We start from the raw sequence: 144,179 nt of genomic DNA, 5'->3' as shown, positions 1-144,179 counted from the left end.
GAGAAGGATAAGAATCCCATTATCTCACTCATATGTGGCATATATTGAACTAAATAAACTGATGAACAAAATATATCAAGAGACATGGAAGCATACAACAGAGTGACAAATCTCAGAGGGAAGGGGAGAGGGAGGAGAAGAGATTAACCAAATAATTTATATGCATATATGTATAATTCATGGACACATACAATGGCTTGGTGAAAGCCTGGGTAGGGAGTGGAGTACAGGGAGAGGATCAGTGGGGGGAAAAGGGGTGACATCTGTAATATTTTCAACAATGAAGATAAATTTAAAAAAGACTTGGAAGGAACATTTGAAATTAGTTCCTACCATATTTTATTTTAAAAAACCTGAAATTTAGAGGAGAGTTATTTATAGTAACCTCACATAGTAAGTTAGTGACTAAGTTGAGGCTAAACTCAGATCTTAAATCTCTGACACTAGTGCTATTTTCTTTTTTTAAAATATATTTTATTGATGTTTTACAGAGAGGAAGGGAGAGAGATAGTTAGAAACATCAATGAGAGAGAAACATCGATGAGAGAGAAACATCGATCAGCTGCCTCCTGCACATCTCCTATTGGGGATGTGCCTGCACCCCAGGTACATGCCCTTGACCGGGATCGAACCTGGGACCTTTCAGTCCGTAGGCCGACACTCTATCCACTGAGCCAAACCGGTTTCGGCACTAGTGCTATTTTCATTACCGCATGGTGAGCTAAAGTGTGTAGGATAAAATAAAGGGAAAGAAGAGAGATAAAGGACTTTATTCTCTTCCATTTGAGAACACACTATCAACATGAACTCAAAGACAATTTGTCTTAGAAATAACTTCAAAGCTAATACAGAAATTCAAGTCATACATATTCAGGACTGCACTACAGGAGAAAGAGAAGAATTCTATGATCTAAGAAGCTATAGTCAGAGAGTCAAACATGGTGACCGACAGGATGGCAGGGAGAGAGAGAGTGTGACAAAAGAGTGAGAGGGGCGTGTGTGGACATGTGTGGGTGTGTGTGGGTGAGTGAGGGAAAGGTAGATATCTCAGGAGTCTCAGGGACTGGCAGATGGGGCTCTCCTATGCCGGGGTCCAACCCCAGCGGGTCCAGGGGTCCCCAAAGGTGTGGACGGAGTCGGCAGAAAAGGAATGACAAGGAGACAGTGTTCAGTTGATCAGCAGCCTAGCCAGGATCTCTAGCCAAGTTCTGGTCAGGATCTCCAGAGAGGTTCTGCTTAGGATCTCCAGCCAGGTTCTGTGTCCATGTTCTCTTGCTAGGTTCTCCAGCCAGGTTCTCCAGGTTCTCCAGCCATGTTCCGTAGCCAAGTTCCCTCGTTAGGTTCTCCAGCCAGGTTCTGTCCAGGTTCTCCAGCCAGGTTCAGTCACCAGGTTCTAGTCAGGTTCTCTTGCCAATTTCTGTAGTCAGGTTCAGTCCAGGATCTTTTGCCATGTTCTCTCGCTAGGTTCTGTCTCTGGGTTCTGAGGCCAGTTTCTGTCCAGGATCTTTTGCCATGTTCTCTCCAGCGAAGTTCTTCTGTCTCTAGAGAACGTTCTGTGTAGGTTCTGTGCCAATTTCTGTCTCTCTCTCTCTGTCTCCTAAGTTCTGTCTTCTAAGTTCTGTCTGCTGTTGTCTTGTTACAACTGTATTTATACCAGTTGATTCCAATCCTATCAATCTCTATTCCAAAGGTTAGGGCGTTTCTTATCTCCATACCAGGGAGTAAAGATTATGTAGCTTATGCATGATTGTTGATAGTTAAAGTGATTAATTACCCACCTGGCACTTAGTTAAGAGGTTTTATTCCCTCCCTAACTTCAGGGGAAAATCCCTACCTGGGGAAACAACCTTTTTCAGAGAGGAGACCTTGTTTAAAACACATAGTGCCAAGAAGGTGAGAAAACATTTTAAGAACAGTATGCCATATATGCCAGGTCCTTTGAATCAGCAAGGATGGACCGGCTCCCGGCACTCCTAGACTGGGAGCTCCTGCTACCACAGTGGGCAATCCTGGGCTATATTGGCTTTGGTGCCAAATGTACACCATCTTGTAGAGGAGAGCAATGGATGCCAGGAGTGCTGCCACACCAACATCCAGACTGACCTTGGACACTAACCCTGCACCTGTGCAGGGAGCCACTTGCTAGCCATAACCCACATGGCACCACCACTGTGCCCCAACAATGAGGCACAAGCCCCAGACATCTGCAGTGAGTGCATGCCAGACAGACCTCCTGAGCAGCACCTCCTCACCGGAGCCCAAACCTATCATCCCAGGATCCCACACTTCAGGTCCCCATGCTGTGAGTGGAAGCCAGGGGTACCCCACACCCCACTCGATCCTTGGTCCCAGTACAGAGTCATAGCCCAGTGGGTGAGCCCTTGCCTGGTGCATCCCTGTACCAGCACACACACCACCCTCAGCACAGACAAAACCGAGTGTGCACTATACCCACAGCAGAGACAGAGCCTTTGACTTGTGTGTGTTCTACACCCAGCACAGTCAGAACCACAGCCTGATGTACACCTGTCCCTGGCAAAGACAGATCCCTTGGCTGGTGTGTGATACTCCCCTGGCAGAGACAGAGCCATTGGCTGGTGTGTGATCTACACCTGGCACAGACACAGCCTCTAGGCCAGCGGTTCTCAACCTGTGGGTTGTGACCATCAGAAAACACATATAGCATATCAGATATTTACATTAAGATTCATAACAGTAGCAAAATTACAGTTATGAAGTAGCAACAAAAATAATTTTATGGTTGGGGGTCACCAAAACATGAGGAGCTATATTAAAGGGTCACGGCATTAGGAAGGTTGAGAACCACAGCTAGCCAGTGTGCAATCTATCCCCAGCACAGACACAGCTATCACCAGGAGCACACCCTACCCCCAGACCAGGTAAGAACTGCTGGAGCAACCTGGTGTGCAAGCCACAGGTTGCAGGTCCATGATGCAAGTGCACTGCCAGAGGGACCTACGGCACAATCCTGCCTTGTGTGCTGAGGCCACACAGTCAATTGTATGACAGAAGGTTCAAGGCCCTCAAAGAGAGTTGAACAGCAGAGTAAATGTGCATGCACCCCCACTGACCCTCAAAAATGGACAACTGAGGAAGCAGAACCATCGGGGAAAGGGGTACAATTCAGAGCAGAGACAATAAAGGTGTGAAATTCAAGGAACCCATCTCCTGTGCAGGCAAGTTCCAGACCATTAGACTTCTAGGGGTTTCAACCCCTCAGAGCCAAAGCAGGGAGCCCAGGGCCAGAAAGATACAGCAAAAATGGGAGCACAAGGAAACAACCACTAAAGAAAAGAAAAGGTGGAATCATCAGGAAAGGAACTAAATGAAATGGAGGCAAGCAATATGTCAGAAAAAGAATTCAGAGTAAGGGTCATGCAGTTCTTAAACCAGCTGGATAAGAAAATAACATGTGTAAGAATCAAGAGGAAATGAAGAATGATATAAATGCAGTAAAGAACACAATGGAAGGTTTCAACAGTAGATGAGAAGAAGCAGAGGACCAAATCAGTGAACAAAGCAATCAATCTGAACAGCAACTGGAGAAAAAAACATTAGAAAGCAGGAGGAGATTTTAATGGAGCTTTGGAACAACATGAACTGAAACAACATCCATATAATAGTGGTGCCAGAAGGACAAGCATAGGAGCAAGGATTAGAAAACCTATTTGAAGAAATAATGGCAGAAAATTCCCCTGACTTGGGGAGGAAAATAGTCACACAAACATAGAGAGTCCCAAACAAGATGAACTCAAAAAGACCGACATCAAGACATGTCATGATTACAATGGCAAATGTTAACGACAAAGGGAGAATCTTAAGGGCTACAAGAAAGAGACAGAAAGTTCCCTGCAAGGGATCTCCCATTAGATTATCAAATTATTTATCAACAGAAATAGATCAGGCCAAAAAGGAATGGAATGAAGTAAACAAATTGATGCAGAGCTAGGGACTGAATCCAAGAATACTATACCCAGTAAGGCTATCATTCAAAATTGAAGGGGAAATCAGGAACTTTGCAGAGAAAAAAAAAATGCTAAGAGAGTTTATTACTACCAAGCCAGCAATACAAGAAATGATAAAAGAACTGGTGTAAAAAGAAGATATAGGGAGGGAAGACAGAACACCAGCATAAAGAATAAAAATGGTGACAAACAAGTACTTATAAATAATAACCTTTAATGTAAATGGATTAAATGCTCCAATCAAAAGAAATCACGTGGCTGAATGGGTAAAGAAACATGACCCATATATATATTGTCTACAAGATACCCAACCCTGAACAAGGTACACACACAGACTGAAAGTGAAGGGATGGGAAAAAAGTTCTTCAGGTTAATGGAAATGAATAAAAAGCTGAGGTAGCAATACTTACATCTGAGAAAATAGAACTCAAAGTGAAGGCCATAACAAGAAATAAGGAAGGCCACTTCATAATACAAAAGGGATCAATTCAACAAGGGGATATAGCATATATGCACCAAATAGAGGAGCACCCAAATACATTAAAAAAAAAAAACCTTCTGGAAGATATCAAAGGTGAGATCGACAGCAATACAATCATAGTAGGGGACTTAAGTACCCCATTGATGTCACTGGATAAATCTTCAAGACAAAAAAAAATCAACAAAGAAACAATAATCCCAAATGACTCACTAGATGAGATGGACTTAATTGACATCTCCAGAACATTTCACCCCAAAGCTATGGAATATACATTCTATTCAAGTGCACATGGGACATTTTCAAAGATAGACCACATATTAAGACACAGGCAAAGTCTTTTAAAATTCAAAAGATTGAAATCATATCAAGCATTTTCTCAGATCACAATGGCATAAAATTTGAAATCAACTACAATAAAAATAATTTTTAAAAAATCAAATATGTGGAAGCTAAAAAGCATGCTATTAAGCAATGCTTGGGTTAACAAAGAGATAAAAGGAGAAATAAAAAACACATCCTGGAAACAAATGACAATGAAAACACAACAATCCAAAATGTATGGGACACAGTGAAAGCAGTCCTAAGGGGGAAGTTCATAGCACTACAGCCCCACCTCAAAAAACAAGAAAAACTGGCAGTAGAATATCTAACACTACAACTTAAAGAATTAACAAGAGAGCAACAAGAAAAGTCTAGAGTAAGCAGAAAGAAGGAAGTAATAAAGATCAGAGCAGCAGTAGTTGACATAGAGGCCAAAAAAAGAAAAAGAAAGATCAATAAAACTAAGAACTAGAGTTAAAAATAAATAAATAACAAACAAACAAAAACAAAACAAAACAAAACTAAGAACTGGCTCTTTGAAAGGATAATCAAGATTGATGAACTGCTAGCCAGGCTCAACCAGAAGCAAAGATAGAGTACCCAAATAAACAGAATCAGAAATGAATGAGGCAAAATAACAACAGACCCCACAGAAATACAAAGGATTGTAAAATAAATAATATGAACAACTCTATTCCAACAAATTGTACAACCTAGACAAAATGGACATATTCCTAGAAAAATACAATATTCCAAAACTTAATCAAGAAGAATAGAAAAATCTGAATAGGGCAATAACTACGGAGGAAATTGAAGCAGTGATCAAAACACTTCCAGCAAACAAAAGCCCTGGGCCAGATGGCTACACAGGGAAGTTTTACCAAGTATTCAAAGAAGAACTGTAACCTACCCTTCTCAGACTATTCAAAAAAATCCAGACTCTTTCTATGAAGCCAGCATTACCCTAATCCTAAAACAAGGGAAGACACTACAAAAAAAGAGAATTATAGGTCAATATCCTTAATGAACATAGATGCTAAAATTCTCAACAAAATTCTAGCAACTCAGATCCACCACTACATTAGAAATATCATACATCATGACCAAGTGGGATTTATTCCAGGGATGCAAGGATGATAAATATCCACAAATCAATAAATGTGATACATCACATAAGCAAACTGAGAAACAAAAATTACATAATCATATCGATTGTTGCAGAAAAGGCATTTGACAAAGTCCAGCATCCTTTTCTAATAAAAGCGCTTAGCAAAGTGGGAATAGAAGGATCATACCTCAACAAAATAAAAGCCTTATATGACAAACCTACAGCCAACATCATACTCAATGGGCAAAAACTAAAACCATTTCCCTTAAGAACAGGATCAAGACAGGGATGCCCGCTTTCACCACTCCTGTTCAACATAGTACTAGAAGTACTAGCCATAGCGATCAGACAAGAAGAAGAAATAAAAGGCATCCAAATTGGAAAAGAAGAAGTAAAATTTCCATTATTCACAGATGACATGATACTGTACATAGAAAACCCTAAAGCCTCCTTCAAAAAATTATTAGACTTGCCCTAACCAGTTTGGCTCAGTGGATAGAATGCTGGCCTGCGGTCTTAGGGGTCCTAGGTTCGATTCCAGTCAAGGGCATGTACCTTGGTTGCGGGCACATAACCAGTAGGGAGTGTGCAGGAGACAGCTGATCAATGTTTCTCTCTCATCGATGTTTCTAACTCTCTATCCTCTCCCTTCCTCTCTGTAAAAAATCAATAAAATATATTTTTAAAAAATTATTAGACTTAATAAACTAATTTGGCAATGTAGCAGGTTACAAAATTAACGCCAAGAAATCTATGGCATTTTTACACACCAATAGTGAACTTACAGAAAGAGAAATTACAAAAACAATCCCATTTACCATTGCACACAAAAAATTAAGATACCTAGGTATAAACTTAACTAAAGAGGTAAAAGACCTGTATTGGGAAAACTACAAGACATTGAAAAAAGAGATAGAGAAAGACATAAAAAGATGGAAGAACATACCGTGTTCACGGATTGGTAGAATCAACATCATTAAAATGTCCATAGTACCCTAAGCAATCTATAAATTCAATGCACTCCCCATTAAAATACCAATGGAATATTTCACAGACCTAGAACAAATGCTCCAAAAAATTGTATGGAATAAAAAAGACCCCCAATAGCTACAGCAATCTTGAGGGAAAATGAACCAAGTTGGAGAGATTACAGTACCAGACATCAAGTTATACTACATAACCACTGTTCAAAAAACAGCATGGTACTGTTGTAAGAACAGACACATAGACCAATGGAATAGAACAGAATATCCAGCAATCGACCCAAACCAGTATGCTCAATTAATATTTGACAAAGAACAATGGGGTCAAGACAACCTCTTCAATAAATGCTGTTGGATAAATTGGACAGATACTGGCAAAAAAAGGAAACTTGACCACCAACTTATACCACACCAAAAAATAAAATAGGTTAAAAGACTTACATGTAAAATGGGAAACCATAAAAATCTTAGAATACATACACAGCAAATTATCAGATATAGCTCATAGCAATATGTTTACTGACTCAACTCCTAGGACAATGGAAACAAAGGAGAAAATAAACAGGACTACATCAAAATAAAAAGCTTCTGCACAGCAAAAGGAACCATCAACAAAGCAACAATAGAACCTGCTGCATGGGAGAACGTATTTGCCAATGTGACATCTGATAAGGGTTTAATCTGCAAAATACATAGCGAACTCATACAATGTAACAAAAGGAAGATAAACAATACAATCAAAAAATGGGCAAAGGACCTAAATATGCACTTTTCGAAAGTGCACACACAGAAGGCCAAGAGACATATGAAAAAATTAGAGGCCTGATGCACGAAAATTTGTGCAAAAGTAGACTTTCTTTCCCCAGCTGCCAGCACCAGCTTCCCTCTGGCACCAGGGACCCCGGTTTCCCTCCTCCAGCCACCTGCAGGCACCCGGGACCCGAGCTGGCTTCTCTCCAACCCTGGCTTCATCAGGAAGGACATCCAGAATGACATCCGGAAGGACGTTTGGTCTAATTAGCATATTACCGGTTTATTATTATAGATGCTCAAAGTCACTAATCATCTGCCAGATGTAAATCAAAATGACAATGAGGTACCATCTCACACCTATCAGAATGGCTATCATCAACAAATCAACAAAGTACAAGTGTTGGCGAGGATGTGAAGAAAGGGGTACCCTCATACACTGCTGGTAGGAATGAAGACTGGTGCAGCCTCTGTGGAAAACAGTATGGAGTTTCTTCAAAAAATTAAAAATAGAACTCCCATTTGACCCAGTAATCCCAGTCCTAGGAATCTATAATAATAAAAGCATAATATGCTAATCAGACCAGACAGCTGAAGGACCTTCTGGACGACCTTCTGGATGAAGCCAGGGCTGCGAGGTCCAAGCCCCTTTCATGAATTTCATGCATCGGGCCTCTAGTATATCATAAGAAATCAGAAACACCAATCAGAAAGGATACATGCACCCTTATGTTCATAACAGCACAATTTACAATAGCTAAGATTTGGAAACAACCTAAGTGCCCATCAACAGATGAGTGGATTAAAAACTGTGGTACATCTACAAAATGGAATACTATGCTGCTATTAAAAAGAAGGAACTTTTACCATTTGCAACAGCATGGATAGAACTGGAGAGCATTATGCTAAGCCAAATAAGCCAGTTAGAGAAAGAAAAGTATCACATGATCTCACTTATTTCTGGAATATAAAGAGCAACATAAACTGAAGAACAAAAACAGATCCAGTGACACAGAATCATCACACAGACTGTCAAACCTTAGAGGGAAGGTAGAGGAGGGTGAGCCGGGGTTGGGGGGATGGGTGGAGAGGAGACAGATCAACCAAAGAACTTGTGTACATATAAGCATAACTAATGGATGCAGACAATGGGTGGGGAGGTGAAGGTTGGGGCTGGGAGGTGAGGGCAGGCTGGAAGAGGACAATGCAAGGGAAACAGGGACATATGTAATGCTCTCAACAATAAAGAATTTTTTTAAAAAAAGAGATGTGGAATTCCCTTAAAAAGTAACTCTCACAAAAAGCAACAACAGCAACAGAAAAAGAAGCTATAGTCATAAAAATGTCAGAAGGCATAGGTTATTTAAATACAATTGCCATAGCTGGGTGTCCCATGTAGCACAGTAACATCTCACAGTCATATATCTTAAGCCATGTAATTACTAGTAGATTACTTTTCAGAGAGAAATAGCATATTTTCCTGCTCTTTGTAGAAAGACTACTACAGTATTTAGAATAGCTAGAATGGAGATGATGGTGTTACAGAGAACCGGAATAAATCAAGCAATGCTCGGAGAGTTTGGAGCCACACTTTATTCACCACGGTGGGCTCAGAGAAAATGAATTCAAATTCTAAGCAAAGCTAAAAGCAGAGCTTCCCTTTTTATTAAAGAGCCAGCCCTATGTGTACTTAGTGGTTATCTCGCTGGTGGCCTTGAAAACAACACAGTTCTATCCAATTAAAAAATACACCTGGCATGGCATTGAGAGTATGGGCAGGCATATCTAGTCTCTGGCCTACAAGGTCAGACAGCTAAGTTTATCTTCCTCATTATTCAAGCAGGCTAAAGCAAGCTAGAAAGCAAAGTTATTTTTTTTTAGAATAAGAGGCCGTCTAAAGAATAGCAGAGAATTCTAAACAGTAATTTTACAAAATAGGGGTTAGCCTTCTCAATGGTAACTTCTGACATCTTGCATGTTAGACGAACTATGGAGAAATAGCACAATAATAATCCTTTGAGAACATATATACATATTGGAGTTATTCTACAAGACCAAAGATTAGATTGTTTTCCAGAGTTAGTGCCTAGCAACAGAATAAGGACTACCTACCTATTGTAAACAGTTCTCAGGTACATCTACACGATGGAATACTATGCTGCTCTAAAAAGGAAGGAAATCTTACCATTTGCAACGTCATGGATGGAACTGGAGAGCATTATGCTAAGTGAAATAAGCCAGTCAATGAAGGAAAAATACCACATGATGTCACTCATTCATGGATAATAGAGACCATTATAAACTTTTGAACAATAATAGATACAGAGGCAGAGCTGCCTCAAACAGATTGTCAAACTGCAGCGGGAAGGCCAGGGAGGGTTGGGGGGCAGGAGGTAGGGGAGGTAAGAGATCAACTAAAGGACTTGTATGCATGCATATAAGCATAACCAATGGACATAAGACACTGGGGGATAGGGGAGGCTAGGGGACTGTCTAGGGCGGGGGGATAAAATGGACACATATGTAATACCCTTTGTAATACTTTAAGCAATAAATAAAAAAAAAGAATAGCAGAGAATTCTAAACAGTAGTTTTACAAAATAGGGGTTAGCCTTCTCAATGGTAACTTCTGACATCTTGCATGTTAGACGAACTATGGAGAAATAGCACAATAATAATCCTTTGAGAACATATATACATATTGGAGTTATTCTACAAGACCAAAGATTAGATTGTTTTCCAGAGTTAGTGCCTGGCAGCAGAATAAGGACTACCTACCTATTGTAAACAGTTCTCAGGTTACTTATAGTTGTAGTTCCCAAACCGTGCAATGAGACATGGTAACATATCACCTCACTCATTTGTGGAATATAAAGAACATCATAAACTGATAAACAAAAATAGATACAGAGACAAAGGAGCATTGAACAGACTGTCAAACTACAGCAGGAAGACAGGGGAGAGTTGCGGGGGGGGGGGGGGGTGTTAAGAGATCAACCGAAGGACTTGAAGACACTAGGGACTAGGGGTGAGGACCTGTGTCGGGGGGTAGGGGAGGCCAGGGGGAGGTCAATGGGGGAAAAGAAGACATATGTATTACTATTTATAATACTTTAAACAGTAAAAAAAATCAAAGGGGTGCCACAAGTAATTTTAAAATTTTGAACTGGCAGTTTCAGATAAATATTGTTTCAACATTAGATTATTTCCCATTCTTTTTATTATGTCATTCATATTCTTTTTTATTTTTAATTTAATTTTATTTATCACCATTTATTGCCTCCGTGCCTCTTCTACCTCCAGCTATCACCTTACCTACCCCACCCTGCAATCACCACACTGTTGTCCATGTATATGAGTTCTCTCTCTCTTTTTCTTTATTGCTAATCTCTCCACACCCCACAACACCCACCACCACCACCACCACCACCAGAGCTGTCTGCCTGCTCTCTATGAGTCTCTCTCTATATTTCTTGGTAGTTCGGTGTGCTCATTAAGTTCCACATATGAGTGAAATCATATGGTACTTGTCTTTCTCTGACTGGCTTATTTTGCTTAGCATAATGTTCTCCAGGTCCATCCATGATGTAAATGGTAAAATATTCTTCCTTTTTATGGTGGAGTAGTATTCCATTATGCAAATATACCACAGCTTTTTAAAAATGTATCTTTATTGTTGAAAGTATATGTGCCCTTTGTTTTTTCCCATTGACCCCCCTCCACCCTGTATTTGCCCATTTCAGGCCTTCACCACATTATTGTCTGTGTCCATGGACTATGCATGTATAAGTTCCCCAGTTAATCTCTCCTCACCTACTCTCCATCTTCATCTTCCCTCTGAAATTCACCAGTCTGTCTCATGTTTCTATGTTTCTGGATCTATTTTTTCATCCACTCATCTGATGGACATTTGGGCTGCTTCCAAATCTAGGCTATTATAAATAACTAGAGGGCCGGTGCACAAAAATTTGTGCACTCGGGGGGAAGGGGAGCTCCCTCAGCCTGGCCTGTGCCCTCTCGCAGTCTGGGACCCTCCCGGGTGGCAGAGGGCAGGCCCAATCCCTAGGTGCAGCCCCTGGTCGGGCTCAGAGCAGGGCCGATTGGGGAGTTGGGGCGCCGCCCCCTGTCATGCACAGAGCAGGGCGGATTGGGAGGTTGCGATGCCACCCCCAGTCACGCTCAAGGTAGGGCCAATTGGAGGGTTGGGGCACCGCACCCTGTCACACTCAAGGTAGGGTCGATGGGGAAGTTGCGGCGCCACCCCCTGTCATGCACAGAGCAGGGCCAATCAGGGGGTTGGGGCGCTGCCCCCTGTCACGCACAGAGCAGGGCACATCAGGGGGTTGAGGGGCTCCCCCCTGTCACTCACAGAGTAGGGCCGATAGGGGAGTTGGGGCACCGCCCCCTGTCACACTCAGAGCCGCAGGGCGATCAGGGGGTTTGGGCGCTGCCCCCTGTCACGCTGATCCCGGTGCCGGGAGGCCTCTCGGCTCCGCTGATCCCGGTGCTGGGAGGCATATTACCCTTTTACTATATAGGATAGAGGCCTGGTGCATGGGTGGGGGCTGGCTGGTTTGCCCTGAAGGGTGCCCTGGATCAGGGTGGGGTCCCCACTGGGGTGCCTGGCCAGCCTGGGTGAGGGCATGATGGCTGTTTGCAGCTGGTCACACACTCTTCAGGGTGGGGGTCCCCACTGGGGTGCCTGGCCAGTCTGGGTGAGGGGCTGAGGGCTGTTTTCAGGCTGGCGGGTGACGGAAGCCCCCAACCGCTCTTTTTTTTCTTTTTCTTTTTTAATTCTGGGCCAGCTTTAGCTCTGAGGCTCCAGCTCTTAGGCCTCCGCTGCTGAAAGTAGGTAATCGAAACATTGTATAACTCCAGCTCTGACTCCAGCTCTGAGATCCCAGCTCGCTGAAAGCTGGTTTCTGGGTTGTTTTTTTTTTAGCTTCTATATTTGTTAAAATGTTTCAAACTGCAGGCTCAGAGGCCTGCAAGGCAGGCAGGGAATGTTGGTTTCCTCCGTCACTGAAGCAAGCAAGCCTCATGTTAGTTTCAAGCTGCCTGGCTGCCGGCCGCCATCTTGGCTGTCAGTTAATTTGCATATCTCCCTTATTAGCCAATGGGAAGGGTAGCAGTCGTACGCCAATTACCATGTTTCTCTTTTATTAGATTAGATGCTACAATGAATAGGGGTACATATATTCTTTCAAACAAGTGCATTGGGTTTCTTTGGATAAATTCCAAGAAGAGGAATTGCTGGGTCCTCAGGCAGTTCCATTTTTAATTCTTAATTTTTTGAGGTACCTACATATAGCTTTGCACAGTGGCTGTACCAATCTGCATTTCAACCAAAGTGCATGAGGGTTCCTATTTGTCCACTGCCTTGACAACTTGTTTGTTGATTTATTCATGATAGCCATTCTGACAGGTGTGAGGTGATATTTCATTGTGGTTTTAATTTTCATTTCTGATGATTAGTGATGTTGAGCATCTATATATATAAAAGGCTAATATGTAAAGTGTCCTCTCAGGATTTCAACGGGGAGACCAGGAGTTTGATCGCTTGCTTGACGTGAACTGACCAACAGGGTGCAGCACAGAACATGGCAGATGACCAGCAGGAGCTGTGGGGTGCTGAGGGAGTGAGGGAAGGAGGAAGCAGGCAGGCAGGGGGGAACTGTGTGGTGGCAGCACATGCATGGCGAGGGAAGGAGGAGGTGGGAAGGTGGGGAAGCTGATTGGCTCTGATCGCCAGCCAGGCCTACGGACCCTACCCATGCATGAATTTTGTGCACTGGGCCTCTAGTCTATTCACATGTCTATTGGACATCTGTATTCCTCTTTGAAGTGTTTATTCAGATCTTGGGCCCAATTTTTAATTGAATTGTTTGTGGGTTGTTTTTTTTTTGGTATTGAGTTTCATAAGTTCTTTATCAATTTTTGGATATGAACCCCTTATCAGATATATCATTGGTGAATATGTTCTCTCATTCTGTGGGTTGTCTTTTCATTTTGTTGAAGGAATCCTTTATTGTGCAAAACTCTTTAGTTTGGTATATTCCCATTTTTAAAAAAAAAAAAGATTTTTATTGATTTCAGGGAGGAAGGGAGAGGGATAGAGATAGAAACATCAATGATGAGAGAGATCATTGATTGGTTGCCTCCTGCACACCCCACACTGGGGATTGAGCCCACAACCTAGGCATATGCTCTGACCAGGAATCAGATCATGACCTTCTGTTTCACAGGTTAACACTCCACCACTGAGCCACAGTGGCTGGGCTGTTTATTTTATTTTGTTTCCTTTCCCTAGGAGATATAGCTGAAAAAATATTGCTAGCAGAAATGCTTGAGATTTTATTTCCTATGCTATCTTCTAGGGTTATTATTGTTTCAGGTCTAACATTTAACTCTTTAATCTATTTTTATTTTATTCTTTTGCACAGTGTAAAAATTTGGTCTAGTTTAATTTTTTTTTGCATTTATCAGTCTAATTTTCTCAACACCATTTATTGAATAGACTGTCTAATGACTAGTCCATTGTATATTTTTGCCTCATTTGTCAAATATTAATTGACTATAAAAGCATGGTTTTATTTCGGGGCTCTCTATTCTCTTCCATTAATCTATATGTCTGTTTTTATGCCAGTACCATGCTGTTTTGATTACCATGGACTTGTAGTATAGTTTGATATCAGGTAGCGTGATTCCTCCAACTTTTTTTCTTCTATCTCAAGATTGCTGATGCCAATTGGGGTCTTTTTTGGTTCCATATAAATTTTTGGAACATTTGTTCTATATCTCTAAAGAATGCCATTGGTATCTTGATAGGAATTGCATTGAATCTGTAGATTGCTTTGGGTGGTATGGATACTGGTGTTTTTTAAAAAATATATTTTATTGCCGAAGCCGGTTTGGCTCAGTGGATAGAGCGTCAGCCTGCGGACTGAAAGGTCCTGGGTTCGATTCCGGTCAAGGGCATGTACCTGGGTTGCGGGCACATCCCCAGTGGGGAGTGTGCAGGAGGCAGCTGATCGATGTTTCTCTCTCATTGATGTTTCTGACTATCCCTCTCCCTTCCTCTCTGTAAAAAAATCAATAAAATATATATATATTTTAATATATATATATTTAATATATATATATAATATATATATTTATATATATATATATTTAATATATATATACTTATATATATAATATATATATTAAATATATATATATATATTTTAATATATTTTATTGATTTTTTACAGAGAGGAAGGGAGAGAGATAGTCAGAAACATCAATGAGAGAGAAACATCGATCAGCTGCCTCCTGCACACTCCCCACTGGGGATGTGCCCGCAACCCAGGTACATGCCCTTGACCGGAATCGAACCCGGGACCCTTCAGTCCGCAGGCCGACGCTCTATCCACTGAGCCAAACCGGTTATGGCATTACTGGTATTTTAATGATGTTAATTCTTCCTATCCATGAACATGATATATGCTTCCAATTATTTCTATCTTCCTTAATTTTTTTTGGTGTCTTATAATTTTCTGAGTACAAGTCGTTTATATATTTGGTTAAATTTATTGGTATATTTTTATTCTTTTTGAAGCAATTGTGAATGGGATTAATTGGATATGTAGGGGGTTTTTTTGTTTTGTTTTGTTTTTGCTTTTTTCATTTCTCATTCGGATAGTTCATTATTGGTACATAAAAATGTAACTGATTTCTAGATATTTATTTTGTATCCTGCTATTTTGTTGAATTTGTTTATCAGTTCTATTAGTTTATTATTGGAATTGTTAGTGTTGTCTATCTACAATATCATGTCATCTGCAAATAATGACAGTTTATTATTTCCTTTACAATTTGGAGGCATTTTATTTCTTCTTCTTGTCTGATTATTATGACTAGAGTTTCTAGTACTATGTTGAATAAGAATGGTGAAAGCAGACATACCTATCTTATTTCCAATCTTAAGGGGAACGCTTGTTATTGCCCATTCAGTATGATAGCTGTTGTATATGTCTTTTATGTTCAAGTATATTCTCTCTATTCCCACTTTGCAAAGAGTTTTTATCATAAACTAAAGGCCCGCTGCACGAAATTTGTGCACGGGAGGGGAGTGGTCCTCTCAGCTCAGCCTGTACCTTCTCCAATCTGGAACCCTTCAGGGGATGTCCGACTGCCAGTTCAGGCCCGATCCTGGGCCTAAACCAGCAGTCGGATATCCCTCTCACAATCCAGGACCACTGGCCCCTAAATGCTCACCTGCCTGCCAGCTTGATCTCCCCTAACTGCCACCCCTGCTCGCCTGGTCACCCCCAACTCCACCCCCCGCCCCCCCGCTGCCGGCCTGGTCACCCCAACTGCCCTGCTTATCCTACCTGGTTGATCCAACTACTCCCCCCCGCCCCGCTGGCCTGGTCACCCCTTACTGCCCCCTGTGCCTGCCTTGTTGCCCCCAACTGCCCCCCCACCAGCCTGGTCATCCCTCACAGCCCTCCTCTGCTGGCCTGGTCACCCCACGCAGCCTGCTGCTCAGTCATTTGGATGCCCCTCACTAACCTCCCTGCTAGCCTGGTCACCCCATGCAGCCTGTCCCGTCATCTGTTTGGTTGCGATGGTCACCTAAGCTTTTATATATACAGACTACAGGCCCGGTGCACAAAAATTTGTGCACTCGGGGGGGGGGGGAAGGGGGTGTTCCTCAGCCCAGCCTGTGCCCTCTCGCAGTCTGGGACACCTCGGGAGATAACGCCCTGCTGGCTTAGGCCTGCTCCCAGGTGGCAGAGGGCAGGCCCAATCCCTAGGTGCAGCCCCTGGTCGGGCTCTGAGCAGGGGCTGATTGGGGAGTTAGGGCACCGCCCCCTGTCATGCACAGAGCAGGGCGGATCGGGAGGTTGTGATGCCACCCTCAGTCACGCTCAGGGTAGGGCCGATTGGGGGGTTGGGGCACCGCCCCCTCTGACACTCAAGGCAGGGTCAATGGGGAGGTTGCGGCGCCACCCCCTGTCACACACAGAGCAGGGCCAATCAGGGGGTTGGGGCACGGCCTCCTGTCACTCACAGAGCAGGGCCCATCAGGGGGGTTGGGGCTCCATACCCTGTCACGCACAGAGCAGGGTCGATCAGGGGGTTGGGGCGCTCCCCCCTGTCACGCACAGAGTAGGGCCCATCAGGGGGGTTGGGGAGCTCCCCCCTGTCATGCACATAGCAGGGCCCATCAGGGGATTGGGGAGCTCCCGCCTGTCATGGACAGAGCAGGGCCCATCAGGGGGTTGGGGAGCTCCCCCCCTGTCACTCACAGAGTAGGGCTGATAGGGGAGTTGGGGCACTGCCCCCTGTCACACACAGCAGGGCAGATCAGGGGGTTGGGGCACCGCCACTGTCACACTCAGGGCAGGGCCCATGGGGAGGTTATGGCTCTACCCCATCACACACAGAGCAGGGCCTGTGTGTGGGGGGGTTGGGGCGCCGCCCTCTATCACCCACAGAGCAAGGCGGATCAGGGGGTTGGGGCACCGCCACTGTCACACTCAGTGCAGGGCCCATGAGGAGGTTATGGCTCTACCCCATCACACACAGAGCAGGGCCTGTGGGGGGGGGGGGTTGGGGCGCCGCCCTCTATCACCCACAGAGCAGGGCCGATCAGAGGATTGGGGCTCCACCACTATCACATTAGGGCAGGGCCGATGAGGAGGTTATGGCTCTACCCTGTCACACACAGAGCAGGGCCGATCAGGGGGTTGGGGCGCCGCACCCTGTCACACACAGAGCCACAGGGCGACCAGGGGGTTGGGGAGCTCCCCCCTATCAGGCACACAGCAGGGTGGATAGGGAGGTTGTGGCACCGCCACCTGTCACACACAGAGCTGCAGGGCGATCAGGGGGTTTGGGCGCTGCCCCCTGTCACGCTGATCCCAGTGCTGGGAGGCATATTACCCTTTTACTATATAGGATGGAGGCCTGGTGCATGGGCGGGGGCTGGCTGGTTTGCCCTGAAGGGTGTCCTGGTTCAGGTTGGGGGTCCCCACTGGGGTGCCTGGCCAGCCTGGATGAGGGGATGATGGCTTTTTGCAGCTGGTCACACACCCTTCAGGGTGGGGGTCCCCACTGGGGTGCCTGGCCAGTCTGGGTGAGGGGCTGAGGGCTGTTTTCAGGCTGGTGGGTGACTGAGGCTCCCAACCGCTCCTTTTTTTCTTTTTCTTTTTTTATTCTGGGCCAGCTTTAGCTCTGGCTCCAGCTCTTAGGCCTCCGCTGCTGAAAGCAGGTTTCTGGCCTTTGTTTACCTTCTGTATTTTAAACAATGTTGAGATCCTGCTGGCTGAAGCCTGGCAGACTAAAGCAGGTTTCTGGGGTCTTGTTTAGCTTCTATATTTGTAACATAGTTTCTTAGAGTTGAAGCTCAGAGGCCGGCTGCAGAGTTGGAGTCCTCCGTCACTGAAGCAAGCAAGCCTCATGTTCGCTTCCAGCTGCCTAGCTGCCGGCCGCCATCTTGGCTGTCAGTTAATTTGCATATCGCCCTGATTAGCCAATGGGAACGGTAGCGGTTGTACGCTAATTACCATGTTTCTCTTTTATTAGATAGGATGGGTGCCATATTTTATCAAATGCTTTTTCTGCATCTACTGATATAATCATATGGTTTTTATTGTTCAATTTGTTTATGTGGTGTATCACATTTTTTTAATGGATATTGTACCAACCTTGCATTCCTGGATTAAATCCTACTTGATCATGGTGTATGATATTTTTAATATATTGATGGATTCATTTTGCTAATATTTTGTTGAGGATATTAACATCTATGTCCACCAGGGATATTGACCTATAATTTTTTTCTTTGCCATTTCTTTATTTGGTATTGGAATTAGTTTAGTGTTTTCCTCCTAAAATTAGTTTGGGAGCCTTCCTTGCTGTTGAACTTTTTGAAATAGGTATTATTTTCTTTTTTGAATATTTGGGGAAAAAATTCACATTTAAAGCCAATGGATCCAGGGCTTTTGTTTGTTGGGATTTTTTAATTATTACTGCTTCAATTTCACTACTTATAATCTGTCTATTCAGATTCTCTGATTTCTCCTGACTTAATTTTAGAAGGTTGTATGTTCCCAGGAATTACACATTTTTCCAGATTGTCCAATTTGTTGGCATATAGTTGTTCATAATATTTTCTTACAATCCTTGGTATTTCTTTGATATCAGTTGTTACTTCTCTTTTATTTATAATTTTATTTATTTGTGTTCTTTCTCTCTCTCTCTTTTTTTTTCATAAGTCTGGCTAAAGGTTTCTCAATCATGTTTATCATTTCAAAGAACCAGCTCTTGGTTTCATTGATCTTTTGTATTGTTTTTTTAAAATTTATTTCATTTCTTTTAAAAAATATTTATTGTTGCAAGTATTACATAAGTCCCCCTTTTTCCCCGTTGACCTCTTCCAGCCCGCCCCTGACCCCCACCCCAGGCCCTCACCACACCATTGTCTATGTCCATGGGTTATGCATATATGCATACAAGTTCATTGGTTGATGTCTTCCCATCCACCCTCCCCTGCCTTCCCTCTGAGGTTCGACAGTCTGTTCCATGCTTCTATGCCTCTGGGTTTATTTTTGTGCATCAGTTTATTTTGTTCATTATATTACACATAGGAATGAAATCATGTAATACTTATCTGTCTCTGCCTGGCTTATTTTGTGTAGCATAATATTCTCTAGGTCCATCCATGCTGTTGAAAATGGCAAGAGTTCTTTATTTTTTACAGTAGTGTAGTATTTCATTGTGTAAATGTATCACAGAGGTTTTTTTTTTAAATATATTTTATTGATTTCTTACAGAGGGGAAGGGAGAGAGATAGTCAGAAACATAGATGAGAGAGAAACATCGATCAGCTGCCTCCTGCACACCCCCTACTGGGGATATGCCTGCAACCAAGGTACATGCCCTTGACTGGAATCAAACCTGGGACCTTTCAGTCCGCAGGCCGACACTCTATCCACTGAGCCAAACCAGTCAGGGCTGTATCACAGGTTTTTTATCCAGTCATCTACTGAAGGGCATTTAAGCTGTTTCTAAATCGTAGCTATTATAAATTGTGCTGCTATGAACATAGGGGGTGCATATATTCTTTCTGATTGGTGTTTCTGATTTCTTATGATATATTCCTAGAAGTGGGATCACTGAGTCGAATGGGAGTCCCATTTTTAATTTTTTGAGGAAACTCCATTCTGTTTTCCACAGTGGTTGCACCAGTCTTCATTCCCACCAGCAGTGTACTACGGATCCCTTTTCTCCACATCTTCGCCAACACTTGTCATTTGTTGATTTGTTGATGACAGCCACTCTGACACGTGTGAGGTGATACCTCATTGTCACTTTGATTTGAATCTCTCAGATGATTAGTGAGTGACTTTGAGCATTTTTTCATATGCCTCTTGGCTATCTGTATTTCCACTTTGGAGAAGTGTCTGTTTATGTCTTTTGACAATTTTTTAATTGGATTGTTTGTCTTCCTTTTGTTAAGTTATATGAGTCCCCTATATATTTTGGAGATTAACCGCTTATCAGATGTATCATTGGAAAATATATTGTCCCATGCAGTGGGCTATCATCTCATTTTGTTGATGATTTTTTTTTCTGTACAGAAGCTTTTTATTTTGATGTAGCCCGATTTGTTTATTTTCTCTTTAGTTTCCATTGTCCTAGGACAGTGGTTCTCAACCTTCCTAATGCCACGACCCTTTAATACAGTTCCTCATGTTGTGGTGACTCCCAACTATAAAATTATTTTCATTGCTACTTCATAACTGTAATTTTGCTACTGTTATGAATCATAATGTAAATATCTGATATGCAGGATGTATTTTCATTGTTACAAGTTGAACATAAAGCATAGTGATTAATCACAAAAACAATATGTAATTATATATGTGTTTTCCGATGGTGTTAAGCGACCCCTGTGAAAGGGTTGTTCGATCCCCAAAGGGGTCACGACCCACAGGTTAAGAACTGCTGAGGTGTATCAGTAGACAAATTGCTAAGAGAGATTAGATTTAGCTACTTATGCTTTCTTCAAGGATTTTTATGGTTTCACATCTTACATGTAAGTCTTTTTTCATTTTGATTTTATTCTTGTCTATGGTATAAATTGGTGGTCTAGTTTCATTTTTTTTTTGCATGTATCTGACCAATTTTCCCAAAGCCATGTATTGAAGGGACTGTTTTTGCTCCATTGTATGCTCTTGCCTCCTTTGTCAAATATTAATGGAGCATAATAATGACTTGGGTCAATTTCTGGGTTCTCTGTTCTATTCTATTTATCTATATGCCTGTCTTGTGCCAGTAATGGATAGGGAATTACAGGACTAAAGCTAAATAAGAGAAGGAAGAAGGTAGATGTCCATTTTGCCTTTTTTCTTTGATAATATAAATTTATTCTACTTCCTTTTAGTACAGTCAGAGTATCTTGAGGTAAATAAACATTGGATCTATCTTCTTGAATAGCAATGGGAAGATCAGAAGGTTAGAGGTGTTAAGGGAAATTTTTACCCAAATATCCTGTCTTTGCAACTACTAATTTCTGTAAGTCAGAAATAAGACATGGGTCTCACCAGGCTAAAATCAAGGGCTATGTTCCTTTCTGGAGAACCTGGGGAAAATTCTATTTTCTTTTCTCTTCCAGATTTTAGGGGCAAACTTCACTCATTGGCTCAGAACTCCTTTCTCCCATCTTCAAAGTCGTCAATATTATATCTCTTTGACCATATTTCCTCAGTCACATCTTTCCTTTTTACTTAATGTATTGGATTAATACTGGTTAACAAAATTATACACGTTTCAGGTGCACAATTGTACAATACATCATCTATACACTGTATTGTGTCCTCACCAACCCAAGTCAAGTCTCCTTCCATTACCATTTATCCTCCACATAACATCCTCAAATTCCCCTCACTTATCCCCCTGGATATCACCACACTGTTGTCCATGTCCATGAGTCTCTTCTTATTTATTTTGTTTTTGCTCAATCCCTCCACACCCTCTACCAAACCCCTTCCCAATAGCTGTTAGCCTGCTCTCTGTCTATGATTGTCTATATTTTGCTTGTTAGTTCCTATTATTCATTAGGTTACATATATGAGTGAAATTATATAGTACTGGTCTTTCTCTGACTGACTTATTTAGCTTAGCATAATGTTCTCAAGGTCTACCCATGCTGTCACAAAGGGAAAGATTTCCTTTTCTATGGCAGAGTAGTGTTCCACTGAGTAATTGTACCATTGGTTATTTTTATTCATTCTTAAAAATCTTTATTGTTGAAAGAATTATATATGTTCCATTTTCCCCCAATGACCCCACTCTTACCCCCCGCTCCAAGCCTTCACAACACTATTGCCTATTGTCTGTGTCCAAGGGTTATGCATATATACATAGAAACAAACACAGGGAAGCAACCAAAATGTCGAGACAAAAAAAAACACACACACAAAAAAAACAAAAAACAAAACATGTCACAAATGAAATAAATGGAATAAAGCAAATTACTAGATACAGAGTTCAAAACCATGGTTGTAATGTTACTCAAAGATCTTCATGAGAGCTTCAAGGGACTTAGTGAGACTTAGTCAAAGACATGAAAAATGGACCAGTCAGAAATTAAGCATACACTAACTGAAATAAAGAATAAGTTACAGGTATTCAACAGTAGAGTAGAGGATTCCAAGAATCAATTCAATGATTTGAAATATGAGGAAGCAAAAACACCAAATAAAAAGAACAAAAAGAAGAGAGAAACCAAAAATATGAAGATAGTATAAGAAGCTTCTGGGGCAACTTCAAGCATACCAACATTCGATTTATGGTGATTCCAGAAGGAGGAGAGAGAGAGAGAGAGAGAGAGAGAGAGAGAGAGAGAGAGAGAGAGAGAGAAAGATATAGAAAACCTATTTGAAGAAATAATGACAGAGAACTTCCCCTACCTGGTGAAAGAAATAGACTTACAAGTCCAGGAAGTGCAGAGAGTCCCAAAAAAGAGGAAGCCAAAGAGGCCCACACCAAGACACATCATAATTAAAATGCCAAGGGTTAAAGACAAAGAGAGAATCTTAAAATAAGCAAAAGAAAAGCAGTTAGTTACCTACAAGGGAGTGCCCATACAACTGTCAGCCGATTTCTCAACAGATACTTTGCAGTCCAGAAGGGAGTGGCAAGATATATTCAAAGTGATAAATAGTAAGGAACTACAACCAACTTTACTCTCCCTAGCAAAGGTATCATTTAGAATTGAAGGTCAGATAAAGAGCTTCACAGATAAGAAAAAACTAAAGGATTGCATCACCACCAAACCAGTATGACATGAAATTCTGAAGGGTATTTTTTAATAAGAGGAAGAAGAAAAAAAGATAAAAAATATAAACAATGAAGTGGCATTAAATATATATCTATCAACAATTGAAACTAAAAATCTAAATAAATGAACAAGAAATTTAATGAACAGAATAAACTGGTGAATAAAATAGAATCGAAAGCATGGAAATGTGAAACAGACTGACAAATCTCAGAGGGAAACAGGGGATGGATGGGCAGAAAGAGATTAACCAAAGATCTTACCTATGGACACAGACAATAGGTTGGTGAAGGCCTGGGATGGGGCAAGGGAGGAACCGGATCTCTTTGTCTGTGTGTGTCAATATCAACTGGCTATTGCAATATGTAGCTGCCTAACTAGATTATTGCCTTTATTTACTTCTCTAATTCAGCCTTCATTTGTTTTTAGGCTATTTTTCCTAATATTGAGCTCTTTATTTGTACCAAAATCATTTTTATGTCTCCAATACTCCTCCTTTCTCACAGAATGAAGTTGAAAGTCCTTACATTGATATTCAAATCTCCCATTCCTCAAATTTGAACTCATTTCAATTTTCTGAGTTCATCTCTTACAGCTCCCTTGAGAACCAAAATGAATTACCTGCCATTCACAAAACATACTGTGTAGTTCACTGTCTCTGTATGTTCTGGTAGAATTTGATTTCTCTTTCTGCTCTGCATTTTGTAATTCTTACCCTCTCTTCAATTTTCTTCTTGTAAATGGCTTTTTTAAACCTTCTTTGATTATCAGTAACATATATCTTCTTACCCCAGAACTGCCCTCTCTTGCTTCTGAACTCCTTGATCACTTTATCTTCGTGTGTGTTTTTCTTATTTGTGTGTGTGTGTGTGTGTGTGTGTGAGTGTGTGTGTTGTTGTTGTTGTTGTTAATCCGCACTGAATGGTATTTTTTCCATTCATTTTTAGAGAAAGTCGAAGGAAGGGAGTGAGACAGAGAAAGAGAAACATCAATGTGAGAGAGACACATCAATTGGTTTCCTCCTGCACTCCCCCCAACTCGGACCGGGGATCAAGTCTGCAACCCAGGTATGTGCCATTGCCTGGGATTGAACCCGGACTGACATTCGTTAAACCACTGAGCAAAACCTGTTTTGATCACTTTATCTTAATGTTTCTTGTTACCTTGCACTTTGTACATTGTATTCTAGTTATCTGTGCACATGTTATATTCCTCCTACTGCATTGTGACCTTCATAATTATGATAGGAAATCTTAGTAATAATGCTTATTGAATTCTTATAGCTCAGAATGACTGAATAGTAATATGGGACCAAGTATGTAGGAAAGGCTGAGTAAGTGTTATCTATCATTAATGTTATTATTGTTGCTGCTCATGTTTTAAACAAATACTCCTAAATTTATCCACTGCCTTTTCAAAAATACGCACCTTCGGAAGTCAAAACAATCCAGCCATGTTTTCATCATTCCAAAGTTTTGGTGTTTATTTTTCTTTTGTGGATGTGTGTGTGTGTGTTTCTTGGACTTGTCTTCTTTTGAAAATTCTTACTGGTAGACAATAATCTAAGAGCCACTTTGCTTGATTGAATCCTGGCTTTGCCACTCTGTACTTCAGTTTCCTTAACTATAAAATAAGGATAATAATAGTGCCTACTTTATTTTTTAAAAAATATTTTTTATTTATTTCAGAGAGGGAGAGAAAGATAGAAACATCAATGATGAAAGGGACACAGAAAATAGATGGGTGAAGGCCTTGGCTGGGAGGTGGGGGTGGGCTGGGAGAGGTCAATGGGAGAAAAAGGGGACATATGTAATACTTTGAACAATAAAAAAAATTTTTAAAAAGAAGACCCAGCTCTAACTTTGGAGGGTAGGGGGAAGAAATATCAATGATGAGAGAGAATCGTTGATTGGCTGCCTCCTGCATGCCGCCTACTTGAGATTGAGCCCACAACACAGGCATGTGCCCTTGATGGGAATGGAATCCAGGACCCTTCAGTCCACAGGCCAATGCTCTATCTACTGAGCCAAACCAGCTAGGGCAATAGTGCCTACTTTATAGGGTCATTGCAATTATATAAATTAATGTAATAAAGGGCACATAACAATGTTTGCAACATAATACTTACTATATAACTGTTAGTTATTATTATATTTGGAGTAATACTATGAAACAGACACTTTGACATATATTGTCTCATTGAATCCTGAGAATAACTCTGTGAAGTTCCTCTGCTTGCTGTCTTTGCCTCTCAGGTACTTATTCATCCTCTGTCAATGACCCTTCCCTTTTGTTTCCTTAACAAAATTATCTTGTCTTTTCTATTTTTAGGAAAAAATGTGAGTGAACTAATTTTGTCAGTAACGTTTTATAATGTTCAACATAATATACAACCAGGAATATGGTTTAATTTATTCTCATTCATTTCGTAATCATTTTCAAGTCCTTGAGAGATAGTGTGCATACCATGCATACAAAAGTATCTCTCAGTAGTGTAGAAACAGGAAGAATGTCCAGGAATAAAATTGCCTATGACTTTCAATAGATAAAATCAAGTATCATAAAATGACTAAAATATAAAGGTTTTCCTTTTTCTGTTTGGTATTTTTGTTTTTCACTTTCACCTGTTTTCCATTATTTTATTTGTACTTTTTACTGTCAAAACACCAGAGAAGAAAGAAAATCAGCCCAAACCTTGAGTTTCCTCACTATTTTTTTTTTCATTTAAAGCACAATCTTAAATTCCTTAAACAATATCTAGATTATATACAGGGTGTTCAATTGTCCTATTAATAGCATCTCAGACTTGTTACATGGTTTTCCTTTTTGGCACATGGAATCATATTTCAGTGAAACAGAGGTCACAACACAATTTTTTCCTCCCTTTTTGAATTTTTTTGGAGGTGAGGTCAAGGGCTGGTGAAAACTAATTCAGATAGGAAATAGCCAGCAAAAATAATTTTCAATCCAGGACCCTTCCAATTATCCAGAAGGAGAGGAGTAGAGAGTATATGCTATATTAAGATCATTTTCTTTTCCCACTAGTAATGTATCAATGAAATTAAACAAGCAGAAATTGGCCTTCATGCTAGAAAAGCTTTCTGACTATCCTTCTACTTCACTGTGTCTTGCTTTAATCCACTACCCAACATTTGTAAAATATCTGGAAGCATCCTATAGCAGTGCTTCATAATTCAGCTCTGTGATTTACTAATTCTTTCAGCTCCTGTTTGTCTCTCTCTCATCTGGTTTTCATGTGGGGTAGCAGTGGTCTATCACCTTAGGAGCTGTGTGTAGTCCCTCCAGCTTCCATTTCTGATATCAGTCTATCCTGCTCCCTTTCTCCACAGACCTGCAAGATGACGTGTTCCTGCTCGACAACATTGAAATGATCATTGATTTGCAGAAGCCCATTCTTCACTTTCATTTAGGAGGTCATCTACCATGTTTTCTGCTCACTATCAAAGGAATTTAAATTAACACATTATAAGTGTAGCAAACTTTATAATGTTCAATATAGTTACCAGCTGTCTTGAAGCTTCTGGAACATCCAGTTCTTGGCCCAAGCATAATGGAAGAACTCTGCCAAGTTGTTTCTTTTTCTCCTCTTCTTTTTCTCTCAATTTCCTTTCTTTACCAGCATGATAAAAAATGGCTCAATTTGTGCATCTGAGAACCATACATTAATGTGATAAAAGGGAGAAAAGAGTGAGTTCCTTTTAAAAGCAAACTCTGAGAACAATTTTTTTAAAATATATTTTATTGGTTTTTTTTACAGAGAGGAAGAGGGAGGGATAGAGAGTTAGAAACATCAATGAGAGAGAAACATTGATCAGCTGCCTCCTGCACACTCCCTAGTGGGGATGTGCCCGCAACCAAGGTACATGCCCTTGTCCAGAATTGAACCTGGGACCCTTCAGTCCGCAGGCCGACACTCTATCCACTGAGCCAAACCGGTTAGGGTTCTGAGAACAATTTAATGAACACCACGTTATTACCAAATTGTAGACTAAACAGTGTGTTTGAATATTGGTCAACATACTTCATGCTGTTTGCTTCCAAAAGCATCTTATAAATCTGTAGCTTTCCCTGATTCCCAAGGTTCTTTGCAAAGTACTAAGGTGATGTACATTTTTAATGTGTCAAATAAGGTTTTCAAATAATATTATATTTGGAAAACATTCCCAAGTTAAATATTTACTCTCTCTATCTCTGTGAAATCTATCCACATCTGAGATTCTCAATGCCCCTTTATTGGACGTGGTTCAAACAACAGTCAGAGCATTCTACATGAGGGTGAATGTAATAATGTACCTTTAAAAAAAGATAGAATAAACAAATAAGTTGTGATTCACTGAGTTCACTAAAACAGACATACCATATTTTGACAGTTTGTGTCTGGCAACATCTGGAACACATTTATATTAAGAGAGTATTTAAGATGCATTGTGAATTAGCTTAAGGAGAAAACTGCATTTGCTTCATTTGTTTGAAAATTTAGAAAAGCCACCACCTAAAGTATTTTTTCAACAAAATTGGAGTTTAAAGAAAAATATATCAACAGTATTTTCACCTCAAATTTAGGATTCATTTTCCATAGGTTTCAAGAAAAAAAAATTCTTAAGATTAGATGCCATTACACTTACTTTTTTTTTAAAATATATTTTATTGATTTTTTACAGAGAGGAAGGGAGAGAGATAGAGAGTTAGAAACATCGATGAGAGAGAAACATCGATCAGCTGCCTCCTGCACATCTCCGACTGGGGATATGCCCGCAACCCAGGCACATGCCCTTGACCGGAATCGAACCTGGGACCTTTCAGTCCGCAGGCCGACGCTCTATCCACTGAGCCAAACCGGTTTCGGCATTACACTTACTTTTAAACAATAGAATTATAAGCAGAAGTCACAGAGTTTTGTCCCAGTCCTGTCAGTTTTCAGCTGTATGGCCCTGGGACATGAAAATATGAACTATTGTTACAGCCTACTGCTTAAATTGAAGAAAAAAGACTGACATTTTTTCCAGATTAAAAAAATGTTTTTAAATTTATTTCTCTCTTTTTTGGTTTTTCTACTAAACTATTTGAGAGTGAGTTGCAAAAATTATAACTCTTTACCCTAAATATCAGTGTGTATTTCTAAAAAAACAAATACAGTATCACATATAACAATAGTACAATTATAAAAATAAGGACAATTAACATTGAAGAAATTCTAGTATCCTGTGTATAGTCCATATTCAATAATGTTGCTAATTATAGGAAAGCTTACTTTTAAATTACCTAAATAGATGGAAGAAGTAGAAAGATTAGGTCATAGAAGGAGGTATTATTGTAATAAGAATTGTGTGAATTTGAAAGGCTTCAGTTTGTCTCAAATTACCCTCATTTAAAATGTTCCTCATAGTATGGACAAATGACCCTCTTTCCCTTTTTTAATTTCTTTCTTCTCCTTTCCCATCAGCTAGAGTGATATTCTGTAGCAAGGAAAGGGGGCAACTGCTGATTAAGTAAAGTTTTCAGATAAAATTATTATTGTTGAAAGCTTAATTAATACACATTGGTATTAAGAATTCACTGAGGCCCTAGCCTGTTTGGCTCAGTGGATAGAGTGTTGGACTGCAGAATGAAGGGCCCCAGGTTTGATTCCAATCAGGGGCACATGCCAAGGTTGTGGGCTCGATCCCCAGTGGCGGGGGCGGGGGGGGGGTGCAGGAGGCAGCCAATCAATGATTCTCTCTCATCATTGATGTTTCTATCTTTGTCTCCCTCTCCCTTCCTCCCTGAAATCAATAAAAAATATATTTTTTAAAAAGATTTCACTGAAGAGTGCCATCAGAGGAATGACAATGTGAGAGAGCCCCTTGTCCTCTCCTTAAATTTCAACAACTTAACCAACTATAATTCAACAAATAAATCCCTATTCAATACAGACACATGCCTGAGAGACCCTTGCATTGAAACATCCAAAGGTGGGCAACTGAGAATAAATGAGGACACAAGAAGAGATGAAAGTGCAGACGGCCCACAGACACAGCCATGTATCTGGGAGCTCACAGCTTGGTCAGCCAGGAGAGGGGTGAAAGCCAGCAGTAGTGGGTGCTTCCTCTGGCCAAGAGGAACAGGGAGCTGTGGGGAAGGGGGATCTGTCCAACAGGGTGAGCAGTGAAGGAGCAAACAGTGTATGAATCAGAAGACTCCAGACAGAGCATGGAGTTCTACCATGCAGTTCTCCATGATCAGGCTGGTGATGGTGTTTCAGACAAAGAAACAGAATCACAGAGGCTTACAATCACTTCGACTCCCAAAACTCACCTCCTGTTGCCCTTGAAGTGGGGTCCCGGAGCATGTTATCTATAAATTAAAAGCTATTACAGTATAACCACTGTATCCCTCTGTGACCAATCCCCAGGAGGGGTACTGTGGTGGAACCCCACAAAGGGCACAGGTCACCATTACAGTGAGAGCAAAACAAACCCAACCCCCAAGCAGTGCAGCTGTACTGTCTTACAGAAGCTGCTGATATTCAAGACTGGAAGATCACAGAGGCAAAAAATCTTGTAATTCAGCACCATCTACTGAAAAACAGTATAATAACCTCTTCAGAGGTAAATGCATAGGCAAAGGAGGACAATAAATACCATGAATAACCACAGTAATGAGGATGACCAGAAAGAAAATGAAAAATCACCAGAAAACCAGCTGGAACACATGGAAATATGTGATATAAATGATAGATTTCAAGATTGAACTTCTGAAAATATGCATCGAGATGCAAGAAACTACTGGCAGGCAATTCAGTGCACTCAGAAAACATAAATTAACCAAATAAGTACTTTACCAAAGATATTAAAACTTTAAAAAAGAACCAATCAGATATCCTGGAAATGAGCTTGCAATTAAGATGATTAAGAGTGAAGTACTGAGCATAGAAAACAGAATCAACCAGATGGAGGACAGAATTAGTGATATCAAAGATAGGAATTAAGAAATGATGCAGATGGAACAAGAGAAAACTATGAACAAATAAAAATGAAATAGATCTATGAGACACATCTGATTCCATCAGAAAAAGCAATACCAGAATTATTAGAGGCCCGGTGCACAAATTTGTGCACCAGTGGGGTACCTCGGCCTGGCCTACAGGATCGGGCTAAAACTGGCTCTCTGACATCCCCCAAGGGGTCCGGTATTGCGAGAGGGTGCAGGCCAGGCCGAGGGACCCCACTGGTGCATGATCAGGGTCGGGGAGAGATGTGGGAGGTTGGCCAGCCAGGGAGGGGCCACGAGAGGGCTCTAGGGCATGTCCAATCCATCTCACTCAGTCCCCATCAGCTGGACCCCAGTAGCAAGCTAACCTACCATCTGCCCCCTGGTGGTCAGTGCATGTCATGGCGAGCAGTTGAGCAACCTTAGCATATCATTAGCATATTATGCTTTGATTGGTTGAACAGCTGACTGGTCGACTGGACACTTAGCATATTAGGCTTTTATTATATAGGATAGGCATTGTGGAAGAGGAAAAGAGGGAGCATGGAATGGAGAGTATTCAAACAAATAGTGCATGAGAACTTCCCAAAACTATGGAAAGAACTAGAACCTCAAATCCAAGAACCAAAGAGAATGCCTAGTTACCTCAATCCAAAGAGGCCCTCTCTAAGGCACTTGGTATTAAAGCTGTCACCAATTAACGACAAAAAGAAGAAAGTGGTGGCCGAAGAGGCAGATGTATCATGCACCTCCTCCTGGGGCCAAGCAGAAAAAGCAACTACATTGGAGAACATCCACCCTGAATTAACAAATTAGACACAGCTGAGGAGACAATTTTCAATAAGGAAGGATGCCTGGAGAATGCACTTGCCAGCCATAACCTGCATGGAATCTCCATCATGCTCTGGCAGTGAGTGGCACAGTATCTCCCAGCAGGCTCCCAGATGTCTGCAGTGAATGCTTGCCAGAGTGACCTCCTCAATAGCCCACTGAGACCTAGCATCCGAGGATCCAGCTTCAGGATCCTGACATGACTGCAAGGCTGGGAGACCCCTGTGTCCCACCCACATCCTGTGCCCCAAAACCATGTTTCCAGTCTGATCTGAAGCCACCTGGCACCTGCTACACCTTGAGCCCCAGGATCTCCTGCTGGGGCGACCCGGAGCAACCCAGTGCATGCTCCATTCTGGGCCACAGGAAAGCTCTGACTATGAAAGCCAGAGAAACACATGCCTGCTCTACTCCAGCTCCCAGGACAGTGCTTTCAGAGCTACCTGGAGCAACCCAGGGTGTGTTCCACTCTAGGCCACAGGAGAGCAATGCCAGGGTTACCCAGAGCAATCCAGTGTGTGCAGCCAGGGGCCACAGGACCATACTGCAAGTGTGCTGCCAGAGGGACCTAGGGAACCATCCTGCCACGGGTGCTGGTACAGTACAATTAATTGCATGCCAGAAGGCTCTGAGTCCTCACAGGAAGTCGCACACCAGAGGAACTGTGCATCTGTCCCTGCCACACCAAGCATCTGAAGCAGAAAACTGAGGGAACAGATCCATGGGAGAGGGGGATACAACTTAAAGCAGAAACAATAAATGTGTCAGACTCAAGGCAGAAACAGACTATGGACTAATGGTTTCTGAACCATTGGACCTATAGGGGCTTCAAACTCTGAAACCCCAAGCAGGTTCACAGGGCCAGAAAGATATAGCAAAAATGGAGAGACAAAAAAAAAAAACAATCCCCAAAGGAAAGAAAAGGAGGAATCAACAAGAAGGGAATGAAATTAAATGGAGGCAAGCAATATGTCAGAGAAAGAATTCAGAGTAATAGTCATAAAGATGCTAAACCATCTGGATGATAAACTCACCAACATACGTAAGAATCAAGAAGAAATAAAGAATGATATAACTGCAATAAAGTACATAATAGAAGGTTTCAACAGCAGACTAGAAGCAGCAGAGGACCAAATCAGTGAGTTAGAATACAGGGTAGAATAAAAACATCCAATCTGAATAGCAATTGGAGAAAATTAAAAAGCAGGAGGAGAGTTTAAGGGAACTTTGGGACAACATGAAATGAAGCAAAACCTGCATAATAGGTTTTGCCAGAAGGTCAAGAAGAGGAGCAAGGATTAGAAAACCTATTTGAAGATATAATGACAGAAAACTTCTCTGACTGGGGAAGAAAAGAGTAACACAAGCATAGAGTCCCAAACAAGATGAACCCAAAAAGATCAACACCAACACATGTCATAATTACAATGGCAAACATTAACAACAAAAACAGAATTTTAAGGGCGGCAAGAGAGAGCTAGAAAGTTACCTACAAGGGATCTCCCATTAGACTATCAAATTATTTCTCAACAGAAACACATAAGACCAGAAGGGAATGGAATGAAGTATACAAAGTCATGCAAAGCAAGGGACTTAATCCAAGAATACTCTATCCAGCAAGGCTATCAATCAAAATTGAACGTGAAATCAGGAGCTTCACAGACTAAAAAAGGCTAAGGGAATTTATTACCACCAAACCAGCAATGCAAGAAATGCTAAAGGGACTGCTGTAAAAAGAAGAAATAGAAAGGGAAGAGAGAACACAGGCATAAAGAATAAAAATGGCAACAAACAAGTACCTATCAATAATAACCTTAAACGTAAATGGATTAAATGTTCCAATGAAAAGACATCAGGTGGCTGAATGGATAAGAAAACATGACTCATATATATGCTCTATAAGAGACCCACCTCAGAACAATGGACTCAGACTGAAAATGGAGGGATGGAAAAAAATTTTCAGGCAAATGGAAATGAAAAAAAAAAATCTCAGGTAGCAATACTTACATCTGAGAAAATAGACCTCAAAGTGAGGGCCATAAAAAGAGATAAGGAATGTCACTTCATAATACTAAAGTGATTAATACAACAAGAAGATATAACTCTGGTGAACATATATGCACCCAAATACATAAAAAAAAAACTTCTGGAAGATATCAAGGGGCATATCTAGAGCAGTACAATCATAGTAGGGGACTTTTAATACCCAATTGACATCACTGCATAAATATTGTAGACAAAAATATCCACAAAGAAACAGCAAGGCTAAATGACTCACTACATCAGATGGAGCTAATTGACATCTTCAGAACATTTCACCCCAAAGCAACAGAATATACATTCTTCTCAAGTGTATATGAGACATTTTCAAAGATAGACCACATATTAGGACACAGGCTGTCTCTTCAAATTCAAGAAGATAGAAATCATATCAAGCATCTTATCAGATCACAACTGCATAAAATGAGAAATCAACTACAATAAAATTTTTTAAAAATCAAACACTTGGAGGCTAAATAGCATGCTATTAAGCAATGATTGGGTTATCAAAGAAGAAATAAAAAAGCATCCTGGAAACAAATTAAAATAAACACACAACATCCAAAAATCAAAGGAACACAGCAAAAGTAGTCCTGAGAAGGAAGTTCATAGCACTACAGGCCTACCTCAAAAAATAAGAAAAACTGGTAGTAAATTATCTAGCCCTACAACTTAAAGAATTATAAAGAGAGCAACAAGAAAAGCCCAGAGTAAGTGGAAGGAAATAATAGAGATCAGAGTGGATTCCTGGTCAGGGCACATGCCCAGGTTGTGGGCTATATCCCCAGTAGGGGGCGTGCAGGAATCAGCCAATCTATGATTCTTTCTCATCATTGATGTTTCATTCTCTCTCACTCTCCCTTCCTATCTAAAATCAATAAAAATCTTATTTAAACAACTACAACAACAATAATAATCTACTGTTCAGGATAAAAAGTATTTGGTAAATTTAATCTTACTAAGGTAATGGTTTTCAAACTAGGGCATGCATCAGAATCAATTATAGGCTTGTTAAAACAGATTACTTCTTCCACCCATACTTTTATCTAGATAGATGATAGATGATGACGATAGGTAGATAGATAGATAGATAGATAGATAGATAGATAGATAGAGATAATCTTTATTCATATGTCCCCCATTTTCCCCCTTGCCCTACCACCCAATTCCCTCCCCACCCCAAGCATTCACCACCTTATTGTCTGGGTTCATGGGCAATGCATATATGCATATAAGTTCTTTGGTTAATCTCTTCCTTCCCTTACCTCTGAGATTCATCAATCTGTTGCATGCTTCCATGTCTCTGGATCTCTTTTGTTCATCAGATTCCACATATGAGTGAGATCTTGTTATACTTGTCTTTCTATGACTGGCAAAAATTTCACTTAGCATAATACTCTCCAGGTCCATCCATGCTGTCTCAAAGAATAAGAGATCCCTCTTTTTCACAGTTGCATAGTATTCCATTCTATAAAGGTGCCACATCTTTTTTATCTACTTATCTACTGACGCATGCTGGGACTGTTTCCAGATCTTAGCTATTGTAAATAACACTGCTTAGGTCTGAAGTGGCACCAATAATTTGAAGTTCTAAGAAATTTCCAGGAGATAGTGATGCTACTGATTTCAGCATTACACTTTGAGAACCACTGTTTGAACATTACTAGTTAAGGTTCCCCTCCAAAAGAGTATTAATGTCTAATAAACCTCAAAGATATTATTACGGTGGAACTTAACTCAGTTGACAGACAGTGTAGAGATACTCTGGGGCAAGAGACATCCTGGTATGATGGTGAGTCCTGTCAGCTTCCCTGGGCTGTTTTCAAAACAGTGGACAGCTGTCAGCCTGTTCCCTCTATCCATTAGTCTGTCTCCACTTTGTTTGTTCATTTATTTTGTTCTTTATATTCCACATATAAGTGAAATAATATGGTATTTGTCTTTCTCTGACTGGCTTATTTCACTTAGCATAATGCTCTCCAGGTTCATCAATGCTGTCACAAATGGTAAGAATTCCATCTTTTTTACAGTTGCATAGTAAAATTGGTTAAATGTACCACAATTCATTTTTATCCACTCATATACTGATGTACACTTAGGATGTTTGCAGATCTTAGCTATTATAAATAATGCTATAATGAACATAGGGTTGCATATATTCTTTTGAATTAATGTTTCTATTTTCTTTGAATATTCCCAGAAGTGGGATCTTTGGGTCAAAAGGCAGTTCCATTTTTAAATTTTTGTGGAAAGTCCATACTGTTTTCTGCAGTGGCTGCACCAGTCTGCATTCCCACCAAGAATGCATGAGGGTTCCCTTTTCCACATCCTTACCAGCACTTGTTGTTTGTTGATTTCTTGATAATAGCCATTCTGATAGTTAAGGGAATATTTCATTGTGGCTTTACTTTTCATTTCTCTGACAATTAGTGATGTTGAGCATTTTTGCATACTTCTATTTGTCATCTGTATGTCCTCTTTAAAGAAGTGTCTGTTCAGTTCCTCTGCCCAAGGTTTTGTGCTAGGTGAGAAGGTTGAAGGGATTAAGCAAAGAGAAAAAAGATTCATGGACACAGACAACAGTATGGTGATTACCAGCAGGAAGGTGGTTGGGGAAGGTAGGAGCAAAAGTGGGGAATAAATGGTGAAGTAAGGAGACTTGACTTGGTGTGGCAACCACACAATACAATATACAGATGATGTACTATAGAATTGTATACCTGTAACCTGTATAATTTTATTAACCAATATCAACCCAATAAATTCAATTTTAAAAAGTGTTCTATTTGGGGGGTGGAAGAGGTCAATAGGGGCAAAGGGGAACATATGTAATACTTTCAACAATAAAGATTTTTAAAAAGTAGTGTTATAATACTAAAAACATAGATAAACAGGGTCTTCAGAAAATCATGTGTACAATTATAATATGGAAAGGAACTATACTTTTTCTATAGCTTTACACATGGTAGAATTAGGACCAGTGTGTTAACATTTATATTTAATAAGATTTTTTAGAGAGCTGTTTTAAAATGTATGGGCCACTCTGGAAGGCAAGAGGAAGACCATTATTGGAAGAATTCAAGTCATATTGGTTGACTGTAGCTCTTGGTTCTTTTCAACTTGGGCAGGTCTTCCGCATCATTTATTGTGCATGCTATCATATATGCTCAATTTACATTGTCACTGATTAAATCATTAATGAGTAACTGAATAAATTAATAAGTATTTATTTAAAAAGGAGTGGACAGATCAGGGGCTGCTCTGAATGGCATTTTTGTAATAGAGTAGAGGCAGCTTTGAAAGATTTTTTTTTCTTTCCAGTAGTATTTTATGAGAGCTGTCATTTCCACTCCTTCACATTCCCCTGCAATTTAGAAAAGAGCAATAAATAGGCACATGTTTATAGAAGGATTAAATGAATGTGTAAGCATATGTTAAGGCTTACAAAGCACATCAAGAAGGTTGGGATCAGATTACTTCCCACTGAAAAGTGTCAGAGAAATTAAGGTGTTTTCCAGTGTGACTGGGGAGGTTATGACAAATAGACCAAGGCTGGCTAATTTCTGCCCTAGTCTTGAGAGCTACTGGGGTAATTGATTCTGGGATGATAGACTAAACCGTGGGTAGATTGACAAAGGCTGTCTCCAGCATACATTTCCTACATTTTCTTTAGTGACTCTGCCAGGGACTCCCCTCACATTGCCCAAACCTGGCATCTCAATTCTCTAACACTAGTTCTGAGCAGTGGACATTACATGCATTAACCCTCAACCCAGTCAAAACCTATTTTGACTTAATTTCCATTTCTCTAATATCTAGGCTAGGCAGTTGACTTGCTGCTGTATATAGATAAAGAAATTCACTCTGCATGTGTGAATATTTAATAGAGCTTAATGGAATATTTATTTCAAGGACTTTGCATAAAAAAGAAGCAACTCAAATGAATGTGTCAAATAGTGAAAAGACAGACATTGTGGCTGATGGCAAAGTTTTATTGGTTTGACTTGTTTTTAATATATGTGTGATATTGAACCATTTCTCAGATCATACCCTCTCCATTTTGGGGATCAGGTAAGATAATTGTCTTGCTAGACAGAATTTGAGCAATAGGTGCTAACATTGTAGTATGGAAATACCACTTTTTGAGATTGTTGTGATAAATGTGAGAGATGTTTGACATTCCTGGTATATAATAAGTGTTCTTTCTCAGGAAAACAACAGACTCTGACACATGATAAGAAAGAAGGGTGATGGGCGTTAAAAGGAAAGCTGGGACACCAGAGACAAACTTATGCCTTCTGGGCCTGATCTTGGATTTCAGTATTGTACTATTAAAATAATGGAAAAGGTATAAGGACTCAGTGCCATGAAAATGTTAATACACCAAAATAAAAAAGAAGTGATAATGGTACAACCATATATGGGCTTAGGAGTCAGCCAATGTACGAAAGGGCATTTAAGGTGTTTCCTATGCTCACTGTACCCTTCTGAGGACGTTCTTATCCTTAGGTGACCATCCCACTCAGATAGCATATATAATGGACTTTTCAATTGGCTATGAGACAGTCTAACATGAGAGTTTCAACCAGCAGGAGGCCTAGTGGAATGCTGATTCCATCAGATCCTCTCTTGAATTTGGTGGTGAGGGAGAGGGATTATGGGCATGATACACAGAAAACCAGACTGGTATGGCAATAATTGGTGCTGACTGGAACAGTAGAAACAGGTAGAGTAAGTTGATAATGGTGATCATTGCATCATCACAATGCTATAATATTAGAGGCAGGAGCAAAAGATATGTTTTTCATAATCCATATATCTTGTTAGACTAATAGAGCTACTATTGTATCCTGAGTATGTAAAGATTCCAATATCTAGGACAGTGGTCAGCAAACTGCGGCTCGTGAGCCACATGCGGCTCTTTGGCCCCTTGAGTGTGGCTCTTCCACAAAATACTGACTTCTGTGCATGGGCCACAAAGTTTCAATCACACGGTACATGCACGCCCGCACGTGGTATTTTATGAACCGCAGTTTGCCGGCCACTGATCTAGGAGGCTTAGTTGTATGATTATAAAAATGGTGTTCTGACCTCTGTATTTCTTTACATATCTTTATAATAAATCCTCTTTAGCAGATGTCATCTGAGCTTATTTGAGGTCACTGCAAATGGAAAGAACTAAAAGAAATACTTTGGTGGGAATTTCAGCCCTACTTCTTACTAATTTTTTCATATGTAATATAGAAGTTGTGAGGACTAAAAGAGTTAATACATGGTAACATTTAGAATAGTGTTTGGTAGAAAAATGGTGGCCTAATAGGCAGACCTTTCTTGCACCTCCTCCCAGAGCCATACTGGAAATAAAACTAAAGTGGGGAAAATACAACTGAATTACCAACTGAGGTCCAGCTGAGGAATAGACTTATATCAAGGGAGGACAGAAAACACCTGGAGAGCAGTAGGAGGGGCAAGGTCACAATGAGGGGCTGACCCAGCTTCCAGGAACAGCAGGCCAAGAGTGAGGAGGGAGCTCTCAGACACAGAAGGCTTGGTTCGCTCAGAAGATCGAGGCCTGAAACCCAGGCTGGGCTCCACAAGCTAGAGAACCAGAGCCTAGACAAGCAGCCCACGTAACATCCAGCTGTGAAAGGCAGCAAGGCTGCTGGCTACAGTGGAGTCTGGAAATAGTAGACCTGAGCCGGTCAGAGAGAAAACCTGTTTCTGTTTTGTCGTTTTGTTTTGTTTTGTTTTAACCCAGAGCAGTTTATTTGCAGCTACTCACCCAAGGCTTTGGTGCAGGGAGGGTGGTGCGGACTCGAGGTGCCTAAGGCGAGGATGGGGTGGGAAGCACTGGGCGGGGGTTTGGTACATAGAAAAGCAGCAGCTGGGAGTCCTGAATTCAGTCATATCCCCAAACCAAAACAGCCATTTTTCATGAGGAGCTAGCCACTCCCAGAAGCCACAGCTAAGGACCAGGGAAAAACCCTGCCCTAGGTGATATAACCTTCCCCACCCACAGGAGCCCTGACTGACATACCCTACATTTTGACCTGTTCAGAGAACACAGTAACAGAGGCCAAACCTATGGGTTTGAATAATCTCATGAAACATCAGTGACTGGATTGGGAGTGGGGTGCTCTGCCCAACTATCCAAGGAACCTGACTGGTGCTTTCCCCACAAGGGAGAGCTGATAGAACTCCAGATTTTCAGCTGGTCCTACTGATGTGCATACAAGGATCTCTACCCACCTGAGGGTAGAGTAATATTCTGGGCCACTGACAGAGGAGTAGCTGGGACAGGGAAAATAACCCACCACTTTCCCTGAAATCTGAACAGCACTTCCCCCTCATGGAAGACCCAGAGGTCTAGACTCCTATTCCACCTAAAGCCCTTTCAGAAAGACTTTTGAGTGATTGAGATTGACATCTGGCTGGTAAGTGAAGGTAGGCAGAGACAGAGCTTAGGGAACCTGGGGAAGTTTATTGACCCAGCCCTACGCCCTATGATGCTAAAAACCTGATTTAGAGGGCAGCTTGGACCCTCCTGCTTGCAACCAAGTCCTGTGGAGACAGACACAAATTGTGCATCACTTGGAGCTTTAAGCAGGTTGTTGAAAGCCAAAGGAGGACAGCTTCTGACAGTGGTTAGCACCTAATTACCTCATGGGAAGCCCAGAATTGGCAGGCAACAGTCAGCCATAGTCATCAGAAGAGCAGGATTCAAAGGGAGCTCCTTTGAGGCACTAAACTCTGCTAAAAACCACTTCACTTTTTTTTTCTTTTCTTAATTTTCCTTTCCTTTCTTTAACTGTTTTATTAATCAATTTGTTATTATTAGTCTCTATTGTTTCATTCATATATCTAATTTTCCACTTCCCTTTTCTTACTCATTTTTTTTCTTTTTTGCCTGCTTACTCATATTTTTTTTCTTTTCTTATTTTGGGTTTGTCTGCTTTCTTCCCTATATTCCCTTTCAAAAATTTTTCTCCTTTATTTTGAACATTTTCCTTCCCCTATTACTCTAATTCTTTATTCTTATTTTCATTATTTGACCTCTGCCACTTTATATTCCTTTTTCTTCCCACCCCCTTTTTTGTTTTGTTTGTGTGTTTTTGTTTGTTTTGTTTTCTCCTTGTATTTTTCCTTTCTTTTCTTCTATCAATTATGATCTCTTGTCTCTTAATTCTTTCTTCTCTGGTGGTTGCTTTTGTTGTCGCTGTAGGGGTCTTGTGTATGTTTTTCTTTTGTTTCTTTTGTTATGTGTTTTGTTGTGTAGAATTTGTTCTGTTCTGTCAGCACCTCCACAACAGCTTGCACAGTGTAGTCAGTGGTAAGTCACATAGTCAGTCAGCCTGAGAGCAGATTCCACTGATGAACAAGACAACAACATTCAAGACCAAATTAAAACAGAAAAATCAAAATAACTCAAACAAGGGGCATTCCTAGAGCACCCATTTAGGAGAGCTAAGGGACTGCATCACTGGGTCCCACAACACCTACTACATAAGACCACACCACAAAGTCTGGGAGGCAAAGAAGTTTGTCTAATATAGAGAAACAAGTACAAAGTGAAATAAAAAATGGGGAGACAAAGAAAAAAAATCCCCAAATGAAAGAAAAAGAAGAATCAACAGAAAAAGGAACTAAATGAAATGGAGGCAAGTAACTTGTCAGATAAAGAATTCAGAGTAATAGTAATAAGGGTGCTCAAATAATTCAGTGAGAACTACAAGCAACTTAATCAGAATTATAAGGGTCTTAATGAGAGGTACACTAACATGAAAAGAGAACCTAAAAAAAATACATAAGATTCAATTGGAAATGAGGAATGATATAGCTGAAATAAAGAAGACCCTGGAAGGATTCAACTGTAGACTGGAAGCTGAGGACCGAATAAGCGAATTAGAAGACAAGGTAGAAAAAAACACCCATTCAAAGCAGCAAATGGGAAAAAAATTAAAAAGCAGGAAGAGAGTCTAAGGGAGTTTTGGGACAACAAGAAATGTAACAACACTCTTATGAGAGGGGTACCAGAAAGAGAAGAATCTGAGAAAGGAATAGAGAACCTGTTTGAAGAAATAATGGCAGAAAATTTCCTTAAACTGGTGAAGGAAAAAGTCACACAAGTTCATGAAACACTAAGAGTCTCAATAAAGATGAATCCCCAAAGACCCACACCTAGGCTCATCATAATTAAAATGGCAAACATTAATGACAAAGAAAGAATAGTAAAGGTTGCAAGAAAGACCCACACATAGGCACATCATAATTAAAATGGCAAACATTAATGACAAAGAAAGAATATTAAAGGATGCAAGAAAGATACAGAAAGTTACCTACAAGGGAACTCCCATTATCCTCACACTCAGCCTTATAATTGGGGTGGCTCAGGTATAGTTCTACTTGGAGATTTATAGCATCAGGAAGCCTTCTTGGTCAGTTAGAAGGAAGATAAGTCAGGACCCTTACAAGTGGAATGGTGTTGCTATCCTCACCCTAAGTAATACCTGTTCTTCATGATGTTTACAATTGGTACAAAACTAATGGGAATAATGAATTTGGTTTGGATTCAATTTTCTTTCTTTTGTAAATGTCAGTTCTACCTGGAGAATCTTAAAAAAGCACACTCAACTGGTAAATATCCATAGGTGTTTTTTCCAAATAATGGGAATCTATCTTTCCATTACTTGGAAAAGCATCCTCCATCACATTTCATGCCCTTCTCCCCAGTTTTATTGAGAAATAATTGACATGTGACACTGTATAAGTTTAAGGCGTACAGCATGATGGTTTGATTTACATATATTGTAAAAATGATTACCATATTTGGTTCAGTTAACATTCACCTTCTTATATAATACAATAAAATAAAAAGAGGAAAAAATCCTTGCAATGAAAATTCTTAGGATGTATGCTCAACAACTTTCCTATATATCAGAAAGCAGTGTTACCCATCATGTTGTACTTATTTATCTGTGGTATTTATTTGTCTTATAAAGGTTTGTGCCTTTTGACCACCTTCCTCCAATTCCTCTTTCCCCCAACCCTCCACCCCTGTGAACCAAAAATCTGATCTTTTTCTGAGTTTTATTTTAACTCCACATATAAGTGAAATTATACAGTATTTGTCTTTCTGACTTATTTCACTTAGCATATTGCCTTCAAGGTCTATCCAAGCTGTCACAAATGGTAGGTTTTCCTTATTTTTTATGGCTGAATAATATTCAATTGCATATATTTACCAAACTTGATTCATTCATTTATCCATGGACACATGTCATTGTCATGTCTTGGCCATTGTAAATAATGCTGCTATGAACATGAGTGTGCAGATGTCTTTTTGATTTCATGTTTTTGTTTCCTTTGAATTCCCAGAAGTAGAATTGATGAATTATTTACTAGTTCTATTTTTGATTTTTTGAGGATCTTCCATACTATTTTCCACAGTGGCTGTAACAATTTACAATCTCACCAATAGTGCACAAAGGTTCCCTTTTCTCCACATCCTGGACAACACTTGTTGTTTGTTGATTTATTGATGATAGCATTCTGACAGGAGTGAGGTGATATCTCATTGTGGTTTTAATTTGCATATCCTTAATGACTAGTGATGTTGAGCATCTTTTCATGTACCTGTTGGCCTTTCCTATAAGTTCTTTGGAGAAATATCTATTCAGGTCTTTTCCCCCTTTTTAAATTGGGTTATTTGTTTTTTTGTGTGTTTTTTTCTATTATGTTGTATTAATTCTTTTTATAATTTTGATATTAACTCATCAGACATATGGTTTGCAATTTTCCCATTCCATAGGTTTTCCTTTCACTTTGTTGATGGTTTCTTTTACTGTGCAGAAGCTTTTCAGTTTGATGTAGTCCTACTTATTTTTTATTTCGTTGCTTGTGCTTTAGGAGTGATATCCAAAAATCATCACCAAGACTCATGCCAAGGAAATTTATTCTTGTTTTATTCTAGGCGTTTCATAGTTTCAAGTTTCATGTTTAAGTCTTTAATCCATTTGAGTTAATTTTTATGAGTGCTGTGAGATGTGGGTCCAGTTTCATTCTTTTATTTTTTTCTTAATTTTGTTTTATTGTTTAAAGTATTACATATGTCTCTTTTTTTTCCTCATTGACCTTCCCCCAGCCTCCCCTACCCTTCTGCCCCCTGCCTGCACATGCCCTCATCCCGCCGCCCCCCCCCCCCCGGTGTCTCATGTGCATTGGTTATGCTTATATGTATGCATACAAGTTCTTCGGTTGATCTCTTAACCACCCCCCAACACTACCCAGCCTTCCTGCTGTAATTTTTTTGATATATATTTTATTGATATTTTTTACAGAGAGGAAGGGAGAGGGATAGAGAGTTAAAAACATTGATGAAAGAGAAACATCAATCAGCTGCCTCCTGCACACCCCCTACTGAGGATGTGCCTGCAACCAAGGTACATGCCTTTGACCGGAATCGAACCTGGGACCCTTGAGTCTGCAGGCTGACACTCTTATCAACTGAGCCGAACTGGTTAGGGCTTCCTGCTATAATTTGACAGTCTGTTCGATGCTTCTCTGCCTCTGTATCTATCTTTTTGTTCATCAGGTTATAATGTTCTTTATTATCCACAAATGAGTGAGATCATGTGGTATTTTATTTTCACTGCCTGGCTTATTTCACTTAGCATAATGTTCTCCAGTTCCATCCATGTTGCTGCAAATGGTAAGAATCCCTTTCTTTTTTTATAGCAGCATAGTATTCCATTGTGTAGATGTACCACAGTTTTCTAATCCACTCATCAGTTGATGGGCATTTAGGCTATTTCTGAATCTTGGCTATTGTAAATTGTGCTGCTATGAACATAGGGGTGCATATATCCTTTCTGATTGGTGTTTCTGTTTTCTTGAGATATATTCCTAGAAGTGGTATTAATGGGTCAAATGGCAGTTCCATTTTTAAATTTTTAAGGAAACGCCATACTGTTTTCCACAATGGCTGTACCAGTCTGCAATCCCACCAGCAGTGAAGGAGGGTTCTTTTTGCTCTGCATCCTCTCCAGCACCTGTCATTTGTTGATGTGTTGATAGCCATTCTGACAGGTGTGAGGTGGTACCTCATTGTTGTTTCGATTTGCATCTCTTGGATGATTAGTGACTTTAAGCATGTTTTCATGTGTCTCTGGGCTTTCTGAATATCCTCTTTCAAAAGTGTCTATTTAGGTCCTTTGCCCATTTTTTGATTGGATTGTTTATTTTCCTTTTGTTGAGTTGAATGAGTTCCCTGTAAATGCTGGAGATTAAACCCTTATCAAACATTGGCAAATATGTTCTCTAATGCAGTGGGTTTTGTTGTTGTTTTGTTGATGGTTTCTTTTGCTGTGCAGAAGCTTTTTATTTTGATGTAATACCATTTGTTTATTTTCTCCTTAGTCTCTCTTGCCTTATGATTTGTGTCTGTAAAGATACTTCTACGACATATGTCTGCAATTTTGTTGCCTATGGAGTCTTGTAGGATTTTTATGGTTTCCCATCTTATATTCAAGTCCTTTAGCCATTTTGAGTTTGTTTTTGTGTATGGTGTAAGTTGGTGATCGAGTTTCATTTTTTTTTTTTGCATGTATATGACCAAATTTCCCAGCACCATTTACTAGAGGTTTTTTTTTTTGTTTTTTTTTAACTCCATTGTATGCTCTTGCCTCCTCTGTCAAATATTAACTGAGTATAATGGCTTGGGTCAATTTCTGGGTCCTCTATTCTGTTCCATTGGTCTATATATCTGTTCTTGTGCCAGTACCAGGCAGTTTTGAGAACTGTGGCATGGTAATAATTTGATGTCTGGTATTGTGATCCCTCCAACTTTGTTCTTCTTTAGCAGGATAACTGTGGCTATTCGGGGTCTTTTTTTATTCCAGATTAATTTTTGGAGAGTTTGTTCTAGACCTTTGAAATATGCCATTGGTATTTCAATAGGTATTGCATTAAATCTATAGATTGCTTTAGGTAGTACGGACATTTTAATGATGTTGTTTCTACCAATCCATGAACATGGTATGTTTTTCCATTTGTTTATACCTTCCTCCATCTCTTTTTTCAATGTCCTGAAGTTGTCCGAGTGCAGATCTTTTACACCCTTGGTTAAGTTTATACCTACGTATCTTAATTTTTTTGGTGCTATGGTAAATGGGATTGTTTATTTTCATTTCTCTTTCTGTGAGTTCATTATTAGTGTCCAAAAAGGCCATAGATTTCTGGGTGTTAATTTTGTATCCTGCTACATTTCCAAATTCATTTATTAGGTCTACTAGTTTTTTGATGGAGTCTTTGGGGTTTTCTATGTATAGTATCATGTCATCTGCAAATATGGACAGTTTTATTTCTTTTCCAATTTGGATGCCATTTATTTCTTCTTCTTGTCTGATCGCTATGGCTAGTACTTCTAGTACTATGTCGAACAGGAGTGGTGAAAGTGGGCATCCCTGTCTTGTTCTTGTTCTTAGGGGAAATGGGTTTAGTTTTTGTCCATTGAGTATGATGTTGGTTGTAGGTTTGTCATATAGGGCTTTTATTACGTTGAGGTATGATCCCTCTATTCCCACTTTGCTGAGAGTTTTCATCAAGAAAGGGTGTTAGATTTTGTCAAATGCTTTTTCTGCATCAATTGATATGATTATGTGATTTTTGTCTCTCAGTTTGTTTATGTGATGTATCACATTTATTGATTTGCGGTTATTGTACCATTCTTGCATCCCTGGAATAAATCCCACTTGGTCATGGTGTATGGTCTTTCTAATGTATTGCTGAATACGATTTTCTAGAATTTTGTTGAGGATTTTGGCATCTATGTTCATCAAGGATATTGGCCTGTAGTTCTCTTTTTTTTGTGTGTGTGTGTGTGTGGTGTCTTTATCTGGTTTGGGGCTTAATGTAATGCTGGATTCATTGAAAGAACTTGGAAGTGCTCCTTCCTCTTGAATTTTTTGGAATACTCTGAGGAGGACAGGTTTTAGTTCTTCTTTGAATTCTTGGTAGAACTCCCCTGGAAAGGCGTCAGGACTAGGGCTTTTGTTTGCTGTAAGATTTTTGATCACTGCTTCAATTTCATCGGTAGTTATTGGCCTATTCAAGTTTTTTTATTCATCTTGGTTGAGTTTTGGGAGCTTGTATTTCTCTAAGAATATGTCCATTTTGTCTAGGTTGTCCTTTTTGTTGGAATAGAGTTTTTCTTAGTATTTTTTCATAATCATTTGTATTTCTGTGGGATCATTTGTTATTTCACCTCTTTCATTTCTGATTTTGTTTATTTGGATCCTCTCTCTTTGCTTCTTGGTGAGCCTGGCTACAGGTTCATCAATCTTGTTTATTATTTCAAAGAACCAGCTCTTGGTTTTTTTGATCTTTTGTATTGTTTTTTTTTTGTTTCTATTTTGTTTACCTCTGCTCTGATCTTTATTATTTTCTTCCTTCTGCTTATGCTGGGCTTTTCTTGTTGCTCTCTTTCTAACTCTTTGAGTTGTATGGTTAAGTAATTTATTACCCTTGTTTCTTGTTTTTTTTGTGGTACGCTTGTAGAGCTATGAACTTCCCTCTCAAGACTGCTTTCACTTTGTCCCATAGATTTTGGAATGTTGTGTTTTCATTGTCATATGTTGCCATGATGCTTTTTATTTCTTCTTTGATCTCTCTGGTAACCTAGTCATTGTTTAATAGCATGCTATTTGGCCTCCAGGTATTTGATTTTTTTTGGATTGTTTTTATTGTAGTTGATTTATAGTTTTATGCCATTGTGATCTGAGATGATGCTTGATATGATTTCTATCTTCTTCAATTTGAAGAGACTTTGCCTGTGACCCAATATATGGTCTATATTTGAAAATGACCCATGTGCACTTTAGAAGAATGTATATTCTGTGGCTTTGGGGTGAAATGTTCTTATGATGTCAATTAATTTCATCTGATCTAGTGCATCAATTAGGATTGATGTTTCTTTGTTCTTTTTTTTTGTTTTTTTTTTAATTTTTTAATTAAATCTTTATTGTTCAGATTATTACATTTGTTCCTCTTTTTTCCCCCCATAACTCCCCTCCTCCCAGTTCCCGCCCCACCATCCGCCCTCACTCCCCACCCACTGTCCTCATCCATAGGTGCACGATTTTTGTCCAGTCTCTTCCCGCATCTCCCACACCCCTTTCCCCCCCAAGAATAGTCAGTCCATTCCCTTTCTATGTCCCTGATTCTATTATAATCACCAGTTCATTCTGTTCATCGGATTATTTATTCACTTGATTCTTAGATTCACTTGTTGATAGATGCATATTTGTTGTTCATAATTTGTATCTTTACCTTTTTCTTCCTCTTCCTCTTCTTAAAGGATACCTTTCAGCATTTCATATAATCCTGGTTTGGTGGTGATGAACTCCTTTAGCTTTTCCTTATCTGTGAAGCTCTTTATCTGACCTTCAATTCTGAATGATAGCTTTGCTGGATAAAGTAATCTTGGTTGTAGGTTCTTGGTATTCATCACTTTGAATATTTCTTGCCACTCCCTTCTGGCCTGCAAAGTTTCTGTTGAGAAATCAGCTGACAGTCGTATGGGTATTCCCTTGTAGGTAACTGAGTTTCTTTCTCTTGCTGTTTTTAAGATTCTCTCTTTATCTTTTGCTCTTGGCATTTTAATTATGATGTGTCTTGGTGTGGTCCTCTTTGGATTCCTTTTGTTTGGGGTTCTCCGCGCTTCTTGGACCTGTAAGTCCATTTCTTTCACCAGGTGAGGGAAGTTTTCTGTCATTATTTCTTCAAATAGGTTTTCAATACCTTGCTCTCTCTCATCTTCTGGCACCCCTATAATTCTGATGTTGGTACACCTGAAGCTGTCCCAGAGGCTCCTTACACTATCCTCACATTTTTGGATTCTTTTTTCATTTTGCTTTTCCGGTTGGGTGTTTTTTGCTTCCTCGCATTTCAAATCATTGACTTGATTCTTGCGCTCCTCTGGTCTGCTGTCGGGAGTCTGTATAATATTCTTTATTTCAGTCAGTGTATGCTTAATTTCTAGTTGGTTCCCCAATATAACATCGAGGGTCTCATTAGTTTTCTTGTAGATCTCATTAAGTTTATCGGCGGCTTCTAAACAGTTCTTGAGAGACCTTAAAAGTGTGGTTCTGAACTCTAGATCTTCCATTGACAATTTTGTCCTGTTTCTTTGTCTCCGCATTTTGTTATGCTTCCTTGGTGCACCCCCTAGTGGTCTTTGTTCGTGGTTTTATAGTTAAATCTTGATTGTTGTAGCTAATTCCAGGGAGGGTTTGACCTCCAGGCCAAGTGGCTATGAGAATCAGCTGTGTCTGCAGTGAGAGAACTTCTGTCCTCTAGGGAGGTGCTAATCTGGCATTTGCCTGAGGCTATCCGGCAAATGCCTGTGTGCAGGGCTTGGGCGGGGCGGGTCGCACAGGATCAACAGGGTGGGCCGGAGAGAGCAGTTATGGCCGCTCTCAGTCCTGTCCCCAGGGGCTCTGCCTCTCCGAGTCCCAGCACCCGCTGCAAAGCTCGGAGAGAAAGCTGCACTCTGTCTGACCGAAGCCAGACAGTCCCGCTTCTCCTGTTTGAGTCTGGGTCCCTAAAGACTCGCCTGTATCTGGAGCTCAGAGTCTGCGACTCCCTCCCGATTGAAAACGCCAACCGCGCCCTCCACACCTCAGAATTTGACTTCAACGCTGCGCCTCCTCTGAGTGTCTGTATGCGTTTCTCTTTCCTCCTAGTTGTAGGACTTCCATTCAGCCAGCGTTCCAGTGGTTTTGGGTGATGTCCGTTCCGTCTTTTAGTTTCACTTTTGAAGTAGTTGTTCAAAGCAGCAAACTCCGGCGTTAACCTATGCCGCCATCTTGGTTCTCCCTGTTCTTTTTTTGTTTAGAGGATTTGTACAATGGTGTGTGAGGTGGGTTTCCTGTAGATAGCAGATATATAGGTCATGTTTTCTTATCCACTTATCTACCCTATGTCTTTTGATTGGGGCATTTAATCCATTATCTTTTGAAGTTATTATTGATAGGTACTTGTTTGTCGCCATTTTTATTCTTTACGCTTGTGTCCCTTCTTTGCTTCCTATTTCTTCTTTTTACAGCAGACCCTTTAGCATTTCTTGCATTGCTGGTTTGGTGGTAATAAACTCCCTTAGTCCTTTTTTGTCTGTGAAACTCCTGATTTCACCCTCAACTTTGATTGATAGCCTTGCAGGGTACAGTATTCTTGGATTCAGACCCTTACTTGGCATGACTTTGTATATTTCTTTCCATTCCCTTCTGGCCTGATGTGTTTCTGTTGAGCAATCAGTTGCTAGTCTGATGGGAGATCCTTTTTAGGTAACTTTCTGTCTCTCTCTGGCAGTTTTTAAGATTCTTACTTTGTCGTTTGTGTTTGCCAATTTAATTATAATATGCCTTGGCATCGGTCTTTTGGGGTTCATTTTATTTGGGATTCTGTGAGCTTCTTGGATTTGTGTTTTTTCTTCCCTATATCAGGGAAGTTTTCTGTCATTATTTCTTCAAACAAGTTTTCTATTCCTTGCTTAGTTTCCTCTCCTTCTGGCACCCCTATTATGTGGATGTTGTTTTGTTCCATGTTGGCCCAAAGTTCCCTTCAGCTCTTCTGTTTTTTTAATTTTTTTTCTAGATGCTGCTCTGCTTGTGTATTTTTTCCTACCTTGTCTTCTAACTCACTGATGCAGTCCTCTGCTTCTTCTAGTCTACTGTTGATGCTTTCTATTGAGTTCTTTATATCAGCAATGCCATTTTTCATTTCTTCCTAGTTCTTCTTCATTTCCTCTTGGTTCTTACACATATTGTTGAATTTGTCTTCCATCCTTTTCAGAGACCTTATGACCATTTCTCTGAATTCTTTGTCTGACATATTGCTTGCCTTCATTTTGTTTAGTTCCTTTTCTGGTGATGCCTCCTTTCTTTCACATGTGGGCTGTTTATTTGTCTCCCCATGATCTCTCTTCTCTGGGTATCTGGTTATGTAGCTCTCTCTCTCCTGCGTTGATTTAATGGCACAAAATACAACACAACAAGGCAACACACTGAACTCAAATGTATTCATGATGCTAATAACACCAAATAAAGGTGACCACCAGAGGAAAGAGAATTAGGGGATAAGAAGAAAAAAAAGGAATATAAAAATGATATTGAGAATAGGAAAAAACATAAGAGAGAAAAGAAAGAGAATAAAAAAGAAGGGGAGCAAAAACTATTTATATGGGGAGAAAACTCCAATAGAACAACCTCTAATCCCAAAATATTCAAACAACAAACACCCAGAGATGAATGCAAACTACAAACAACAACTAATAACAAGTGAGGAGAGGAAAAACAGAAGCAAAAAACAAACAATAAAAAAGAAGAAAAAAAAGAGGAACAATCTCAAACACAAGAACAAGAAAACCCCAATCTAATCAACAATCAAGCAAACAACAATAGGACAGACAGAAAGCAAGGCAAAACAAAACAAAACAAAACAAAAAAACCTAGAACAAAAATAAAAAGCAAAACAAAACAAGAAAACAGTAAAACAACAAAAAAAACAAACAAAAAAGGGAAGATAGCAAAAAATTTGGATAGTGAAGCAAGAGAAGAGAGAGGTGTGTATGGACTTAGAGCAGGGGATCGGGAATTAGATATTTGAGTAGGATGAATTTTTAACAGAGGGTAAAAAGAAGGAATAGGGAAAATCTAAAGCAAGACTAGGGTAAAAGAAACAGAACAACAAAATGGAGAAAGTGAGGAAGATCGAGTGTTGGCATAAATGTAAATTTCAGATCGAGTAAAATGTTGCTAAAGGAAAAATGACAATAGGATGTAGAACACTAACCCCAAAATAAAATAAAGAGGAAATAAAATGACACTTTTTTAAAAAAGGTAAAATAGTAGTAGTAATAATACTGATTAAAAATAAAAATATAATAATTAAAAAGGTAAAATCAAGTGAAGAAAAAATAAGGTTTTTTTAAGTAAAAGATGAAAAAATAAAAATGTGCAATAGTGAAGGTCATTCACTTCCTCTACTGTTCTTTTTGGCACACCTGTTTTCTGTCAGGCAGTCAGGATAGTATTGAAGTTCCCTGGGTTCCACTGCTCCTCTGTGTTGTAAGCCACAGTCCTGATTTTGAAGCAGGCTGTATTTCTTTGTTTCTTAGACTCCTTTATTTGTGTTTACACGAGTCAATTTGTGATTCAACCCCTGGGTGGCAGTGTTTCTGGATTGACTTCTGGGGGTATAAGTCCTCTCTAGCCAGTATTTAGGTTTTGTTTTCCCTGTTGCACTTAATACTGGTTTGGGAGAAAGACTGCCCCAGAGCTGGTTCTCTGATCATTACTCCCCGCTCTGATCCCCAGGTTCCACAAAAACAACTTTCCCCCTGCAGTCTCTTAGAGTGTCCCCAATTGGGTGATCCTATGTACTCAAAATCAAGGATTTAAAGAGAAAAAAAGAGCTAGAGGAAGTACGTGGACTCGCGACTTTTAAGCTTCCAGCACTGCACAAGTCTGTGAATGTCTCTGGCACTTTTTTCCCCTGGCACTAAGCAGCCGGCACACTGGTAAAATTTCCAACTGCCTTTTTGCACTCAGTCCAGCTAAAGGTTGATTTTTAGAGTTCCCTTCTGCCAGCAGCCCTGCAGATCCCCATCCACATTCGTGGATCACGCTAGCCCCAACGGCCGTGGATTTTGTGGGGCCCGGACTTCCCCCGAACCTCTAGCTCCCATTGTGTTTCTCTCTCCAGCCTGGATTGCAGACCTCACCTTTCCCTAGGGCAGTGGTTCTCAACCTGTGGTTCATGACCCCTTTGGCAGTTATTAATTTAAAATAGGGTATTATAACTTTATTTGGTTAAAATTTAGTTATTTGGTTAAAATTTGCTTGAAATGTCATTTTCCAGTCTATGTATCTTTCAAGACTAAAGTTAGTCTCTTATAGCTAGCATATTATTGGGTCTTGGTGGTGATTTTTTTTTTTGACCCATTCAGGCACTAATGTCTTTAAGTTAGATATTTTAATCTGCTTATATTTAAAGTAATTATTGATAGGTAAGGCTTTACAATTAACATTTTGTTGTTTTCTGGTTGTTTTGCAGATCCCTTGTTCTTATTTACCTGTCTTTTTGTGTGTGTTTTGAAATCTTTAGAAATCAACGACATTTTTGATTTCTAAAGACATTCAGAAATCAGGCTCGAGGGCGCGGGGCAGCGGGGTTCGGGCATGAAGCTGGGCCGGGCCCTGGGGCTGCTGCTGCTGGCGCCGTGGGCGGTGCGCGCGGTGGAGCCCATCAGCCTGGGGCTGGCGCTGGCCGGAGTCCTCACCAGCTACATCTCCTACCCGCGCCTCTACTGCCTCTTCGCTGAGTGGTGCAGCCAGAAGCGCAGCCTCAGCCGCGTAGCGCTGCAGAAGGACCTGGACCGCAAGCTCTTCAGGCAGCATCTTGCCAAGAAAGTCATCTTAAACGCCCTGACCAGCTTCATCAGCAACCCGAAGCCCAAGAAGCCGCTCACCCTCTCGCTGCACGGGTGGACCGGCACCGGCAAGAACTTCGCCAGCAAGATCATCGCGGAGAACATCTACGAGGGCGGCCTGCACAGCCACTATGTGCACCTGTACGTGGCCACACTGCACTTCCCGCATGCCTCCAACCTCACGCTGTACAAGGATCAGTTACAGTTGTGGATCCGCGGCAACGTGAGCGCCTGCGCGAGGTCCATCTTCATATTCGATGAAATGGATAAGATGCACGCCGGCCTCATAGATGCCATCAAGCCTTTCCTAGACTATTATGACCACGTGGACGGGGTCTCCTATCAGAAAGCCATCTTCATCTTTCTCAGCAACGCCGGCGCAGAAAGGATCACAGACGTGGCTTTGGATTTCTGGAGAAGTGGGAGGCAGAGGGAGGAAATCAAGATCAGAGACATGGAGCACGCCTTGTCGGTGTCGGCCTTCAATAACAAGAACAGTGGCTTCTGGCACAGCAGTTTAATTGACCGAAATCACATTGACTACTTCATTCCCTTCCTCCCCCTCGAGTACAAACACCTGAAGATGTGCATCCGCGTGGAAATGCAGGCCCGAGGCTATGACGTGGATGAGGACATTGTCACCAGAGTGGCCGACGAGATGACCTTTTTCCCCAATGAAGAGAGGGTTTTCTCTGACAAAGGCTGCAAAACTGTGTTCACCAAGTTGGATTATTACTACGATGACTGACGGCCCAGGAGTCGTTGCCACGCTGGAGAGAACTCAGTGCTCGAACCTTTCCACATACCTCCCCGCCCGCCCCGGAGCAGGAGTCCTGTGAATTTCTCCTGTTGGATGCAAGACGGGCCTTCCTTGGCGCTGTGTGCACCCAGCGGAGCCTGCGGGCCATCTCCTTACTGATGTCTCCTCGGAGCAGCGGAGCCTTAAGAAGGAAGTCGCCGTTCCCAGTCCACTCGGATCAGGGCTCATGATTTTTTAAAAATCATGTTTTAATGTCTGGTGTTTCTGTTTCAAGGAAGGACGAAAAGGTTTTACTGAAAATGGGATAACTTTATTTAAAATGGTTTTTAACATTCTGAGCTTTTCAGACTCTCAAAAAAAAAAAAAGACATTCAGAAATCAAAGACATTTTTGACATTTTTGTCGTGTTATTTTGTATAATTACTAGAGGATTTTTCCTTGTGGTTTCTATGAGGCTTATATAAAATATCTTAAAGTTATAATACCCTATTTTAAATTAATAACTTCAACAGAATTTATAGGCTTTACACTTTTACTTCTCTGTTAGAATTTACATTTTTGTATTGTGTAACTAATAGATTGTAGTCATGGTTTTTTTACTCGTTTATTTTTTTAACTTTTAAACTAGAGATGTAAAGAAATTATGCACTGCTATTACCATATTGCAGACTATATGTCCACCATTAACATGAGATTTGTACATTTTTATGTTAACATTCTTTTATTTCCACTCAAAGAACTCCTTTTAGCATTTCTTATAAGGATTGAAAAACTTAATATTGTTAAAATACCAACAATACAGGGGTGGGACTGTAATTTGGCTCCTTGCTTGGGTGTGGGCAAACCTGCCTCTAAGGCAGCCAAATTAATTGAGAATCCAAATCCGGCAGATCTGCACCCTGCCAAGTTCCCTGGTCAGAGTTCACCACGGACTTTGTTCTGAAGATGAGCAAAGCAACTGGTTGTGATTACTACTTCGGCACTGCAGGTAGGAACTTGGTCTGCCAAGATTTTTGTGCTGGTTGTTGCAAGCCCCTACCCCTTCTGTCACACTTAAATTCAGTGATTGAGCCCCACACATTCCTCTAAAATCCTTGTGATGCAAGATTTGAGTAGGGGCTCCCACAAAGCAACCTACAATGCTGGGGGGGGGGGGGCGCTGATTGGTCCCTGGGTTCTCATTTCCTACTGGAGAAAGCAGAGGTTCAGGGGAGACCTCTCTGCATGGTGTTGGCATGGGGAATAGGCAACGTGGAGCCACTTCTCTTACTCTTCTAATGCAATCTGTCTTGGTCTCTGTGGTGTGGGAGTGGAGGGGTGCTTCAGCCTCATACCCATGTTCTAGAATTCTCTCAGTGGTGTTTTGTTCTTGAATACTTGTTATTCTTCTGAGGGGGCACAAAGTCAGGGACAACCTGTTTCCATTTTGGTAATCTCACTCTCCCATTACATCATTCATTTAATCTCAATAGCTCTTAGACTTTGATTGAATCTAAAGAGGAAATGATTCAAAGTCCATATAGAAAGGCTTTGTTAATTATTGTGTTCGACACCAAAACCCCTTTTGTAAGTGATATAAAATCACTGTGTGGTAACATTTTCCAAAAATTTTAATCATTTTCCTCCCAATGATTTCATGCCATTTTTATAAAGCAAAAGCTTTATAAAGCATGTCTATTGCTGACATGACCAAGTTTAAATAAGATTTTTTAGAAATAAACAGAGTTCATTTTATAACCTTTCATTTGAAACATGGGACCCAACTTCATAATTAATAATCAAGCAACATATAAAATGAAGACATTTTCCTTTCTAAAGTTGAGAACACATAAAAAAAAATAAAGTTGAGAACATAAAACAAGTAACTTATTTTAGTAGTCATAAATTTCCCTTTAGTGTTCTACTTGGACTTTTCTAACTGAAGGTTGGGAGGCTTTTATAGTAATCTGGCAGACAAACTAACTCATGAATCAGTGGTGAATATATACGTATTAAATACCATAGGCACATTAGTCATTTATTTGTAGTCAGGCATTTTCAAAAATTTTGTACCTGCTACTCCAGTAGGAAAGTAGTATAGTTACAAGAATATAAACAGTATTCATCAGCTGGCTGCACAGATTTTATTTTTGCAATTAATTTCAGGCTAATGATTTTTACCAATTATCTTTTTGCTTGGAAATTTTTTCCAGTTTAGAAAATGAAAAGCTTGAGTATGAATACAACTTAGCTGACTTTGTAACAAATTAATTCCATTTATTAACTTGTGGAAAATGGCTGTGATTTCCAAATTGGAAGAAAGTTATATTTTTCTAATAGCTCAGATGGGTCAGGAAAAAAAAAATCAATTCTTTCCTAAGAACACTTTGATAAACACCTGTTTGTCTCAAGAGAACTACTCTAAGTCAGGAATTGATTAGTAGCTTTCACCTAAAATGTGAAATATAAAAAGATTCACTTTGTGATTCCAGTTAGAACCCAGGTGTAGTACGGTGCCATGAGCACTGGATTTGAAGTGAGACACATCCTATCTAATAAAAGAGTAATATGCAAATTAACCATCACTCCATCACAAAGATGGCCGAGGCCACGGAGCTGGTGTGAGCAGGAGGCTTGGGTTGCCCCCAGCGATGGAGGAAGCTAAGCTTCCTGTCTGCCCTGGCCGGCACTGGGCTCTGCTCAAGGCTATAACATTTCAATTATAGAAGATAAGTAAATCACAGATACCTGCTTCCAGCTGGCTGTGGCCTTGGCTCAAGGAGGGGCTGGGAGCCTGGATTGTCAGGGACAACCCCTGACCTGGGCTCTGCTAAAGGCTACAAAGTTTCAATTATAGAAGATAAATAAATCCCCCCCAAAAAAAAACAAAGAAAAAAAAGGCTGGGAGTGTGGCCAGCCTGAAAACGGCCCTCAGCCCCTCAACCAGACTGGCCAGGCACCCCAGTAGGGACTCCTACCTTGAAGGGGAAGTGGCCAGCCTGAAAACAGCCCTTAGCCCCTCACCTAGGGTGGCCACGCCCCCATGGGGTGAGGGTCCCTGCTGGGGGGCTTGGCCAGCCTGAAAACAGCCATCAGCCCCTCATCCAAGCTGGCCAGGCACCCAAGTGGGGCCATCACCCTGTAGGGGGTATGGCCAGCCTGAAAACGGCCCTCAGCCCCTAACCTAGGATGGCCAGGCACCCCAGCGGGACCCCCACCCTGATCCTGGACACCCTTCAGGGCAAAGCAGCCAGCCCCCACCCATGCACCAGGCCTCTATCCTATATAGTAAAAGGGTAATATGCAAATTGACCCTAACAGCAGAACTACTGGAAATGACTGGTCACTATGACACATACTGACCACCAGGGGGCAGACGCTCAATGCAGGAGCTGCCCCCTGGTGGTCAGTGCACTCCCACGGGGGAGCTCTGCTCAGCCACAAGCACGGCTGACGGCTGCCAGCACAGCGGTGGTAGCGGCAGCCTCTCCCGCCTCCTCAGCAGTGCTAAGAATGTCCAACTGCAGCTTAGGCCTGCTCCCTGCTGGCAAGTGGACATACCCCGAGGGCTCCCGGGCTGCCAGAGGGATGTCTGACTGCCAGCTAGGCCCAATCCCCCGGGGAGCGGGCCTAAGCCAGCAGGTGGACATCCCTCGAGGAGTCCCAGACTGCGAGAGGGCACAGGCCGGACTGAGGGAGCCCCCCCCCCCAAGTGCACAAATTTTTGTGCAATGGGCCTCTAGTTTGTAATAAAATCCTAGCTCTGCTTTCTAGTAATTGTATAAATCTTGGTAATTTGTTCAAGCAACATTTCCTTTTCTCTAAATATCAGGATAACAATAATCCACCAGCTCACTCGATTCTTTTGAGGATTAAATAAACCACAGTACATCAAAGTACCCAAAACCATTCTTAACACACAGTAGATGGTCAACAAATGCAGATCTAAATCTCTTTGATCTCCCCTTCAGTAAAATGGGTTGTGGAGCAAACTCGATGCTCCCTAGGTCTCCTGAGACAAAAGATTCTAAGACCAATAACACCTTAATAAGGCATCTGGAATTATTTTGGGGGAATGGTAGAAAACAGAGAATAGAGGGAATGTACCATACTACAGCAACTCACTTCAATTTACACAACCAACATACAGCAGGTCCTCAAATAATGTTGTTTTGTTTCATAATATTATTGATGCAATGCTGTAAGAACTTAACTCCTGCTTATATCAGTTAGCCTATAGTACTGATTTCCAACCTTTTTCATCTCATTGCACACATAAACTAATTACTAAAACTCTGTGGCATACTAAAAATATAATTTTTGCTGTTCAGACAAAAAAAATATAGGTATAGTTTTTATTCATTCACACTGGACGGCTATTGTTGTATTGGCTATTGTCATTTTTTATTTGACAATCTAAGGGAAAAGAGGTCAGTGCCCCTGACTACATAGTCAATCAAGTATTGCATGTTTTAAAAATTCTTGCAGCACACCAGTTGAAAATCATTGACCTATATATAGTAAAATAGGTTTTGTTAGATCTTGTTTCACTTAAAATTACAGAAGTACTTATGAGTTTAAATATGGACCTATTGTACTCTGAAAAGGTTTGTAGAAAGGGAATCAAGGCCCAGAATGGGGTAAAAGAATTATCAAGTTAGAAGTTATTATCAGAGCTAGGGCTAGAAACCCATATCAATCACTGAAGATTGGATCCAGGGCTTTCTCTCCCCCTCTCCCCCCACTGTCTACACTAGAGCCAATTTAAGACTATCTTGGAGCTCTAATCTATCAACTTAAGTAAATCCATAAAAAATCAGGCTAAATTTGTCTTTGGCATCCTATCAATCACTGTGTCTTATTTTCTTTATAGATATAATACCCTTAGATTCTCTTCAGATAGTCTGGACAGAGGTTCCATTCCCATAATTTTCTAAATGATAAAGGAAACTCATCTCTTATCATAATTTACCTGTCCTATATCCTTTTCCTGTTTCCTCTCTGTGCAATGACTGGTAATAAATTAACTGGACAAAATAATAAAGCCCATAATGCTTACCTAAGTTGACTCACAGGATGGTGAAAAATTTTAGGAATAGGATCAGGGATATAATTTTTGTCAAGGGCACTTTTTATGACCTCTTTATAATAATACTAGAGGCTCAATGCACGAAATCCATGCAAGGGACTTGGTCCTCCAAGGCACAGCAGCTGACTCGGCCCTCGCAGCCCTGGCTTAGTCCGGAAGGTCATCCGGAAGGACGTCTAGAAGGTCGTTCAGCTGTCTGGTCTAATTAGCATATTATGCTTTTATTATTATAGATCCAGAGGATTAAAAATGGTGACAGAGTAAGTGGATGCTGCACGGACATGCTCCCAGGAACAAACTGGTATTACAACTAAAATACAGAAAAGCGTCCTGAATAATCAATGGAAAACTCACAGGAGAGAACACTGACACCTGAGAACCGAAAGTGGAGACCGCATAGAGACTGGTAGAAGGGGTGGAGGCACAAAAGGGCTGGCCAGGCGCCCACAGACAGAAGCTGAAGTCCTGGAGAGATATCTCAGCTGTGGGAGGTTGACACTGAGAACTATGGGATCTAATCCCCAAGATGGGCCCCTGAGCAGAGAGCACCAAAACTGAGAAGGGTACTCATATAACATCTGGCTGTGAAAAGCAGTGGGATCCTGTGAGTCAGGGAGTGACAGCTGAAAATTCAGGCACCCTCTTAAAGGGCCAATGCATAAAATTCCCTGAGGAGCCAGCCATCTTGTGCTCTGGCAGAGGGAGGGAGAGGTGGACTGGAGCTGTGAGAGCAGAAGCCAGGACTGGGGACTCGGGGGATAGAGCTCAGAAGGCAGACACCCCAAGTTTCCTGGGCTGAGTCATTCCCTCACACAGCAGAGGACATCTTTCCCACATAGACATTTGCCTTGCCTGGGGGAAAACAGTTGACACATCCTATTGGAAAACACCTTGCTCTGAGGCCACTTAACACATTGTATGCGGGAAACGTATTTATACATTTTACGTTGACTGGAGGTAGTAGAGTGAGGGACACGTATTAATACATTTTTTATAGACTAGCGGTAGAATGCGGGTAACGTATAAATACGTAAACTAAAGTTATCATAATTTTACTGAACATTGCCATTTGCGCAAAAAATTAGCAAAAATGGACCGCGCCACCTGTTAGCGCGCGATAAAAACTACCCGCAAACAATGTGTTAAGAGATTAAAAATAACAATAAGCCTCCAGGCAGAAGCAACTGCCCCACCCTGTTGAAAAAAAATCTCACCACACCTGAGGACAATTGCCTGCAGAGCAATACAAGTCAGAATCCTATCAGTCTGTAGGCAGAGATGGTCCCTGGAGCTTTTGAGTCTTTGCCTGACCTAATTAGTCAGAAACAGCCTTTAACAATATCCTTCACTAGAGATTTAGAGGTGTAGAGCAGTGGTTCTCAACCTTCTGGCCCTTTAAATACTTCCTCATGTTGTGACCCAACCATAAAATTATTTTCGTTACTACTTCATAACTATTATGTTGCTACTGTTATGAATCATAATGTAAATATCTGATATGCAGGATGGTCTTAGGCGACCCCTGTGAAAGGGTCGTTTGATCACCAAAGGGGTCTCGACCCACAGGTTGAGAACCGCTGGTGTAGAGGATCTACTTAATACATAGTCACAAACCCAAACAGATAGCCAAAATGAGGAGACAAAGAAACCCCTAAATGAAAAAACTAGAGAATTCTCCAGAAGAAGAGATAAATGAAGCAGAGATAAGAAATTTATCTGTAACAGAATTCAGAATAATGATGGTAAAATAATATCCACATTGTCTGTAGGATGAAAGTGCAGTAAAATGTTTCTGAGCATTTGACCTTATATATTCTATCAAATGATATAGTCAAATACTTAGAAAAAATCAGGAGAAAATTAGATTGATAAGGAACTAAAACTGAAGGTAAATGAAAGGTGCTATGATATCCACTTTTCAAAACAGTATAATCTGGCTTGTGTTACTTTTCAATTATCAAATCACTTATCAAACTAGAAATGTAATTTATACTAACAAGGTAAGAATTTACAGGTTGTGTGACTCTTGGTCTAAGAACAAATTGCAAAAAGTAAAATTCTGCTATATTTATAAGGTAATCAATAAATCCAAAAGTAAAACCTGGTGTCTATCAAAGAACAATATTTTTAAAAAATCTGATATGGCTATTAAGCAAAACTATGAACGTTTATTTTTAGATCAGAACCATATATTTTTCTAGATTTAAGTAAGCCATATTCGCAATTAACACTTTTTATTTAATTTAAAAGAATAAAAGCTACAATTCCCACCAATGGAAAATGAGATAACTATTTCACAGATACTTTAGTCTGTAATAATCTCTTCTATACCTCCCCAGGATGTTCCAATATGAACAAACTTATACTTTCAGTAAAAAGGACAAAGCATCAATTATAAACAAAATAGAAGATTACACACTGAGGTCATACCATTTAGTCAAGTACCAAGAAAGTTAAGTAGGTTTAACTGAAACTTAACAAAAGAGTAATTTCTAATTTCATTACCCAGTGAAAATAATCGTCATTTATACACTCTCATTTACAATAGGAAACATGTATGAATTGTGAATACTTAGCAAAAATGACTCCATAATTGCACTTTGAATGCCTTCATGACTTAACAATGGATCTGCTCTTCAACAAAACTTAATGAAATATTAAAATTCTTTCATGAATCAATCATGCAGTAAGTAATGAAAAACACTTTACCTACTTAACATAGATTAGTAGTATGCCAGCTAAAATATAACTTTGTCACTTCTCCACATTTGTGACTGTTATAGAAGAAAATTGCAAGCATTTCTTCATTTTAGTTGGGTAAAACAGAACTATTACTGGAGAGATGGAAAGTTGTACAATTGGCCATCAAATGCTTTCCCCCAAGAATCTGGCCTTCCAGAGTTTAGTCTTTTTTTGACCTTAGGACTTTTCCGCGTTCCAACCCCCTACATTGTACACCCAACTTCCATTGCTCTGGAAGTTATTCGAATGGCTAGGCAAAACATTTTATTCCAACATTTAGTTCTACTTCATTTCTTCCAGTTATTAAAGAGTTTTTTCTTAAAAGGACAAATACATTTAACCAGGGCTTATGGTAGTTGTAACTTGAATTGATTCCATTTTGTTTCCTCTGTTACTTTTTGTTGTTGCTTTTAAAATCTAGGCTAAGATTCTCAAAAAACAATAAACAATCATATGAAAAATATAAATTATATTAAGGCCATGTAAATTAATCTTTCAAAATACAGTGTTATCAAGGGTAGAGTAGAAATAAGGAGAATCATTTAAAATGTGTTTCAATTTCATTTGAAAGTATGAAAGGTTTAATTTCATCCTTAACAACAGTGATTTAGCAAAGAAAAACTTTAAAAACTGAGCAAACTTTAATTTCTTTAATTTAACGGTGTATATTTTTTCTAGTTATATTGGAAAATTATCCATGAAATTTTTTTTAAATTTCAGGAATTCGGAATAATAGTCATCAAATTACTGGTTAAAAAATCCAGTAATAATCTAAATTTAAAAGCTGATTAAGACAGAATAAAAGTCAATTGCATTTGTGCTTGAACAGCAAAAATAAACACAAAATATAAAACAAAAAAAAATAGCTTTGTCTCCCTGGCCAGTGTGGCTCGGTTGGGCATCTTTCCATGCACCAAAAGGCTGTTTAACCGATTCCTGGTCAGGGCACATGCAGGAGGCTACCAATGGATGTTCCACTCTCATATTGATGTTTCTCCTCTCTCCCTCTCCATTCCTCTCTCTCCAAAAATAAAACATGATTTCTTAAAAAAATAGCATTGCCCATCATATGACACTAAATAAGGTATTTTTGGCTTGTAAGCATGTTAAGTAAACTTGGTTTCCCTGCTTTTACTATTATGCATCACATGTGAATGCAGAGATTTAAAACAACTTTGAATTAAAAGAAACCAAAATCTTTATTCTATACTTTCTTTTGTAGTACTTTGTTACCAGATTTTTGATGCAATTTTTAAAAAGGATGTTTCATATACAACAAATTAATGCCAGCTTGGTCAAAGTCATCTAAAAAAATGTCCTTCACATTTTACAATATAATATACAAAATTATAAAATATGTCAAGGTGGAAACTCTCTGGAATTTCTTAAAGTATTAGAAAGTACAACATGGCAAAAGAAAGCATTATAAATAAATAGCATTTAAGCATTCTGTAACATATGGTGTTCTTAGTGTAACTGGAGTGCAACTTATCTATATATACACATGAAATTTTTCAGAAGCAGGTGAAGTAAACTAAAGCACCAGTTCTTTAAATTACACTTGATCACGTAGACGAGCAAGTCTCTGTGATAGTTCATCCTGAAGAAAGTTAAAATTTAAAAGTTAGAAGGCTGCGATAAATATAAATCACGAATATTTTAAATAGCTTATATTTTAAATAAGATTAAAATATTGTCTAAAAATTCACACAAAAATAACATTGAGAATATAATTTTAAAAACATTTCAGAATAAATGGAGAACTAAATAAAACAGAAGCTATGAAGGGAAGCAAATTCAATCTTTAAATGAAATGTGCATGCAAAGAGAAAATGTCCATCATTGAGGAGTAAAGGCTAAACACAGTTTGCTAATTTATGATGATGTCATATTATAGTAGAAAGCACTCTTTATAAAAAATATATATATTACTTATATATAAAGATATATACAATATCTATTTAATTCACACATCAAGTTCATACTAAATCAAGACAAAATACAACTCCTACCTGTTCCATGGAAGCAACACTGGTGCCAACAGATCCTGTCTGACCCTGTGGTAGTTCCATATTTAGATCAAGGCTACAATTTTAAAATAATTAGCATAAATAGATGTTAATATAGGCATTTTACTCCTTATATAATTATAAAATAAAACAGAATTATTGCAAATCTGAATATTCCACCTAGCATTTTACTTTGATTTAAATAAGATAATACTGGTTAAATTCTATGCATGTTAATAGAAAAGCTAATAAAAGGCAGGAAAATGATTGGTCATCCGAACAAAAGACCAAAATAAAAATCATACAATGTATTCAATTTACTGAGGTTACCATATGACTCCTATTATAAAAGAAATTTAATATGCCAAAAAAGATAAAACAGGTTAGATAAATGTAGCCTCAAGATCCATATCTAACATTTGAGTTAACTTCAAGTTCAGTATTCTAGCTCCTGAGCTACCCTTGGCAGGAATCATTATTTGCATCCATCTCATACAACTGAAGTTTAAAAAAAATTAAGTTCACTTGCCCAAGATCCACCCTACTAATAGGATCTGAACCCAGGATTTTCTGCCTCCAAGGCCTGTGATGTTAATCTACATTGTACCTACTCCTGTAAGGTATAAGCTAGCCCAGGGGTGGGCAAACTTTTTGACTCGAGGGCCACAATGGGTTCTTAAACTGGACTGGAGGGCCGGAACAAAAGCATGGATGGAGTGTTTGTGTGAACAAATATAAATTCAGAGTAAACATCATTACATAAAAGGGTAAGGTCTTTTTTTTTTTTTTTTAGTTTTATTCATTTCAAACAGGCCGGATCCGGCCCGCGGGCCGTAGTTTGCCCACGGCTGAGCTAGCCTTTCTGCTTGTATCTACATCAGTGTATGCCAACTTCAGTTTCAAAGCACTACAGAGAACTCAGTAACTTTAAAAGTCATTAGGAGAGTCTATAGACAGATTGTTACTTAAAAGGTAAAGATATGCTATACTAAAATTTTGTTGAGGGAATCACACACAAACAGAATTCGGATACTTAAATATCTTTAAAGATGGGCATCAGTATTTCTACATGAGTGATTCTACCTATTTCTACTGCTCCAGTCACCATCCATTATTGACATAAGTAATTTCTCTTGATTTTGGCCCTCAACCTTCCCTCCACCCACCTGTCCCCAGAAACATTCGACAATGCCTGGATGCATTTTTTATTGTCACAATGGGGTAGGGATGTTATCTTATGGGTAGAGGCCAGAGATGTTTCTGAACATACTACAATGCATTGGACAGCCCCAAGGATTATGTATCCCAAAATGTCAATAGTGTCAAGGTTGAGAAATCCTGTTCTAAATCTTCTCAAAAAGTTATCTAATAAACTTGATTTCCACTAAGGGTCAGCAAGGCTGTAATGTAGCAATATTCATTTTATAAGACATTTGCTGTACTTTCAAGCCCAATCTTCTTATTTCGTTTTTAGTAAGAACAGAAGTAAGTCCTTAGCTTCATGTTACTAAGATGGAGTCTTCTGATACACAATGCTTTGGTCTCTTAACTACTTAACAAAAATCACCTACATCAGGAAACAAAGCAAAACAGTGTACAACCTACTTGCCAGTCCTATTCTCAAATATGACAAATCTGATTTATTAACCTGGGTTTTAAGTCACTATTGACATATTAGTTATTTAAAGAGCTGATAAACTTAACTGTTCATTCTAATCAAGTATTAGCTTACACATTAAAATAATATTCATCAACTCTATTTTCTAGGTGTCTTCAATTCTTCCCTTTCCAGGAGAAAAGGATAGAGTACATAAATCATATTTTAATTTATTATTCTACCTTTGAGGATAAAGTATAAAACTTCAGTATCACCCAGTTTTCATCTTTATTATTGGGAAAAAAATTATTCTTTACCTACAATTGTCTCTTGAACTAAATACAGTGGAACCTTGGTTCTTGAACTTCATTTATTCCAGAAGTCTGTTCGAGAAGTGATTTGTTCAAAAACGGAATCATTTTTCCCCATTAAAAATAACGTAAGTTGAATTCATCTGTTCCAGACCCCCAAATGATTCCCCGTTTTAACCGTTCTCAATTGCCTGTGATCATTTTTTCGTGAGTACTTCCACACCCATAACAACATCAGCACTCTTGATGGCTGCTTTGTTTTAAAATTGTGCTAATTATCGATTTCACAATGCCATACTTGGTAGCCAGATCAGATACTCTATCATACTATGCCATTAGTTTTCTTTTTTAAGCTCTAACATTGTTTTCACAACTTTCCTTTTCACTTTGCTGCTATCACTAACCTTCTTAGGACCCATGAGGACTTACTGTACACATTTAACAATAAGCAGTAACAAAAGCAAAGACAAAAAAAGAAGATATTCACAGCACAATTTCCTGAGATCTTAACAATGCAAGGTTTAGCAGTAAACTGACTCATACTTGCACATTCTCTCCTTTGTTTGTTGCCCGAGAGACACATGACTGATCATACAGGTATCTGCATGAAAGGGCTGTCAGGTCGAGAACCGAACTTTTGAAATTTTGTACGACAAACAAGACATTTTTTTCATGAACAACTTGGTCAAGAACCAAACTGTTCGAGATGGAAGATGTTTGAGAACTGAGGTTTGACTGTTATATACTAGAGAATACTGATATAACATGACTTCTATAGCACAGACATTATCATGGGCAAGTCATTCCCCTCAAACATAAAGGTCCTGAAATAAACAGTCTATTAATAAATATACTATTTCTATTAACAGTATGACACAGGGTGTCAATTACTTATTTAAAAATATATATATGATCACCCTAGCAGGACTGGCTCAGTGGTTAGAGTGCTAGCGCACAGACTGAAGGGTTGCAGGTTCTATTTCAGTCAAGGTGACGTATCTCCATAGCAGACTCAATCCTTGGCCCCAGTCTGGGTGTATACGGAAGACAACCAATCAATGTGTCTCTTTCACAAGGATGTTTCTCTCTCTGTCTCTCCCCCTCCCTTCCACTCTAAAAATCAATGGGAAAAAATATCCTCAGGTGCTGCCATCTTTTAAAACCCTTGGACATTTTGCACGTCTCGCTCAGTCTGCAGGACTCAAACTGGGCTTAACAAAGAACTGTTTTTGTAAAAAGAATCCAAAGACAATTTTTGTAAAAAGAATCCAAATATTTGCTGTATCTGATACATACAGAAGGTACTGAGAAAATGTTTGAACACTCCTGCCTCTCTCAATTACCTTCCTCCATTTCTTATTACAAAATAAATGAATGCATTGCTAGAGATTTTATGAAAATACTAGGATGATCTGAACAAAGTCACATTCTTATGAGCATGGCAAAGAGATGGATATTTCAAAGGCCCTTCCAACACTAACTTCTAGGGTGAAAACCCTAACTCCACCATTGGTGGCAATGACAAATATTTTTTATCCACACTACATAATTTTAGGACTGACATATTAAATCAAGAATAACTAAATCCCCTGAATAATTTCTTACCCAGCTTCATCTGCCATTTCTTGAAGCAGCATATCCACTTGGCTCTAGAATAAGAATATGAGAATTTGCATTTTAATGACAATTGCTTTCGGGGTGGTTTCTGTTTTTGATTTTGCTTAAAAAGGGGAAACTGGTCTGCAATTTTTAAAATAAAAACTTATTTAAAAATATTTTTTACCACCAGGGGGAGCTGATTTCAAAAAGATTTATTTCAGAATAATGTTAAATAATAAAGCCTTAAACTATGAGGTTATATTAAAAATATCAGCATGGATGGCACTAGAGAAGATTATGCTAAGTGAAATAAGCCAGTCAGAGAATGACAAGTACCATATGATTTCACTCATATGTGGAATTTAATGAACAAACTGAACTACAAAGCAAAATAGAGGCAGACTCAGAGAGAGCAGGCAGACAACTCTGGTTGGGGGGTGGGGGTGGGTGAGAGGTAGAATGTTGGAAAGGATGGAGGGTTTGAGCAAAAAAGAAAAAAAGAGAGAACTCATGGGCATGAACAATAGTGTGGTGGCTGTGGCGGGGAGGAGGGTGTGTGGAGGTGGAAGAGGGCATAGAGGGGATAAATGGTGATGGGGCCCCAGCAGGTCCAGGGGTTCCCATAGGTGTGGACGGAGTCGGCGAAGAAGAAGGAAAGGCACGGAGACAGCATTCAGTTGATCATCATAGCCAGGTTCTCCAGCCAGGTTCTGTAGCTAGGTTCTTCAGCCAGGTTCTGTGTTTATTGTCTTGTTACATCTGAATTTATACCAGTTGATTTTAATCCTATCAATTCTATTCCAAAGGTAATGGCGTTTCTTATCTCCATTCCAAGGTTGCTCTATTGTTCTATTAAGCTACAAGGAAGTAACTGAAGGAGATTATCCTAAATAAAGATTATGTAGCTTAAGCGTGATTGTTCGTAGTTAAAGTGATTAATTGTCCACCTGCCACTTAGTTAAGGGGTTTTATTCCCTCCCTAACTCCAGGGAAAAATCTTCACCTGGGGAAACAACCTTTCTCGGGAAGGTGACCTTGGTTAAAACACATAGCTCTAAGAAGGGGAGCAAACATATTAAGAACAGTAATGCCATATAAGTCAGGTCCCTTGAAACATATGCTGTGCAGATGTTTCTTCCCTGCAGCGACTGTGTCAAGCAGCAAGGATGGACCGGCTTCCGGCATTTATGTAGTGATATTCACATATAATTTGAAACCTGGGTAATGTAGCTCTCTTTAAGAAAGTGAACCAATATATAAAGCTCTTTAATTTCTTTTAGAAAATATTTTATTGATTTCAGAGAAGGAGGAATAGTGAGAGAGAGATAGAAACATCAATGATGAAAGAAAATCATTGATCAGCTGCCTCTTGCATGCCCCAGACTGGGGATGGAGTCTGCAACCCGGGGCATGTGCCATGACTGGGAATCAAACCATGACCTCCTGGTTCATAGGTCAATGCTCAACCATTTAGCCACGCCAAAAAGGGCTATAAAGCTCTTTTCTAACCCACTTTGCTTATATTTGAAGTGTAATAGATTTGAATTTTATATTAATTATAATTGTTCTTTCTGCTAGTTGACACAACTTTTATATTAAGGATTACTCTTTAAAAATATTTACAGATGAATAAAATATAAGTATAGTGAGATATTTACTACAGTACAGGAGTTCTCAGGAAATAGAGTGTCATTAATCAAAACAACTCTTGTTTTTTACTTAGTTGTTAAAAAATATTTTGGACTTACTGGTGGGAGTTCTAAGATATAGTTCCAGCATTATCATTAACAAGGTGTATGATTTTAAGCAACTCACTAATCTTGCTGTTGGGCTTTAGTTTCTCTTGTTCTCTTTCATTCACTTATTAATTTTTATTTATTTTTTCCTTTTTATTGATTTTATTGGGGTATCCTAAAATGCAGGAAAAGTTCAGAAACAACAGACTGAATATTATGTGCACTTACATTTTGTTGTTTTTACTTTATATCTAACATAGCATTATTTGTGTTTTTAAAATTTACTTAATAGTATTATACTATACATACTATTCTGCAACTTACTTTTCTTATTCAAACTTGTAAGATCTAATTCTGTTGAGATCTAGTTCATTCACGGTCACTCATGTGTGATACTACAGTATAGAAATACATTCTGTTTCATTTATCCATTAATTGCTGGACATTTAGATGCCCCCCCTAATTTGTCCCAGTTATAGATAATGGTGCCATGAACATTCTCATGTATAAATATCTTTGTACATACACACGGGTTTGTGTATATATTTGGAAGTAAAAGTACTAGCTTATAAGTTACATGTATTTTCATATACTTTGATTACTTCAACAAATATTGAGAACTATTTTATGCCAGATATCACTTTAAGTGCTAGGAATGTGTCAATGAACAAAAATGATAAAAATTCCTGCCTTTTTTAAAATTGATTTTTAGAGAGAGAGGAAGGGGGAAGAGAAGAATAGGGGAAAAGGGTGGGAGAGAGAGAGAAATACCAATTTGTTGTTCCACTTATTTATGCATTCATTGCTTGATTCTTTTATGAGCCCTGACCAGAGATTGAACCCACAATCTTGGTGCATAGGAACAATGCTCTAATGAACTGAGCTACCTGGCCAGGGCTATCCTTGCCTTCTTTAAGCTTACATTCTAGAGCAGTGGTTCTCAACCTGTGGGTCGTGACCCCTTTGGCGGTCGAACGACCCTTTCACAGGGGTCGCCTAAAACCATGCTGCATATCAGATATTTACATTATGATTCATAACAGTAGCAACATTACAGTTATGAAGTAGCAACGAAAACAATTTTATGGTTGGGTCACAACATGAGGAACTGCATTTAAAGGGCCAGAAGGTTGAGAATCACTGTTCTAGAGTGTGCACATGAAGGGGAGCAAATAAAAAGTTTTAAAAATTGTATGGTATATTAGGTGATAAGCACTATGAAGAAAAATAAAGCAGGGATGTGGGGCGTATAGGGAATGGTGGGTATGCTCTTGATGTACTTTTAAGTTGGATGGTTAGGAAGACCTCATTTAGAAAAAGACAAAGAACTGAAGAAGGTGGGGAGTTGGCAATGAGGATATCTGCTAGATGGAGGAAGAACATTCAGGCAAAGGAAACTGAAAGAGGAACAGCTTTGAGAAAGAAATGTACTTGGTGTGTTTGAGAATTAACAAGGAAGTCAAGTGCCTGATAGAGTGCCAAGCAGTAACAGCAGATACGGTCAGAGAAGCAGGGAGGGGCAGATCCCATAGGATATTACAGGCAATTGTAAAGAATTTGGTTTTTATTTTTAGGGAGATGTGGAGCAACTAGAAGATTTTGAGCAAAAACGTTGCATGATCTGACAATTTTAACAGGATTACTCTAGCTGTTATGTTAAAAACAGACTGCAGATATTACCAAATTGCCTTTCCAAAGTGGATATGCCCATTTAAATTCGAACTGCTCATTAGCAGGTTATGAAAATGTAGGTAACTAAGTGTGTTCAACCAGATCCCTTTCTGTTTCTGTTAGAATGTTTTGCATATATTTGACTATCCTCAGCACCTCACACAATACTTTAAACACAAGGTGTTCAGCAAATGTTGGGTGAATAAATCTGAAGATTTTTCAGAAGTAAAAGGCATTTTCATATCATTGGTTCCAAGCCTTACATTTTATAGCTACATATACTGAGGTCCATGGTTGTAAATATTTTAAGGTGCCAAAGTTAATTAGTGGTAGAATGGGGAATAGAAATCCAAGTGTCCTGGATTCTAAGATGGCTGTTGACAGAACAGCAGCCTGCAAGATAGTGTGTGAGTGAGAGAACAAAAGGAGAGAAAGTGTATGTGTGGGGAGTGTATCTATTTGTGAGGGAGGGATAGCTATATTCCAAGGAATTGTTGGGGACTGCCAGACCGGGCTCCCCTAGCCGGGCAGCCTCTAATGCTGGTGAAATCTCTCCCGTAGCGGCCGGCTCTGCACAGAGACTGTGCCATCTTGAAGGGGAGAGTGGCAGTGATCTGAAGCCCAGCCTTAACTTCAACCTGGGAGATCCTCAGATACCTCCCAGGACCCTACAACCACAACCCCCAGGGACCAGCTACCTCAGCTGCAAACCCAGGAATACCAAGACTCCAGCTTCTCCGACTGCGGGCACCTAGAAAGTCTGTCCAGGAGGAGACAAAGTGGCATGAGTATGCAGACGACCCCTGTGCCTTCTCACAGAGCAGAGAGAAGGAACAGCTAAATCGATTAATATCTACCTAGAATTGACAAATTAAACACAGCTGGTGAGAAATCCGTAGATGGAAAGGTTAGCTATTGCCTAACCAGTGATGGCGAACCTATGTCACGCGTGTCAGAGGTGACACGTGAACTCATTTTTTTTGGTTGATTTTTCTTTGTTAAATGGCATTTAAATATATAAAATAAATATCAAAAATATAAATCTTTGTTTTACTATGGTTGCAAATATTAAAAAATTTCTATATGTGACACGGCACCAGAGTTAAGCTAGGGCTTTTCAAAATGTCGACACGCCGAGCTCAAAGGGTTCCCCATCACTGGCCTAGGCCCTAGGGAGAGGTGAGATCTGGGGTCCAGGCTGAAGGGAGAAACACTTGCAAAATGTGCGTGAAATGCACGCAGTGGGAACCAGAGTCTCAAAGGAAGATAGCGCCCCACAAAATGCTCGCTGTTGGGGTAAGTGTAGCCCTCGAATGTGGAAGGGGGTCCACAGGGCTGTGGGCAGAAGGAGACTATAGAAATTAACCCACGGCAGGGCTGGGCACAGGAGGGCAGTCTGGAGTTCTGCCAGTGCGCCAGCTGCAGAGTGCCAGGGGAAGACGCGAGTCTGCGCGCATCCTGTGGCTTTTTTCTTTTTCTTTTTTAAATCCTTGCTTCTGATTACTAAGCCCAGTACATAGGATCTTCCAATTAAAAAACATTGCTGAGACTGCAGGGGAAAGCTGTTTTTGTTTAACCTGGAGAACAGAGTGCGGAGAAACAAACAGAAAGACAGCTCTAGGGCAGTCCACCCCTCTAACCCAGCATTAAGTGCAGTAGGGAAAGCCATCTAAAGGCTGGGTAGGGGAGGAGCCTTTTAGCACCGGATATCAATACAGAAACACTGCCACCCAGGGGTTGTATCAAAAATTGACTCTTGTGTGAATGCAAGTAAAGGCAGACTAAGAAACAAAGAGCTCCCAACTGCTTGAAAAAAGGATTGTGACATATGACGCTGTGGAGCGCAGGGAACTCTAATACTGGGCTGTCTACCTGACAGGAAACAGACCTGACAAACAGAAAGGTCGAGGAAGTGAATGACCTTCACTACTTCACATTTTTATTTTTTATCTTTTACTTGAGAAACTATTTTTCTTTCTCACCTGATTTTACCTTTTTTATTGTTTTGTTTTTAATAACTATTATTACTACTATTATTTTACCTTTTTAAAAACGTTTTATTTTATTTTATTTTATTTTATTTTATTTTAGGATTAGTGTTCTATATTCTATTTTTATTTTTCCTGTAGCATTATTTTACTCTATCTCAATTTTTGCTTTATACCAACACTCTTCCTCACGTTCCCCTTTTGCCCTGTTTCTCTTACCCTGTTCCTGCTTTAGTTTTTCTTTATCCTTTCTTTTTACTCCCTGTTAAAAATTGATCTTACTCATATATCTAAATTCTGCTCCACTGCTCCAAGCACACACACACTTTTCTCTTACCTTTCTTCACTATCCAGATTTTCTTCTACTTCCCTTTTGTTTTGTTTTCTTTTTTCTTTATTTTAAATCATTTGCGTTTTTCTTTCTTTTTGTCTTGTTAATGTTTGATTCTTGATTAGCTTGGTTTTTATTGCTTGTATTTGTTTTTTGGGTTTTTTTCTTTTGTTGTTGCTGTTGTTTTTTTTGCTTCTGTTATTCCTTTCCTCGCTTGTTCTCTTCTTCTACTAATAGCTTAACTAATTAAAATCACAAACTCAGGCCTAGCTACTCTCTACTCTCCTTTTCCAATAGTAAAGGAAAACATAGAGAAGTAGATAGATTAAATAGTAAAGGAATACATAGATAGATAGATAGATACACACATCTATACTAATAAAAGAGTAATATGCTAATTAGACCAGGAGACCTTCCAGAGACCTTCTAGACGTCATTCTGGATAAAGCAGGGGGCTTGGCTGGCCTACAAACCACCCCCAAACGGCCCCCAGCCCCTCGCCCAGGCTGACCAGGCCCACCGCAAGGACCCTTACGACAATGGAGGTGTGGCCAGCCTGCAAATGGCCATCAGCCCCTCATCCAGGCCGCCCACATCCCCTAGCAGGGCCCCCCACCCTGAAGAGGTGTGGCAAGCCTGCAAACGGCCCTCAGCCCCTCACCAAGGCTGGCCACACCCCCAAGCAGAAACCCTCACCCTGATGAGGGCGTGGACAGCCTGAAAACGGCTATCAGCCCCTTGTCCAGGCCCACCCTGCCCTCAGCAGGGAACCTAAACCTACTGGGGGCATGGTCAGCCTGCAAAAGGCCATCAGCCCCTCACCCAGGATGGCCATGCCCCCCAGAAGGGACCACCACCCTCTAGGGGTTATGGCCAGCCTGGAAACAGCCCTCAGCCCCTGGCCCAGGCTGCTTTTGCCCACCGCAGGGACCCTCACATCATGGGGTCGGAGCCAGCCTGCAAAAGGCCCTCAGCCCCTCGCCCAGGATGGCCACGCCCCCCAGCGGGGACCCTCACACCGATGGGGGCGTGTCCAGCCTGCAAACAGCCATCAGCCCCTCGCCCAGGCCCGTCCCGCCCCCAGCGGGGACCCTAACCCCAATGGGGGCGTGGCCAGCCTGAAAATGGCCCTGAGCCACTCACTCAGGCTGGCCATGGCCTTCAGTGGGGAAACCCACCCCGATGGGGGCATGGCAGGCCTGCAAACTAACCCAGGCCCATTGCCCAGGCCAGCCCCGGCCCGCCAAGGGGACTCCCACCCTGATCCGGGATCCCTTCAGGGCAGATAAGTCAGCCTCCACCTGTGTACCTCTCTCTATACAAATAAAAGGGCAATATTCTAATTAGACTGGGATACCTTCCAGATGTCCTTCCAGACAAAGCCATGGTGGCAGGGCCGAGGCAGAGGCGGTTAGGGGTAATCAGGCCATTAGGGGAGGGCAGTTGGGGGTTATCAGGCCGGCTGGGGGGACCAGTTGGGGGCGAGCAGGCTAGCAAGGGGGAACAGTTGGCGATCAGGCTGGTGGGGGGGAAGTTGAGGGTGAGCAGGTCGGCGTGGGGGCTGTTGGGGGTGATCAGGCTGGTGGGAGGTGCAGTTGCGGATGATCAGGCCAGCAAGGTGGGGCAGTTGGGGGCGAGTAGGCTGGCAGGCAGGTGAGTGGTTAGGAGCCAGCAGTCCCGGATTGCGAGAGGGATGTCTGACTGCTGGTTAGGCCCAATCCCTGGGATTGGTCCTAAACTGGCAGTCGGACATGATCCTAAACCAGCAGTCGAACAACCCCCAAGGGGTCCCAGGTTGGAGATGGTGCAGGCAGGGCTGAGGGACACCACCCCTGTGCACGAATTTCATGCACTGGGCCACTCGTATATATATATATATATATATATATATATATATATATATATATTAGTTTTCTTTTATATATGTGTATGTATATGTGTGTGTGTGTGTGTGTGTGTATACACACACACAAACCTTAACACATATATATATATTTTTGTCTTTTTTTGTATTTAGGTTTTTTTTTACTTTTCTTCTTATACATTCATACGCTTCCTACCTCCTCTATAGTGAATTGTCCCTATTTCCGCATTCATTCAATTCCTTAAACTTACCTTCTGGAAACAAACTCTGCTTCCTCAGATTCATCTGGATGTTTGTTGTTTGAGGGTCTGTAGTTTACATATTTTGGATTAGTTGTTATTTGTACTTTGCATTCATCTCTGGGTGTTTGTTGTTTGCATTTTTTGGATTATTTGGTTTTTTATTGGAGCTTTCTCCCCATATACATATATTGTCCCCCCCCCCCTTCTTTTTTCTTTTCTTTCTTAATTTTTTTCCCATTTATGATATATTTATATACTATTTTATATCCCCTAACTCTCTTTTTTCTGGTGGTCACCTTTATTTGAGGTTATTAGTATTGTGAATTCATTTGTATTTGGTGACCTGTGCGCTGTGTATTGTTGTGGTGTATTATGTGCCTTTAAGTCAACATAGGAGAGAGAGAGCTCCATAACCAGACATCCAGACAGGCGTGATCATGGGGAGACAAGAAACAGCCCACATGTGAAAGAAAAGGAGGCATCAACAGAAAAGGAAGTAAATGAAATGGAGGCAAGCAAAATGTCACAGAAAGAATTCAGAGAAATGGTCATAAAGTCGCTAAAAAGGATGGAAGACAAATTCAATAATATGTGTAAGAACCAAGAGGAAATGAAGAAGAACCAAGAAGCAATGAAAATGACATTGCTGCAATAAAGAACTCAATAGAGAGCATCAACAGTAGACTAGAAGAAGTGGAGGACCGCATCAGTGAGTTAGAAGACAAGTTAGGAAAAAATACCCAAGCAGAACAGCATCTAGAAAAAAAAGAAAACTTAAAAAAGAGGAGGAGAGCCTAAGGGAATTTTGGGACAACACGAAACTAAACAACATCCACATAATAGGGGTACCAGAAGGAGAGGAAACTGAGCACGGAATAGAAAACCTGTTTGAAGAAATAATGACAAAAAACTTCCCTGATATGGGGAAGAAAAAAGTCACATAAGTACAAGAAGTTCACAGAGTCCCAAACAAGATGAACCCCAAAAGACCGAAACCAAGACATATTATGATTAAATTGGCAAACACCAACGACAAAGTAAGAATCTCAAAGGCTGCCAGAGAGAGAAAGTTACCTACAGAGGATCCCCCATCAGACTAAGGAATGATTTCTCAACAGAAACACATCAGGCCAGAAGGGAATGGAAGAAAATATACAAAGTTGTACAAAGGAAGGGTCTGAATCCAAGAATACTGTACCCTGCAAGGCTATCAATCAAAGTTGAGAGTGAAATAAGGACCTTCACAGACAAGAAAGGACTAAGGAAGTTTATTACCACCAAACCAATGCAAGAAAAGCTAAAGGGTCTGTTGTAAAAAGAAGAAATAGGAAGGGAAGAAGGAACACAGGCATAAAGAATAAAAATGGCGACAAACAAGTACCTATCAATAATAACTTTAAATGTAAGTGGATTAAATGCCCCAATCAAAAGACATAGGGTACCTGAGTGGGTACGAAAATAGGACCCATATATCTGCTGTCTACAGGAAACCCACCTCAGAATGAAGGACTCACACAGACCGATGGTGAAGGGATGGAAAAAGGTTTTCAGGTGAACGGAAATGAAAAAGAAGAGCTGGGGTAGCAATACTTATATCTGACAAATTAGACCTCAAAGTGAAGGCCGTAACAAGAGATAAGGAAGGCAACTTCATAATACTAATGGGACTGATACAACAGGAGGCTATAACTCTGGTAAACATATATGCACCCAATTCAGGAGCACCCAAATACATAAAAAACTTCTGGAGAATATCAAAGGAGAGAATGACACAATACAGTCATAGTAGGGGACTTTAATACCCCACTAATACCACTGGACAAATACTCTAAACAAAAAATGAACAAAGAAACAGCAGTCCTAAATAACTCACTAGATCAGATGGAATTAATTGACATCTTCAGAACATTTCACCCCAAAGCCACAGAATATACATTCTTCTCAAATGCACATGGGTCATTTTCAAAGACAGACCACATATTGGAACACAGGCAAAGACTCTTCAAATTCAAGAAGACAGAAATCATATCAAGCATCTTCTCAGATCACAATGGCATAAAAGTAGACATCAACCACAATAAAAACAATAAAAAAATCAAACACCTGGAGGGTAAATAGCATTCTATTAAACAATGATTGGGTTATCAAAGAAATCAAAAGCATCATGGCAACAAATGAAAATGAAAACACAACAATCCAAAATCTATGGGACACAGTGAAAGCAGTCTTGAGAAGGAAGTTCATAGCTCTACAGGCCTATCTCAATAAAACAAGAAACAATGGTAATGAATTATCTAACCCTACAACTCAAAAAGTTAGAAAGAGAGCAACAAGAAAAGCCCAGCATAAGCAGAAGGAAGGAAATGACATAGAGACCAAAAAAAAACAAAACAAAAAAAAAAACACACACTACAAATATCAACAAAACCAAGAGCTGGTTCTTTGAAAGGATAAACAACATTGATGAACCTCTAGCCAGGCTCACCAAGAAGCAAAGAGAGAGGACCCAAAAAAAAAAAAAATCAGAAATGAAAGAGGTGAAGTAACAACCAATCCCACAGAAATACAAATGATTATGAAAAAATACTATGAACAACTCTATTCCAACAAAATGGACAACGTAGATGAAATGGACATATTCTTTAAAAAATATAAGCTCACAAAACTCAATCAAGAAAAATAAAAAAACCTGAATAGGCTGATAACTACCGAGTAAATTGAAGCAGCAATGAAAAATCTTCCAGAAAACAAAAGCCCTGGTCGAGAAAGCTTGACAGGGGAGTTCTACCAACCATTCAAAGAACTAAAACCAATCCTCCTCACATTAATGGAAAAAATTCAAGAGGAAGGCACACTTCCAAGCTATTTCTATGAAGCCACCATTACCCTCATCCCAAATCCAGATAAAGACACCACATAAAAAGAGAACTACAAGCCAATAACCTTGATGAACACATATGTTAAAATTCTCAACAAAATTCTAGCAAATCGGATTCAGCATTAAATTAGAAAGATCATACATAATGACCAAATGGGATTTCTTTTGGGGATGCAAGGATGGTACAATATCCACAAATCAATTAATGTGATACATCATATCAACAAACTGAGAGACGAAAATCACATAATAATATCAATTGATGCAGAAAAAGCATCTGACAAAATCCAACACCCTTTCTTGATAAAAACTCTCAGCAATGTTGGAATAGAAGGATCATACCTCAACATAATAAAAGCCTTATATAACAAACCTACAGCCAACATCATACTCAATGGGCAAAAATGAAACTCATTTTCCCTAAGAATAAGAACGAGAAAGGATGCCTACTTTCACCACTCCTGTTCGAAATAGTACTGGAAGTGCTAGCCATACTGATCAGGCAAGAAGAACAAATAAAAGGCATCCAAATTGGAAAAGGAGAAGTAAAACTATCCTTATGTGCAGATGACATGATACTATACATAGAAAACTCCAAAGATTCAATCAAAAAACTACTAGACCTAATAAGCAAATTTGGCAATGTAGCAGGATACAAAATTAACACCCAGAAATCTATGGCCTTTTGGACACCAATAATGAACCCACAGAAAGAGAAATGAAAAAAACAATCCCATTTACCATAACACCAAAAAAATTAAGATACCTAGGAAAACTTAACTAAGGACATAAAAGACCTATACTCAGAAAACTTCAGGACATTGAAAAAAGAGACAGAGGAAGACATAAACAAATGGAAGAATATACCATACCATGTTCATGAATTGGTAGAATCAACATCATTAAAATGTCCATACTACCCAAAGAAATCTATAGGTTCAATACAATCCCCATTAAAATACCTACAGCATATTTTAAAGATCTAGAACAAACTCCCAAAAACTCATCTGGAATAAAAAAAGACCCTGAATAGTCACAGCAATGCTGAGAAAGAAGACCAAAGTTGGAGGAATCACAATACCAGATATCAAGCTATATTACCAAGCCACGGTTCTCAAAACTGCCGGGTACTGGCCCAAGGACAGACATATAGACCAATGGGACAGAATAGAGGACCCAGAAATTGACCCAAGCCATTATACTCAGTTAGTATTTGACAAAGGAGGCAAGAGCATACAATGGAGTCAAAACAGTTTCTTTAATAAATTGTGCTGGGAAATTTGCGAGATACATGCAAAAAATGAAAGTAGACCACCAACTTACACCATACACAAAAACAAACTCAAAATGGCTAAAGGACTTGGGAAACCATAAAAATCCTACAAGACTCCATAGGCAGCAAAATAGCAGACATATATCGTAGTAATATGTTTACAGACACAGCCCCTAGGGCAGGGGTGGGAAAACTTTTTGACTCGAGGGCCACAATGGGTTCTTAAACTGGACTCAGAAGAAGGAGCTGCGGCCGTGTTTCCCGACGTTGCCATATTAACACTGCTGCTGGTGAAGGAGCGGAGGGGAGAGCAAGAGAACCCTCCGCTCTTTCGGTTCCGTGGGCCGGACAGAACAGCCCAACAGGCTGAATCCGGCCTGCGGGCCCGTAGTTTGCCCACGGCTGCCCTAGGGCAATGGAGACTAAGGAGAAAATAAACAAATGGGACTACATCAAATTAAAAAGCAGCTTGTACACAGCAAAAGAAACCATCAACAAAACAACAAGAAAGCCCACTGCATGGGAAAACATATTTTTCAATGACATTTCCGATAAGAGTTTAATCTCCAAAATTTACAAAGTAATCATAGGACTTAACAAAAGGAAGATAAACGACCCAATCAAAAAATGGGCAAAGGATCTAAATAGACACTTTTCAAAAGAGGACATACAGAAGGCCCACAGACATAGGAAAATATGCTCAAAGTCACTAATCATCCGAGAGATGCAAATCAAAACGAGATACCATCTCACACCTGTCAGAATGGCTATCATCAACAAATCAACACATGACAAGTGCTGTGGAGGATGTGGACAAAAAGGAACCCTCGTGCACTGCTGGTGGGAATGCAGACTGGTGCAGTCACTGTGGAGAACAGTATGGAGTTGCCTCAAAAAGTTAAAAATGGAACTGCCATTTGACCCAGTAATCCCAGTTCTAGGACTATATCCCAAGAAAACAGAAACACCAACCAGAAAGGATATATGCACCCCTATGTTCATAGCAGCACAATTCACCATAGCTAAGATCTGGAAACAACCTAAGTGCCCATCAGCAGATGAGTGGATTAGAAAACTGTGGTACATCTTCACAATGTAATACAATGCCACTATTAAAAAAAGGAATTTTTACCATTTGCAATAGCATGGATGGAACTTGAGAGCATTATGCTAAGCAAAATAAGCCAGTCAGAGAAAGATAAATATCACATGATCTCACTCATATGTGGGATATAATGAACAACATAATTTGATGAACAAGAACAGTTTGATCTAGAGACAAATGGTAGGGGGGGTTAGAGAACAACCAAAGGACTTATATGCATGCATATTAGCATAACCAATGGACACAGACACTGGGGCAGGTGGGGGCTTGCCTGGGCTGGGAAGGCATGGGGGAGGGGGTCAAATGGGGAAAAAGGACACATATGTAAAACTTTACAAAAAAAGAAAATAAGAAATGCAAGTGTCCTTTTCAATTCATTTGTGTTTTCTAAACTTGTGGGCCTAAGAAAAACTTACACTGAAAAGATGCTAAATGAACATCACAGAATCACCTGGGAATCTCCTAAGGCAATAGTCGGCAAACTGCGCCTCATGAGCCACATGTGGCTCTTTGGCCCCTTGAGTGTGGCTCTTCCACAAAATACTACGTGTGGGCGCGCATGTACAGTGCAATTCAAACTTCGTGGCCCATGCGCAGAAGTTCGGTTTTTTTTTTTTTTAAATATACAGTGGGGCCTTGACTTACGAGTGTCGCGACTAACGAGTTCTTTGAGATACCAGCTGTCTCTCGGCTGATTTTTTGTATTGAGTTGACAGAGTAATTTGAGTTAACGAGCTCCTTAATGAGCTCCTTAACGAGCTCGGTCTTGGAACGAATTAAACTCGTAAGTCAAGGCCCCACTGTATTTTATATTGATTTTTTACAGAGAAGAAGGGAGAGGGATAGAGTTAGAAACACGGATGAGAGAGAAACATCGATCAGCTGCCTCCTGCACACCCCCTACTGGGGATGTGCCCGCAACCAAGGTACATGCCCTTGACCGGAATCGAACCCGGGACCCTTCAGTCTGCAGGCCAACACTCTATCCACTGAGCCAAACTGGTTAGGGCCAGAAGTCGGTATTTTGTGGAAGAACCACACTCAAGGGGTCAAAGAGCAGCATGTGGCTCTCGAGCCGCAGTTTGCCGACTACTGACCTAAGGTGTTTGAATAAGAAAATCCAAGACAGAGCTTCTCAAACATGGTACATAAAAGTAACCTGGGAATCTTGTTAAAATGATTCTGATTCAATGGCTGTGGAGGGTGGGGGTCTAAATTAATGAGCTTCCAGGTGATACAAATGTTCTTGATTCCTGAACCACATTTGGAGGATCAAGGCTCTAGAGCAGTGGGTCTCAACCTTGGCTGCACATTAGAATCACCTGGGAATCTTTTTAAAAACCTGATTTCTGGGCCTCATCCTCCGGAAATTCTGTTTCTTTGTTACTAATGTTGTGGCCCCACCCCATAACAAAAAAACAGAATTTCTGGAGAATGAGGCCCAGAAATCAGGATTTTAAAAAGATTCCCAGGTAATTCTAATGTGCAGCCAAGGTTGAGAACCACTGCTCTAGAGCAAGCATGTCAAACTCAAGGCATGTGGCCTGTCAGCCATGAGTTTGACATGCTTGCTCTAGAGCAAGTATAAAAGTAATGGTTAAATATATATCCTCACTATAAGATATACACATGAATTCTTTCTTTCTTTACTCTAAAACCTAAACATAAGCTTATTCTCTTATTTACTTTTTTGTGAAGTCATTGGAATTAAAATATCAATGGACAGTTGCTGATTACTTCCTAACCTATTCTGTAAATTACATTTTCTCCATATTAGTAAAGTAGTAATACCAAGTCTTTCTTTGTTCATTTGATTAACCAGGTAGAACCAAGTTCCAAACTCCCTAGACATTTGACCTAGTATAATTTTTAGAATTTCAAAATAAGATAGGGAATGGCATCTTCCAACATGTCCTTAGGAATCCAGGGGCAAAGCATAACTTCCTACTTGCATTTTGGGGATACACCATGTTTACTTCACATTCTAGAGATGATTTTGGCTCACAAAGCCATTATATTGTGAACTCAGGTAATTTTTAAAAAGTTATTCTAAGTAAAGAAACTATTCTTACTTGTGGTGTTGTTAGGGTTGTAGTACTACTCATTGTGTCTTCCATTTGTTGTGTTTGAACATCCAGTGTTTCAAATTGGTGTTCAAATTTGTCCATCAGGGCAGAAATCTGTAAAAAGAAATATGGTCATAAGAAAACCTTATACTGAAAAGATGCTATCTGAACATCAAATAATTTTTTTTTTTTTTACCTTTTCAAGGTTCATACTCCTCAATGTAGCATCCATAGATTTAACTACACCTGCCATGGACTTGGTTACCTATTGGAAGTATTAAAAAAAAAGACTGAGCATGCTATAAGTAATCTCAAACTTCAGGTAGTCTCTTAAATATATTACTTACAGATCAACTTATACAATTTACCTACCCTTTCCTTAACAGTAAAAGTACAGTATGTATGTTTGGTCTTTGATTCTTCATTGAAAGACAACTCATAAATCTAAGTTTAAAAGCCACTGTCAAAATCATTTTCCTCACCATAGTCAAAGACGACTATGTCTCTCTTGCCCATAAAGGCATTTACTAGCAATCTACAGCACCTTGCAATGGATTTAGATTTCCAGCAACTCCTAATACTCTCATTAAACTTAAATCAAGAGTTCCTACTGTTTATAGATATTAAGCCTTACCTTTCCCATTGTTACTGCAGTTTGAACTCTGGCTGCCACAGCATCAACCCTAGCACTCATTCTCAAGAAATTAATTGCTTGGTTCTTCTGGCGGATTGCATTTTCAGCATGTATTCTTGCAACTTCTGTATTCCCTTTCTGAATAGCCTGTTTCACACAGAGCAAAAAGTAAATAGTGGTGAAGACAAGTTTTAATAATATTTAAGAGCTTTCATAATTAGCTTTTAAGGAGATAAAATGAGAATTTATAGTTAAGTTTAAAATCATACTTTTAAAATTCCTCATAATCACATCACTGAGCCATTACCGCTGTTAATATTTTAGTGTTATAGTATTCCAAGTACATAAACCTATTTATTACAAAATAAATTTATTATAAAGTAAATGCACAAGACACACTGTTTTCTCATCTTATTTTAAAAAACACATATTTTTAAGTCAAATATATAACTACGTCAACATTTCTAAAGGCTGATAGCATGAATGTACCACTAACCAGGGCTTTCCTTGTGACTGGTACAAACACTACAGAGAGTACATAAAATTACTTTGGATATACACAGACAACCATCTTCACTTTAATTATGCATTTATTTAAATGTATTATTTGAAATAAATATAACTAACACAGACCTAGGCTTTTCTTGCTCTAATAGCTTTGACCAGGGCTAAGGTTAAAAGTCAATTTAAAATAAAATATTAAATAGCTCAGATAGACCTCCACAGAAGCAAAACAGAGAAGGTACAAAAGTAACAGAAATGTGAGAACATGCATAGATTAAGATCCTGGTGGGCACATAGTACAATATACAGATCTTGTATCATAGATATATACACTTGAAACCTATATGATACTATTAACCAATGCCACCCCAATAAATGTATTACAAAATTTTAAAAATCCCTTAATGCTGGGAATTTAGTTTCTTTCCAATTCTTCAATATAAAGAGCAATGTAATAAAGATACTGGAACATGCAATGTCACACTTTCCATTTTTTTTCCTAGTCAACATCCATCACCACAGTTATAACTTTTTTCTTATGAAGAGAACTATTAAGATCTATTCTCTTAACTTTCATATATACAATACAGTATTATTAGCTATAGTCACCATGTTGTACATTAGATCCCCAGGACTTAATTTATAAGCAGAAATTTGTATCTTTTGACCATTTTCACCCTTTTCACTCACTTCCCATTCCCCTCCTCTGGACACCATCAATCTCTTCTTTATCTATGAGGTTTTTTTTAAGATTACACATAAATGAGATCACATGTATTTGCCTTTCTCTGTTTGATCTATTTTTAGTTAGCATAATACCCTCAAGGTTTATACACACTATTGCAAATGGAAGGATTTCCTTCTTTTTTATGGCTTTTTATTGTTGATTTTGCTTTGATCCTTTTAGTGTAAAATACATCATAGCTATGAGTACAACTATTTGCAGTTAAACCTCCTAGCAAATACACAAACATAATACACATTAATACTATACACTGTTTAGATATAAACTTCAGAAACTACAGAAATTAAAATGAACCAAAAACATTAAATTTTAGTCCTAACCGGTTTGGCTCAGTGGATAGAGCGTCAGCCTGCGGACTCAAGGGTCCCACGTTCGATTCTGGTCAAGGGCATGTACCTTATTTGCAGGCACATCCCCAGTAGGGAGTGTGCAGGAGGCAGCTGATCGATGTTTCTCTCTCATCCATGTTTCTAACTCTCTATTCCTCTCCCTTCCTCTCTGTAAAAAATCAATAAAATATATTTTTTAAAAAGAAATGCTTCTCACTTTAAAAAAAAATTAAATTTTATTCTTACATATAGGCTTTATACTTCTAAGAGTAGTTTGGGCTACAAACTAAAGGGCAATCTTTAGATGTAGGTAACAGAACAGTTATACTCTGTATGTGAGCCACACTTGAACATGTAAATAGTAATAAACAAAAAAAGCCATTATTAACTATACCAAATAATAAATAATTTAGTTAAATATATATTTGGTTTAAAATGCTAAAGCCAGTAATCTTTCTTTTTTTACCTTTATTACCTTTATACCTTTTTTACCTTTATTGCTAAGAGTATTCCAAATGCCTCCACGACCCAGTTCCTCCCTGCCCCAGGGATTCAACAGTCTGTCCCATGTTTCCATGTCTCTGGTTCTATTTTATTTATCAGTTTATTGTGTTTATTAGATTCCACATATAAGTGAGATCATGTGATATTTGTCTTTCTCTAAGCCAGTAATCTTTCTTCAATGTAAAATAAACTGAAACATCCACTCTTGCATGATTAATTGTGCTATCATGAGTTTAAAAAAGATAAAAATAATAAAAGTAGCTTACCTTTTTAATCTTGGCCTTTTCAGCCTTTTCTTCTTTATCACATTTCTTGGCATTCCTATTAAGCTCTTTTGCAGCAAACTTCAAGTTAAATAGGTGTTCTATAAATATATGTTAAGGCTATTCTAAAAAAGTCATTTCCCAATAACTAACTGCAAATGAGATGTTAAATTTATAAAAATTATCAGATAAAATTATGTTATTTAAACCAACTATTCATGAAGTATTAGAGAAAACAGAAAAACTTTTACCTATTCCACATTTTTTAATTTAAAAACTTCATTACAAAGATGGCTGCCAATGGGATGGCAGGCTGCAAGATAGTGTGTGAATGAGAGAATGAAAGGAGACTGCGTGGATGTGCAGGGAGTGTCTGTATTTGTGAGTGAGGGACTGCTATATCCCACAGGACTGTTGGGGACTGGCGGACCAAGCGCCCCTGGCCAGGTAGCCTCTACTGCTGCTGAAATCTCTCCCGGAGCAGCCGGTTCTGCTGCAGAGACCATGCCATCTTGAAGGGGAGAGTGGCTGTGATCCGAAGCCCAGCCTTACCTTCAACTGGGGAGACCTCATATACCTCCCAGGACCAGCTGCCTCAGCTGCGAACCTACGAAAACCAAGACTCCAGCCTACCAGACCATGGGCGCCTAAAGTTTGTCCAGGGGAAGACACAGAGCAGATAGAAGGAACAGCTGAATTGAATAATATCCACCTGCAATTGATGAATTAAAGACAGCTGGTGAGAAAAATCAGTGTACCGAAAGGTCAGAGATAGCCTAGAGCAGTGGTTCTCAACCTTGGCTGCACGGAAATTGTTTCTTTGTTACTAATGTGTTGGCTTCACCCCATAACAAAGAAACAGAATTTCTGGAGGATAAGGCTCAGAAATCAGGATTTTAAAAAGATTCCCAGGTGATTCTAATGTGCAGCCAAGGTTGAGAACCACTGGCCTAGAGAAAGGTGAGATCTGAGATCCAGGCTGGAGGGAGAACCGTGTGCAGAGGAGACTAGAGTCTCAGAGGGAGATTGTGCTCCACCAAACCCGGAGCCCTTGGGGTCAGTGTAGCCCTCGAAAGTAGAAGGGGGTCCACAGGGCTGCTGGCAGAGGGGGACTCTAGATATAAGCCCGCAGCCATGAGAATCTATGCCCAGAAAGGCAGCCTGAAGTTCTATACCGGCTGTGCAGTGCCAGGGGAAACAGATGTGAGTGGGTGCGGTTCCTTTGTCTTTGTTTTTTTCTCCTTGCTTTTGCTTGCTAAGTCCAGTACATAGGATCTTCCAATTAAAAACATTCACTGAGACTGCAGGGGAAAGTTGTTTTGGTGGAAACTGGAGATCAGAATAAGGACAGACGAGCAGGAAACCAGCTCTGGGGCAGTGTGACCCTCCAACACAGTATTAAGTGTGGCAGGAAAAGAAGAATCTTAAACATTGGGTAAAGGGGGCATTTAGCCCTGGATATTAATACAGAAACACTGCCACCCAGGGGTTGTGTCAGAAATTGACTCTTGTGTAAATACAACTGAAGGCAGGCAGAGAAACAATGTGAGCAGAGAGATCCCTCCTGCTTGAAAACAAGGTTGTGCCTTATGACACAGAGGAGTGGTGGATCACAGGAAACTTCAACACTGTGCTAACTACCTGACAGGAAACAGATGTGCCAAGCAGAATAGTAGAGGAAGTGAATGACCTTCACTACTTTGTTTTTTATCTTTTACTTAAGAAACTAAGTAAAACTTCATTTTACTTTTTTTATTATATCTTTATTTTTAATTATTATTACTACTATTATTCTCCCTTTTTTTAAAGTTTTGTTTTATTCTATTTTTTCTTTATTTTATTTTGGGATTAGTGTTCCACATTCTATTTTTTTCTTTTAGCATTATTTTACTCTATCTCAATTTTTCCTTTATGCCGACACTCTCTTCCTCACCTTTCCCTTTTTGTCCTGTTTCTCTTACCCTGTTTTTGCTTTAGTTTTTTGCTATCATTTCTTTTTACTCCCTGTTAAAAATTGATCTTACTCATATATCTAATTTTCTCTCTCCTGCTCCAAGTCCATGCACACTTCTCTCTTCTCTGTCTTCACTATCAAAACATTTTTTCTTCCTTTTTTTCTTTTTCTTTCCTTCTGTCTTTTTTAAAAAATATATTTTATTGATTTTTTACAAAGAGGAAGGGAGAGGGATAGAGAGTTAGAAACATCAATCAGCTTGCCTCCTGCACACTCCCCACTAGGGATGCACCCCGCAACCAAGGTACATGCCATTGACCAGAATCGAACCTGGGACCCTTCAGTCCGCAGGCCGACACTCTATCCACTGAGCCAAACCAGCTAGGGCTCTTTCCTTCTGTCTTATTGTTGTTGCTTGTGTGCTAGTTTGTGGTTATTTTTTTGTGCTTTTTTTTTTTTTTTTTGCTTCTGTTTTTCCTTTTCTCGCTTGTTCTCTTCTTCTAATAGTTTAATTCCAATCACCAACTAAGGCCTATCTACTTTCTATTCTCCTTTTCCAATAATAAACAAATACATAGATTAAAGAGAAAATTATATATATAATATGCAAATTTTCTTTTAAATATATATTTTTAATTCATGCTAGTATATATATTTTTTCTTTTTATGTACCTTGTTTTTTACTTTTTTTCTTACACACCCATTCTCTTTCTACCTCCTCTATACTGAATTGTGGCTATTTCCCCATTCATTCAATTCCTTGACCTTATCTTCTGGAAATAAACTCACAAAAGTCCAAGAAGCTCACAGAGTCCCAAACAATATGAACCCCAAAAGACCAACACCATGACACATTATACTTAAACCAGAAGCCCAGTGCATGAAATTCTGGGACAGGGTGCAGGGCAGGCTGAGGGACACGCCATGTCCGACTGCTGGTTTAGGCCTGATCACGCAGTTGGACATCCCTCTAACAATCTGGGACCACTGGCTTCTAAGGGCTCGCCTGCCTGCCTCCCTGATTGCACAAACCACTTAGGCCTGCAAGCCTGATCGTCCCCTAACAACTCCCCTGCCGGCCTGATTGACACCTAACCACTCCCATGCTGGCCTGATCACCCCCAACTGCCCTCCCGTGCCAGCCCAATTACCCCAAACTGCCCTACCCTGCCGGAGCAATCGCCCCCAACTGCCCTCCCCTGCCCGCCTGATCACCCCCAACTGCCCTACTCTGCCGGAGCAATCGCCCACAACTGCCCTCCCCTGCCAGCCTGATTGCCCACAACTGACCTCCCCTGCCAGCCTGATCGCCCAAACTGCCCTCCCCTGCCATGACCCACCTCCTCCACCAGGACCTGCCTCCACTGTGCAAGGTGGCAGAAATGCTGGAACTGGCCTCCTCTATGCCGCACAGAGTCACAGGACCCCCAGTACCCACAATGTGGAGCAGCCACTGGGCCCCGCCTCTGCTGTGCGTGAGGCAACCTTGTGACGGCCATCTTGTGACGATGTCGTGAGTGAGGGCGCAAGGACTCCCTAGGCTTTTATTAGTATAGATTGGCAAACATCAACGACAAAGCATCTTAAAGGCTGCCAGAGAGAGAAAGAAAGTTACCTATGAGGGATCTCCCACCAAGCTATCAACTAATTTCTCAACAGAAACACATTAGGCCAGAGGGGAATGGAATAAAATATACAAAATCATGCAGAGGAAGGGGCTGAATCCAAGAATACTGTACCATGCAAGGCTATCAATCAGAGTTAAGGGTGAAATCAGGAGCTTCACAGACAAAAAAGGACTAAGGAAGCTTATTACCACCAAACCAGCAATGCAAGAAATGCTAAAGGTCTGCTGAAAAAGAAGAAATAGGAAGGGAAGAAGGAACACAGGCATAAAGAATAAAAATGGCGACAAACAAGTACCTATCAATAATAACTTTAAATGCAAATGAATTAAATGTCCTAATCAAAAGATACAGGGTAGCTAAGCGGATAAGAAAACATGACCCATATATCTGCTGTCTACAGGAGATCCACTTCAGAACAAAGGACTCACACAGGCTAATGGTGAAAGATGGAAAAAGGTTTGTCAGGTGAATGGAAATGAAAATAAAAGCTGGGGTAGCAATATTTATTCTGACAAATTAGACCTCAAAGTGAAGGCCATAACAAGCAAAAAGAAAGGCCACTTCATAATACTAAAGGGAACAATTCAACAAGAAGATATAACTCTGGTAAACATATATGCACCCAATTCAGGAGCACCTAAATACATAAAAAACTTCTTGAGGTTATCAGGGGAGAGACTGACTCAATACAGTCATAGTAGGGGACTTTAATACCCCACTAATACCACTGGACAAATACTCTAAATCAGCGGTTCTTAACCTGTGGGTCGCGACCACTTTGGCGGTCGAACGACCCTTTCACAGGGGTCGCCTAAGACCATCCTGCATATCAGATATTTACATTACGATTCATAACAGTAGCAACATTACAGTTATGAAATAGCAACGAAAATAATTTTATGGTTGGGTCACAACATGAGGAACTGTATTTAAAGGGCCAGAAGGTTGAGAACCACTGCTCTAAACAAAAAAATCACCAAAGAAACAGCAATCCTAAACGACTCACTAAATCAGATGTAATTGACATCTTCAGAACATTTCACCCCAAAGCCACAGAATACACATTCTTTTCAAGTGCACATGGGTCATTTTCAAACATAGACCACATATTGGGCCACAGGCAAAGTCTCTTCAAAGTCAAGAAGATAGAAGTCATATCAAGCATCTGCTTAGATCACAATGGCATAAAATTAGAAATCAATTACAATAAAAGCAATAAAAAAGTCAAACACCTGGAGGATAAATAGCATGCTATTAAACAATGAGTGGGTTACCAAAGATATCAGAGAAAAACTAAAAAGCATCATGGCAACAAATGACAATGAAAACACAACAATCCAAAATCTATGGGACACAATGAAAGCTCTCTTGAGAGGGAAGTTCATAGCTCTACAGGCCTACCTCAAAAAAAAAACAAGCAAAAATGGTAATAAATTATCTAACCCTACAGCTCAAACAGTTAGAAAGAGAGCAACAACAAAAGCCCAGCATAAGCAGAAGGAAGGAAATAATAAAGATCAGAGTGGAAATAAAACAACATAGAGACCAAAAAAACAATACAACAGATCAATGAAACCAAGAGCTGGTTCTTTGAAATGAGAAATAAGATTGATAAACCTCTAGCCAGGCTCACCAAGAAGCAAAGAGAGAGGACCCAAATAAACAAAATCAGAAATGAAAGAGGTGAAGTAACAACTGATCCCACAGAAATACAAACGATTGTGGGAAAAATACTATGAACAACTCTATTCCAACAAACTGGTCAACCTATAAGAAATAGACACATTTCTAGAAAAATACAAGCTCCCAGAACGCAATCAGGAAGAATCAAAAGACCTGAATAGGCTGATAACTACTGAAGAAACTGAAGAAGTGATCAAAAATCTTCCAGCAAACAAAAGCCCTGATCAGGACGGCTTAACCGGGGAGATCTACCAAGCATTCAAACAACTAAAACCTATCCTCCTCAGACTATTCCAAAATATTAAGAGGAAGGAACATTTCCAAGCTCCTTCTATGTAGTCAGCATTAACCTAATCGCAAAACCAGATAAAGACACTACAAAGAAAGAGAATTACAGGCCAATATTTCTGATAAACATAGATGCTAAAATCCTCAACAAAATCTTAATAAATTGGATCAGCATTACATTAGAAAGATCATACACCATGACCAAGTGGGATTTATTCTGGGGATGCAAGGATGGTACAATATCCACAAATTGATAAACGCATTACATCACATAAACAAATTGAGAGACAAAAATCACATAATCATATCAATTGATACAGAAAAAAGCATTTGACAAAATCCAACACATTTTCTTGATAAAAACTCTTATCAAAGTGCAAATAGAGGGATCACACCTCAACATAATAAAGGCCATACATGACAAACCTACAGCCAACATCATACTCAATGGGCAAAACCTAAACTCATCTCCCCTAAGAATAGGAATAAGACAGGATGCCCACTCTCACCACTAGTGTTGGATATAGTATTGGCAGTGTTACTATAGGGATCAGACAAAAAGAAGAAATAAAAGGCATCCAAACTGGAAAAGAAGAAATAAAACTGTTATTAATCACAGGTGACATGATATTATACATAGAAAACACTAAAGTCTCCATTAAAAAATTACTAGGGCCCTGATCAGTTTGGCTCGGTGGATAGAGCATCAGCCTGCGGGCTCAAGGGTCCCAGGTTCGATTCCGGTCAGGGGCATGTACCTTGGTTGCGGGCACATCCCCAGTAGGGGGTGTGCAGGAAGCAGCTGATCGATGTTTCTCACTCATCGATGTTTCTAACTCTCTATCCCTCTCCCTTCCTATCTGTAAAAAATCAATAAAATATATTTTAAAAAAAAACAAAACTACTAGGTTTAAAAAATGGTGGCAGAGTAAGCAGATGCTGCAAGGACTTGCTTCCAGAAACAAACTGGTATTACAGCCAAAATACAGAATAACTCCCTGAATAATCAATGGAAAACGCACAGGAAAGAACCCTGACACCCGAGGACTGAAAGTGGAAACTGCATAGAGACTGGTAGGAGGGGCAGTGGCGCCAAACGGCTGGCCAGGTACCCACAGACAGCAACTGAAGTCCTGGAGAGATATCTCAGGTGTAAAAGTTGCCACTGAGAAATCTGGGGGCTAATCTCCAAGCTGGGCCCACCAGCAGAGAGCACCAAAACTGAGTAGGGTACCCATATAACATCTGGCTGTGAAAAGCAGTGGGATCCTGTCTGTCAGGGAGTGACAGCTGATAATTCAGGTATCCTCTTAAAGGACCAATGCACAAAATTCCCGCCTTGTGCTTCGACAGAGGGAGGGTGAAGTGGACTGCAGCTGGGAGGGCAGAAGCCAGGACTGGGGACAGGGGATAGAGCTCAGAAGGCATACACACCAAGTTTTCTGGACTGGGTCATTCCCTCACACAGCGGAGGACATGTTTCCCACATAGACATTTGCTTTGCCTATGGGCAGACAGTTTAACACCCTATAGGATAATATCTTCCCCTGAGGCCACTTAAGAGATTAAAAATAGCAATTACCCTCTAGTCCAGTGGTTCTCAACCTTGGCTGCACATTAGAATCACCTGGGAATCTTTTTAAAATCCTGATTTTTGGGCCTCATCCTCCAGAAATTCTGTTTCTTTGTTATGGGGTGAAACCACCACATTAGTAACAAAGAAACAGAATTTCCGGGGGATGTGTGCTAGGGTGAGGGACTGCGGCATGGAAGGGTTACAGAATGTTACAGAATATGCTAAGGGGAGGAAATGGGACATGAGAAATTGAATGTGCTGGGAGGGGGGACTGACGTATGGAGGATTGTGTCAGGGTTAGGAACCATAGAAGAAAAATTGCTAGATTGTCTTAGAAAAACAATGTGTTATGATATGCTCCAGCCAGGTGTGACTCTGTTTACCCCCCCTTTATGCTTATGAACTTTCTGTGTACTTCTAAGGAACAGCTAATGGAATGCTTTGTATTTTTTTTCTAATACTGTTTTGCTATAAAGGATCATACTGCACCCTTGATCTCTGCCACATGCTCCGAATCTCCCAGAGGGGGAGATAGGCGCTGTGGTCAGCTGGCCAGCTTAATAAAAGGCTCTTAAATTTAAATTCTGAGTCGGTGGTCTATCTCGCTGAGCCAACCCATAACATTTGGAGGCCCGCAGCGAGATACCCGGCAGGGAGGAGAGGGACCCCTTGTTTAGGGCTGGAGGCTCTCCCCTGGCAGGGAGGAGAGGGACCCCCTATTCAAGGCAGGAGGCTCTCCCCCGGCAGGGGTGAGAGGGACCCCTTGTTTAGGGCAGGAGGCTCTCCCCCGGCAGCGGTGAGAGGGACCCCCTATTCAAGGCAGGAGGCTCTCCCCCACTTGTCGCCGGGCACTCAGCGAGATACCCCACACCTGTGGAGAACGACTACCAAGGAGGCCTCCAGTCCACCCAGAACTTCCAATTCGGAAACCGAGCCACCTGGACTCTCGAGAGAGTAAGGACCGGTCATTAAACAGGAATTGGGACGTCCCACGGAAGGACCTATACGGAGGGCTGGACGCAGCGGTACTCCTGGTCCTGACCCGCGGCCACGACGGTGGCCGGGGTCCCTGGTTCGTGCGGCTGTAGGCTGCACTGGGTTTGTCTGTCTGATATTTGTTTGTCTTGGTGTTTATTGTCAAAAAGTTGTCTGCTTCTGTGTACACCCTGCTGCAATGTTTTTTGAAAATTTTCAGGACTTCAAGGAGCAAGCTGCATGTTCCGGGCAACCTTAGGTTGCATTTGGCTGATTTATTTTGTCTTTGTTCTTTGTTGTCTTTGTCTTTGTCAAATGGGATAGGGTCAGTCATCTTCGTTGACCCCCTATCAGTCAGGCCCACTCCGAGTGAGTGGAAGGGGAGCTTGATCACCTCCCGGGAAGCTATAGAGCTCCCTCAGGAATTGGGAAATTGTTAGGAATTGGGTGGATTGTTTAAACTCTGAGTGAATGTCTGGTGAAAGTGTGTGAGTGTGGAGGGAGGGGGCCTGCCCTCTCCTCTCCTTTGTGTGGCTCCACGACTTCGGTTACGGAGTCCGAGTGGGCCCCAACCTGCGGTTCCGCGATTCGTCATATGGCATAACGGTGACTCACCCCCATGTGGAGGTGACCAAGCCCGGGGTTTATATGGGTACACCTTAGCTACGACGAATCTAAGCTCCCAAGGGACGCGGCCAGGCGGGCATCTGCGTGAGGATCTGTGAAAACAGGTCACCCCCTCCCTTGTCTGTCTCTCGCCACCGATCATCATGGGGTCGGGAAAAAGTTTGTTTGTTTGGGACTAGCCAAATTACTACAGAGAAGGAGGACTAGATACAGCTCCAGCCTGGGCTGATCTACTAAGAAAGTGTAAATCATTACTGGTCTGTGTAAAGTAAAAGCTACTTTGATTTATTCTGCTTTCTGTTGATACGCTTGGCTGAACGTTTGAGATGGCCCCTTTAATAGTCTTCAAAGCCTCTTGCAGCTGCGAGAATTATTTTTTCTCAGAGTCTTTTGCTCACTGTTAAAGGGGAATCAGCCTACTTAGTTAATAAAGATTTCTGTCTATCAGTTGCTCTTACCTGGGTTGTAATTTACTGTATTAAACTGAAGTTCTGGGGTAGATTTAAAAGTTATAATGTTAATGCTTTTGATTTACAGCGATTCTGTGAACGGGAGTGGCCCACTTTCCAGGAGGGGTGGCCGGATGCAGGGTCTTTTGATCTGACCGCTGCCTACCGGGTCCATTATGTCATATACGGCCGCCCAGGGCATCCTGATCAAATTCCTTATATTCAGGTTTGGGTTGACATATTGTCCAAGAAACCCCAGTAGATGAGGGCATGCCTTCCGAGGGGAAAATTGGGACAGAGACAGACAATTCTTTTGGCCGGGCCCCAGAAGGGAAAGGCTCCCCCGGTCCTTCAGGGAGAGAGGGGGAGAACCTGCAGGACCTTGCGACATCCGCCAGTCCTGCAGTTCCTATGTGGCCACTACGGCAGGCCGGCCCTCTAGATCTGGGGCTAGACAGGCAGCCCCCTGGGGAAGCAAGGCAGACCGAGGCGCTATCCCCAGCTCCAGACCAAATTGGGGAGTAAATGATCAAAGAAGGGGGGCTAGATGCCTGAGCTGCCTGCAGTGGCCCTAAAAAGCGAAGCAGCAGCAGCAGCAGCGAGAAAGTACTTAGGCCTTTGACTTGCAGGCTACAGCAGTTAAGCCATAAGCCAGTGACTGGTACTAGCCTTCCTACAGCCCCAGAAATAGAGTAGCAAGCCTGAGATCTATGAAAGCTGCAGATAGAGCTAGTAAAAGCTCCCTGCTTGCAAATGTACTGAAAGGGTTTAGTACCTGTTGCTGCTGGAAGAGGAGGGGCTGATAGCCCCTTCCAGTGCAATCCCTTGGAAGAGGCCTGGTCGCTGCTCTGCCATAAAGGGGACTGGTGGGAAGACAAGGAAAGCAGGGCCCTGTAACTAATAAACAGGGTTAAGAAAAGGGCGCTCTCCCTGGACCTGGGAGCCGTCAGGACTTTGAAGTTCTCCAAGAAGAGGAGGAGTCTGACTCAGAGACTGGCCGAAACCTCCTTGGGTTAGGAGGACCGGAGGCTGCATATTGAACTCATAGACTGCAATTTGCTAGGCAGAGGTCCAAGCCCAGTTGTATAGGGGTTAAGCTACCTCTGTACAGCAAAACAACTTTCTCCTGTGCCAGAATACATTTTAAGGAAATCGGACAAACTGTATTTGTGGCTAGACAGAAGAACTGGCCTATGTGTAAACTGTCCTGGAAGAAGGCTATGTAGGGTGAACCCAAAAAGCAAAGGGTGTCTAGCTGCTGAGAGGGCAGTTGCCCATTAGAATACCCATTAAATTTTGGTCTCTATTGAGAAAGAGTTGACAGTTAGCAACCTGTATGCTGTCTTACAGGCCTGTGTGACCATGCCCATGCCAGGGGTGGCACAAAACCTCAACTGTAGGAAACTGGGGAAGGCCTGTCTAGAACAGAGGGGGTTAATAAAGTGATGAATACTAGCCCTCTGTTACAGGAATTACAGACCCTGTGAGGTCCTGTGACATGTAAGACCCTGTAAGGAAATAAAGCTCCTTTAGTACAGATTAAAGGCTGTGTTTCCCTCCAGGCAACCCAACTGGAACCCCTACAGTGACAGGGGAAAGGAGGCTCTCGATCGGTATCGCCAGACTCTATTAGAGGGCATCCGAGCTGCTGCTTGGAGACCCACAAACCTCTCTAAGATGACAGAGACAGTCCAAGGGCCTAACCCTGATGCCCCGGAAAGTCAGAGGGCTGTCAATGTTGCATTTGTTTCCCAGTCGGTCCCAAATATTAGAAAAAATGACAGAAGTTAGAAGGCTTTGAGGGGAAATCAATCTCTAAGTTGGTTGAGGTGGCCCAGAAGGTTTTTGACAATCGGAAGGACCCGATGGCAGGTTTAAACACCCGGATGGCCAAGGTCCTCCTGGCCCTGAGCGAGGAAGGAGGCCCAAGGGGCCGGAGAGACAACAAGGACAAAGAAAAGCCTCGCGGGAGAAAAGGAGTCCAACCCAGGCTTGGGGAAAATCAATGTGCGTTTTGCAGAAAGGAAGGACATTGGAAAAGGGAGTGCCCTGAACGTGCAGGGGAACCGACTCCCTCCCATGCTGGTGGAGGAGGTGGATTGGGGTTGTCGGGGCTCAGCTGGCCCCCAGGAGCCCAGAATGACCCTGACAGTGGGGGGCCAAAAGGTGGACTTCCTTGTGGAACTCATAGCACTCACTCAGGCCCTCTGGTGGGGAAAGGGAAAAAAAGTAAACATTTTAGCTTCCTGAAAACAGCTGCCTTGAACCTGGCCACACTCCTCCCTGACGAGAAGGCAGAGGCCCCTTTGCATGACTGCGAGGAGACACTGACTACCTTCACTTCCCTCCGCAAGGACCTTGTGGACCAGCCCCTGCAGAATCCGGATGAGACCCTCTACACCGACGGGAGCAGCTTCATAGAGGAAGGTACCCGGTATGCGGTATGTGGGGCGACAGTAGTGACATGAGGAGGAGCCAGGGGAGATCTAAAAAGCCCTGGTGAGCACCCCGGCACTCGTCCTGCCAGACCTACCCAGGGACTGCAAGGATCTATCTCCTCACACTGCCCTTACAGGAGGCCAAGGAAGTGGCTAAAAGACCAGTAGGGCCCCTAGAAGTTCTCGTAGCCCTGCCAGCACGAAGTCTCCCAGAGAAGCCTACTCATCTGCCGGAGGAGCAAAGGCTAGCTGAGAAACTAAGGGCCCGGGAAGGAGAGGCTGGATGGCTAATTCTGCCAGACGGGAGGCCTATAGTGCCAGAAGCCCTGGGGCAGACCATTGCTTCCCAGACCCACCAAAGCACCCACCTGGGGGGAACCAAGCTATCAGAACTACTGGGAAGAGAATTTTACATCCCAGGGCTCCAGAAAATATCCCAAGACTTGGCCAGAGTGTGCAAAGTGTGTGCCCGGGTGAATCAAGGGCTCCCTGTTGTCGCCGCGCTGGGGCAGCGATTCCGAGGTCAGAACCCCGGAGAACACTGGGAGGTGGACTTCACCGAGATACCAGGAGGACACAGAGGGTATAAATACTTGCTGGTTTTCATTGATACCTTCTCTGGCTGGCCTGAGGCATACCCAACCAAGGCAGAGACAGCACAGGTAGTAGTTAGAAAACTCCTCACTGAAATTGTCCCCCGGTTTGGCCTGCCACTATATATGGGGTCCGACGATGGCCCAGAGTTTATCGCCAAAGTTACACAATCCATAGTTAAGGCCCTGCAAGTTACTTAGAAATTGCATTGTGTTTATAGACCACAGAGTTCTGGACAGGTAGAGAGGATAAATCGGATCTTAAAGAAAACATTAACTAAGTTAAAATTAGAGACTGGCGAAAACTGGGTAAGTCTCCTTCCTTTTGCCCTCCTCAGAGCTAGGTGCACTCCATACATAAAGGGACTCACCCCTTTTGAAATTATGTTTGGCAGGCCGCCACCTCTTCTTCCCCGCCTAAGGGAGGAAAAAATTGCCCGGCTGTCTACCCGAAATTTGCTTGAGTCCTTACAGGCTTTGCAGAGCAGCGCCACGTCAGCACAATGGGTGGTGAGAGCCGTACGGGAGGAGGACGTGCTGAGATCCAGTCCAACGCAGCCTGCCTTCTCGCCGGGAGATCTCGTCTGGGTGCAGCGCCATGACCCTGGCAGCCTGGAACCTAGATGGGATGGACCCTACCAGGTGGTGCTGAGCACTCCAACCGCCATCAAAGTCGCAGGAAAGAGGCACTGGAAATTGTAACCCCGTCCTCCTCATGCCTCTCGCCTGGTGAACTGACCAATGGGAAGGAGAAAGACATGGGAACTAAGACTCTATGTCAGCGGCCGAGCCAATTCTTCACCATCAAATGCCGGACGCTTCCCCGGTGGCTCGACCCTACATTGCCAAATGCCTCCTCAATTTCATATCGTAGAGGAGGGCACTGAATCAAAGATTTGATTCGGGCATAAGACCAGTAGGGAATGTGCTAGGGTGAGGGACTGCGGCATGGAAGGGTTACAGAATGTTACAGAATATGCTAAGGGGAGGAAATGGGACATGAGAAATTGAATGTGCTGGGAGGGGGGACTGACGTATGGAGGATTGTGTCAGGGTTAGGAACCATAGAAGAAAAATTGCTAGATTGTCTTAGAAAAACAATGTGTTATGATATGCTCCAGCCAGGTGTGACTCTGTTTACCCCCCCTTTATGCTTATGAACTTTCTGTGTACTTCTAAGGAACAGCTAATGGAATGCTTTGTATTTTTTTTCTAATACTGTTTTGCTATAAAGGATCATACTGCACCCTTGATCTCTGCCACATGCTCCGAATCTCCCAGAGGGGGAGATAGGCGCTGTGGTCAGCTGGCCAGCTTAATAAAAGGCTCTTAAATTTAAATTCTGAGTCGGTGGTCTATCTCGCTGAGCCAACCCATAACAGATGAGGCCCAGAAATCAGGATTTTAAAAAGATTCCCAGGTGATTCTAATGTGCAGCCAAGGTTGATTACCACTGCTCTTGTCAGAAGCAACTGCCCCACCCTGTTGAAGAAAACTCACATCACAAGTGAGGACAATTTCCTGCAGAGCAATTCAAGTCAATCCTATCAGTCTGTAGGCATAGGCAGTCTCTGGAGGCTTTGAGTCTTTGCCTGCGTTAGAAACAGCCTTTAAAGCTGTCCTGCACTAGAGATTGAGAGGTGTAGAGGATCTACCTAATACATAGTCACAAACCCAAAAGAAAGCCAAAATGAGAAGACAAAGAAACAACTCCCAAATGAAAGAACTAGAAAATTTGACAGAAGAAGAGATAAATGAAGTACAGATAAGAAATTTATCTGAAACAGAGTTCATAGTAATGATGAAAAAAAGATGATCAACAGCATGAAAAGAGATATAGTACCTATGAAAAAAGAACAGTCTGAGACAAAGAATGACATAACACAAATAAAGAATACATTGGCAGGAATACACAGCAGATTAGGGAAAGCTAAGGATCAAATCAGTGAATTAGAAAACAGAGTTGAAAATATCACTCAATCAGAGAAACAAAACACACAATTAAAAAACAGGAGGACAGCTTAAGGGAGCAGTGGGACAACGTGAATCATACCAATATTAGAATAGCAGGTGTGCCAGAAGAGGCAGAAAGGGAGAAAGGGACAGAGAATGTGTTTGAAGATATAATGGCAGAAAACTTTCCTAACCTGGTAAAGGAAAAAGTCACACAAGTTCAGGAGGCACAGAGAACCACAAACAAGCAGAACCCAAAGAGGCCCACGCCCAGACACATCATAATTAAAATGCCCAAAATTAAAGACAAAAGAGAATCTTAAAAGCAGCAAGAAAAAAGAAAACTGTTACCTACAAAGGAGTTCCCATAAAGCTGACTCCTGACTTCACAACAGAAACGCTACAGGCCAGAAGGGATTGGCATAAAGTTCTCAAGGTAATGGAAAGCAAGGATCTGAGACTATGATTATTATATCCAGCAAGACTATCATTCAAAGTAGATGGTCAAATAGTTTCCCAGACAAAAAGAGGCTAAAGGAGTATATCACCACCAAGACAGTATTATTATATCCAGCAAGACTATCATTCAAAGTAGATGGTCAAATAGTTTCCCAGACAAAAAGAGGCTAAAGGAGTATATCACCACCAAGACAGTATTATAAGAAATGCTAAAGGGATTGCTGTAATGAGAAGAAGAAACAGAGAGAAACCTAGCCATACAGAAATATAATGGCAATAGATAAGTACCTACCAGTAATAACCCTAAATGTAAATGCACTAAATGTTCCAATCAAAAGGTGTAGGGTAGCAGAATGGATACAAAAACATGACCCAAGTATATGCTGTCTACAAGAGACGCACCTCAAAACAAAAGACCCACACAGGATGAGAGTGAAGGGGTGGAAAAAAAATTTCCAAGCAAATGGAAATTTAAAAAAAGCTGGAGTAGCAATACTCATATCTAATAAAATAGATTTGAAAATGAAGGACATCACAACAGACAACAAAGGTCACTATCCTATAAAATAAAGACCGCATAATGACCAGATCATGGATCAGCAGGAGGGTGGGGCAGTTAGCTACACGTGGGCAGTGGAGAGCTACAGGAGGGGGCAGGGCAGAAAGCTATAATGAGGGTGCAGGGGGGCAGAGTGAGCTACAGGAGGGCAGGGAAGCGGGTGGAGAGCTACTGGAGGGTAGCAGCGAGCTACTGGCAAGCTAGTGGTGCACAGATTCATGCACAGGGCTACTAGTATAATACAAAAGGGATCGATCCAAAAAGATGATATAACCCTGGTAAATATATATATATAAACTTATAAAGCAGTGATCGCCAACTGGTGGTCAGCAGACCACTGGTGGTCCGAGTGGTACAAAAGGTTGGTGAATGCTGGTTTGAGGAAACCTTTGGAGCAGTGGTCACCAACTGGTGGTCCATGGACCACTGGTGGTACATGAGGTCCGAAAAGTTGGTGACCACTGTTCTAGAGGACTTTTACAGAGAGATATACAACAATACAGTCACAGTAGTGAACTTTAACACCCCTCTGACTGCACTGGATAGATCTTCCAGACAAAAGCTTAACAAGAAAACAGAGACATTAAAGCATATACTGGATCAGATGGATTTACTTGACATTTATAGAACATTTCACCCCAACGCAGCAGAATATACATTCTTCTCAAGTACACATGGATCATTCACAAAGATAGACCACATGTTAGGACACAAGTTGTAAAGCAAGTCTTTACAAGTTCAAGAAAATTTAAATCATATCAAGCATCTTCTCAGATCACAGTGGAATGAAATTAGAAATCAACTACAGTAAAAACACCCAAAAACATCCAAACACATGGAGGCTAAATAGCATATTATTAAACAATGAATGGGTTACCAACGAGATCAAGAAAGAAATAAAAAACTTACTGGCAACAAATGAAAATGAACACACAACAACCCCAAATCTCTGGGACACAGCAAAAGCAGTCCTGACAGGTAAATTGACAGCACTACACGCCTACCTCAAAAAAACACACAAAAAAACCCCCAAGAAAAATCAGCAATAAACTATTTAACCCTACATCTCAAAGAACTAGAAAAAGAACAAGAAATTCTAGAGTAAGTAGAAGGAAAGAGATAATAAAGTTTAGAGCAGAAATAAATAACAGAGACTAAAAATAAAATACAAGAAATCAATGAAACCAAGAGCTGGTTCTTTAAAAGGATAAACAAAATTGATAAACCATTCGCCAAACTCATCTAGAAACAAAGAGAGAGGACCCAAATAAATAAAATCAGAAATAAAAGTGGAGGAGTAACCACAGACACCACAGAAAAACAAAGGATTCTAAGAAAAATACTATGAACAACTATATGTCAACAAGCTGAAAATGTGGATGAAATAGACAAATTCCTAGGAAAATACAATTTCCCAAAACTCAATCTGATGACTCAAAACACCTGAATAGGCCAATAACAACTGATGAAATAGAAGCAGTAATCAAAAAACTCCCACCAAACTAAAGCCCAGGTCCGGATGGCTTCACAGGGGAGTTCTACCAAACATTCAAAGAAGAACTAACACCTATACTGCTCAAACTATTTCAGAAAATCTAAGAAGCAGGAACACTTCCAAACTCTTTTTATGAGGCCAGCATTATCCTAATTCTAAAACCAGATAAAGACACTACAAAGAAAGAGAATTATAGGCCAATATCCCTCATGAACATAATTGCTAAAATTCTGCCAGGGCTGACCGGCATACCCTCAACGACAGATGAACAGATTGCTCTGACACATGTTTCTGTGAAAGAGAGGGCTAAGACTCTACTTGGCTATCACTGCCAAGTAGCCCTGTTCGCCTGCCTTCTTTGGCTTTTATTGTCATAACAGCGTGAACTAAAATTAACCTCTAGATACAATCAGCAAGGTAAGCATCCTTGAGAAAGCACATGATTCTACAAGGTCGGGTCTAAAAGACTAAACATACAGATACTAGCAGAACACTCCAGGGGATTGCACTTGTTTGGAAAAGTCAAGGTAGGGGCTGCTGCCTTCAGCAAGGTCCCCTCAGAGGTCCCTGACATTTCGGAGAATCCTCCTTACAGACATTCTAACCAAGTCCCATGCTTCCCCACAAAATCCTCAACAAAATAGCAAATTGTATCCAACAATACAATAAAAAGATCATACACCATGATCAAGTGGGATTTATTCCAGGGATGCAAGGCTGGTACAATATTCGCAAATCAATAAATGTGATACATGACATAAACAAATTGAGAGATAAAAATCACATGATCATATCAATAGACACAGAAAAAGCATTTGACAAAATCCAATACCCATTTTTGATGAAAACTCTCAGCAAAGTGGGAATAGAGGAAGTATATCTCAACATGATAAAGGACATATACAACAAACCTATAGCCAACATCATACTCAATGGGAAAAAACTAAAACCATTTCCCCTAAGAACAGGAACAAGACAGGGATGCCCACTTTCACCACTTGTTTGACATAGTACTAGAAGTGCTAGCCATAGCGATCAGACAAGAAGAACAAATAAAAGGCATCCAAATTGGAAAAGAAGAGATAAAACTGTCATTATTCACAGATGACATGATACTATACAGAGAAAATCCCAAAGACTCCATCAAAAAAACTACTAGACCTAATAAATGAATTCGGCAATGTAGCAGGATACAAAATTAACACCCAGAAATATGTGGCTTTTTTATATACCAAAAATGAACTCACAGAAAGAGAAACTAAGAAAAAGAATCCCATTTACCTTTGCAACAAAAAAATTAAGCTACCTAGGAATAAACAAAGGAAGTAAAAGACCTGTACTCGTAAAAATACAGGACATTGGAAAAAGAGATAGAGGAAGACAAAAACAAATGGAAGAATATACCATGTTCATGGACTGGTAGAGTCAACATCATTAAAATGTCCATACTACCCAAAGCAATCTACAGATTCAATGCAATCACCATTAAAATACCAACGGAATATTTCACAGATCTAGAACAAACTCTCCAAAAATTCATATGGAATACATACACTAAATTGCCAGATTATTATGACCACCTGACATTTGTAGGCAAATTAGCTATAATTTCACACTGAAGTTGCTAGAGGGGCAGGCCATTATAAATAGGGAAGCAGATTGTTTACCACAAGAGTAGAAGTGATATTTTTCTGAAGATATGGGTAAACAATGCAATTTAACAGCCTTTGAAAGTGGGGTCACACTGATTAGCCAGATTATTATGACCACCTGATGTTTGTAGGCAAATTAGCAGTACACTGCATCGTATGGGATGTGGAAGCTGAAGGCTTGTTCGAACACCTTTGCTGTCTGCAGTTACCAAGATAAAACATCTCCAATTTGCACAGGAACACAAGGATTGGACAGTCGAGCATTGGAAAACAGTCACGTGGTCCGATGAATCACGTTTCCAGTTGCATCATGCAGATGGCAGAGTGAGAATTTGGCGGAAACAGCACGAAAGCATGCACCCCACATGCATGAGTACAACCCTTCAAGCTGGTGGGGGCAGTGTTATGGTTTGGGGCATGTTTTCCTGGCATGATTTGGGCCAGGAAGTTCGTGTGAAACAACATCTGAATAGCACAACATACCTAAGTATCGTTGCTGATCAAGTTCATCCTATCATGTTGATGGCGTATCCCAATGGGGATGGTTTCTTCCTACAAGACAATGCACCATGCCACGGTGCTCATATTGTGCAGGAGTGGTTTCAAGAACATGAGGGAGACTTTACCTTGCTTAGGTGGCCCCTCACAATCACCAGATCTCATTCCAATTGAGCATTTGTGGGATGAAGTTAAAAGAGCCATCAGGCAGCTGGTTCCACAACCATCAAATCTCACAGAACTGGACAGTGCTATTCATCAGGCATGGTGTCAGATTCCTCACATCACCTTTCAACATCTCGTGGAGTCAATGCCAAGAAGAATCGTTGCAGTACTAAAGGCAAAAGGTGGCCCAAAGGTGGGATACATATATCCCACGTTCAAAGGCTGTTAAATCACGTTGTTTACCCATATCTTCAGAAAAAAATCACTTCTACTGTCATGGTTAAACAACCTGCTTCCATATTTATAATGGTCTGGCCCTCTAGCACAGTGGTTCTCAACCTTGGCTGCACATGAAAATCACCTGGGAATCTTTTTAAAATCCTGATTTTTGGGCCTCATCCTCCTGAAATTCTGTTTCTTTGTTATGGGGTGAAGCCACCACATTAGTAACAAAGAAACAGAATTTCCAGAGGATGAGGCCCAGAAATAAGGATTTTAAAAAGATTCCCAGGTGATTCTAATGTGCAGCCAAGGTTAAGAACCACTACTCTAGCAACTTCAGCAAGAAATTATAGCTAATTTGCCTACAAACGTCAGGTGGTCATAATAATCTGGCCACTCAGTGTAAAGACCCTGAACAGCTGCAGCAATCCTGAGAAATAGAAACAAAGTTGGAGGGATCACAATACCAGATATCAAGCTGTATTACAAAGCCACTGTTCTCAAAACTGCCTGGTACTGGCACAAGAACAAACATACAGACCAATGGAACAGAACAGAGAACCCAGAAACCGGCCCAAGCCATTATGCTCAATTAGTATTTCACAAAAGAGGCAAGAGCATACAATGGAGTCAAGATAGTCTCTTTAACAAATAGTGTTGGGGAAATTGGACAGATACATGGGGGGAAAAAAGAAAGAAAAGAAACTATACCACCAATTTATACCATACACAAAAATAAACTCAAAATGGATAAAGGATCTGAATGTAAGACAGGAAATCATAAAAATCTTAGAAAAATCCATAGGCAGCAAAATATCAGACTTATGCCATAGCAATATCTTTACTGATGTAGCTCCTAGGGCAATTGAAACTAAGGAGAAAATAAACAAATGGGACTCCATCAAAATAAAAAGCTTTTGCACAGCAAAAGAAACCATTAACAAAACAACAAGAAAGACCACTGCATGGGAGGACATATTTCCCAATGTTATCTCTGACAAGGGTTTAATATCCAAATTTACAGGGAACTCATAGAACTTAACAAAAGGAACATAAGCAATCCAATCAAAAAATGAGCAAAGGACCTCAATAGACATTTTTTGAAAGAGGACTTAAAGAAGGCCAAGAGACATATGAAGACATGCTCAAAGTCACTAATCATCTGAGAGATGCAAATCAAAATGACAATAAGGTACCATCTCACACCTGTCAGAATGGCTATCATCAACAAATCCACAAAGGATAAGTGCTGGCACAGATGTGGAGAAAAAGGAACCCTCGTACACTGCTGGTGTGAATGCAGACCAGTGCAGCCACTGTAGAAAACAGTATGAAGTTTCCTCAAAAAATTAAAAATGGAACTCCCATTTGACCCAGTAATCCCACCTCTAGGAATATATCCCAAGAAACCAGAAACACCAATCAGAAAGGACATATGCATCCCTATGTTCATAGCAGCACAATTTACAATGGCTAAGATTTGGAAACAGCCTAAGTGCCCATCAGCAGATGAGTGGATTAAAAAACTGTGGTAAATTGCCCTGACTGGTTTGGCTCAGTGGATAGAGCGTCAGCCTGCGGACTGAAGGGTCCTAGGTTCAAATATGGCCAAGGGCACCAAAAAAGAAAAAAGAAAAAAAAACTGTGGTAAATCTATACAATGGGCTACCACACTGCTGGAAAAAAGAAAGAACTGTTACCATTCGCAACAGCATGGATGGACATGGAGAGCATTATACTAAGCAAAATAAGCCATTCAGAGAAAGATAAATATCACATGATCGCACTCATTTGTGGAATATAATGAAGAACATAAACTGATTAACAAAAATAGATACAGAGACAGAGAAGCATGTAACACACCGTCAAACTTCGGAGGGAAGGCAGGGGAGGGGGTGGTGGGTAAGAGATTAACCAAAGGACTTGTATATATGCATATAAGCCAAAGGACACACACACTAGGGGTGAGAGCATGCGCTGGGGGATGAGGATGGCCGGGGAGAGGTCAATAGGGGAAAAAGGAGATATATGTAATACTTTAAACGATAAAGAATTTTTTTCAAAAAGAAATTAATACAACCCTGGCCAGTTTGTTCAGTGGTTAGAGCATCAGCCTGGGCTCCGAAGGGTTTGATTCCCAAACAAGGGCACATACCTGGGTTGCCAGTTCGAACCACAGCCCCAGTTAGGGTGTTTGCAAGAGGTAACCAATTGATGTGTCTCTCACAATGATGTTTCTTTCTCTTTCTCTCTCTGCCCCTCTCTCCCTTCTACTCTCTAAAAATCAATGGAAAAAATATCTTCGGTTGAGAATTTTAAAAAATGATAAATAGTATATTTACAAGTTGTTTACATAATTCTAAATGTCTGTGTACTTCTACATAGTTTCAAAGTATCTTTGTGTATACATATGTAAAACTGACAGCCCGCCCAGTATGAGTCAGTGGTTGAGCATTGACCCAGGAACCAAAAGGTCACTGGTCAATTCCCATCGAGGCACATGCCCAGGTTATGGGTTCGATTCCCAGTAGTAGGGGGTGTGTAGGAGGCAGCCAATCAATGATGTTTTTCTCTCATCAATGTTTCTATCCCTCTTCCTTCCTCTCTAAAAATCAATAAAAACATATAAAAAAGAAAAAAAACCTGACAAAGCGAAAATTATCAAGCTTGGGAGATTTTAACAAAACTATCTCAGTAACTGACAAAATTAAGAATAGAAAAGTTACAAAATACCCTATTAAGCCCTAGCCGGTTTGTCTCAGTGGCTAGAGCATCAGTCCTCAGACTAGAGTCCTGGGTTCAATTCCGCTCAAGGATTTGAACATACCTCGGTTCCTGGCTCAATCTCCAGCTCTGGTTGAAGCTCCTGCAGGAGGCAATTGATCTCTCACATCAATATTTCTCTCTCTCTCAGTCTCTCCCCCTCCATTCCAGTCTAAAAATCAATGAAAAAATAGCCTCGGGTGAGGATTAACAAACAAAAAAGTACCCTATTAAGAAGCTTAATTTAATAAACACTGAGAATTAAAGCCAATCCTGTACCCAATAATTTGAGAATACACATAATTTTCAAGCATATGAGACATTATGAAAACTGATCACGTATTAGGTCAAAAAACAAATCTGAAATAACAAATAACAGATGGATTTGCTGTATTACCACAACTCCATGATGAAGTAATATGGGAATTCTCTTCACAATTTTTCTGTAAGAATTTATTTATTTATTTATTTATTTTTAATATATTTTATTGATTTTTTACAGAGAGAAAGGGAGAGAGATAGAGAGTTAGAAACATCGATGAGAGAGAAACATCGATCAACTGCCTCCTGCACATCTCCTACTGGGGATGTGCCCGCAACCCAGGTACATGCCCTTAACCGGAATCGAACCCGGGACCTTTCAGTCCGCAGGCTGACGCTCTATCCACTGAGCCAAACCGGTTTCGGCAAGAATTTAAAGCTGCTCTAAGATTAAAAGTTTATAAGGTATATATTCAGAAATTTAAAAAAAAACTATATCTACATATAAATTAAAGAAGAAATTAAAATGAACAATTAAAAATTAGAATTGACAATGGAATGAGTAGGATGTGGCTTGTGGGATGTACAGCTAATGCCATACACAAATGGAATTTTCCAGCTTTAAAATTTCACATTTTAAAAGGCAAGCTAAAAATTAATACAATAAGCATTCATCTCACAAAATGAGGTAAAGTATAGAATAAACTCAAAGTAAGTATAAAGAAGGAAAAAGGAAAGAGTAAAAAATAGAAACAAAGATTTCATAGGAAAGATAAAAAATCCCAAGGTGAGCTCTCTGTAAAGACTAATAACATTAGAGTATCTGATGGACAAAGAAGAGAAGGTATTAAAAAAAAAAAAACAGTGCAGGAATGACAAAGGAGAAATAACTGCAGATACAATAAAGATATTTGAAAATAGTAAATTATGAACATAATGGCAGTACATTGAAAGTCTTAGACAAAATGGACAATCCTAGAATTAAAATAAGGAACTAATAAATACATAAATACATAAATAATTCTAAATTCCTGATTCAATGTTAAAATATTTTAACATAGAAATTAATTAATTAATAACAGACACAGCCTACATGGTTTTCATGATTGGTGCGCTACATCAATCATTTTAGAAAGAAGCAATTCCTACCTCATACAAACTCTCCCAAAGAATAAAAAAAGAAGAAACACATCTCAAATTTGAAATCCAAATCAAAAAAGAATACTGTATGTGAATGGACAATTATAGATCAAACTCATTTATGAACATGGATGCAAAAATACCACAAATATCAGAAATCAAGCAATGTATTAAAGATACTTCATATTCCTGATGGGTTTTTCCTAGAAATACAAGGGTAATTTATCCTAAAAAACAAAATCTATCCACATATTTAAACCACATTCAGAGATTAAAGAAGAAAACACAGATGACAATCTCAATATATAAAGAATAAGCATCTAATAGTATGCTGATGCCTCTATGTCTCTGGGTCTTTTTTAAAAAATATATATATTTTTATTGATTTCAGAGGGGAAGGGAGAGGGAGAGAGAGAGAGATAGAAACATCAACGATGAGAGAAAATCATCAATCATCTGCCTCCCACATGCCCCACACTGGGGATTGAGCCTGCAACGTGGGCATGTGCCCTTGGCCGGAATCAAACCCGGGACCCTTCAGTCTGCAGGCTGATGCTCCATCCACTGAGCAAAACCAGTTAGGACTCTGGGTCTGTTTTTGATCATAGTTTATTTGGTTCATTAGATTACACATATGAGTGAGATCATGTGATACTTCAGAGGGAAGGCAGGGGAGGATGGGTTGGAAAGGATTAACCAATGAACTTGCATGCATATATGCATAACCTGTGGACACAGACAATGGGGTGGTGAGGGCCTGGGGGAGGGGACAAGAGGCAGATGGAAGAGGTTAATGGGGGAAAAAAGGAGGACCTATGTAATACTTTCAACAATAAAGATTGAAAAAAAAAAAGAATAAACATTTACTAAATTCCAACATTTAATGGATTCATAAAACCAACATTCAGATGAATGGTTCATAACTAAACTCCTAGCAAACTGGGTGGAAAAAAAACTTTAACTTGAAAAAAAGAAAAAAATATATATATATATATATAAATCTAGCGCTGGTTGGTGGGTCATCCCGTGCACCAAAAGGTTGCGGGTTCAATTCCCCATCAGGACACATACCTAGGCTGTGGGTTCTATCACTGGTGAGGGCACATATGAGAGGCAACTGATGGATACTTCTCTCATACATTGATGTTTCCCTCTCCCTCCCACTCCCTCTCTCTTCCTTCCTCTCTCCCTTCTCCATCCTTCTCTCCCTCCAAAAATCAATAAACATATCCTTGGGTGAGAATTAAAAAGAAAAATCTATAGGAAACATCATCCTTAATAGCAAATAGTTAGAATTCCCTTTAAAATCAGTAAAAGAAAACATCCTGCTGTAACTTTTTGTTGTAATTAAGCATTGTTCTGGAGTCCTAACAAACATGATAAAAAGTAAAAGGTATACAAATTACATTGGAAATCATCAAAGCATCATTATTTTCACATGACACTAACGTCTACATAAAAAAGTCAATGTACACATATTCTTCAACCCAGAAATCCCATTCCTTGGTATATATCCTAGAAAAAATGTTGGAAAATTAAAATAAAAAATCCAAAGCATGTATTAAATAATATTAGTATATGGACAACACTTAAAAATGTGCAGCAATATTATAACTTGGATAAGTTGAACCTGTTTGTACTTAATATAAATTTAATATAAAATAATTGCTCATTCCCCAACACTGTTTTCATACATTCTGTTCCTAAACTTATAGGCACACCTCAAAGATATTGTGGATTCGGTTCCAAACCACCACAATAAAGCATGTATCAGAATAAAGCAAGTCATAATCTTTTTGATGGTAGAGGGTCATTGCCTCCAATTTTTAAAAAACGCAATATCTGCGAAGCACAATAAAGTGAAGAATAATAAAACGAGATATGCCTATACTCTTTAGAAACACAATCTGAAGTTTAGTGTCAGTAGCCACTTACTCTGCATTCCCATGCTACTTTATATAGCATAAGTATTTTTCTGTACTTCTTTATAACTCCATCTCTAATTCTTTCTTTTTCTTTATTAAGGTATTACATATGTGTCCTTATCCCCCCATTGCCCCCCCCACCCCACTCCCATTCATGCCCTCACCCCCCTGGTGTCTGTGTCCATTGGTTAGGTTTATATGCATGCATACAAGTCCTTTGGTTGATCTCTCCCTCTTACCCTCTCCCTCTCCTACCTTCCCTCTGAGGTTTGAGCATTTGATCGATGTTTCTCTGTCTCTGGATCTGTTTTTGTTCATCAGTTTATGTTATTCATTATAAACCACAAATGAGTGAGATCATGTGACATTTATCTTCTCTGACTTATTTCGTTTAGCATAATGCTCTCCAGTTCCATCCACGCTGTTGCAAATGGTAGGAGTTCCTTCCTTTTTATAGCAGCGTAGTATTTTATAGCAGCGTAGATGTACCACAGTTTTTTAATCCACTCATCTGCTGATACATGTCTAATTCTTCACCTAGATTATGGATACCCTGAGAATAAGAATGAGTCCCACAAGGGCGGGCTAGAAGGGGTCAAAGTTACCATCTCATGTTATCTATATACTCTTAATTAGTCTAACCTTACATTTAAAATAAATTTTGTACAAAAATCATGTAACTTTAATCCTCACCCCCCAAAAATGTACATTTTTTCAAGGGGATATACCAACAATATGTGATACTTTCAACAATAAAGATTTAATTAAACAAAAAAGAATGAGTCCCAATCATCCTTATATCATAAGCCTAATGCAGTGCCTAATAAAAGTACTCACTAGCTTTAAGTAAATGAGTAGCAGAAAAGTATTTTGCAGGGGAACATGATATACTGGGAAAAAAGCACCACTGCCGTGGGGCAAGAGAACTCAATTACCCATTTCCACTTAAATAAGTTTATGTTAATATTAGTACAATGCTGTTTATATTATTAGGATTCCCTATAAGATTTCATTCAGGGGGAAAAAGTGCTCTGCCACTAAAAGAGTTAGAAAACCAATCTCATAGCAGATGCCAGACTTTTAATTTCATGAACTGGTATAATTAAAAGAACATATCAACACCAAAAACATAGAGAGTCTCAGAATAAACAACAGCTTTTAAAATTGAATTTTAAAGTTACATTTAGCTTTGGAAAATACTTTTTACGCTGTCCTGTTTTAGTTTTCCTATTTGACCTGATCTTGAAATCTCATCACAGACCAGCAATATAACAATCTATATATATAAAAGGCTAATATGCTAAATGTCTTAATATCTGACCGGTCGCTATGATGCGCTCTGACCACAGGAGCTGGCCATTTACAGAGAAACGGCACTGCGGACCTGGCACTGACAGAGCAACACTCGGCTTCCCCCAAGTGGGACACAGGCCCCGCCACCACCCCAGAGCGACAGCCCACCAAATTGCAGCCAACGCTGCCAAGACCCCAGGGCGCAAAATGTGGCCCACAGCCCAGAAATGTGGTTGTGGGCACCGAGTAATGATGTCATGTAGCAATGCCCGGCTTACTCTCCCTAGCGACTAGCTTCCTTGGAGTTTCTTCAGCCCAGGGACATGACTTGCTTTATAGCCAGATGGAAACATTTTACACTTTAACCAAATGTCTGTGAAGTGTTTTCCCATGCCTCATCTCATTTGATCCTCAAAGATGTCCTGAAGTAGGTAGATAGGAGACTCGGTGGAATACTAATTTATTTTCATTAGCCGGAAAACAGAGATTTAGAAAGCTTAGCAACCTGACCCAACTGAAAAGAAATGGTGGACCACAAAAATGACCTCGGGTTTTCTCACTGCACAGAATATAGTCAAACACTGATACAGTTAAATATTTTACCCTTTGTTCTCCCTGCATGATCTACAATAATAATCTGCTTTGTGTTGCTATTTACTGCTGTGTTGCTGACAATTACCTGAAAGACAAGTTGGGGTTCTTCACTGGGCTAGAAAAAGTTTACCTAATTAGAAAGTAGGTCTAATTAAGCAAGTTATACTATATATATAAAAGCTAAGTTGACTCGTGCATGCATGATATATATATAAAGCTTTCGCTGGCGCCAATTGCACACATGTGTTTCAATCTGTCATTACTGAGCGTGAATTTGGTTGACACTTCTATTACAGAGAAAGGGCGAATAGCGATATTAAAATATTTCTTCAAATTAATTTCCTTAGTTAACCAATAAAGCTCTTTTAAAAATACAGAGTTCTGAACCTAACCTCTGGAATGTTCAATTTGGTAGATCTGGGATAGGTCTCCGAAATCTGTAGTTTTTAAAAGCTCACTAGATGATTCTCACGAACATCTAGGTTTAGAAAATACTGATTTATTTATCTTCTTACACAGAAATAATTGAAATATTGTTTCTGTTGCTATCATCAGCAACATGATAAGAGCATGGATCTCTATTTGATTCTTATGATATACATATATAGTCTTATAAAAACATAGGTATATATTGAAATGCTGTTGCTCTTTCTTCCCTTCCTTCCTCCCTGTTTATCTATCTCCATGATCACTTATTCACAATTCCAAAATTCAAAAAGTTCTAAAATTGAAAGTTATACATATCTGGTAGCAAAACATGACCTAACTAGAAAAATTTGATGACAAATCTTGATCTCAACAAGTATTAGTCTTTAATTTATCACACGTTTCAGTGTAGAAATGTGTAATTATGATTCCCAAAGCAACCAAAATATAATGCAATATATGGAATATGTGCCTTATTGGCATTCTAAAATATAAAGTATAATTTTGATTTGAATATTAAAACAAATGGCAAGTCAAATCAAAAACCTGTTTCCCTGTATATGGCAATTTTCTCAATTACCCATTATATGGAATGGCTATTGTTTAAAATGTTCACACCTTGCCCTAGCCAGTTTGGTTCAGTGGATAGAGTGTCGGCCTGAGGACTGAAGGGTCCTGGGTTCAATTCCAGTCAAGGGCACATGCCTGGGTTTCTGTCTCGATCCCCAGTCGGGGGCATACTGGAGGCAGCCGATAACTGATTCTCTCTCACCATTGATGTTTCCGTCTCTCTTTCCCTCACCCTTCCTCTCTGAAATCAATAAAAATATATTTTAAATAAATAAATAAATAAAATGTTCACACCTTAAAAGTACCTAAGAATGAGGAATAAGACAATTTTTTAAAATATATTTTATTGATTTTTTACAGAGAGGAAGGGAGAGGGATAGAGAGTTAGAAACATCAATGAGAGAGAAACACCGATCAGCTGCCTCCTGCACACCCCCACACCGGGGATGTGCCCACAACCAAGGTACATGCCCTTGACCGGAATCGAACCTGGGACCCTTCGGTCTGCAGGCCGACGCTCTAACCACTGAGCCAAACCAGTTAGGGCGAGACAATTTTTAAATGTTCCTTTTTGGAAAAGAGCTGTATGTAACCAGTTACTTTCTTGCACAAATTATACGTTCCTACCAGGAATATTTTCTCTTTGAAAACATATGGGGCTTAGTAAATATATTTATAAAACACCTATATGAACATGTTATGACAAATAAATTTGGTCATTCTATGAGTTTTTTAAAGTGTGACTTAATCTAATCCACCAAGATAAACTCAGTGTATTTTAACTGTCCAAACACAGAAGTCACAATTATCATACTAATTCAATTGTTAGCACATTTAATCTTCTTATATACTGTAAATCTTCTTATATACTGCATTAAATATAGGCAACAAATAAATATTACTCAGGTTTCAGTTCAAGTTATTTATTTATGAAAGGCAGGTCTGAGTCAGTATGTAATTTCCTCTTCTATACTACAAGAAAAAGGTCTGGAATCTACAAAATGGAACCAAGAGAAGTAACTATTAACAGATTATATGAGTCAAGTTACACCTCCTCACTTCTTCTGACAGACTGAAGGGTAGTTAATAGTTCATTTTTAAGGTTTAAACTATTGATAACAGTACTTTTAATTTGATCAGACATACATACATTTCAGCAAAAGAATTAATAACCAATTATCTTGCTATTGGAAATCACATAGGGTAGGCTTAGGTAGAGAAAAATTAATTTGCATTATTAGAATAAAAAAAGCAATTTTAGAGCTATTACCTCAAATCCTTCCAAAAGTTCTGGGGAAAGAGATAGCAATTAGTACTCTATTAATATTTAACAGCATGTTCAAAACTTTACAATTCAGTATGCCCTTCCATTTCATTTTATCTTCGTAACAGCCTTATAAGGTTGACAGGTCGGTTAATATGTTTACAGATGAGTCAACTTTGCCTGCAGAGGCTATATGACTCCCTCTAACTCATATGTTTCTTAAGAGGCAAAACTGGGATTAGAAACTGATCTTCTGACTTAGCCCAGTGATCTTTACTTTATGATACTGCTTTAAAAAATCCTTTAATAGGGCTACACTTTCATAAATTATATCCTTTAAAGTGCAGTGATAACTGGGTCTTTTAGTCATCTGCTCTGTTCATAAAATGACCTATTCTGCACCTCCTCACCCTTTATTCTTGGTTTATCTTGGACAGTTCAGCCCAGTATGTGTTATCAATATTCCCAGTATGACTTATATAATGTAATCTTCTCACCAAAAGTCTTTCTATACGTATTTCAGACTTACAAACTAATGAAGGCAAAGAGCTTTAAAATGAGCTATCAAACAAATACTATTATTAACATTTTGTCATTTTGCCAAGTTTCATTCAATGGCAAGATACCAACTTACTCTATTTTCTATAATGTGAACTCCTGGAAAAAGTGAGGAATTACAACGACATGGAAAACCTGTGATGGTATTTCAGTTGTGAAAAGCAATCTCATCCTTCTTTAATTCAGGGTTTCACACAGCTTGGTTCCTAATCCCCTTGCTTCAGTGGGAATGCAGGTGCAACTTATGAATTTTTATAGCTTTAGGTAATAATTATTTTCCTCATATGCTAAATCAGATTACTAACACACGCACTCAACTGACTTTGAAGGGCTGATATTAAGCACTTTACCTTATCAGTCTCCTCCATCCAGAAAAAGGAAGAAATTCCATAGAAGCTACTGCATACAAAACCTATACCTTCGCCCCAAACCTCTGGCAAACTCCTGCAGCCTGTTTCCACACCATCCTTTCGGATTTCTTTCTTTTTTTTTTTTTTTGAGAGATTTATTTTTTTTTTTATTGCTTAAAGTATTACAAAGGGTATTACATATGTGTCCATTTTATCCCCCCGCCCTAGACAGTCCCCCAGCCTCCCCTATCCCCCAGTGTCTTATGTCCATTGGTTATGCTTATATGGATTTATTTCTAAAAAGTGGGTAGATCCACTGAAAGAACAGGTGACAGAAGCCCTCAACGAAGGAGGATTCAACCTCAAGAATGTTCTCAAACCAGTCCAGCGACTCAGTTCCAAGTGCCCCGATTGTAGGATGGCCACGGCTAGCAGAAGACAATAACAAACAAAAAAAGCTGCCGCCGCTTACCCCGCCCTTCTGCGTTCCTCATAGATCTCGCCACGGAGCGCTTCCCTGGGCTCCAGCCCCCGCCCTCTTCCCCCTCCCCACTCCTCCCCGCCGCCCCCCTCCTCCGCCGCCACCACCACTCCTCTTTCCCTAAAGCCCTAGCAGCAGTTTATCAGACGGGAAAGGATACTCTCCATGTTCGACATGGTCCCACGACCTATCTTAGGAGATGACAGCCCGGACAGCGGCACGGGTTTGATGTGAGGGCGATTAGAATTTCGTCCAGGTCTCGACCTGCCGCTGGTCTGGCATTTAGATTTGAGATCCCACTTCCTGTTTTTGCGCAATGCCCACTGGGAGGCGGAGCTGCCCGCGCACCTGGGGGCGGAGCTGGGGTTACGCCAAAATGGCGCCAGGCTGAGGCGGTTAAGGTGGCTGAGGCGGTTAAGGTGGCTGAGGCAGTTAAGGTGGCTGCCGTCGCTGGGGGGCGTGGGAACTCCACGGGCGGCCGTTACGCCCCTCCCCCTCTAGTACCTTAGACAAACGGGCGCTTAACGGTTTCCGTCACTCAGCCAACCTAGTTCCGAGCTCTTCTAAACCTTGCGCCCACCTCTTCCCTCAGATTTCATACTATCTTTGGTCCCTCAGCTCTGTTCTCAGAGCTTAAATCTTACGGATGAAGGAAAAAGGTATTAGGGCTTTTAAGTACTTTTTTTTTAAAAAAAAGCTGTAATCATATGAAATAAGAACCTAAGGGATAACGGGGTTGGCAGTTTTGAAATGTGGTGTTCACTCAGTTGAAGTTTTGAAAAGGATCGTGATCCTTAAACTTTTAGGGCAGGACAAAAATGTAAACTTAGTTTTAAGAGGTAAAGTTGCTGTGAGACATATGTTCGTAACAAATTAATTATTTTTTTTACAATAGATGGTGTAAAATATGAAAATTACTACTAAATATCTCTAAACTATAGTCAGCGGGAAGGTTAATCGAAATACTAAATAGCGGTTGGTGGTTTATATGTGACTTATTAAAACAACCAAATGTAATTTATATGACGCCATCTCTAGATTTATAGTAAGAAAGGGGATCTTTGACGCGTTTCAGAATTCTTGGAAAGTCCAAGGACGAGCTAAGAGATATTACGTTGGGGAAAATAGCTAGGATAATTATTCTCTTACTGAGGAATTTTATCAATTTGGCATTAAAAGTTTCCTAATCTTTAAAATTTCAGTATGTGGGAACAATAATGTGCTGAGCTTCTTTTTATCTTTAGGAAAGTTTCCTATTGAATCAAAGTAGTTCCAAAAGCTACTGCTCTACTTTTCTGTTAATGATATTGGTAGGATTCAGACTATTACCTAATTACTAACCCTTGATGCTGGAAAAACAAACCTTTTTTAATATAAGGTTAATCTGGAAACCACTTCCATAGAAGAAACAGTACTGTAAAAATATTGTTTTTATTTTTATCTTTTTGTGTGAACAGGTATTTGAGAAGTAAGATATAGTTCCAACAGGACACACAAAACTTGGTAGATTTCATTGCTTCATCACTTTCCATGCTAACCAATGTATTTCACCGTTTGAGAACTATTTTTTTGGTATAAAGGTAAAAAAAATTTTTTTTTTAGAAGTTATACCCTAGGAGCTTAATATTTATTAATACAGCTCTTTGAATAAATACACATATAGACCAGAACAATTCACTAAAGCTTAAGTATTTCCAGGTTTTATGTAAATATTTTGTTATAATTAGGTAACCAATAAGAACAAGCCTTTTAAAATATTTTAAAGTGTTTTGCATATTGTTGAATTTCTTAACAGATGTTTCCTTAGGGATAGGATTAGGTTTTTAGTAAAATCAAGATCTGAAGATATTTGTTCAGTTAGGAAATTTGTTACTTATGCCCATCTTAAGTGAAAAATATGTATACATAGCCTTTATCTTAAAAGATTAAGAAGTTTTACTTTTATGAGTTCTGAACTAATTTTGACTCCAAAAATTGCTTTAATTTGTATTGGATATCTTATTTCTAAAAGTTAGATTTAGATATTTATCTTAGGCATAGTAATAAAACTAAAATAATGTATATTCTTTTTTTTTGCTTTTTACGTTATTTTTTTATTGTTTTATTGCTTAAAATATTACAAAGGGTATTACATATGTGTCTTTTATTTTTCCCCCCGCCCATGACAATCCCCTGGCCTCCCCGACCCCCCAGTGTCTTATGTCCATTGGTTATGCTTATATGCATGCATACAAGTCCTTCAGTTGATCTCTTACCCCCCTCCCTCCTGCCCCCCAACCCTTTTGTAGCTGCTGCTGTTGAAAACAATGAATTGAAATTTGTTAAAAATCATAAAGTTTTTTTATTATAAGAAAGTGTAAAAGGAAAGACCCCAAATTTTGTTTTGTTAAATATTGAAGACCTATAAAATAATATTTGCAAATTATGAGTACAGAATAAACAAATGCAATACAGCTGTGTTGAATACAGCAATCACCTGTGACCTGTCATCCAATTTAAGAAAAGAAAATGAGCATTCCCTTTAAATTCCCTTGTGTACCCCTTTTCCTAATCATTCTTTTCCTTCCCTGTTTAGAGGCAATGCTGTCTCAAATTCCTGTTTTTCTTTATTGTTTACCATAGTATTTGCATCCCTAAATATTATATTATTTAGTGTTGCATGTTTTTGAACTTGTGCAAATGAAATCATATTGCTTTTTCTTCTTGATTTGCCTTTGTAACTCATTATGATGCTCTTTATCTGTGTTGTTACATATAACCATAGTTCATTCATTTTCACTGCTCTAAAGTATCCCACTGTATGAATAGATCATAATTTATTCATCCATTCTCCTGATGGATATTTGGGCTAATATCCAGGTTAATATAGTCTCTAAGACTATATTAATAATTGTTATTATTATATGTTCTGATTACACACTTAAGATCAATAGCTTTAGTCTCTTAAACAGGTTAGGATGAAATCTGGAAATTTATTCAAATTTCTTATTGTTTTGGTTATCTTGGACCTTAGCTTTGTTTCTTCCACTCTACCAGATTTAGTAATGATGACTACCCTGTCTCACCTAACAGGCAACTACAGTAGTTTCTTCTCCTTTCACCTTTATAACAGGTCTATAATGATAAAGATGATAGGTATAGGACCTCCCAAATTGTTATTTGGGGACTTAGCTAAATCTAAACATGAAGGTTTAACTGAAGAAACATCAGTCACATATTGATAAACTCAGATCACCTATGGATACTTACAAAGATGTGCTTCAAAATACTTGTGAAGTTTTACTGGGATAATTTAAATGTAAAGAAACAATGCAGTATCTTAACTCAGCAACTACTGAATATGCTAATGTTTGGCATGAATGAAGTTAATTTGGTAAATTATAATAATTCCCCCAGGAAATTGAGTTATTTGCATGATTAATGATTCTTAGTTATCTAAATAATTTGCAACCTACTGTATTACACATAAAGAACATTGCATTAATTTTTAATTTGCGTTTTATGACAATACAAGATTTTTGTTATTATTAGCAAATTATTTCAAGATGATTAGAAATTTAAATGGTATAGAACAGTTAAACTTCCACTGACATAGGAAGGAGCACACCAGAAATGCAAATGGTGTAGTATTATATAGTATTTGTCAAGTTGTTAAAAATAGACAGGGCTTGCCTCGCCTCTATAGATTCTGATAGCATAAGTTTGGAATTGAGCCCAGATGTCTATATATTGCCTCTGTTTGTGTAATGGAAATGAACATTCTAATATAGAGTAATATAAATCCTATATTGCCTAATGTAGCTCAATTTGGATGGAATTTCATAGTTTACAAAATACTTCTTATACTTGAAGTAACCTGAGGCAGCCTGGGTAGGCTTTATCCTCCTTTTCCAATTTTTTTTTAAAAAAAGGGAAAAACAAAGCACAAGTAAATAATAATTTGCTCAGGCAAGTTTTGAGGAAATGGAGTCTATATTCAATTCAGACCTCCTTGATTCCTAATCCAGTACTTTTAAATGTGTATAGCAGATTGATAAGGAGGAATCATAAATAAGGCCACTTCTGCTTCTTGCTTTCTATAGCTCAGGTGCCCATCTACACTAATAATAGGCAAATATGTAAATTTACCATACCTCCCATAGCCAATCAGGAGGGAATATGCAAATTAGCAGGACAAAGGTGGCAGTGGCCACGGAGCCACTGGAGCAGGCGGGAGGCTTGGGTCGCCAGGGCTGGCCCAATCTTCCAGCCCACCCTGGCCAGCCACTGAAGGAGGGGGCCTGTGGGCAGTGGCCACAGAGCCAGCCTGAGCGGGAGGCATGGGTCGCCCGGGCCGGCTGCCAAGGGAGGGGCCTGCAAACGGCCCTCAGCCCCTCACCCAGACTGGCCACGCCCCCATGGGGTGAGGGTCCCCGCTGGGGGCATGGCCAGCCTACATACAGCCATCAGCCCCTCACCCAGGCTGCCACACCCCCCCAGCAGGGACCCTCACCCCATGGGGGTGTGGCTGGCCTGCAAACTGCCCCAGCCCCTCACCCAGGCTGGCACCATCCTCAGTGGGGACCCCCACCCCAATGGGGGCATGGCTGGCCTACAAACCACCACAGGCCCTTCACCCAGGCCACCCTGCCCCCCAAGGGAACCCCCACCCTGATCCAGGACATCCTTCAGGGCAAACCAGCTGGCCCCCTCCCATGTACCAGGCCTCTATCTTCTATAATAATAAAAGGGTAATATGCTAATTAGACTGAGAAACCTTCCAGGAGACCTTCCAGACTTATTCTGGACAAAGCCATGGTGAGGGGGCCAAAGTAGAGGCGGTTAGGGGCCAAGAGGGAAAGGCAGTTGTGGGTGATCAGGGCAGTGGGGAGGGGGCGTTGGGGGTGATCAGGCCAGCGGGGCGGGGGGGTAGTTGGGGGTGATCAGGCCAACAGGGGAGGCAGTTGGAGGTGAGCAGGCCAGCAGGGAGGGCCAGTTGGGGGCAAGCAGGCCATCAGTGGGGTTCAGTTGGGGGCAATCAAGCCAGCGGGGGTGCAGGTGGGGGCGAGCAGGCCAGCAAGCAGAGTGGTTAGGGGTAATCAGGCAGGCAGGCAGTTGAGTGGTTAGGAGCCAGTAGTCCCGGATTGCAAGAGGGATGTCCGACTGCTAGTTTAGGCCCCAAAGGGTCCCAGATTGGAGAGGGTGCAGGCCGGGCTGAGGGACATCCCCCCCCCTCGCATGAATTTTGTGCACAGGGCCACTAGTTTACTATAAAAGTAAAAGGAAGAATTCCAGCTGACCAGCAGTCTTTCTAGTTTCCATAAGAAAATTCCGTTTCCTAGAAATCCTAAAGTGGTAAAAACTAAAGGTCTTTCCTGTTCATGAAGGAAAAATTGTTTCACTAGGCAGGCAGAGGACAACTTTCTGCTTTCATTGTTCTGTTTTTTTATTTGATTGCAAAATGTTCTAGCCTAGAACTCTTCAAGTGGCAGGTGAAAGAGATTAGAGCTGCAGAAGATGTAAAACTATTAGCTGAGGCAAATAGATGAGGCAGGAACAGAAGTTTAAAGACAAGAATGGGTTTGAGTGTCTTCCATAGGTGACCAGAAAAGTTATTCAACTTATAATTAGGAAGTGAGAGATGAGCATAAGGAGACAAGATCAGAAACTGAATGGAAGATTCAAGTGAATAGGAAAATAATGAAATATAGTCTTAGATACTTAGGAGAAATACATCCACATATTTACCATTTCTATAATGATGTCTAAGACTTTATTGTTATTTTAATAATAAATGGTGATGTTTGGTGATTATAATATGTAGTTATCAGCCTCCTCAATGTTAGAAGGAAATATTCATTATTTTTAATAAGTTTAATAGCACATTCTCTCAATATTACATGTTTTTTTGTAGTTTTGTAAGAAATTTGAATTTATAATAAATTTTCTAAATATAAAAAATATAAAGAGTAATATATTAAACTCCCATGTCTTCACCTCCACCAAGAATTTACAATGGTTAATATTTTGTCACGTTTGTTTCAAGTCCTTCTTAAAATAAATATAACAATATAGATGAAGTTGAAATCTCTTGACCATATTACCCAGTCTTATTCTCTGTTCTCCTTTCTGCAGACAACCACTTTCATGAGGTATTGGGTATTCTTTTCCATGCATAAATATCTATTCACAGGTAATAGGTAATATGCATATGTGTTTTGAAATTTACATAAATATTGTACTTAATATATGTCTAGTTTCAATACTTTTTATTCAACATTGATTTTGAGATCTACCTATGTTAATGTACCTACATTTGCATACATATGTAATCATCTATCACGTGAATATGGTGCATTTTATTTATTTCTAGCTTGATAGACATTTATAGGTTGCTTTCATTTTTTTTCAATTATAAGCAATGCTATAGTGACTCACTGTGTCTTACTGTACACATTTGCAAGAGTTCTCTAAGGTATATACTGGAAGTGGAATTACTGGGATATAGGGTAGAAATAGATATTTTTGTTTATTTTTTATTTAAATACTAGAAGCCCGGTGCACGAAATTCGTGCACTTGGGGGGGGTCCCCTCACCCCGACCTTCACCCTCTCGCAGTCCAGGAGCCCTCAGGGGATGTCTGGACCATCAGTCGGACACCCTTAGCACTGCCACGGAGATGGGAGAGGCTCCTGCCACCCCGCTGCGCTCACCAGCTGTGAGCCCAGCTTCTGGCTGAGCGGCGCTCCCCCTGTGGGAGCACACTGACTACCAGCTCCTGCACGGAGTGTCTGCCCCCTGGTGGTCAGTGTGCGTCATAGCGACCAGTCATTCTGCCATTTGGTTGATTTGCATATTAGCCTTTTATTATATAGGATAGTTGGTATACAATATTATATTAGTTATAATTGTTTCAGGTATAAAATTTGACATTTTTATACCTTACAATGTGATCACCCCACTAATTCTAAGTAATCATTTGTCACTGTGCAAACTTATCACAATATTATTGACTATATTCCCTTTCATCTTTTTCAGCTACTCCCCACCCCCTCCCTTCTGGTAACCATCCCTTTTCTCTGTTCCTATTTTTGTTTTATTTGTTCATTAGGTTTTTTTTTTAGATTCCACATATAAGTGAGACCATATGATATTTATCTTTCTCTGTCTGACTTCTTACAGTTAGCATGATACTCTCTAGATCAGTGGTTCTCAACCTTCCTAATGCCGTGACCCTTTAATACAGTTCCTCGTGTTGTGGTGACCCCCAATTTCATTGTTACAAGTTGAACATAATTAAAGCGTAGTGATTAATCAAAAAAACAATATGTAATTATGTATGTGTTTTCCAATGGTCTTAGGCGACCCCTGTGAAAGGGTCGTTTGACCCCCAAAGGGATCGCAACCCACAAGTTGAGAACTGCTGCTCTAGATTCATTCATATTGTCACAAATGGCAAGATATCATTCTTTTTTATTGTTGTATAATATCCTATATAATAAAAGGCTAATATGCAAATCAACCAAATGGCAGAACTACCAGTCTCTATGACGCGCACTGACTACCAGAGGAAAGACACTCAATACAGGAGCTGTCTTCTGGTGGTCAGTGCTCTCCCATGGGGGAGTGCCACTCAGCCAGAAGCCTGGCTCATGGCTGGAGAGCACAGCGGCCATCCCCTGAGGGCTCCCGGACTGTGAGAGGGTGAAGGCCAGGCTGAGAGACCTCCCCCACCCCCAAGTGCATGAATTTCATTATATACGTGCACTAGTTCTAATATATATATATATATATATATATATATATATATATATATATTATCTTTTATATTTAATCATCTGTGGATGGACACCTAGATTACTTCCATATTTTTGGCTATTGCAAATAATGGTGCAATGAATAGAAGGATATATATATATATCTTTTTAAATTTTTTTCTTCAGATAAATACCCAGAAATGGAATTGCTGTGTCATATAGTATATCTATTTTTAGTTTTTTGAAGACTCTCCATACTGTTTTCCACAATGGCTGCATCAATCTGCAGTACCACCAACAGTGCACACAGATTCCCTTTTCTCCACATCCTCCCCAATACATGTTATTTGTTGACTTTTTTAAAAATATATTTTATTGATTTTTTACAGAGAGGAAGGGAGAGAGATAGGGAGTTAGAAACATCGATGAGAGAGAAACATTGATCAGCTGCCTCCTGCACACCCCCTACTGGGGATGTGCCCGCAACCCAGGTACATGCCCTTGACCAGAATCAAACCCGGGACCCTTTAGTCCGCAGGTGGACGCTCTATCTACTGAGCCAAACCGGTTTCAACTGTTGACTTTTTGATAATAGCCATTCTGGTGGGTGTAAGTTGGGTATCTCATTGTGATTTTGATTTGCATCTCCCTTATTATTAGTGATGTTGGACATCTTTTCCTATGTCTGTTGGCCTTACGTATGTCTTCTTTGGAGAAATATCTTTTTGTGTCTGTGCCCATTTTTCCATTGGATTGTTCATTTTTTGTTGTTACTGAGTTGTATGACTTTCTTATATATTTTACTGTTTAGTAGGTTTTCCCTTTTCAATTTTTCAATGGTCTCCTTCACTGTGCAGAAGGTTTTTAGTTTGATGAAGTCCAATTTGTTTATTTTTGCTTTTGTTTCCCTTGCTCATGTTAATGTATCCAAAAAGATAATACTCAGACTGATATCATATAGTTTGCTCCCTATGTTTTCTTCTAAGAGTTTTATTATGGTTTCAGGCCTTACACTTAAGTCCTTAACCCATTTTTTATATTTTATTCAATTTATTGTGTGACATTGGTTAATAAAATTATATAGGCTTCAAGTGTACAATTCTAATGATTCATCATCTGTATATTATACTAGAGGCCTGATGCACAAAATTCATGCAAGAGTAGGCCTTCCTTCCCCTGGCTGCTGGCACTGGCTTCCCTCTGACACCCAGGACCCGGGTTGGCTTCGCTCTGGTTTCTGGCAGGCACCCGGGACCCAGACTTCCCTCTGGCCCTGGCTTTGTCCGGAAAGACGTCCGGAATGATGTGCAGAAAGACATCTGGTCTAATTAGCATATTACCCTTTTATTATTATAGATTGGTTGCAAATGTCTTAAAATACAATGGCAGGTTAATACATAATTTTTAAATATATTTTCATTGATTTCAGGGAAGAAGGGAGCAGGAGAGAGAAAAGAGAGGAGAGAGAGAGAGAGAGAGAGAGAGAGAGAGAGAGAGAGAGAGAAACATCAATGATGAGAGAGTCATTGATTGGCTGCCTCTTGCATGCCCCCTACTGGGGATCGAGCCCACAACCCAGGCATGTGCCCTTGACCAGAATTGAGCCCAGGATGCTCTATCCACTAAGCTAAACCAGCTAGGGCAATACATAATTATTGACTTCATAATTTACCAATTACTGCATTTTCCTAACTTAATTATATTAATTTAGAAGGCATTGAATATAAAAACAAATTTTCCTGTTGAATTAATAACCTTAACACAAAATCATGCATGGTAGTCATTTTAAAAAATATATCCAGGTTAGAGCAGTTTGATAAATGTTAAAATTTTATCTTTACTGCCATTAGTCATTCCTTTGTTTTTTAAAAAGTGATTTCAATGCCCAGCTGGCATGGCTCAGTGGTTGAGCATTGACCTATGAACCAGGAGGTCATGATTCAATTCCTGGTCAGGGTATATGCCCCGGTTGCAGGCTCAATCCCCACTGTGGGGCTTGCAGGAGGCAACCAATCAATGATTCTCTCTCATCATTGATGTCTCTATCTCTCTCCCTCTTCCTTCCTCTCTGAAATCAATAAAACTATATCTTTTAAAAAGTGACTTCAAAAGTACATTGTTTTCATTTATATTTTTTCTTGCAAAATGTTTCAGTGGCCTTAATTAAATGATTTTTATAAACCACATATTCCACCCTTCATTCATTGAAATATAACAAAAATTTAGCTACACCCTTTGGGTTTTTATTTTTTAATTTATTTTATTTTTAATTAAATTTATTGGGGGTGACATTGGTTAATAAGACCATATAGATTTCAAGTGTATAATTCTATGATACATGATCTGTATATTGCATTGTATAACCACCACCTAAAATCTAATCTTCTTCCCTCACCATACATTTGGCCCCCTTTAGCCTTTCTACCTCCCACCCCCCTTCCCTCTGTAACTACCATACTGTTATCTGTGTCTATGAGTTTTCATTTGTTCATTTGTTACTTTCAGTTTCATACCCTACATATGAGTGAAATCATATGGTTCTTAACTTTTTCCATCTGACTTAGCATGGTATTCTCAAAGTGGATCCATGTTCTCACAAATGGTAGTAGTTCATCTTTTTTTTCATAGTGGAGTAGTATTTCATTGTATATTTTGTACTATATCTTTATCCAATCATCTATCGAGGGACACTTTGATTATCTCCATGTCTTGTCCTATCACACCCTTGTTCTTGAAACACTTTCTTTTCTTAGTTTCCATGATAACATATTCTCCTTAACTTACTCCTTCCTCTTTCTCACTCCTCAATCTCCTTTGCTGGTTCCTCTTTGTCTACCTGCCCTCTAAAATTACAGTTCAGCCCAACCAGTGTGGCTCAGTTGGTTGAGCATCCTCCCACGCACCAGGAAGTCACTGGTTCAATTCCTGGTCAGGGCACATGCCCAGGTAGCGGGCTCGATCTCCAGTAGGGTGCGTGCAGGAGACAGCTGATTGATTTTTATGTTTCTCATCATGTTTCTATCTCTCTCTTCCTCTCCCTTTGTCTCTCTGAAATCAATAAAAACTTATTTTTAATAAATAAATAAAATTAGAGTTCACAAAGCATCTCTCTTGGTTCCTTTTCTTTCTGTATGCTCTCTTCCTTCATTGGCTTTTCCATTTCTATAACTATTAATACCATCTATACACAAATTGCTCCCAAATTTAGAACTTTAGGTTAAACCTCTCCTCCAAACTCTAGCCTCAAAAACCCACTGCCTATTTTATAAGCTGATGTCTCTTAGGCATCTCCTATTTAACATGTCTATATGTGAAATAGTGATTACCCCCACTGCAATGCCCACACATACGCCAACACATTAAGCCTGTTTTGTCTCTCTTTACTCCAGTTCAGTAAGTGGCACCAATTGCCCATATTGCTCAAGCCAGAAAGAAGGGATTAATTCTTTACTCCTTCCTCTTTCTTATGTTATACACGAGTGGCATGGATTCCTGCACATTGAAAGGAAAATAATTAGAAGAAATATTTTAATATTCCTATTTGCCCTTTCTCTGTGGTGTAAGTGTCAGCGCCACCTCCCCAACTGCTCCACCATCCCCTCTGCAGGGCGATTTATTGGGGTCGGGCCACCTGCCTGGCTCCCTTAGTTCCTGGGAGCCGGGTGGCAGCCCTACCCCCTGCCATCACTTCTGGTCACTGTCTGTGGGGCAGTCAGCAGAGCGATCGGCCCCACTCACACCTGCCTTGGCCTGGTGCCGCCCACTCACCTGCTCCACCATCCTGCCGTGGTCCCGCTCTCATTGGGGCCCATCGGGGCTGACAGCACCTCCACTGCCTCCCGCTGGCAGCACCATATCGCCGCCACCCACCATGTTCCGTGCTGCCCCCAATGGTCAGTGCATGTCATAGCAAGCAGTCAAACTCCCAGTAGAACTCCTGGTTGAGACAATTTGCATATTAGGCTTTTATTATATAGGATTGAATCTGTCACCAAGTCCTTTGGGCTCTACCTCAAAAACATTTCCGAATTTGTTCATTTATCTATATATGAAATGAAATAATATTAAAAAGTGTTTGTTATATTTCTCAATAAGTACTCTATGCATGAACATTGCATGAACATAAGAAGAGTTTCAGTGTACTTAGGGCAGGGGAGGTAAAAGCCAAATGAAGAGTTGAAAGTGAATGAATAGGGTGGTTGTAGAAGAGGATGAGAGATCAGGGACCTCTTTTGTTTGCTTATTTTTGTTTTATTTAGTTTGAAAAAAATAGGCTCAAAGTGAAAACACACACACATACACCATATATTTGTGCCTGTTTCCATCCCATTTCTGTCCCTCACTGCCTGATCTGTTTTCTCCTCCACCAATAAGTAACATATTTATATTTGGTACTTTTAAATATCCTTCCAGAGATTAAGTTTGCAAATATATACAGTATACTTTATCTCCAAAAGAGGTTTCTTCCTTCCCCTTCCACCGTTCCTCCTTCCCTCCCTCCCTTCCCTCCTTCCTTCCTTCCAGATAGAAAATCTTGTGTGTGAACTCACTGGTAAGGTCCTCACTTCTTGATGCCACTTTTCTTTATCAGGAAGTCTTTGGTGCCTTCCTTCAGTCTGGCCTCGTTTATTCTATATCAAACAGAAATTCCTCAAAAATGTTTTCTGGTATGTAGATACACTCTAGAAATTTGTGATGATGCCAGTTTTTTTTTTTTCCTCTTTAAATATTTCTTTTCTTTTTTAAATATATCTTTATTGATTTCAGAGAGGAAGGGAGAGGGAGAGAGCGATAGAACATCCACGATGAGAGAGAATCACCGGTCAGCTGCCTCCTGCACACCCCACACTGGGGATCTAGCCCACAACCCAGGCATGTGCCCTTGACCGGAATCGAACCCGGGATGCTTTGCGGTCCGCAGGCTGACGCTCTATCCACTGAGCCAAACCAGCTAGGTCCTCTTTAAATATATCTTTGGCTATTTTTATGAAATTTTGGGAATATGGTACTTATATGCTGGCACTCAAATTTGGTCTTAGCAAAACATTGTAGAGTAGACTTTATAACTTAAAATTTTGAGTACCATATTGGATTACCAGGAATTACATTTCTAGATTTTCAAAGTACTTTGGTTGTTTTAATGATTCAATTAAATTAGCAGTGTAGCTAATATTAAGGAAACTTGCCTAATACAGAGTAAGTATTCTGCTCATTTTTATGTAAGAAATATTGTAATTATCCAATGTATAAATTTATATGGCTTGGCTTTTGTTTTAAAAATTTGTTAAAGAAACAAGATTTTGGGGAAAGTATATATTTAATTTGTAGCAGTCTAAAACTAAAGCTTCTAGAGATATTAGGAGGCAGTAAAAGGTAGTTTTTATAAATGTGAGCGTTAGGTTTTGTTTTGTTTTGTTTTGTTTTGTTTTTTGTTTTGTTTTATCCTGACTCTGCCACCTATAACTTTTTGCAAGTTAGTTTCCTCATCTATAAAATGAGGGTAGTTATGCCTTCATCATAGTTATTGTAAGGATTAAATGAGATAATATACTAAATAGAACAGTTTTGTGCCACATAACAATGTTTCAGTCAACAACAGTGGTCCCATAAGATTATAATGGAGCTGAAAAATATCTATTGCCCAGTGACATCGTAGTCATCATGCCATAACAAAATGCATTACTGACATGTTTGTGGTGATACTGATGTAAACCAATTTACAGGGCTGCCAGTCATATAAAATTTAGATACAGAAATACTTACCATTGTGCTACAGTTGCCTACAGTATTCATTCAATACATTAACATCCTGTACAGGTTTGTAGCTTAGGAGCTATAGGCTATACTATATAGGCTAAGTGTGTAGTAGGCTATACTGTCTAGGTTTGTATGTGTTTTATGGTGTTCACACAATGACAAAATTGCCTAACAACACATTTATCAAGACGCATCTGTGTCATTTAAGGATATATGATTGTATATAGCAGACCACAAGAAATAGAACTAATGTTCAATTAAAGAAAGGCGTTATTATTGTTAAGAGAAACAACATCAATAATAGAATAATTGTAGTAGTAGTACTGTTGTTCTTGTCACCATTTTTTACTAATAGAAATATGTTATAGCAGCTGTGAAATCACTTTAGTAGACATTTAGTTCACTAATTCATGTCTCACTTGTGCTGTTTAATAGTTTATTATATGCATTTTAAAAATGTTTTTTAAAAGTTAATAGTATTGTCAGTGCCATTATTTATTTATAACACTAGATAGATCTAGTGGTCGGTGAGTGTATGTGTGTATATTCCTTATGGAAAATAAATTCCATAAATGTATTATAAAGCCTTAATAATGAAATAAGTGTTATCATTGAATGCCTCATTTTTCTAGCACTTTGGTTTTAATATTGATCTTAATGTTATTTACTGAACAGGGTAGGGCAAAAGTAGGTTTATGGTTCTGAGTGCACAAAACACAGTTTATTCTTTTATTGTTATTAATTATTATATTATTTTCCATACAAACAACTGTAAATCTACTTTTCCCTAGCCCGTATAAAATAGCTTCAGAATTTTGCCCTTTTATTACAATGCACTTAAAGAAATAATACTTTCCAAAAAGAGGTTAAAAAATAGTATTTTGGCTATAGTTTATTATTTCACATTTTTGATAAGTACTTGCTCAGTTATCATTTGTCTCACAAAGGACACAAGAGCTGAAAGTTTTTAAAGTGGCATACCAGATATGCATTTTTTAGAAAAGATAAGAGTCACATATATTCCATTTGATTTTTAGGCAAGGGTAAGAAAATGGATGTTTTATTGAATGTTCACTGTGCTTTTTCTCTTTATCATCCAACAGCCATTGAAGTATATCATCATTAACCCTGATTCTAGAGATAAAAAACTAAGGTACAAAGATTAAATAATTTATTTATAGTAACATAATTTATAAATTACAAATATTCTGATTCAAGCCCTGGCATAGTAGGATTCTGAGACTATCATATTCTTTTTCTGTTACATTATGCTGCTTTCAATATTTATTGAAGGCTCTATAATGTTTGAGGTACCCATGCTTGGAATGTTACATAGTATTTTCCATTTTAATTTTCATTGTATCTATGTAGATTAATAAAATGCATATAATGTTGAGGATATCAAGGATTTAAAGAATACACTTGCTAAAATAATATAGCCCTTTAAGAAAAAGAAATGGAATAAGAGGATTATTTTATTCACATCACATTTTGGGCAAGTACAGGCACTCAACAACATCTTTAAAGTGACAAAGAATAGTGATAAAGTTTCATAATGTCTAGAGAGATCAAAAGATTTAAAATTTTCAAATTGAAATTAGAGAGTTTGCTTACTATTTTTTTTAAATATATTTTATTGATTTTTTTACAGAGAGGAAGGGAGAGAGATAGAGAGTTAGAAACATCGATCAGCTGCCTCCTGCACATCCCCTACTGGGGATATGCCCACAACCCAGGTACATGCCCTTGACCGGAATCGAACCTGGGACCTTTCAGTCCGCAGGCCGACGCTCTATCCACTGAGCCAAACCGGTTTCGGCAGAGAGTTTGCTTACTATTAAAGTAACAACAAAGATAAGGGTAACAATAGGAAAACAAATAAATCTTCAGAACTAGCTATGAGGATTTACCCAAATAAACATAAAGAACAGGATAATAATTAAAATGAAAAAAGTCCAAATTATAAGTACCCAGAATGAAAAACAGAAATAAGATTGGAAAATATTGAATTAACTTTAGAAAGAATAGTTGAAAATCCAAAAAGTTATAGGGATATAGATGCATATAATCTGCTGAACCTGATATCTGATTTTCTAGATAGGCTCAGGAAAGCACATTTCCAAAGTGAGAGGGCTAGAAATAGGTATGAACAATAAATAAAAATTTAAAAAATATCTATTTTTCTCCATTGTCCAGCAAATTGGTGATGTAGGCATCTAACTACATGGGAAAAACTCCATAATGAAAGGAACCCATGTCTATTTTGTCCACCACTCTATGCCCAGTATGTAGTATCATGCTTGGCAAGTAGAAGACACTCAATAAATATCTTGAACAGATAATAGAATTTATGGACAACTGCAATCTGGTTTTCCCTTCCATTTCACAGAAGCTGATAGTTATCATTGCTGTTATTTATCTAATTTCCAAGTTTGATGAACATTTTTAAATGTTATCTTATTACATAACACAACTTCATAATACTTACTGCATTTTTCTCTTTGAACCTTTCCACTTCACAGTATTTAACTGTACTTTGTGAATTTCATGAACTCTTATTCTCTCACTGTCTAAATGTAAGTGTTCCAAGGATTCTGTTATGCAACTATTTTTTTATGATTCTACACTTTCTCTTTGTGTGAGATTTATACTTTATCTTCTATTACCTCTGTGATGATGACAAACAAATGTATATTTCTACCTCACTTTTCTCTCACTTGAGCTTCAAGCTCCATTATCTAACTCTTGCTAGATATCTCTGTCTCACAGGTCAGGAAAAATAGATCTTGTCATTATTCCTACAAAAAGAGCTCTTCATTCAGGATTTTGAATTTCATTTGGTGACTCCATTTATTTCCCCTCAAACCAGGATTTGTCTTTTACTTCTTATCTTTTATATTTCACATTTTATCAGTCACTGGGCCCTGCTAATTTGATATAAATATTTTTATTAATCTTTTCCTTTCTATTCCTAGTAATATAATCATAGTTCTGACTCTCACTGTCTTTCGTCTAGACTACTACAGCTTCATGCATTCAGCCAGTCATTTTAGTCAACAAATATTTTCCTTACCTCTATTCTTATTTCTTTCAAATCCATCTACTATACAGCTACCATAAAGTTCTATATAAAGCAGAAGTCTGATTATACCATACCCCAGCTTAAAGCCCTAAATGGTTACCCCATTCTTTGTAGCATAAGATTCAAGCTCCTTAATATAATAACATAAGGTCCTTCATGATTAGGCCTCTTTCTATCTCGTTTAGGCTTATATTCTACAATTGCTTGATTTACACATTATTGTACAGTAACAATCCAAAGCTTTGTCTCCAAGTCCATTTGATGCTAGTTACCACCTCTGTGGCTTTGCTTTGGGATGACATTAAACCTGAAATTCCATCTTCTCTTAAACTTCAGTAATTCCCATTCTACATTTAAGATTCGGACCAGATCTGATAAGAACCTTTTTTTGACACTTCACTGCCTCCGTGTATAATTATGTCATTTTTGTACTGGCAGACTGCATTTATAATTTTCAGTTAGTGTTTCTCACTATATTGAACTTTTTAAAGGTAGGGACTCAATCTATCTTTTATCATCTGGCCCTGTCATAGTGCCTGGCATCTAGTAGGTACTTTAAAAATATTTATTATAATCAATTGATTTAAATTGTATGTGTATCTTGGGCAAAGCTATACACCTATGAGCAGTCATTCTCTGAAGGACCAAGAGCTCTGGGTTACTGCAGGTGATCCACGTTTTAGAATTGACTGTAATTTTAATAAAATCCTCGAAACTCAATTATTTAAGTGTTATTGATTTTATCAAATTTACTGTCATATAGTTATTTAGTCAGTGACTCTAAACAAGGCAATTACTGTCATGTGGATCCTGGGAATCTTTTTGGTATTACAAAGGGGTCTTCATATTCAAAAAGCTTAAGGACCATTATCTTGTACTATAAATCATGGAATGTAGAAACTAATTTTTTCAATTAACCTTTTTTTCCTTAAGACACTAGTAATTGGCACTAGTGAGTGATAATAAATAAATATTATAGCTACGTTATTTCAATCAGTGTTAATTGAACTCTTCTTTTTTGCCAAACCACTAGGTGCTGTTAAAGGAACCTAGAGATATAAAAGGTATGTGGACTTGCTCTTGTGAAAACACCTAGTGATGATTTTTGCTTCAGTTATCTGATAAAATCAGGTATTAGTGATTTGGAGGACTTGGATTGTTCAAATAGTATCTATTTTACTTGAATGCTATTTCACTTTGTTAGACACATCATAACCAAGAATCTTAAAAGTAAGTTTTTCATGGTCATGAATATTGTTCATTTGTTATCTGACTAAAAGGAAAGATGTTTCGTAGCTAATACAAGTATTCTCAGGTAGATATTCAAAGTAAACATCTAAATTTAAGGAGAAGTTTTAGTATTAAGAATTGTACTTAGCCCTAACCGGTTTGGCTCAGTGAATAGAGTGTCGGCCTGAGGACTCAAGGGTCCCAGGTTCGATTCTGCTCAAGGGCATGTACCTTGGTTGTGGGCACATCCCCAGTAGGGAGTGTGCAGGAGGCAACTGATTGATGTTTCTTTTTCATCGATGTTTCCAGCTCTCTATCCCTCTCCCTTCCTCTCTGTAAAAAGTCAATAAAATATATATTTTAAAAAAGAATTGTACTTAAATTTTACTTTTTTCTGAAAAAAATATTCTATGTCTGAAATGAAAGGGATTTTGAAAGTACATCAACAAAATATAAAGACAAAAATATGATAGACCCCCTAACATTTGATAAAATGTTATCTAGCATTTAGAAGGAAACTTTATGTGCCAATTAATAAATTCTAAAGAAAATTGTTTGTTTATATGGTTATCTTTAGTACCTGGCATTATGGTTACTACTTTCTCCATAAAAACTTATTTAAAATTTAAGAGTTACTAAATAAAATTAAAGTTATTAAGAAGCAAATAAAAACCCTGCAAAAGTATTTGCATTCAGCTCTGATATATTACAAGTAAACCTCAAGTAGATGATGAAATTATTATATACTTTTTATTGATTTAAAATACTTTTCTGATTATAAATATATGTAGTATATGTGAATGTTATAAAATTTTTAAAATGCCAAAAATGTTTTTAAAAACCTGAAATATTATCACCAAAAGATAACCCAATTTATATTTTATTTTACTACCCATATGTGTATTATGTATATCATATTTTTAAAAAAATGTTTTCCCTTTATTGATTAAGCTATTACAAATGTGTCCTTATCCCCCCAATGTCCCCTCATCCCCCCAATACTGCCCTCACCCTTACCCCCTGTTGTCCACATCCATCGCTTATGCTTATATGGTTGATCTCTCCCCCTCACCCCCACCCTACCCTATCTTCCCTCTGAGTTTTGAGCATCTGATCGATGCTTCTCTGTCTCTACATCTGTTTTTGTTCAACGGTTTATGTTGCTCATTATAATCCACAAATGAGTGAGAGCATGCGATAGTTATCTTCCTCTGGCTGACTTATTTCACTTAGCATAATGCTTTCCAGCTCCATCCATGCTGTTGCAAATGGTAGGAGTTCCTTCCTTTTTACAGCAGCATAGTATTCCATTGTGTAGATGTGCCAAAGTTTTTTAATCCATTCATCTGCTGATGGGCACTTAGGCTGATTCCAAATCTTAACTATTGTAAATTGTGCTGCTATGAACATAGGGGTGCATATATCCTTTCTGATTGGTGTTTCTGATTTCTTGGGATATATTCCTAGGAGTGGGATCACTGGGTCAAATGGAAGTTCCATTTTTAGTTTTTTGAGGAAACTCCATACTGTTCTCCACAGTGGCTGCACCAGTTTGCATTCCCACCAGCAGTGAACAAGGGTTCCTTTTTTCCACATCCTCATCAGCATGTGTCATTTGTTGGTTTGTTGATGATAGCCATTCCGACAGGTGTGAGGTGGTACCTCATTGTTGTTTTGATTTGCATCTCTCGGATGATTAGTGACTTTGAGCATGTTTTTATATGTCTCTCAGCCTTATGTATGTCCTCTTTCAAAAAGTGTCTATTTAGGTCCATTGCCCATTTTTTAATTGGGTTGTTTATCTTCCTTTTGTTAAGTTGTATGAGTTCCCTGTAAATGTTGGAGATTAAACCTTTATCAGAGATATCATTGGCAAATATGCCATGAAGTGGGTTTCCTTGTTGTTTTGTTGATGGTTTCTTTTGCTGTGCAGAAGCTTTTTGTTTTTATATAGTCCCATTTGTTTATTTTCCCTTTAGTTTCCATTGTCCTAGGGCAGTGATGGCGAACCTATGGCACGCGTGTCAGAGGTGACACACGAACTCATTTTTTTGGTTGATTTTTCTTTGTTAAATGGCATTTAAATATATAAAATAAGTATCAAAAATATAAATCGTTGTTTTACTATGGTTGCAAATATAAAAAAATTTCTATATGTGACACGGCACCAGAGTTAAGTTAGGGTTTTTCAAAATGCTGACACGCTGAGCTCAAAAGGTTCGCCATCACTGCCCTAGGGGTTGTGTCAATTAAGTAATTCCTTCGGCATATATCTGAGATTTTGCTACCTGTGGATTCCTTTAATATTTTTATGGTTTGCCATCTTACATTTAAGTCCTTTATCCATTTTGAGTTTATTTTTGTGTATGGTGTAAGTTGGTGGTCTAGTTTCATTTTTTTGCAGGTGTCTGACCAAATTTCCCAGCATCATTTATTGAAGAGACTGTCTTGACTCCATTGTATGCTCTTGCCTCCTTTGTCAAATATTAATTGAGCATAGTGGTTTGGGTTGATTTTTGGGTTCTCTATTCTATTCCATTGATCTATATGTCTGATCTTGTGCCAGTACCAGGCAGTTTTGAGAACAGTGGCTTTGTAATACAGCTTGATATCTGGTATTGAGATCCCACCTACTTTATTCTTTTTTCTCAGGATTGCAGCAGCTATTCGGGTTTTTTTTTTTCATTCCAGATGAATTTTTGGAGAGTTATTTCTAGATCTGTGAAATATGCTGTTGGTATTTTAATCGGAAGTGCATTGAATCTATAGATTGCTTTGGGTAGTATGGACATTTTAATGATGTTGATTCTACCAATCCATGAACATGGTATGATCTTCCATCTGTTTATGTCTTCCTCTATCTCTTTTTTCAATGTCCTGTAGTTTTCTGGGTAGAGGTCTTTTAGCTCCTTAGTCAAGTTTATTCCTAGGTATCTTAAATTTTCTGGTCCAATGGTAAATGGGATTGTTTTTGTAATTTCTCTTTCTGTAAGTTCACTATTTGCATATAAAAATGCCATAAATTTTTTGGCATTAATTTTGTATCCTGCTACATTGCCAAATTCATTTATTAGTTCTAATAATTTTTTGATGGAGTTTTTAGGGTTTTCTAAGTACAGTATCATGTCATCTGCGAATAATGACAATTTTACTTCTTCTTTTCCAATTTGGATGCCGTTTATTTTCTTCTTTTTTAAAAAATATATTTTATTGATTTTTTACAGAGAGGAGGGGAGAGGGATAGAGAGTTAGAAACATTGATGAGAGAGAAACATCGATTCAGCTGCCTCTTGCACGCCCCCTACTGGAGATGTGCCCGCAACCGGGGTACATGCCCTTGACCAGAATTGAACTTGGGACCCTTCAGTCCACAAGCAGACGCTCTATCCGCTGAGCCAAACTGGTTAGGGCTATTTCTTCTTCTTGTCTGATCACGTTGGCTAGCACTTCCAGTACTATGTCGAACAGGAGTGGTGAAAGTGGGCATCCCTGTCTTGTTCCTGTTCTTAAGGGAAATGGTTTTAGCTTTTGCCCATTGAGTATGATGTTGGCTGTAGGTTTGTCATATAAGGCTTTTATTATGTTGAGGTATGATCCCTCTATCCGCACTTTGCTCAGCGTTTTTATCAGAAAAGGGTGTTGGACGTTGTCAAATGCCTTTTCTGCATCAATTGATAGGATTATGTGATTTTTGTCTCCCAATTTGTTTATGTGATGTATCACGTTTATTGATTTGTGGATATTATACCAGCCTTGCATTCTTGGAATAAATCCCACTTGGTCATGGTGTATGATCTTTCTAATGTAATGGTGGTTCTGGTTTGCTAGAATTTTGTTGAGGATTTTAGCATCTATTTCATCAGGGATATTGGCCTATAATTCTTTTTCTTTGTGGTGTCTTTATCTGGTTTTGGGATTAGGGTAATGCTGCCTTCATAGAAATAGCTTGGAAGTGTGCCTTCCTCTTGAATTTTTTGGAATAGTCTGAGAAGGATTGGCTTTAGTTCTTCTTTGAATGTTCGGTAAAACTCCCCTGTGAAGCCATCTGGTCCAGGGCTTTTGTTTGCTGGAAGGTTTTTGATTACTGTTTCAATTTCATCAGTAGTTATTGGCCTATACAGGTTTTTTTATTCTTCTTGATTGAGTTTTGGAAGCTTGTATTTTTCTAGGAATGTGTCCATTTCGTCTAGGTTATCCAGTTTGTTGGAGTAGAGTTGTTCGTAGTATTTTTTGACAATCCTTTGTATATCAGTAGTGTCAGGTGTTACTTCACCTCTTTCATTTCTGATTTTGTTTATTTGAGTCCTCTCTCTTTGTTTCTTGGTAAGCCTGGCAAGAGGTTCATCAATCTTGTTAATCCTTTCAAAGAACCAGCTCTTGGTTTCATTGATGTTTTGTATTTTTTTTTTTTGGCCTCTATGTCGTTTAATTCTGCTATGATTTTTATTATTCCCTTCCTTCTAGATACTGTGGGCTTTCTTGTTACTCTCTTTCTAACTCTTTGAGTTGTAGGGTTAGATCATTTATTACCAGTTTTTCTTGTTTTTTGAGGTAGGCCTGTAGAGCTATGAACTTCCTTCTCAGGACTGCTTTCATTGTGTCCCATAGATTTTGGATTGTTGTGTTTTCATTGTCATTTGTTTCCAGGATGCTTTTTATTTCTTCTTTGATCTCTCTGGTAACACAGTCATTGTTTAATAGCATGCTATTTAGCCTCCAAGTGTTTGATTTTTTTCAATATTTTTATTGTAGTTGATTTCTAGTTTTATGGCATTGTGATCTGAGAAGATGCTTGTTATGATTTCTATTCTCTTGAATTTGAAGAGACTTTGCCTGTGTACTAATATGTGGTCTATCTTTGAAAATGTCCCATGTGCACTGGAGAAGAATGTATATTCTGTAGCTTTGGGGTGAAATGTTCTGAAGATGTCAATTAAGTCCATCTGATCTAGTGAGTCATTTAGGATTGCTGTTTCCTTGCTGATTTTTTGTTTATAGGATTGATCCAGTGGTGTCAGTGGGGTATTAAAGTCCCCTACTATGACTGTATTGCTATCAATCTCTCCCTTGATATCTTCCAAAGTTGTCTTATGTATTTGGGTGCTCCTGTATTGGGTGCATATATGTTTACCAGAGTTATATCTTCTTGTTGAATTGCTCCCTTTAGTATTACATAGTGGCCTTCCTTATCTCTTGTTATGGCCTTCACTTTGAGGTCTATTTTGTCAGATATAAGTACTGCAACCCCAGCTTTTTACTGATTTCCATTTGCCTGAAAAAATTTTTTCCATCCCTTCACTTTAAGTCTGTGTGAATCCTTTGTTCTGAGGTGGGTCTCTTGCAGACAGCAAATATATGGGTCATGTTTTCTTAACCATTCAGATACCCTGTGTCTTTTGATTGAAGCATTTAATCCATTTACATTTAATGTTATTATTGAAAAGTACTTGTTTATGGTCATTTTTATTCTTAATGTTTGTGTTTCTTCTTGTCTTTCTGTTTCTTCTTTTTACAGCAGTCCCTTTAGCATTTCTTGCATTGCTGGCTTGGTGGTAATAAACTCTCTTAGCCCTTTTTTGTCAGTGAAGCTCCTGATTCCACCTTCAATTTTGAATGATAGCCTTGCTGGGTATAGTATTCTTGAATTCATTCCCTTGCTTTGCATCACTTTGTATATTTCATTCCATTCCCTTCTTGCCTGGTGTGCTTCTGTTGAGAAATCAGCTGATATTTTAATAGAAGATCCCTTGTAGGTAACTTTCTGTCTCTCTCTGGCAGCCTTTAAGATTCTTACTTTGTCGCTGGTGTTTGCCAATTTAATTATGATGTGTCTTCATGTTGGTCTTTTGGGGTTCATCTTGTATGGCACCCTATGTGCTTCTTGGACTTGTGTAGTTTTTTTTTCTTGTCAGTATCAGGGAAGTTTTCTGTCATTATTTCCTCAAACAGGTTTTCTATTCCTTGCTTCTCCTCCTCTGCTTCTGGTACCCCTGTTAAGCGAATGCTGTTTCATTTTGTGTTGTCCCAAAGCTCTCTTAGGCTCTCCTCTTGCTTTTTAAGTTTTTTTTTTCTAGTTGTTCCTGTGTTTGTGTGTATTTTCCTACCTTGTCTTCTAATTCGCTGATGCGGTCCTCAACCTCTTCTAGTCTGCTGTTTAAGCCTTCCATTGTGTTCTTTATTGCAGCTATGTTGTTCTTCATTTCCTCTTGGTTCCTTTTCATGTTGTTGACATTCTCATTCAGCTCCTTATAATTCTCATTGAGTTGTTTGTATTTGTCATCCAGCAGTTTGAGCATCCTTATAACCATTACTCTGAATTCTTTCTCTGATAAATTAGTAGCCTCAATTTCATTTAACTCCCTTTCTGGTGATTCCTCTTTTTGTGTTTCCTTTGTGGATTGCTTTTTTGTCTTCCCATGTTTTGCTGTAATGTTTTAATTGTAGCTCTGATTGCTTTGCTACCCAGTTTCTTTTGGGTATGGTGCTTCAGGAGTGACCTCTCAGGTCTCCTGGGCTTGGTAGTCTAGTGTAGCTCCCTACTTGAGCTATTTGGGTTCTCTTGATGTAGGCCTACGAGCTGGAAAGGCACAACTGAGGTGATTAGAAGTCAGCAGCCGTGGAGGGGGTGTCCCAATTTTTGCAGTCTTGTGCCCTTGGTTGAAATCACGCGTGCCCAATGGGGACTCACAATGGCACCCAGGAACCATCTTTTGGGGTGGTGGGGCTCAGGAGGCCTACGTTCTGGAAAGGCGTGACTGTGGTGTCCAGAGTTCTGTAGTTGTGGGGTGGGCAGACTCAGCTTTTGCTGCTGCTTCCGTGGTTGGATACACGCGATCCTAGCGGCAGTTCACAGGGGCACCTGTAGTGTGTTTGCCAGAAGGGTGTACTGACACACTCTAAAGGACCCTGGCACTGAAACCACTGAATTGCAGTGTCTCTGGGCAGGTATCCCAGAAGAGGGAATTCAGCGTTTCTACAGCCCAGCAGTGCACCCCTGTTTGTTTAAGTGCGTGTCCAGCGGGGCTCACAGCGGGGTCCCAGGGCTGCCTGTGGAGCGGTGGTCTTGGGAGACCTGCATGCTGGAAAAGCATGCAACTGTAGTGTCCAGAGTTCTGCACCTGTGGGGTGGGGAAACTCAGTTTTTGCTGATGCACCTGTGGTGGATGTAAGCGTATTCCCAGTGGTGGGACACAGGAGCACCTGCAGTGAGTTTGTTAGCGCAGGCGCACTGAAGCAATCTGAAGGGCCCTGGCATGCTTAATCGAGGCGTCTTTGGGCAGGTATCCAGGATGGGTGAATTCAGAATTTCTACTGCCCAGGGGAGTGCATCCCTATTAGTCCAAGATCAGACCCAGCAGAGGCTCACTGTGGCTTCCCAAAGTGCCCTGTTTATGGGCGCTGAGCTCTGAAGCACTCTGAGGGTCCCTGGCGCTGAAGGGCCCTGAGGCTGAAATTGCGCAGCTGGGTGTGTGTGGGCAGTTATTCAGGCAGAAGGAATTCAGAATTTCTACTGGGGGGGGGGGGGCAGTGCGCCTGTTTCTGTACAAAATTACACCCCGCTGGGGCTCTCAGTGACTCCTAAGATAAGTCTATGGAGAGGTGCGCCTCAGAGCCCTGCAGGCTGGAGACAGGGGATGCGAATGGGATGTCGGAATTCTGCCGCTGGGGAGGGGGAGGCTGCACTTACTGCTGCGGACGCAGTGCACCTTCGGAGGTGGAGATCCCAGGATCTGCGAGTCTGCAGGTGTGGCAGCAGAATTTTGGCTGGAGTGGCTGCCGGGTCGTGGGCACCATCCCAGGGTGGTGGTGCTGATAAGTTCCTAGAAGAGGCCGCTCTCCCCTTTAAGATGGCGCGGGCTCCCTGCCCGAGTCTGGCAGTCAGGGGAGTGTCCGCAGAGGTGGTATTCTCTCCCTGTCCCAGAGAGCCTGGTCTGCCAGCCTCTGCTGCTCCTGCCAGCCTCTGCTGCTCCTGCCGGATTTAACTGTCCCGCACTCACTCACACAACACACACATCCACACACTCTCCTTTCATCCCCTCACTCGTTCACTTCCTATCCCTCACCTCCGTCCTGCCAGTCGCCATCTTTTGCCTCTTGTATATCATATTTTTGTTATTTGGATTAAAGTATGTAAAATTTTGTATCTAATTTTAACACCTTGAACATTTCCTAATACTATTAGTTATTTTTAAATGATTTTAAAAGTTTGCTTAATAGTGTACTATCTCTAATGTATCTTACCTTCCTTTATTGAATATCTTTGTTGCATAGATCTTTGTTTTCCATCTGATTTTTTAAATTGCCATTTTGAGCAAAAATGCTATCTCATTGTTATTTTTCTTCACTTGGTATGTTTTAAGAATTATTAGTTGTTGGGAATAAAATATAAGATGTGCCTCAACCTCTGAGATTTGAGGGTCTAATGAAAGAGGCAGACATGAAAGCAAATAATATAATACAATATGAAGTGTTAACAATATGAAGATATATATATATATATATATATATATATATATATATATATATATAGTGCTATGAAAACCAGAAGAGAAGAACCAACTATAATGCTATATGGAACTAGGTATATAATTACGTGATTTAATTTTTCCAGCAGTATCTGCATCACCTTGGAAGTTACAAATTCTCTATCTGCACTCCAACCTCTCCCATCAGAAATTCTGGGGGTGAGGTCATATCAGTGTACATTTTTAGAAACCTCCCAGGTGATCCTGATGCAGGTTAAACAGCTGTTTTAAATAAAACAATTTCTATCATTCTCCTAGTTACCCAGGGTTGAAATTTTGAAGCCATCAAATCATGGAATTATTTTGGATTTGGACTGAACTCTAGAGAATATTCTCATTATAATAGATAAGAAAACTGAGGCACAAAGGTTAAATAATCAGAACAAAGCCACCTATCTACTCCTCTTAGTTAGTCCTTTTCTCCTGTCTGCTCATATATATTCACCATCAACTATGATTCATTCTAAAGTTATGTTTGGCATCTCCCATTCTTCTTTCTGTTTTCTCATTGCTGTTATAATGCTTCCTGGTTTCTGCCTCTCACCCAATTTAATTCACTTTATGTGCTATTTCTGAATTAATCTTCACAAAAATCATCATTTTTTTTTGTGGGATGGCATCTGAGAGCACCCCTCTTCTCCCCTCGCCCCCTGCCCCCCCCCCCCGCCACACACACACACACACACACACACACACACACACACACCTGCCTTCTCTCACAAAAATCATCATTTTTAACATTTTACTTTCATACTTAGTTTAATGTTTCCCTGTGGCCCAGGAGCTATATTTTAAACTTATCCCCTTTAATTCTTCTACATTGTATAAACCAATCTGTTTTGCTCATTGCTTCCCATGTGCATACCTTGTGTATTTAATTTTGGGTTTTTTTTGTTACTGTTGTCCTTCACATTCTATTTCTACTTTTATTGTTATAGTTTTTCCTTCATGGGATATTCTCTCCATCCCCATTATTTATTTGTCAGAATCCAATGTATATTTCAAAATAAAACTTAAGGTCCATACCTAGATGCCATGTTCTCATCACATCCAGTCTCTCCATTCTCTCAACCCTTATGCTCATTTTATGTGTAGTTCATTGAGTACTTAATTATATATGCTGCTTGCATGGCTAGTTGACCTTTAGATCAACGGTTCTCAACCTGTGGGTCGCGACCCCTTTGGCGGTTGAATGACACTTTCACAGGGGTCGCCTAAGACCATCCTGCATATCAGATATTTACATTACGATTCATAACAGTAGCAACATTACAGTTATGAAATAGCAACGAAAATAATTTTATGGTTGGGTCACATCATGAGGAGCTGTATTTAAAGGGCCAGAAGGTTGAGAACCACTGTTCTAGATGAATATATCTTATTTTCCTTGCTAAATTGTAAATTTTTTGTCAGGAGGGAGTGCTTTATGTTTTCTCAGGGTCCCTAAAGTAATGTAATAGGTGCTCAAAAAAGCTGGTAATTTGTGATATTTCAGAAATGATAACTTGATAACTTTATAAGTTTTGCCTCTGAAAAATTCCTAATTGTACACTGGTTTATAATTATATTTTCTACAATTTGTACATGTATATTTTCAGTAACTTTAATTCCAGTGACCTTTTCACCGAATTGTTTTGTCATTATATTTGTTTTCTACGACCTTACTACCTCCTTTCTATTTATTTTCTACCTCTTGTCTGTGCTCATTTCTGGAAGATAAGAAAGCACTCTGTGGCCCTGGCCAGTGTGGCTCAGTTGGTTGTAGCGTCGTCCCATACACCAAAAGGTCAGGGGTTCAATTCCTGGTCCGGGCACATACCCAGATTGTGGGTCAGTCCCTGGTCCGGGTGTGTACTGGAGGCAACCAATTGTTTCACTTCACATCAATGTTTTTCTCTCTCTTTCTCTCCCTCTCTCTCTCTCTCTCTCAATTCACACATAGTATTTCTGAAAAAGTAGAAATCTTTAATGACAATGTTAAAACTCAAATCTCTAGCTTATAGGGATCTGAAAAAATAGCCCTGTTTGTAGAGTACTGGTATTATTTTTTACTAGAGGCCCAGTGGGTGGGGTCCTTCAGCCTGACCTACACCCTCTTGCAATCTAGGACCCCTTGGGGGATGTTGGACTGCCAGTTTCGGCCCAATCCCAGCAGGCCAGGCCGAGGGTCCCCACTGGTGCACAGATGAGCCTCTAATATGCTTATAAGATCTTTGGTTAATCTCTTCCCGCCCTCCCCTCTCCCCCTTCTCTCTGAGATTCATCAGTCTGTTCCATGTTTCCATGCCTGTGCATTGTGCGTCTGGCCCTGGTGGTCAATGTGCATCATAGTCAAACAGTTGGACACTTAGCATATTAGCCTTTTATATATATAGATTCTCTTAAAAATTTTGCTTCCTATTTACTGATGTTTTTGGTAAAATGGAAATACCTGATTGCAATAAAGGCAGTAAATATTATGTGCCATATGTAATTTACTTA

At 39.8% G+C, this 144,179-nt stretch overlaps 2 protein-coding genes across 2 annotated transcripts; one reads left to right on the top strand and one right to left on the bottom strand.

Annotated features, from left to right (window-relative positions):
* Positions 1-52,056: 52,056 nt before the first annotated feature.
* LOC308512049 (torsin-1A-like) lies at positions 52,057-55,774 on the top strand. The gene has a single exon (XM_081081847.1). The coding sequence runs from the start codon at positions 52,060-52,062 to the stop codon at positions 53,056-53,058; it is 999 nt and encodes a 332-aa protein (XP_080937973.1). The 5' UTR covers positions 52,057-52,059; the 3' UTR covers positions 53,059-55,774.
* Positions 55,775-62,060: 6,286 nt separating this feature from the next.
* Positions 62,061-115,687, bottom strand: LOC308510754 (charged multivesicular body protein 1B2). The gene is made up of 8 exons (XM_081080784.1): positions 115,529-115,687; positions 84,533-84,630; positions 82,185-82,331; positions 81,747-81,815; positions 81,557-81,664; positions 66,403-66,446; positions 62,893-62,965; positions 62,061-62,480 (listed from the first exon to the last, which is right to left on the bottom strand). The coding sequence occupies exons 1-8, from the start codon at positions 115,542-115,544 to the stop codon at positions 62,436-62,438; spliced, it is 600 nt and encodes a 199-aa protein (XP_080936910.1). The 5' UTR covers positions 115,545-115,687; the 3' UTR covers positions 62,061-62,435.
* Positions 115,688-144,179: the final 28,492 nt, after the last annotated feature.

The sequence above is a fragment of the Myotis nattereri genome (genome assembly GCF_964212035.1).
Source record: "Myotis nattereri genome assembly, chromosome: X".
NCBI classification, from domain to species: domain Eukaryota; kingdom Metazoa; phylum Chordata; class Mammalia; order Chiroptera; family Vespertilionidae; genus Myotis; species Myotis nattereri.
The sequence above is the reverse complement of the archived record's forward strand: the minus strand, read 5'-3'. Positions and strand labels throughout refer to the sequence as shown.

What these genes read in the sequence shown, in the direction of transcription:
- LOC308510754 (XM_081080784.1), bottom strand. An exon ending in AAAAGGCCAAGATTAAAAAG is followed by an intron (nt 82,332 to 84,532) that starts GTAAGCTACTTT and finishes TGTGTGAAACAG; the next exon opens with GCTATTCAGAAAGGGAATAC. An exon ending in GGAGTATGAACCTTGAAAAG is followed by an intron (nt 81,665 to 81,746) that starts GTAAAAAAAAAA and finishes TTCTTTTTACAG; the next exon opens with ATTTCTGCCCTGATGGACAA.
- LOC308512049 (XM_081081847.1), top strand. Translation starts at nt 52,060, where the DNA reads ATGAAGCTGGGCCGGGCCCTGGGGCTGCTGCTGCTGGCGCCGTGGGCG.